General features: G+C 41.6%; 2 protein-coding genes and 1 pseudogene across 6 annotated transcripts; 1 reads left to right on the forward strand and 2 right to left on the reverse strand.

Annotated features, from left to right (window-relative positions):
- The first annotated feature begins 19,059 nt into the window (after positions 1-19,059).
- Positions 19,060-19,964, forward strand: LOC110286785 (small ribosomal subunit protein uS5-like). The gene is made up of 2 exons (XM_085837648.1): positions 19,060-19,100; positions 19,211-19,964. The coding sequence occupies exons 1-2, from the start codon at positions 19,060-19,062 to the stop codon at positions 19,926-19,928; spliced, it is 759 nt and encodes a 252-aa protein (XP_085693774.1). The 3' UTR covers positions 19,929-19,964.
- A 6,293-nt stretch (positions 19,965-26,257) lies between these two features.
- On the reverse strand, positions 26,258-98,477 carry Taf1 (TATA-box binding protein associated factor 1). Of its 5 annotated transcripts, none has more exons than XM_085838088.1 (39): positions 98,462-98,477; positions 92,836-93,005; positions 92,205-92,319; positions 91,744-91,860; positions 87,374-87,493; positions 85,375-85,616; positions 83,487-83,705; positions 82,897-83,115; positions 81,990-82,197; positions 79,023-79,199; positions 78,091-78,218; positions 77,884-77,991; positions 77,615-77,788; positions 76,905-77,078; positions 76,348-76,452; positions 73,119-73,319; positions 72,837-72,978; positions 72,399-72,529; positions 70,782-70,862; positions 68,709-68,858; positions 68,437-68,556; positions 68,033-68,208; positions 65,920-66,098; positions 63,189-63,402; positions 62,488-62,653; positions 61,728-61,939; positions 59,901-60,009; positions 58,869-58,967; positions 57,468-57,645; positions 51,573-51,640; positions 50,275-50,397; positions 48,700-48,792; positions 48,530-48,614; positions 36,993-37,060; positions 36,411-36,527; positions 32,913-33,038; positions 31,725-31,881; positions 30,909-31,086; positions 26,258-27,964 (listed from the first exon to the last, which is right to left on the reverse strand). In XM_085838088.1, exons 2-39 carry the CDS (start codon positions 92,953-92,955, stop codon positions 27,748-27,750), a joined length of 5,616 nt encoding a protein of 1,871 aa, XP_085694214.1. In that variant the 5' UTR covers positions 92,956-93,005; positions 98,462-98,477; the 3' UTR covers positions 26,258-27,747. The 5 variants fall into 5 exon arrangements, with proteins under 5 accessions (XP_085694214.1, XP_085694216.1, XP_085694215.1 ...); XM_085838090.1 differs by lacking the exon at positions 98,462-98,477 and having other exon boundaries at positions 26,258-26,799; positions 27,900-27,964; positions 85,375-85,553; positions 92,836-93,078; XM_085838089.1 differs by lacking the exon at positions 98,462-98,477 and having other exon boundaries at positions 26,258-26,799; positions 27,900-27,964; positions 92,836-93,078.
- A 6,618-nt stretch (positions 98,478-105,095) lies between these two features.
- Positions 105,096-106,367, reverse strand: LOC110287499 (E3 ubiquitin-protein ligase RNF26-like; annotated as a pseudogene).
- Positions 106,368-129,219: the final 22,852 nt, after the last annotated feature.

Raw genomic sequence — 129,219 nt, forward strand, 5'->3', positions numbered from 1 at the left:
CTGTTTAAGTCCACCCATTTACATGAGCTTTCCGTGCTGTGCCTCCTCAGAACCCTGCTCTGTTAGGGATCTTTGCTCTCTCTTGTTTCCACTCTCTTTGTGTTCCACTCGAAACACCCCCATGATCCTGAATCTTCATTGTGATAAATTTTAGCTTTCCTTACCATCCCATCTTGATTATCTTCAAATGATAGCCTCTTAAACCCAGAGTCATGAAAGGGAATGGGTGGGTCACAAAAAAATTAGCAATGGTAAAAAATGTCGCAGCTTATCACAACTAAAAGTTAACTGAAAATCAAACCTGAAACAAATCTCAGGTGATTCTGACATCACTTGTGGGTGTCACGTCCTGAGACTTCTTGGTTCTGAATACACTTGTGTGTGCCTTCACACCAAACAAAGGCAGCAAATGCTCCCAGAAGCCCCTCAGCCCAGAGTCAGACTATCATGCTTGGTGGTGGCGCACGCCTTTAATCCCAGCACATGGGGAGGCAGAGGCAGGTGGATTTCCGAGTTCAAGGCCAGCCTGGTCTACACAGTGAGATCCTGGACAGCCAGGGCTGCACAGAGAAACCCTGCTTCAATCCCCTCCCCCAAACAACCTCCCAAAACGATGAAGGCCAGTGTTTTAACTGTATGTACAAAGTTTTTTGCTCTTAACAATGACCTATACTATTTTTATTTATCATTCCTCAGCATATATCAGATTAGCGTATCCTTGGGCTGTATTGCTAGAAAGTTTGAATAACTACTTTTTGAGTTGCTAATTGAAGTTTCATAAGCAGATTCTTTTTTTTGGGGGGGGGGGGTGTCGAGACAGGGTTTCTCTGTATAGCCCTAGCTGTCCTTCTGGAACTCACTCTGTAGACCTCAGAACTCAGAAATCCACCTGCCTTTGCCTCCTGCCTCCCTAGTGCTGGGATTAAAGGCGTGCACCACCACTGCCTGACTTCATAAGCAGATTCTTAAATGAATTTTAGCTTAGGATAAAATTTCTCAAATTGCCCTAAATATACTGTTGCCATTTTGTACTATGTGTTTATTTATATTAACAGTGCTTTCAGCATTGATGATTCTAAAAAAAATCAAAATATCATTCATCTCTGAGGAATGTGGGAGATGCTTTACATTTTGCAGTATCAAATATTCAGGGGGGGGAGGGGAAAGAGAGAGAGAACCCAGCACCCACATAGGGCAGCTCACCACTGCCTGATGGTGTCTTCTGGCCTCCTTGGTACACACAGGCACGCAGGCAGGCACGCTCGCAGGCACACAGGGACGTTCGCACAATAGCACAAGCGCATGTACACAAGCATGCGTGTTGAACATTTAAAGAAGAAATAACATGTCTTTTATTTATTTATTTATTTATTTATTTATTTATTTTGGTTTTTCGAGACAGGGTTTCTCTGTATAGCCCTGGCTGTCCTGGAACTCACTCTGTAGACCAGGCTGGCCCCGAACTCAGAAATCCGTCTGCCTCTGCCTCCCAAGTGCTGGGACTAAAGGCGTGCGCCACCACCGCCCGGCTTTTATTTTATTTTATTTTATTTTTTTTTGAGACAAGGTTTCTCCGTGTAGCCCTGGATATTCTGGAACTTGCCTTGTAGACCAGGAATGCTGAAATTAAAGCCAAGTGCCACTGTCACCCAGAGATGATGGAAAACTTTGAGTGACAAATTTTAGCTCCTATGAGAGATAGAGGACAATTTTCTCAATTTTATAGAAAAGATAGCCACCCTCCTCCTCTAGAAAAAAGGAGAGAAAATACTTTGCTCCTTGGAGATGGCACTGAGAGATATTCTTTCTTTCTCTCTCTCTCTCTCTCTCTCTCTCTCTCTCTCTCTCTCTCTCTCTCTCTCTCTCTCTCTCTCCTTCCCTCCCTCCCTCCCTCCCTCCCTCCCTCCCTCTCTCTAAAAAAAACCATACCATTCCAGAGGCCTTATGGCTCAGGCTTTAACAACTAGAGATGTCCCCATGGTGGGGCTTCAGTCCTAGAGCGTGAACACCTACGGGAACAGTACTGAAGCCCTTCTGGCACTCACTGCAACCATTTGGACAGCTTCACCTTTTGTTTCATGGTGTGATTTTTTTTTCCTTTGTTTGTTTTGCTTTGTTTTGATACAGGGTCTCACTGTGTAGCCCTGGGTGGCCTAGAAGAAGCCATGTAGACCAGGCTAGCCTGGAATTTAAGAGCTCTGCCTGCCTCTGCCACCCAGGTTCTAGAATGAAACTTGTGCTACCACACCTGGCCAGTTTTTCCTGTTTATTTATTAGTCATTTTTTCTTATTGCTTCGACAAAAATTCCCAACAAAAGCAACTTAAGGAAAGAAAAGTCTGTTTGGCTCACAGTTTGAAGATAAGGTCCCTGGAGAGATGACTCAGTGGTTAAGTGTTCTACCAGAGGTCCTGAGTTCAATTCCCAGCAACCACATGGTGGCTCACAACTGTCTGTAATGGGAACCAATGCTCTTTTCTGGTGTGTCTGAAGACAGCTACCGTGTACACATATAAATAAAATAAATTAAAAAAAAAAAGAAAAACAAAAATGAAGATAAGTCCTTCATGCTGGGGAAGATAGAGTGGTGGGAACAGGCTAGCCAGGGCAGCCGCAGCCTGAAGCGGTGTACAGGAAGCTTCTGCAGTCAGGAAGCAGAGGGATGGGCTGTTGCTCCCGGGTCTGGTTTCCTTTCCTTTCTTTTTTGTATGTATGTATGTGTCTGCATGAGTTTGTGTGTGTGTGGGGGTGGGTGATGCATATCTGTGGGGGTGGCAGGCTGGAGGTCCATATCAGATGCCCTTTTCAATTTTTCTCCCCTTATTTGTTTATTCATTCAGTTCTTTAGAGACAAGGTCATTCACTGAGTCTGGAACACACCTATTCAGCCAAACTAGTTGGACACCAGGCCCTGAGAATCTTCCTGTTTCCATCTCCCCAGGGCTGAGATTCCCGGAGCTCACGGTGGATCTGGTTTTTGCATGACTGCAGGGGATCTGAGTAATGTTCTCACATGTAGCCAGCACTTCCTGGACTGGAAACGTCTACCCAGCCCTTTCTCTTTTTTTTTTAATGTGTGCATTGTTCTAGTTTGCTTTGTATTGCTGTGATAAAAAAAAAAACTCAGTTGGAGAGGGAAGAGTTTATTGTAGCCCCATGATTACAGTCTGTCCAAGGGAAACCAGGGCAGGAACTCAAACTGGGAACCTGAAGGCAGGACCTGAAGTAGAAACCCTGGAGAAGCGAGTGACTACTGCTTACTGGCTTGCTCACCATAGTTTGCTCTCCTTCCTCCCTTCCTTCCTTCCTTCCTTCCTTCCTTCCTTCCTTCCTCTCTCTCTCTCTGAAAAATATTTATTTATTTATTTATTTATTTTATGTATGTGAGTACACTGTAGCTGTACAGATGGTTGTGAGCCTCCATGTGGTTGTTGGGAATTGAATTTAGGACCTCTGCTCGCTCCGGTCAACTCCACTTGCTCAGTCCCTAGTCGCCCTGGCCCAAAGATTTATATTATACATAAGTACAGACACAGCAGAAGAGGGCATCAGATCTCATTACAGATGGTTGTGAGCCACCATGTGGTTGCTGGGATTTGAGCTCAGGACCTCTAGAAGAGCAGCCAGTGTTCTTAACCACTGAGCCATCTTGCCAACCCTCTGTTTGCTTTTTTAAGTAGCCAAGGATCATTTCGCCAGGGGTAGTACCACCCACAGTAGGCTGAGCTCTTCCACAATAATCACTAGTCAAGAAAATACACCCCAGACATGCCCACGGGCCAATCCAATTGGGACAAGTCCTCACTTGAGGTTCTTTCTTCCTGGGTATCTCTAACCCCATCCCTTGGGATACCCATGTTCATGAAGGGTCTTTCTTCTCTCAGGTAAATCTTCAGGCAACAAATACATGGCAGGCCCAGAAGCGTGTCTCCTAGGTGATTCTTTTTTAGAAAATTATTTTATATATAATTTTGTGTCTGTCTGTGAGTATATGTATGTTGTGAATACAGCTGCCCAAGAGTCCAGCATAGGAAACTGGATCTCCTGGAGTTGGTGTCACAGGAGGCTGTGAACCCAAATTGAGTACTAAGTACTCTTAGCTGCCAAGTCACCTCCCCACCCCCACCTTGGGTGAATCTCAATCCAGTCGAGTTGACAATAAAGGTTAACTATCACAGCTATCCCTTTAGAGCTGGAGAAATCAATAGAAACAGGACTAGAGATGCTGTTCCTTTGGTCAATGAATGTGAACTAGGACTAGAGATCTTGTTCTTATGAGGTAGAAACCGTGAAATGTACCTATGCAACGGGAAAGAAAGCATTCACTAGATGACGCATGTGAGCAACTAAGGCTTTTTACAGGGGCACAGAGAATTCCAGGCAAGTTTTCCTCCCAAACTCTGTCTTCCTATCTCACCTGTCATGCTAGCCCTGACTCACCCCACATTATTGTCTTAACTGCTACCAGAATGCCAAGAACTTCGAGTATACTACCACCTGCTAGACATCTGTATTAGTTCTTCAGACACTGGAAAGAGTACATGCTTTAAATGGAACTCTACACACACACACACACACACACACACACACACACACAGAGAGAGAGAGAGAGAGAGAGACAGAGACAGAGACAGAGACACGAGAGAGACAGAGAGACAGAGACAGAAAGAGAGACAGAGAGACAGACATACTAGTACTAGCACAAGACTGTGCAGGGAGAGCTTTTTCTGTCCTCCTCATTCTCCCCCTTCTTCAGTGAGGAAATTTCGAGTATTTTCTGTCCTCTGTGTGGGCAAATGCATGTCACTCATTCTGCCGGCATCTGTAGTGCTTGAGCGCACTCTTCCTGGAGGCTGAGCCTCCACCGTGGTTCTCCACAGCTCCCTGCGTTCTGGGAGCCCACTCACACTCTTAAAAAACAATGGCTTTCCTGCTTAGTCAGCCATTGTCTTTGTTGCTGCTAACAAATAGCTGTGACAAATGCAACAGGAATCTGGACTCATTCCTGACTCTCCAGGGACACATATAACCAGTGACTCTCCAGGGACACATATAACCAGTGAGTCCTGGAGTCCTGTTATTTTTATTTTCCAGTCATTTGATTCTTATCCTTCCTGTTTATGCCAATTACCACTTCCCTGCCAGTTTCCTTAGTACTGGGGATTGATGTAGGTCATTAGATAAGCTAAACAAAAAGTTCTCTACCACTAAGCAATATCCACAGATCTCTCCTTTTGCTATTTATTTATTTTAATTTATTTGAGTACACTGCAGCTGTCTTCAGACACACCAGAATAGGGCATCCCATTACAGATGGTTGTGAGCCACCATATGGTTGCTTGGAATTGAACTAAGGACCTCTGAAAGAGCAGTCAGTGCTCTTAACCACTGAGCCATCTCCCCAGCCTGAAAGCACAACTTCCAGGACAGCCAGGACTACACAGAGAAACCCTGTCTCAAACAAACAAACAAACAATTAAAAACATACATGCAGGACCAGAGAAATGGCTCAGCAGTTAATGAGATCTGACGCCCTCTTCTGGTGTGTCTGAAGACAGCTACAGTGTACTTAGATATAATAAATCAATCTTTGGGCCAGCGTGAGCAGGACCAACCAGAATGGGCAGGACCGACCCGAGTGAGCAGAGGTCCTGAATTCAATTCCCAGCAACCACATGATGGCTCACAACCATCTGCACAGCTACAGTGTACTCATATACATAAAATAAATAAATCTTTAAGTAAAAAAGTAAAAATTTTAAAAACATACATGCACACATACAAATAGAAACACATCTGTCATGGTGGCTCATGTTTGAGAGGCTGATGCAGGAGAATTATTTCAAATTCAAGAGCTATCTGGGCTAAATAATGAGTTCCAGGCCAATCTTGGCTATAGAATAAGACCCTATCTCAAAACCAAAAGAAACAAGACAAAAGCCCTGGCCCTGGGGGCAAGTGTATTGTTGCACCCCTTTAATCCAAACCTTCAGGAAGCAGAGGCAGGTAGATCTTTGTGAATCTGAGGCAAGTGTGGTCTATATAGAGGGTTCCAGGTCAGCAGGGGATACATAGTGAGATACTGTCTCAAAAGGAGTGGGGAGAAAGGGGAAAAGAAAGAGAGAGAGAATCAGTCATTACCCCTGGCTATTAGATCAACACAATCCAAATTCACAATGAGAAACAACTTCATAACCATTAGAATGGATATACTTTTCAAAAATCCTTCAGGTGCTAGAGGGATCTGTGGGTAATTCTACATGCTACCAAACCTGGTGCCCTGAGTTTGAACCCTGGAATTCGCATATCTGAAGGAGAGCGCTGATCTCTAACCTCTCCCTCACATTGCAGCATGCATGCTCTACCACACTAAATAAGTGTTTTAGTTTATGTGTATGGATCTTTTGCTTACCACATGCATGCCAAGAGGAGGTCAGAAGAGGGTGTCACATCCACTGGGACTGGAGTTAACACCATGTAGGTGTTAGGAACCAAACTCAGATCTTCTGCCAGAGAAGCCAGTGCTGGGCTATATCTCCAGACCCCAAAATAATTTTTTTTAATGGAGGAAAGTTTCTCTGCCATGAAATGAAGTACTCCCTTTCCGGACTACTATTTTATTTTATTAATTAATTTATTTTATTTTTTAAATTCTTTTTATTTTATGTACACTGTTGCTGTCTTCAGACACACCGGAAGAGGACATACGATCTCATTATAGATGGTTGTGAGCCACCATGTGGTTGGTGGGAATTGAACTCAGGACCTCTGGAAGAGCAGTCGGTACTCTTAATGGCTGAGCCATCTCTCCAGCCCCCGGACTACTATTTTAAAGGAAGTCACAGTATTCAGCACATACCTAAGGACTAGAGAATAATGTTCACCTCCTTAACCCCCTTAAGGCCAACATCCAGTCTCCACAGTTACTTGGAATACCTCTGAATTGAAGATTGAGTCTCTCCTCTCTCTCTCTCTCTCTCTCTCTCTCTCTCTCTCTCTCTCTCTCTCTCTCTCTCTCTCTCTCTGTGTGTGTGTGTGTGGTGTATTTGTATTAGTGTGGACTCAGGTATATATATATATATATATATATATATATATATACATATGCACACACGTATATATCCGTTGTTTATTCTCATCAACCAATGAGCCATGCGATGGTTCCGTGACACTGGAAAACCCTTCCTGGGACCTCCACAAGGTTTTCCTTCTCGTTAGTTAGAGGCAATGACAGTTCAAGTGCTCCTAAGTACTCACTAAAACTGCTCAGATAAATGGAGCAGATGACATGTTTGAAGAATGCCGTCCCATGCTTATCAGGAGAATGAGCTCCAGGATGGAGCGGATGCTTTGAAAGATGTGTCAGGGGTCATTCAGAGAAATGGAACTAGCAGAAGCCACGCATGCCTCTGTGTGTGCATTCGTGTGTGTGTGTGTGTGTGTGTGTGTGTGTGTGTGTGTGTGTGTGTGTGTGAAGGGGCTAGCAGGGCAATTTCCACATGCACAGGGCAGGGTGTGAAAAGGGCAGTCTGGAATTCACAGGCACAGACTAACGAGGCCATTTACAGGGAGAATATCTCTTAGAAGGAAATATAGTGGCTCAGATTTGTAATCCCAGTACTTGGAGGCTAAGGCAGGAGGATTGTCATAAGTTTGAGGTCTGCCTGAGATACAATGTTGATAACCTTGTCTCAAAACAGAGGGAAGAAAGAGAAGATGTGTTCTATTCTCCAAGTCTTTCTACAGACTGAATCAGACACACAGCCATATTCCCAGATAATTTTCTTTACTTAAGATTAACTACTTCGGAACTTCAATAACACCTGAAAAGTACTCAGGTTTGTAGGTATAGCTCAGAGATAGAGGACAGGACTGAAGCAACAACCAACAATGCCACAGTGAGACCATGCATCCAATCTTAAAACAAGCAACAACAGAGCACTACCTAGATTCACTTGACTGAATAGCTTCAGCAAGCTGAAACCAAAAGGTATCATCAGAAAAGGAGAAGGTGGGGCTGGAGAGATGGCTCAGTGGTTAAGAGCACTGACTACACTTCCAGAGGTCCTGAGTTCAAATCAGATGGCTCACAACCATCTGTAATGAGATCTGACGCCCTCTTCTGGTGCATCTGAAGACAGCTACAGTGTACTTAGATATAATAATAAATAAATCTTAAAAAAAGAGAGAAAGAAAAGGAGAAGGCAGGTAACAGGAGGAAAGCAAAGAGAATGTGTGCATGAGGAAGAGAAAAAGGAAAAAGAAGAAAGGCAGGAGGAAGGTACCCTGCAGAGGGTTGGGCGAGAATCAGGGTGAGGACTAGTATAAGAACAACATTGTGCAACACACACAAAACATTCTCTGTAAAAGATTCGTACAGCACCACTAGACAAGGTGCTGATCGCACTCCAGAGAAAGAGGGCATAGCCGGGCAGTGGTGGTGCAAACCTTTAATCCCAGCACTCGGGAGGCAGAGGCAGGCGGATTTCTGAGTTCGAGGCCAGCCTGGTCTACAGAGTGAGTTCCAGCAGGACAGGGCTATACAGAGAACCCTGCCCCCCCCCCAAAAAAAAGAGGGCATGTTCTGCAGTATGTTGACAATGTCTAAGAGATTACTGGAGGGCTGAAGAGAAGGCCGATCCAGCAAGAGCACTCCTTGCTCTTACAGAGGAAATGGGCTGGGTTTCTAGCACCCACATGTTGGCTCACATGTATTCATAACTCCAGTTCCTTGTTTTGAGCTCTACCAGCACTTTCTTGTCACAAACAGACTACATAGACATACACACAGGCAAAACCACTCATTCACACAAAATTAAAATGTAAAATATTGAAAAGGAATGAGATTACCAAATACAGCCACCACCTGACCAATCAAAAGTGGTACTGGAGAGAGAGCTCAGCAGTTGTGAGCTTTTTCCACCCCCCCCCCATTCTTGCAGACCACAGCACCCATATGAGGCAATTTTCAACCAGCTTTAACTCCAGCTCCAGAGACTTCAACACCCTCTTCTCGATCCCATGGGCACCTGCACTCACATGTACACCCAGCACACCCCCAAACAGACATAATTAGTAAGAAAAAGAAAGTGATGGTGTTATAGTAACAAATGGATTTTATGGGGCTGGAAAGATGGTTCAGTGGTTAAGAGGACTGGCTGTTTTTCCAGAGGTCCTGAGTTCAGTTCCCAGCAACCACATGGCAGTTCACAATTGCCTGTGACTACAGTTCCATCAGGCCTAACACCCTCTCCTGGCCACTTCATGAACATAATGCATATGTAGACAAAACATCTATTCATACAAAATAAAAGGAAATACTAAAAATCATTAGTAATAAAGAAAACTCATAACCACAGGGATGTTTTTGAAAGAGAGCAGTTATCTATGCTGTATTTGAAAAAAAAAAAACTCTTAACAACTTGGCATGGTAGCTCATACCTGTAATCTTAACACAAGAGTCACAGAGGCAGGAACATCTTCTGTAAGTTAGACGCTAGCCTGGTCTACTTTCTGAATTCCAGGTCAGTCAGAGCCACATAGTGAGACTTTGTCTCAAAAAGCCCCCTCCCAAAACCAAGTATTTAAATCTATTCTATATGGTGTATAAGTTATTCTTTTATACCTATTCTTTTTTTTTTTTGGGGGGGGGGTTCGAGGCAGGGTTTCTCTGTATAGCCTTGGCTGTCCTGAAACTCACTCTGTAGTCCAGGCTGGCCTCGAACTCAGAAATCTACCTGCCTCTGCCTCCCAAGTGCTGGGATTAAAGGCGTGTGCCACCATGCCTGACTATACCTATTCTTTTATTTTATTTTATTTTTTGAGACAGGGTTTCTCTGTATAGACATCTATTCTATATAGTCTATTATTCTCTATGTGCTTGAAATGGCACACATACAGAAGTGCCCAGTGGTTTTTTTGTTTTTGTTTTTGTTTTTGTTTTTGTTTTTTTGTTTTGTTTTGCTTTTGAGACAGGGTTTCTCTGTATAGTCCTAGCTGTCCTGGAACTCTGTAGACCAGACTGGCCTCGAACTCAGAAATCCACCTGCCTCTGCCTCCCAAGTGCTAGGATTTAATTAAAGGCGTCACCACCGCCTGGCTTGAACCATTGTTTTTTTTTTTTTTAAAGATTTATTTATTTATTATATGTAAGTACACTGTAGCTGTCTTCAGACCCTCCAGAAGAGGGCGCCAGATCTCGTTGCGGATGGTTGTGAGCCACCATGTGGTTGCTGGGATTTGAACTCTGGACCTTCGGAAGAGCAGTCGGGTGCTCTTACCCACTGAGCCATCTCACCAGCCCGAACCATTGTTTTTGACAGCAAAACACAACGTAACCATAAAGTCCAAAGATAAGAATTTGGATAAATAAAAGCAGTTCAGCTATCAGGGTGATAGTATGCAGTCACAAATGAGTCACTGTCACTAGAGCCTGATCCTCTGGTGTGATGGTTTGTTTTAATATTGGCCTGACAACTGAGCAGGGGAGCCCCACCACCTGAGGAAGTGTCCTTGATTGTCTAATGGAGGAAGACCCCCTTTGACTGTGGGCAGCACCTTCTCGTAATAGCCCAGATGTTTCAAAGGGGGCTTGGAAGGAGGGTGCTCATTCTCCCTCTGCTCTCTCGTCTTCCCCTCTCACCTTCAAGTTGACGCTGCTGCTGCTGCTGCTGCTGCTGCTGCTGCTGCTGCTGCTGCTGCTGAGGATCTTGTCACTTAAGGCACTAAGGACCAGTGGCTCTGCAGGAACCTTCCAGGTTTTTGGATCCAGATTGGAGCTGCTAAGGCACCCAGCCTTGTGGACTGAGAAACTGTCAAGTGTTTGTCTCTACAGCAGTGGTTCTCAACCATCCTAATGCTGTGACTCTTTAATACAGTTCTTTATGCTGTGATGACCCCCAACCATAACATTATTTTTTTTGTTGCTGCTTCATTGTTCTACATTTGCTGCTGTTATGAATCATAATTTAATATATGTGTTTCCGATGATCTTAGGTGATCCCCATGTGAAAGGGTTATTCCACTCTTAACTCCTGAGCCATCCATCTAGCCTCTAAGCCCCAGATTTGTAACATTTACATTTTCTTTCTTTCTTTTGAGGAGTTTGGAGGTAGGAAAGGGAAGGGAGAAAAATTGGTAGTGTATTATAATCTCAAATTTTTAAATTTATAGTGTGTGTGTGTGTGTGTGTGTGTGTGTGTGTGTGTGTGCGCACTGGCCTTGAACTTGGATTATAAGAGTGGGATCATGACTTAAAATAGTTTGTAACTTATTATCAGTAAACATTTTGTTTGTACACATTATATATACATGCATACATATATATGTGTGTATATATATTTATTTGGTTTTTTGGTTTATATATATGTATGTGTATATATATATATGTATATATGTATATATATATGTATATATGTGTATATATATATATATATATATATATATATATATATATATATTTGGTTTTTTCGAGACAAGGTTTCTGTGTAGCCCTGGCTGTCCTGGAACTCACTCTGTAGACCAGGCTGGCCTGGAACTCAGAAATCCACCTGCCTCTGCCTCCCAAGTGCTGGGATTTAATTAAAGGTGTGTGCCACCACTGCCTGGCCATATTTTATATTTTTAAAAGTTGTTCCAGTCTGGTCTGCAAAGTGAGTTCCAGGACTGTCAAGGATACACAGAGAGAATCTGACTCAAAAAAAGTTGTTTATTTCAAATTTGAAAATTTGCTTTATTTTCATGTTGCATGAGTGTTTTTCTTGCACATATGTATGTGCACCACATTGATGTTTGGTGTCCACAGAGGTCAGAAGAGGGCATCAGATCCACTGGAGTTACAGATGGTTGTGAGCCACCCTGTGGGTGCTGGGAATTGAATCTGGGTCCTGTGCAAAAGCAACAAGTGCTCTTGACCACTGAGCCATCTCTCCGGCATGACATCTTTTTATTTTGCATCTCAAAAACAAGTTGTCATCAAATGTGTGCAGATCTATGTCCTAAAGTCTTCCAAATCCATCCCATCCTCTCCAACCCCACTGTCATCATTTCAGTTCAAGTTCCTGTCAATTTTTCATCTGGACTAATTCAATAACCTAAGGACATATTTCCTTTCCTCAAGCCTGGTCCCTTTTGTGTATCACCAATTCAACATATACTCTAAAGACAACGTTAATATCGCTAAACCTGACTAAATCTAATGGCAACCTACATCTGTTTACAGTCCTGCATAATCCAACAAGCTCAAGATGTATTCCAGACTCCTCGCCATGTTCTCTGTAGATTTGTGGCATGATGCACTTGCTCTGCCTTCCTTCCCATCCCTCTTTGCCCTAACTTATTCAAATAGTCAATATTCTAGCTACACTGGGCCCCTTGCACCATGCATACATTACATGCCGTGGTCTTAGCTTTGAGTTTTACACATATATTACCTATCTAGTTTTATACATGTGTGCTGAGGCTAAATCTATGGCCTTTGACTTGCTAAATACAAGCTTAACCACTAAACTGCATGCCCAGCTCTGTAAAGTGAACTTGACAAATAAAACCTATCAGAAAGAGACAGCTATATTCATAGGCATCATTACTGTATTATCTAAAATTGAAAGCCCAGCATGATGATGGCTCATACCTGCAATGCTAAGCAATTTGGAGAATGAGACAGGATTCCCATTATTTTGAGCCTAGCTGAGTTACACAGTGAGTTTTATATTTACATGGTAAGTTTCCTATTTATTATCATGTGTGCATAATGTACACACACATAGAGGTTAGAGGGCAAGTTTATAGTATTAGGTCCAGGGACTAAACTTGGCTCCTTAGGCTTTTGAGGTAAGTATCCTTACCCACTGAGCCATTTCACTAGCCTTTAGGCCACTATTAAAAGTAGCCATTTGAGTCCTGTGGTGGTGGTGCATGCCTTTATTCCCAGCACTCAGGAGGCAGAGGCAGGAATTTGAGGCCAGCCTGGTCTACAGAGTGAGTTCCAGGACAGCCAGGGCTACACAGAGCAACCCTGTCTTGGGAAAAAGAAAAAAAGGTGACCATTTGGAGGCTGGAGAGATGGATGGCTCAGCAGTTTAGCAGTTAAGAACACTGGCTTCTCCTGCAAAGGACCAGGTTTCTATTCCTAACAACCACATAGTGGCTTACAGCCATCTGTAACTCCAGTTCCAACAGATCAAAAGCACTTGTCAGGCTTCCTTTGGCACTGTACATTCAGGGCAACACTCATATTTATAACTTTTTTTTTTTTTTTACATAGCCTCCTATGCATGTAGCTTTGGTTAACCTGGAATTTGCTATACAGATCAGGTTGGCCTTGAACTCACAGAGATTCACCTGCCTCTGCCTCTGCACAAGTAAGTGCCTGGTTAGGGAAGGTTTTTTTGAGTTTTGGCTTTTGCTTTTGTTTTTATTATTTATTTATTTATTTATTTATTTATTTTTTATTTTTTGGTTTTTCGAGACAGGGTTTCTCTGTATAGCCCTGGCTGTCCTGGAACTCACTCTGTAGACCAGGCTGGCCTCGAACTCAGAAATCCGCCTGCCTCTGCCTCCCGAGTGCTGGGATTAAAGGTGTGCGCCACCACGCCCGACTTGCTTTTGTTTTTAATAACAAGTATGTAACACTGGCTGCCTTTGAACTCAAAGTAGTCCTCCTTCCTCATCCTTCAGAGTTCTGGGATTACCCTTGTGCACCATAACATCTGGGTCACTTGGGAAGCTCCTCCAGCTCCAAATCTGCCTGCATGCTGAACCAACACACCCGGCTTTCAAATAAATAAATCATCTTTAAAAAAAAAGATTTCATGCCGGGCAGTGGTGGCGCACGACTTTAATCCCAGCACTTGGGAGGCAGAGGCAGGCGGATTTCTGAGTTTGAGGCCAGCCTGATCTACAGAGTTCCAGGACAGCCAGGACTACACAGAGAAACCCTGTCTTGAAAAAAAAAGATTTCATGTTGATAATAGAATAGCTCCAAGGCAGGCATTATGGCATATAACTGTCATCACGGCACTTGGAAGATGAAAGCCGGAAGATCAGGCGTTCCAGGCCAGCCTCAGCTACATGAACTCATGTCTCAAACAAAACAAAGCATGGAAATGCAAGAACAGAGTAATTCCAACTCTTTTAAATCTATGGACTTCTGCTTATTCTGAAGAGATAAAAGTTGACAATTAGTAGATGCCAATATACTAATTGATCTGCCATCGCTCTAACAAAATGCACAATGCTACCTAGTTTTCTAAGAAAAACAAGTGTTTTAGTCAGGGTTTCCATTGCTGTGAAGAGACACCATGACCAAGGTAACTCTTTTTTTTTTTTTTTTTTTTTTTTGGTTTTTCGAGACAGGGTTTCTCTGTGTAGCCCTGGCTGTCCTGGCACTCACTTTGTAGACCAGGCTGGCCTCGAACTCAGAAATCCGCCTGCCTCTGCCTCCCGAGTGCTGGGATTAAAGGCGTGCGCCACCACGCCCGGCCCAAGGTAACTCTTAAAAGAACATTTAATTCGTTCAGAGGTTCATTAAGGTGGGAGGCATGGCAGCATCCAGGCAGGCATGGTGCAGGAGGAGCTGAGAGTTCTACATCTTCATCTGAAGGCTGCTAGTGGAAGACTGGCTTCCAGGCAGCTAGGATGAGGGTCTTAAAGCCCATGTCCACAGTGACAAACCTACTCCAACAGGATCATACCCTCTAATAGTGCCACTCCCTGGGCAGAGCATATACAAACAACCATAAGTTTACTTAGTTCCTAATTTTGGAAAAAAGTTCAAGCTTGGACAACCACATCAATTCCTGGGTTATAAAGGATGACATCTTGACGACAGATCATGTGACAGGTAGAGATTACATGGTGAGACAGAGAACAGGGAAAGAGTTAGACTTATTCTTTTCTAAGAATTCACCATCTCAGGTTCTGTCTGGCACTCCAGATAAGATTTGAATCTCTTTTCCGGGCAGCACTCCTAATGAACTAGTAAGCCTCAGTCAAGATACCACCATCTCCCAACCATGCCACACTTTGACACTTTAGGGGCACATTCAAGCCACATCTAAATCACAGCAGCTTTCGTCACAGTCAGCTTTACTGACAAAGTCACCTCTGAAACTCTAACAGAGTTCGCTAGCTAAGGAAATGGAACCCGAGTAAACTGCTCAAGGTCACCAATAGTGAAAGACACTCAGTGCGACAAAGACTCAGCGTGTCACAAACCTCCCATTGCTTTTCTAGGGCTCTTGGATCTGGAATGTGGATTTTTGCTAAAATGTTTTCTTCCTTCTGGTTCAGAAAGCATTTCCGCTGGAATCTGGAGTCCCAGCTGGCATTTCACTTAGAAGGCTGGAGGAGGTAAAAAGAACGGGAGGGGGACTTCAAGCAGGGAGAATGTGCAGGCCTACACTGTCTATTTTAAATTGGCAAGCCCAGTCTGCAAATTGCTTATGATTCTTTTCTTTTAAAGAATTATTTGTTTATTGAGTACACTGTAGCTGTACAGATGGTTGTGAGCCATCATGTGGTTTGCTGGGAATTAAACTCATGACCTTCGGAAGAGCAGTCAGTATGTGGTTTGCTGGGATTTGAACTCAGGACCTTTGGAAGAGCAGTCAGTGCTCTTAACCGCTGAGCCATCTCTCCAGTCCTTTGTGTGTGTGTGTGTGTGTGTGTGTGTGTGTGTATTTGTTTTTTGTTTTTTCGAGACAAGGTTTCTCTGTATAGCCCTGGCTGTCCTGGAACTCACTCTGTAGGCCACGCTGGCCTCGAACTCAGAAATCCACCTGCCTCTGCCTCCCAAGTGCTCGGATTAAAGGCGTGCGCCACCACTGCCCAGCAAGAACAGTGTTCTTAACCTCTGAGACATCTCTCTAGCAGGAGGAAAAAAATATTTAAACCTTTATTTTATTTTATGTGAACAGGTCTTTTGCCTACATGTGTATCTGTACACTATGGGCTGGATTCTTTGGGACTGGAGTTACAGACAATTATTACCTGCCATGTCAGCACTGTGAATCAAACCTAGGACCTCTGGAAGAGCAACCAGTACTTTTAACCTCTGAGCAATCTCTCCCTGAAGAAAAATTTCTAGTAAATGTTTTTTGAGACAGGGTCTCTCTATGAGGTCTCTCATTTTGAGACAGGATTTCTCTAGGCTATCCTGGAACTCCCTCTGTAGGCCAGGCTGACCTCAGATTCACAAACATCTATCTCTGCTTCCTGAATGCTAGGATTAAAGGCATGCACCACTGCGTCCAGCAATTTTTCTACTCTTCTTGAAAAGATTTATTTATTTATTTATTTATTTATTTATTTATTACAGATGGTTGTGAACCACCATGTGGTTGCTGGGATTTGAACTCAGGACCTCTGGAAGTGCTCTTAACCACTGAGCCATTTCTCCAGCCCCAATTTTTCTACTTTTGACCATGTAGTTACTTCTACTTTTCCAACATAGCTATTTCTTTCTCTTAGGTAATCCTAATTTCATAAGAAGATAATACAAGACCAGGCAATTTTGCCATCATCTATGTGACATCCCTCTATTCACTAAAATGTAAATTAATTCCACTTATTTTGCTATTTAACCACTCCTGACACACGTTACAGGATTACTGTAAGTAATTACATGCGAGTCAAGTTGGACTATGTTCTATTATTGAGACAAGATCTCACCGTAACCTTGGCTGGTCTCTCACACACACAGCATATCTCCATAGCACCACATGAATAAAAATAATAAATCTATTTAAAATCTTTACTATTATGAACCAAGGCACAAAGGCTTAATCTTTATGCATCTTACAATTTAAAAGTTATGATTCTATGGTGCTTCAGTGCACACACGGCTCTTCTGAGGATCTCGGTTCAATTTTTTACACCTATTATCAGGCAGCTTACAACCACTTGTAACTCCAGTTCCAGAGATATCTAACACCCTAGGTGTCCACATAGACTTATACATATAATTAAAAATACACTAAAAATTACACAACAATTATGATCTTACATTTTATTTACTTTCCAAAGGAACATTTTTTTCAAAATGTTACCACAATGCTTTAGGGATTATCAGCATCAGAATGGCAGGCATGCCTTTACCAACCATACTCCAAGCCCAAGAACTGAAATTTACAAAGATCAACTTATGCCCAGTGTGATGCCTACTACAAGAGCAGCATCTCTACAAAATAGTGCTCACTGGATATGATGTTAAATCAATTTCCCAGAGTTCTCGAATCACAACCACCTGGAAGGACAAAGACGGTATGTTTGCCCAGCACATGGGAAGCTCTGAGCCTCTGGAGCATAGGTCATCTTGGTTCTCCCATAGATGTTCTGACTCAGGGGCTAAATTGGTGCCTAGCAGGCAGCCAGTCTCTCGGTCTCTCTCTCTCAGTCTCTCAGCCTCTCTCTCTCTCTCTCTCTCTCTCTCTCTCTCTCTCTCTCTCTCTCTCACACACACACACACACACACACACACACACACACACACGCACTCATAAATACATACATAACATACATAAAAAAGTAATCCCTTTATCCAAGGCTAATTATTTCTCCTTGTATATATATAAACAAGTTTCCTTATTTGCAAATTGGAAATAGTTATTTTCATAAAAAGTTCAGGATTGAGCCGGGCATAGTGGCACACGCCTTTAATCCCAGCACTCAGGAGGCAGAGGCAGGCGGATTTCTGAGTTCGAGGCCAGTCTGGTCTACAAAGTGAGCTCCAGGACAGCCAGAGCTATACAGAGAAACCCTGTCTCGAAAAACAAAACAAAACAAAGTTCAGGATTGAATTAGATCAAGTAAAGAACACTAGAACACACCCAAACCAAGCTCCTAGAAATGCTGCTGCCATCTGGTTTCTGCACTCATCATTGCAAAGAAACTGCTTTTCCCAGGCTCCTCCATTTCCACATCCAAATCATCACTTGCAGGCCTTAAGTGCCTGACCCTTCATAAGTATCAGAAACTGCTAGCCACCTATCCTTTGAAAGACTCCTTCTTTGGCTTCCCTCAAAACAGTGAGTCTTTATTTCTACATACTTCTATGGCCATTTCTTTTTTTAAATTTTATTTTAAATTTAATATTTATTAGATATTTTCTTTATTTACATTTCAAATGCAATGTAATACTTTTATCCCGAAAGTTCCCTATACCCTTCCCCCGCCCTGCTCCCCTACCCACCCACTCCTACTTCTTGGCCCTGGTGTTCCCCTGTACTGGGGCATATAAAGTTTGCAAGACCTAAGGGCCTCTCTTTCCAATGATGGCCGACTAAGCCATCTTCTGCTATATATGCAGCTAGCGACACAAGCTCTGGGGGTACTGGTTAGTTCATATTGTTGTTCCACCTATAGGGTTGCAGATCCCTTTAGCTCCTTGGGTACTTTCTCTAGCTCCTCCATTGGGGGCCCTGTGTTCCATCTTATAGATGACTGTGAGCATCCATTTCTGTATTTGCCAAGCACTGGCATAGCCTCATATGAGACAGCTATATCAGGGTCCCTTCAGCAAAATCTTGCTGGCATATGCAGTAGTGTCTGGGTTTGGTGGCTGATTATGGGACGGACTATGGCCAGTTCTAAAAGTATTTCTGCATTACATATCACAATTTCAAAAGTTGTTTTCCCAGCAGTGGAGATGGGATGCAGGGCTTCACATACACTAGGGCAAGCATTCTATGGATGGCCACTGGGCCACACTAGCCCTACACATTCTAATTGTAAAAAGTGCTTTGATTTTGCCCAAGTTAATGCATATAGGCCAATGACAGCTACACAGCAAAACATTTTCTGACCATTAACCTAGCACCTTCCTTTAAAAATTACATCTTTAAAAATTACATCTTGGGGAGTAGAGCCAGCAAGATGGTCCATCAGGTAAAGGTGTTCACAGCCAAGCCTGGCAACTTCAGTTGGATCCTCCAGACGCATGTAATAGAAGAGATTCCAGCAAGTTGTCCTCTTATACATACACATGTGTGTACACAACCCAGTGCATATATACACGTACATAAAAACATATACAGCTGCTTCTTCTTCAGGAAAACACCAAATGGTGGATGACGCCGGTGCAGCGGGAGGACCCGGAGGACCCCGGGGGCCCAGGATTAGGAGGCCGCGGGCGACTTCCAGGGAGGATTCGACAGCGGTCTTAGGGGCCGAGGTCGTGGCCGAGGCCGTGGTCGAGGTCGTGGTCGAGGTCGCGGGACTCGTGGAGGTAAAGCTGAAAACAAGGAGTGGATCCCCGTCACCAAGCTTGGCCGCCTGGTTAAGGACATGAAGATCAAGTCCTTGGAGGAGATCTACCTGTTCTCCCTCCTGTTCTCCCTGCCCATTAAGGAGTTTGAGATCATTGACTTCTTCCTGGGTGCGTCCCTAAAGGATGAGGTTCTGAAAATCATGCCAGTGCAGAAGCAGACTCGGGCTATTGGGGACTACAATGGTCACGTTGGCCTTGGTGTTAAGTGCTCCAAGGAGGTTGTCACTGCCATCCGAGGGGCTATCATCTTGGCCAAGCTTTCCATCGTCCCTGTGCGGAGAGGCTACTGGGGGAACAAGTTTGGCAAGCCCCACACTGTTCCATGCCAGGTGACAGGCCACTATGACTCTGTGCTGGTGCATCTCATCCCTGCCCCCAGAGGCACTGGCATTGTCTCTGCTCCTGTGCCCAAGAAGCTCCTGATGATGGCCGGTATAGATGACTGCTACACTTCAGCCAGAGGCTGCACTGCCACCCTGGGCAACTTTGCTAAGGCCACCTTTGATGCCATCTCCAAGACTTACAGCTACCTGACCCCCGACCTCTGGAAAGAGACTGTCTTCACCCAGTCTCCTTATCAGGAATTCACTGATCATCTCGTGAAAACCCACACCAGAGTCTCTGTTCAGAGGACCCAGGCTCCAGCTGTGGCTACTACATAAGGATTTTGTACAAGAAAAATAAAAGAATTAAGTCTGCTAAAATAAATAAATAAATAAATAAATAAAATTTAAAAACATATACAATTATTTTAAAAATCATTTGAGACAGGGTATTGCTAAGATAACCCGGGGTAGCGTCAACCCTGCCATCACAGGCTGAGAGATGGCTCAGGGGTTAAGAGACTTGATTGTTCTTGCAGGGGAGCTTGGTTTGCTTCCAACCATCCCTAATTCCAGTTACAGGGGGTTGTATGCCTTCTTCTGCCCTCTGCAGGTATGCTTAAATGCATGAAGACAAAATACTCACTGTACTGGCTGGTTTTGTGTCAACTTGACACAGCTGGCGTTATCACAGAGAAAGGAGCTTCAGTTGAGGAAATGCCTCCATGAGATCCAACTGTAAGGCATTTTCTCAATTAGTGATCAGGGGGAAAGGCCCCTTGTGGGTGGGACCATCTCTGGGCTGGTAGTCTTGGTTCTATTAGAGAGTAGGCTGAGCAAGCCAGAGGAAGCACGCCAATAAAGAACATGCCTCCATGGCCTCTGCATCAGCTCCTGCTTCCTGACCTGCTTGAGTTCCAGTCCTGACTTCCTTTGGTGATGAACAGCACTGTGGAAGTGTAAACTGAATAAACCCTTTCCTCCCCAACTTGCTTCTTGGTCATGATGTTTGTGCAGGAACAGAAACCCTGACTAAGACACTCACATATAAATAAAAAACAAAATAAAATAAAATTGGTGGAATCTTTTAGTTCCAGCACTTGGGAAACAGAGGCAGGAGATCTCTGTGAATTTGAAGCCAGCCTGGTCTACAGAGTGAGCTCCAGGACAGCCAGAGCTATATAGGGAGACCTCATCTCAATTAAAAAAAAAAAAAAAGGGCAAAACCAAAAATGAAAGTAATCTTCTTGCCCCAGATAGCCTTCCAAGTGGAGGTTCTTCACCTTCAGCACCCTATCTCTTACAACCAGGTCCTTACACTATTTTTTGACAGAATCTAACTATGTAGCCCTGGCTGGTATTGAACTTGAGAGAACTGCCTGCCTCTGCCTCCTGGGCACTGGGATCAAAGTTGTGTACCACCTGGCCTGGCACACAATGTATTTTCTACTTCTATACCTTGACAACTGTGTTAAGAACCTCTGGAGGGGGGCTGGAGAGATAGCTCAGTGTTAAGAGCACTGACCGCTCTTCCGAAGGTCCTGAGTTCAAATCCTAGCAACCACATGGTGGCCCACAACCATCCATCATGAGATCTGATGCTCTCTTCTGGTGTTTCTGAAGACAGCTACAGTGTACTTAGATATAATGATAAGTAAATCTTAAAAAAAAAAAAACCTGCTGGAGGGAAAAACCCACAAATAAATTGATAACATTTAAAATGAACACTGAGCTGACCCTGGTGGCAAACACCTGTAGTTTTAGCACTTGGAAAGCTGGGGCAGAAAGGTGATTGAGTTTGAGGCTAGTCTTGGCTACTTAGTTTGCTCTAGGATAGCCAAGGACTATAAACAAAGTTCCTATCTCTCCTCAAGCCCAAAGCTAGAAAAATAAAAGGAAAACAGTACTTCTCTTGTACATTAAATAACTTTGTGATGAAGCACTAGCCAGCTCTAGCTTCCCATATCCTCAGAGATCATTTAAAAATATCAAGAAAACCAGGACGATGCCTTAGTGGCTAAAACACTTAAGGAGCAAGCTGGATAACCTGAGTTTATTCTCTAGAACCCACGCCAAGGTGGAAGGAGAGAAACAATTCCTTCCATAAAGTTGTTCTCTGACCTTCACAAAAGTGTGGTATGTGTTCACATGTACATATATCACACACACACACCACACAGATACACATAGAAACACACAGACACACACACACTACAGATACACATAGAAACACACACACACTACACACAGATACACATAGAAACACACAGACACACTACACACAGATACACATAGAAACACACAGACACACACACCCCACACACACACTGTTGCTGGGTATGTTGGCACATTCCTTTAATCTCAGCAGTCTAGAGGCAGAGGCAGGTAGATCAGAGTTCAAGGGTAGCCTGGTCTACAGAGCAAGTTCCAGGACAGCTAGGGCTATGCAGAGAAACCCTGTCTCAAAAAACAAACAAACACAAAAATAAACCAACAGAAAACCAAAACCACAACTAAATCAAACAACTACAAAACAAAAACAAAGCTGACTAGCCTCAAATACAAAGCAAGCTTGAAGCCAGCCTGGATTACCCAGTAAGAATGTTTTAACAAACAAAACAGGACTGAGCAGATAGCTCTGGCAGTACCTTGCCATCAAGAGGACCTGAGTTTGGATGCCCAGAGTCCATGTTTATCTCACTGGTGTTTCTCTCTCTCTCTCTCTCATTTTTTTACATTTCAAATGTTATCTCCCTTCCCAGTTTCCCCTCCAATAACTATTACCCACCCAACCCCATCCCCCTGCCTCTATGCTCTATGAGGGAGCTCACACACCCTTGCCTTACTGCCCCAGCATTCCCTACACTGGGGCATTGAGCCTTCACAGGACCAAGGGCCTCTCTTCCCATTGATGACTGACAAGGCCATCCTCTGCTACATATGCGTCTGGAGCCATGAGCCCCTCCATGTGTACTCTTTGGTTGGTGGTTTAGTCCCTGAGAGCTCTGGGGCTTCTGGTTAGTTCGTATTGTTCTTTTTCCTATGGGGCTGCAACCAGCTTCAGCTCCTTTGGTGCTTCCTTGAATGTGCATGCATGCTACATCACGTATGTGGAGGTCAAAGGACGACTTTGGGGAGTACTTTTCTCCTACCATTTAGGTGTCAGAGATTGAATTTAGGTCTTCAGGCTTGGCAGGCCCCAGAACCCATGTCAAAAGCCAGGCACAGTGATGCATGCCTTTTATTGAGGTGATGGTGGAGAATACAGTAGAGACAGAAGACCTTTTAAGTTTTCTGGCTAACTAGTGTAGCCAGATCAGTGAGCCTTCATTTCACCAAGGCACTTTGTCTCAAAAAATAATGTTGGAGATCAGTTAGGTAAAGATCCCTGATGTCAACCTCTGCACAAATTTATATTTACAAGGACATATAACACACACACACCAAATTAAAACTTAAACTGAAAGGTTTAGAGTCAAGAGTGAACCCTGCCCATTCCATCTCAATTTGAGGTGCCAGCAGGTCAAAGGGCATATTGCTCAATAATTTTCATACTCTGTAACTACATGAGCATAGACTAATATCCTCCTTTGCTCCTCAAATGAAATCAAACCCTATTTTATGATTTATTTTTTCAAGGATCTTTCTGTACTAGCACATCATATGTCTTCCTTACTAACAACTGTATAGTTTTTCATTGAATGGCCATATTATTCAACCCTCATTGTATTTACTAAAATAACACTCCTTCAGGGAACCAGGTCACTGTCTTTTTCAGCCATCATCAGAGAAGCGTCCTCCTACAGCAGATGGGAATAGAGACCTACACCCAGACATTACACACACACTGGAACACACAACTCTTTTTTTTAAAGATTTTATTTACTATTTACACACAATTCTAATTGGGATTTTTCTATCAAATACCTCCCCTCAGAGCTCAGGTATCCTTAAGAGGAAAGAGTGTAAGAGCCAGAGAGAATGGGGCTGGAGAGATGGTTCAGCAGTTAAGAGCACCGACTGCTCTTCCAAAGTTACTGAGTTCAAATCCCAGCAACCACATGGTGGCTCACAACCATCCGTAACAAGATCTGAGGCCCTCTTCTGGAGTGTCTGAAGACAGCCACAGTGTACTTACACATAATAAATAAATCTTAAAAAAAAAAAAAAAAAAGAGCCAGAGAGAATGGAGGACACCAGGAAAACAAAGACCTCTAAAACAACTGAGCAAAGTCTATATGAATACAGAGACTGAAGCAGTGTGCACAGGGCCTGCACAGGTCTACAGCAGGCTTTTGTGGATATATTATGGCTTTCAGCTTTGATTTTTATGGGACTCACATGTGAATGGGTGGATCTCTGATTCTTGTGCCTCCTCTTGGGCACTTTTCCTTCTGTTGGTTTGCTTTGTCCAACTTTGATGTGTTTTTTTCCCTTATTATATTTTATTCTGTTTTGTTATCTCTTCGAAGCCTGTTTTTTTTTTTTTTTTTCTGAGAGATACAAAGCTGGTGAATCCAGATGAGTGGGGAAGTGGGGAGGAACTGGGAGGAGAGGAAACTCATCATGATATATTGTTTGAGGAAAAAAAATCTATTTTTAATAAAAGGGAAATGTTTTTCTAAAACAAGAATTAAAAAATAAAGAGGCCATTTTTTCTTTCAAGTTTTTTATTTGTAAGTTTCTGTGTATGGGTGTGCACCTGAGTGTAGGTACTCAAAGTTTCAGATGGGTCCGAGGAATCAAACTCGGGTCCTCTTTAAGAGCAACACATACTCTTCAAGCTGAGCTCTCTCTCCAACCCCCAAGGACATCTTAGCTTGTTTCTAGTTTCTCGGGGCTTCTCTAAATACTTCCATACTTCTGATTCCCACACTATTTTCACTTTGGTCACAAAGACAACCTTAACTATTTCAGAGGAATAAACCTCTCTGTGCCCCTTTTTATTTACACAAGTCTTTCTAACAAATACTCCTTACCTATACTGTATTCCCCTCTAGGTCTATGCAAGCACACTTAGTTACTTTCCATCTTGACTTCCCCTCAGAACTTCTTATCCTCCTGCTTTTACCTCCAAGAGTCAGGATTATGGCTATGTGCCATGGTTTATTTATTTGGGTTTCTAGGTAATCACTCTATCAAATGCACTCCAACCCTAACTAGTTTGTTTTCTCTTTAAGGCATGTTCTAATTCTAGCCCTAGCTGGCCTTAAACTTAAGGTGTGAGTGAGCAAGGCTCTTAAAAGTTCCCTTCTTGTTTGAGACATCACGCTTTTCAGGTTTTCTACTTCTGACAGTACCTAAATACTGGTTTTCATCAAGAATCTGTCTTCATCTTATTCTATCTATGCTTCCCAGGTGATGTCTACTGTCTACAATGCATAAATCCTAAGCTTTATACATGTGTATGTTAAACTCACCTGCTTCTGACACTGAAGAGCCATTTCTCAGTGACTAGAAATTCTGAAGTCAGAAACACAGGTTCCACTCTCTTTACTTCCCATTCTCCAGTCGTTAAAAGTTTTATTTGACGCCTAATACCAGTGACTCAGTCATGGGTTAGGCCTTAGTCATCTCCCATCTGGTTCCCTTTCTATCCAAAATCATAAAGAATGATTGCTCTAAAATAATCATCCTACAGCTGAAAATCTTAATATTGGAACTATAGTTTGAATCTGTTGTTCCATGCCTCCTCACATTCGCTCTGCCTAGAGTGTTTTCTCACTTATGGCCCCTATGGCTAACCACTAAACCCCTGCCTACTCAGCAACTGTTGTTTTTTCCTAAGTTAGGGGCTTGTAGCCCAGACTAACCTCAACTCAGAAGCATCCTTTGCCTCAGCCTCCCAAGCACTGGGATTAGAGGTGCAACCACCATGTCTGGCTTTATGATCTATCTTTTGAGTCTTCTCTGTGGAGCATTACTGTATTTACTTGGCAAGCAGAGTCCACAGTGTTCTCACTGTAAATGTGTTTCCCCCCAAAGACTTTTTTTTTTTTCTTTTGAGACAGGGTTTCTCTGTGTAGCCCTGGCTGTCCTGGAACTCACTCTGTAGACCAGGCCTGCCTCTGCCTCCCAAGTGCACCACCACGCCCGGCAAAGACTACTTTTTAATACACTGATATTTACAAATCTCTCATTCAGATTTTAAGATCCTTTTAATCAGAAATTACATGTTCTCTATTAGTTTTTAACTTATTTTTTTTCAGGTCTGGATTTCTCTGTCCTGGAATGTGCTCTGTAGACCAGGCTTGCCTTGAACTCAGAGATGTGCCTTGGTCATCACACCCAGCTGTCTTACACTGCTTTATAGAAATAAGTGGTATAATCAAGAGGCCATGAATTTGAGAGAAGGGGGGTTGGGAAGGGTGGGAGGGAGGACATGAAGAGAAGAAATGATAATTTTATTTTAATTAAAAATAAATATAAATTAAATATGAACAATATAAAAATGAATATCATGTACCTATTTAATTTCCCAAGTCAAAATTCTAGAAACCTATTCTAGTTCTCCTTTAGAGTCTCAAGTGCCAACTGGTTATGAAGTCCTATTGATCACACCCCTTTCTGAAGATGCCTTAATGCCATTCCCCTTCCCCCCATTCCAATGGCACCATTGAACTTTAGATTCCACTTCCTTAGCTTGGACTACTTAAAATCACTCTCCATTCTATTGCTGTTAAATTAACATTTTATTACAAAAAATAATACACATTATAAAACTAAGATACAGAAATAAAAGCATAACACTTACCTACTGTACATAAACCAAATAAACCACCTTCTCTCCACTCCCATCCCTCAGAGGCTATCACTGCTAACACTTTAATGTACATTCTTTCATATCTTTTCCTTTGCACATACAAGTATATACAAGCATATCATATATATCTAATTTTTGACTTTTAGACAAATTGAATCATACATGTTTATTACTTGACTCAATTTCTATCTTCATTCAACATTCTGAAAATTTCTTTGTTTTTCTGTTTTGTTTTTGGAGACAGGGCTTCTCTGTGTAGCCCCGGCTGTCCTGGAACTCACTCTGTAGACCAGGCTGGCCTCGAACTCAGAAATCTGCCTGCCTCTGCCTCCCAAGTGCTGGGATTAAAGGCATGTGCCACCATGCCTAGCTCAAATGCAAAGCTCTTGAAGATATGCTTCCTGTCCGTCTTTCAGTGTCATGTCTAGTCACTCCAGCATCCTTTTTCTGAAACAAGGCAGGTACAAACAAGGAACACATTCTGTCACATCTAGACAGTGAACTTTTCCTTCACGCTAACACCCTGCTGACGTGGTACTCTATAACTTCTCAACAATCAGCATTCAGGTAGCCTCTAGAAAACTTCTCTGCTTTTCCACACATGGCTTCTAATTTTTTTCCTTTGTACTTTACAGCTAGCTTCTTAATTGTACTTAGAGTTCTCTAATTAACATTGTTTGAATTTCAGTCTCACTGCCCCAACTTGATGGTAAGCTCTTATTTAAACCTTTGCACTCCAAAGATCTGATAGAGTGCTCTACATGAATCAGACACACAGTAACATTATCTGTTGGGATTCTGTGATTTTAAGAACATCTACTGATAAAACCATATCCTAAGCATAAAAAGAAACAAAAGGCCGTCTTTGCCCTAAGGTACTAACCATTTTCCTATAATTTTTTCTAGGGTGGGGGAAGAGGACATTTACATGATCACCTATCATTCAGAGATTTATAGCTACATCCCTGTAATCTATTAGCAACAAGGCATTGTCTATCCAAGTAATATATGAACAACCAGTTTGTCTAACAGGATTATATTTTAAGTGTGGCACAGAGCCAGCTCATCAGGACCTAATTCTCTAATCCAGCAGAGGGGTTTTCATTTGTTCCAGTCTGCCAATTAGAAAGTAAAATGGTGGCATGTTTATACAACAAGAGCAATAAATGCCATTAAAGGAGTGTAATGAGGAAGAGTGAGTCTGCTCTCTCCTTTTGGTAGTGGTTAGGGAAAAGAACTTGCTACTCTACAATCTAGAGAAATAATTACTATTTTACTTACTACTAAAACTAAGGTGTTAATCTAGTGATATCATTATCAGCTACTATGCACACAGAAACAAGCTGGGGGGAAAGGTAATAGACCTAGGCTGACTGAAAAGACTTAAAGGAAGCCTCATTCATCAGAGTCCAAATCAGTGTCTCCGGCAATGGAGTGGAAATCCTCACTGTCCTCCTCGTCCTCTGAGAGGTGGACCTGGCTTAGTACGCTGGGCCCAGAGCGCTGCTCTTCCTCATCTTCTTCCTCCTCTGATACCTCATACCCACCGATGCTGCTGAAGCTGGTATCCTGGGTGTTGGACTTGGGATCAGGCTCCTCATAGCTTCCATAACTGAGAAAAGAAACAACATCTCTCAAGCTTGGGCACCATTTGCATGCTTTGTACTGTCAAGGGGTCAGCCCATTTCACCTCCCCCAGACACTAATGGGCTCTTAACTGTTTCATATGCCCCTAAGAAAAATGATCCCACTCAAAAACATCAACTTGTCAACTTGATATACATGAGAACCTGAAACTGACCAACACTTACTACTGGCTAACATGACCACACATGCTCTCAAGCCCCACTCTTTCATTGGAGTTAGTTTCACTCACCTATGTATCCAAAATTAGTCAGCAGTCCTGAATAATTTCTCTAACTTATTGTGTCTCTCTAGTGCCTTCCTATTCCTCCTCTGTCTGATGTTGCTTAGTCCTGTGTTACTGGGCCTGGCCTGCACTGCTGAAATAAGTCTTCAGACCTCTAGGATTGAGCTCCTCCAATTAATTCACATTTCTGCAAGTGTGTTTTTTATTCTTACTCTAAATTTATTTTACAACCCCCTGACACAAATGTATGTTCACTGTTAAAAATTATAACAGACACAAGAAAAAAGGGGAGAGATCAGCAGTATCGTTACCATGCCTTCTGAAGGTCTTGAGTTCAAATTCCAGCAACCACCCATAATGAGATCTGATACCCTCTTCTGGTGTATGTCTGAAGACAGAGACAGTGTACTTATGTATAATAAAAAAATAAATCTTTGGGCTGGAAGGAGCGGGGCTGACCAGAGCGAGCAGAGAGGTCCTAGAAATTCAATTCTCAACAACCACATGAAGGCTACAGTGCAGCCATGTACAAACAATAAATAAATAACTCTCTAAAACACAAATCAGGGTCTGGAGAGATGGCTCAACGGTTAAGAGCACTGACTGCTCTTCCAGAGGTCCGAAGTTCAATTCCTAGCAACCACATAGTGGCTCACAACCATCTGTAATGAGATCCAGATTCCCTCTTCTAGTGTGTCTGAAGACTGCTACAGTGTACTCATATACATAAGTAAGATTTAAAACACAAAGTAAACCATACACTATTCTCATTTAATGTCTGCTCACATTTACGTCCTTCACAACTTGGTTCTTACCTACTTCTTTTCTAAAAAAAAAAAAAAAACCAAAAACCAAAAAAGCTTTTTATTCTTAACTACTTCTTTGAATCATTTCTACTATATGGATCAATCAAAAACTCTGGCCTACTTGTATTCTTTAAAAGTGTCCCATACACAAAGACTGAACTGCCAATCAGGGAGCCTGCATGGGACCCTTTCCTCCTACTGGGCTGCCTTGTCTAGCCTCAAAGGAGAGGATACGCCTAGTCTTACTGTAGCTTCATAAGCCAGAGCTGCTTGACATCCCTGGGAGGTCTCCTCTTTTCTAAAGGGAAAGGGAGGCAGAGCAGATTCAGGGAAGGGAGGTGGGGGAAAAGACTGGGAGGAAAGGAGGGTGGGGAAACTGTGGTCAGGTTGGGAAGAAAATAAATAAATAATTTTGAAAATGTGTCTCATGCCTCTGGGTCTTTACAAGTCTCTGGGATCCTGTATGCCTGTATGCTTCTTACCCTATAAAGCTACTACTCATATTTGATTCAGTTTCCTTCTCCCTTCCCTTCTTCCTTCTTCCCTCCCCACCCTTTTCCATGTCTCAGAAAAACCCTATGGTTGCCTGTCATGTCTCATGTTAAACTGTCACTGCCTGTTAAGCTGTTTCATAATTCCTGAGGTGCACAGTTCCTTAAAGGAATCCCGTACCTTGTGTTTTCACTTAGGACAAATACTTGTAGGATAAAAATCAAGATTTTATCTACTTGCTGGCGAGATGGACTGCATATGTAGTAAATCCAGCATGGTTGAAGCATATTCCCATCCTTTCTGTTGTTCTTCTTTCCTCAAGAAAGTTTTCATTATTTACCAGATTTAATTTCCAAATTCAACTGAATATTGCTGTTATCTGTCCCATACTGCCCTTAAAAGTTATCTAACATACATGTTTGATGTTAGTTTCTCTTCCTCATTTTTTTTTTCAGTACCTTATGTAGCCCTAGCTGGCTCTGAACTCACCTTATATCTGAGGATTACCTTTAATCCCTGATCTTCCTACCTCCACCTTGAAAGTATGCATAGTAACATATCACCACACACATATCTTTTGTTTGTTTTTAGACAGGACCTTAATATATAACCCAGATTTGTTGTTTTCTTCTCTCCCCCTCTCTCTGGGGAGGGGTGGAGGACAGGGTTTTACTGGCCTGGAGCTCACTATGTAGACCAAGCTAGCCTAGAATTCAGAGATCCATTTGTCTCTTCTTAGGCATGCAACACCACACCTGGCTAGCCTTAAACTTAGGATACTCCTATCTCAAACCTTAAGTACTGAGATTAGAGAAGTGTGTCAGCATACTTAACAACTTCCTTTTCCTCAAAGTATTAACTTCTAATAGAACAAAATCAAAATGCCTTGGCATGTTACTTATGGTCCTCCACAATATAGTCTGTTCCTATTTCCAAAGTCTTACTCATCTCCCTTTACTCTTGAACACACTTCATGTTGTATTTCTATGTCTCTGACGTATTTCATCTGTAAAGATCTACCCCCTTGCTGTCATCAAATATGCTTAGCAGACTCCTATCCATCCTTTAAGATACAGCTGAAATGTTTCTATATAAGATTGACGCTGATTACTTATCCTTTTGGGGATACCTCAGTACTTCATACTTACTTGTGCTTCGGTACTTAGCACTTTGCATCTACAATGATTTGTGCCAATCTTTCTACTAGAAGGGCTCCTCATGGGCAGACTATGTCTTGTTCCTGTGTATTCCCAGGGTTTAGACAATGCCTGGCCCAAGTAAAGGTGCTAAGGAAATGTTTGATAAATGAAAACTATCTAATGCCAGGTCCCTTGTCACCACAGCTGGGAAATGATACCATAGCCTCAGAGCATATTGCTGCCCATTACCTGATGTTGCTATCCTCCAAACCACGGGAAGCATCCCCACCATCTCCCTCATAGGACATCATGCTTTCTTCATTTTCCATGCCCATCCTTGTATTCTCTTGAAGCACACGGGGCTGTTTGGGTCTTAAACTGCCAGATTCCACATCAGAGTCACTTCCACTTTCACTTAGCTGAATAGCTGTAAAAAAAAAGTGTGGTTCGTTAAGAGATAAGCTTGATGGACTAGGAAGATAGCTCAGTGTTACACTGTTTGCCTAACATATATGAGACAGTAAATTCAAAATAGCAAAACAAGAATGAGAAAAAGTAATTTCTGTCATAATTAGCATCCTCAGCCTAGTATTCCAAAACTAGTCTACACAGACTTCATTTGTGCTTATAGTCCTCACCTCTAAGGCATCTCCTTTAACTACCAAAGGCCAACTGTGGCAAGATCTATAGTTTAGAAAGTGAGTTTAAGTAACTTATTTCCTTGACCTTAGTCTAATACATCTGTTTTCTATCATCTCTAATACGTTTACCTTATCATTTCTGTTATTTTGCTTTATTTTCCTTCCCTGCTCCCAAACACAACCCTTCAAAGTTCCTACTTGGGCACTGCCTTTGCCACTATTACCTTCATGCCTCCTGTGTCTATTTATCCTCACTTCCCCTAAGGCTAATGGTCATGAACATCCTCTAAGTTTATATTCAGTACTTACAGGTCTAATAGGACTCTAACAAAAGAGATAGTTTTGTTTTGTTTTTTTTATAATAGCACAAAGTAGTAAAGAGGTTCCTATTCAATCCTGAGGTACAACAGTGAGCTAGACTCACCAAAGAAAGGGTTATCTCCTTCTTCGTCACTCCCAGCATCTTCCTCATCATCTTCGCCTTCAGACATAAGCAAATCCTCATACAGGACACTGGCTTGGGGCTGTTGTACAGTTCCTTCCTCTTCATCTGCAAGATCACCATCTCCGTCTCCACCTTCCTAAACAAGTCCAGGTGGCAGGCCATCACTAAGAGACCAGAATATTTTCTTTCTCCCGCATCCCATTTGCTGCCTCACAAGAAGTTAAATAATGATAGTGGATCGACTTGTCTAGCTTATTTCAAGAATTAAAGTCAGACAGAGGCTCACTGTTAGGAGACTCTATGATATCACCTTGGGATTTGGTCTGCCCTGCACTACTGGAGCTTGTATCATATAAATGTGTAACGTAATCATAAGCTCTCTGTAAGTAAACTCACTGGGGCTAGAGTCTCAGGTTCCCATCCTCCTCATACCTTTCAATATCTACACCGGAGTATTCCTCGCCCAGCCTACCTTGGCCCTGGCGAGTCTGAGTAAGGAACACAAATAGGACATCATTGAGGGATGTGCTTGTAGAGTTAACCAAGGGTTCTTTACCTAGGACAGATGTTCTTCCTTGATATCCCAGCCAACCCCATTGCTAGTGGAGGCTGTTTACACAGCTCAAGGCATGTGCATTTCCCACAGTCATTCTTTGGAAATAATAGACAGGGCAAGAAAAACCAAAGAACAGGGAAGTTTTTGATCCACTCTTAAGTGTCATCAGAAGAGAATGTTTCCTTCCTAAGCCAAGCTTTTGAGATAGAAAATCCTCCTGGGTTTTAGTCTCTATCGTGAAACCTTGAGAATACGTACAGCATTAGATGAGAATTATGTTTTGATGCCTCTGGCAAAGACCAATTAAAATTATATGTATTTTAAATTTGGTTTATTACATAAAATACCACACCAAGTGTTCTGAACTGTCTCTGAATGCAGCTGGTTTTTCTAGTCAGTCACTTTCTAGGCTGTTCTGATATCTCCAATATTTTCCCTGAAGGTCTGTTGTGTTTCAATCTGACAACCATTTTATAGCCATCACATTTCAAAGCCTTGTTTTCTTGACTAAAGGATCCAGTTATTTTCCATATATACATGGGATCACTCCATCCCTGCACATTCACCTACCAAGCAGACCACCAAGCTCACAAAGAAGGATAACATTCTACCTGTGTTAGCTGCTTTTCTGAAGTAGTACTGGGAATATCCAAGACAGACAGATTGCTCTCATCTTGATATACAGAAGCATCTCGAGAAACACTGAGGGATGTGTTGTTATCATATAAATCAGGAGGCTGCAGCATAAAACACACAACTTAGCTTCTATAAAGGAAAGCAGCTAGAAGAAATACAAAGAATTCTCCTTTATAACAAAAGGACATGCAAAACAACCTAGTTAAAGAGAACCACAGCCCGGTACAGCTTTTTACACAAATTTTTAGAATCCTTTGAATAGCATTCGCTCTAGCAGACTGGCATCTATTGTATATGTTCAAAAACTAAAATAGAAACGCATAAAGCTTAGGGACAAGTTTATGTATTAACATAACAGCCTCTCTGGTCAGTAACCTACTTTCTTTTTCTAAGTCTTGCTTTGCTGTTTTTAAGCTCAGGGATTCATATTAGTTATAGTTTTACTGACTGAAGAGACATGAACAGAAACTGGATAAAGGAATTCATTTCAAAAAGAGCATGGAATGGTTTGACAGTTCATAAGTCTGTGGATGATACTTCAAAGCAAAATGGCATGGTTAGAATAAAAAGCATGGGCTTTGGAGTAAACAGCCCTGGGATTGAGTCTTGGCTCTACCGTTGTTAACCACCCTGTTTTCCTCAACTGTAAAACAAGGATGATAATATCTACGTCACAGGGTTGTTGTGAGAATTAAGAGCTATGTGTATTCAATACCTGGTACTCAAGAAATGATAGCTCCTTTTCATCCCTGAAAAGTGCAGAAATTTACTAAATGGAGTCTAGTCAATAATAATAAGAGAGACTAGATAAAATATTCATGAAGTAAACATAACAAGAAAAATATTAATCATCAATTTCACTTTTAAAGTATATCTACAGACATAAATAGACATATCACAGATATGAAAACTCAAAATACTCAGTAGTTGATGTTATGAAAAATGGAATTGATAAGTAACACACCTGTTATTTGTATCTTCCAATGATTTAAAAAATGATTTTATTTTACTCATTTAAAAATTTATGTGGCTGGGCAGTGGTGGTGCTTGCCTCTAATCTCAGTACTTAGGAAGCAGAGGCAGGCAGATCTCCTTGAGTCCAAGGCCAGCCTTGTCTACAGCCAAGGCCATACAGAGAAACCCTGTATATATAAAGAACAACAAAATATATGTATATGTGAATGTCTGAGTGTGGGTGTGTGCATGTGAGTGCAGTGTCTGTAGAGGCCAGAAGGTGTCAGAACGTCTGGAGCCAAAGTTAAAACAGCAAGTCACAGAACCTGAGTGCTAGCAACCAAAGTCAGGTCCTCCGAAAGAACAGCAAGCACTTGCAACTGCTAAGCTATCTCTCTAGCCCTATCTTCTAATTCTCCCCAATCATGGTATTACTTTGATTAATACAAAACTTGCTTATGAGCAAAGATTAGTGACCAAAGCCTATACTCCCAGCACCCGGAAAGTTCAATTAGGAAGATCACAGCCTGGGCTATTAAAAAAAAAAAAACAAAACACCAAAACAAAACAATAACAACAACAAAAAAACCCAAATGCCTATCCATATGTGTCGTAAACAAGCAAGCAAAGAAGATTGACTGAGAAGATTTGATTTTCCAAAATAGAGGCAAAATAGATTTCAAAACATTACCATACAAATAAACTTTCTGCAAATTTTAAAATGTAGTATAAAAATAAAGAAGAATGTGAGAAAGTGTAAAATGAATAAATCCAAAGTATTGAGCTCAATGCAAGTTTCAGTAGAAGTATCCAGATGCAAATACACTACTGACTGTCACAATCTGGAAGTTGAAAATGGCGTGATTAATGCTGTGCACCTATACAATCAAAACTGTATTATGACAGGTTAATCTAATACAGATACTTTCTAATAATGTTTTGATTTTACATATTAGTGAGTAAGGATGGTCACACATGGGATCTAAATTCCTTTAGTTCACAGGCAATGACTTTGGCTAATTTAAAATTTATACATATAAGTGAAGGGAAAGATGAGAGCATGAACTGAAAAGAATGAAGTAGCACTAGCCATACCATACTCTCCATAGGAAACTCACTAAGGATACCAAAGCAGCTACTGCTCAGGAAGGGGAACACTTTGATTCACCAATAGTCTAGGTTTATGACTATCTAAGACCCAAGAAATGCACATACTAATTGGTGGTTAGGTTCTGCTAGAGAATGATGGCTAGTATCCAAGCTTTAACTTACCAGAAAGTACCTTGTGGAAACTGTGAGCCTATTAGCAAACAAGGCCTTCCTGGGCAACATCACTCACCCAAGCCCCCTTGACCCAATCTGCCCATACAACTCCAAGAGCCTTTCCTTGTTCTGGACCTTGAAGAAGTATCTGAGGGTTCTTTATACCTGGCCCCTCAGTAACCTATGTTTTGGGATGAAAGAGAGAGTAAAAGATAGATAGAGAAAGTGTACGAATGAGACACAGAGACAGCAAAAATCCAACAGAGATCATGTATGGTGCATATAAGTTTGGAGTGAAACCTGGAAAGAATGAAAAATAACCCTATAGGAATTGGAAGGAATTCTGCATTAAAGCATTCAGTTAAATTTGAGAGAGTCTCTGGGAACTTTACAAAAAAAATTCCTTCATATAAAGAAGGAAATAAATATTTATCAAATGCCTATAATGTGCCATACAAATGAACTCATTTAATATTGGAAAGCACATCTTAGAGAAATGGGAATAGAAATGTTAATTTCCCAATATCACAAAAGTAGATATTAGCAGAGCTAAGACTCACACCCAGGCCTGTTTTACATCAAACCTCATGTCCTTTCATTCCACCACTGTGTCTCCAACATAGACCAAGGACCTGTTAATATTCTACTTCAAGTCTATTTTTCAAATATGCCAACTTTCTAAGACTAGAGGAAATACTCAACAGGTTCACTCAGACCAGAAAGAACTAAAACTTTCTTATTCTTCCTCCTTTCCAGTCTTTTAACATAGACTTACAACAGTATTCATTTAGTAGGAAAGAAATTAACCTGGGGAATTAAGTGATAGAAGCTATACTGACATACTTCTAAAATAATGGCTAATCAGATATCTAGAAGGCACAAGAAAAATATGGACCCTATCTGTAACTGAGCAGCCTACATTCTAGGATGTCCTAGATCCCCAAAATTTACCAACAAAACAACTAGAGACCTAGAGGATGCCTCTGGCTATAGTAGTCAGAAATCTGGTGTTCTCACACACTATAAACAACCACCCCACTCATTCATCCCATAGTTGCCTCTTCTGGATTCAACAAGGCCACAAAGACCCATGGCCCTCACTCACCTTAGCCTTTGAGAAGACAAGAAAGCACACGAAAGGCATATGAAGAGGAAGGACAGAGAAGAATGGTATCTCAGTAAACATATCTGTTAACATGCTCCCATTTTCCCAAACCATAAGAAGATTGTAAGAAATTCCTATTCTTTTGGCTTACCTGAGGTGTATATGGTCCTGGAGTCATTGGGTCCAGACTTTCTAATTCTGCTTCCTCCAGAGCTGCTTCTTTAGCTGTACAAATATCTTTCTCAAGTTGAGTCAAATGTTCATCATACTGAGAAACAAATAAAATTAATCAATTCATTCAACATTTAGGTACTGGGCATGCAAAAAGAAAACACACAGACAAAAATCCCTGTCTTTGGGGCCAGAGAGATGGCTCAGTGGTTAAGAGCACTGACTGCTCTTCCAGAGGTCCTGAGTTCAATTCCCAGCAACCACATGGTGGCTCACAACCATCTGTAATGGGATCCAATGCCCTCTTCTGGTGTGTCTGAAGATAGAGTGCTCATATACATAAAAATACATAAATATATTTTTAGAAAATGCAGTCTTCATAGTATTTCTATTCTAATAGCAGAACACAGATGATAACTTAAAAAAAGCAGAGAAAGAAGTAATGGAATGAGGGCAGAAGGTGGAATATTATATTTGAAATAAAACAGGATAGTGAGGTAATGTTTCAAACTCAAGGACACAACAGAAAGGCTTAGGGAGCTAGATCTTCTCTACCACCTACCTCAGTTAATGTCTGGTGACAAACGTTCACAATCTCCTGAGCAGTCTTAGTATACTGACTCTCAGGCCCTATGAAAGAATTAAAATGCGTACCTCTGTAACTTCAAGAATTTTACATTTTTCCAACATACTGATTTTATACATATATTGCAATTTGTTTATTAAGATAATCATTAAAGTTTCTTTGTTTATTAAGAAGTTTCTTTGTATAGCGCTGGCTATCCTGGAAAGCTATGTAGATCAGGCTGGCCTTGAACTCACAGGCATCTGCCTACCCTGCCTTCTGAGTGCTGAGATTAAAAGTGTTAAAAAAACCAAACAAACCCAAACACAGAAGTGGATGCTCACAGTCAGCTATTGGATGGATCACAGGGCCCCCCAATGGAGGAGCTAGAGAAAGCACCCAAGGAGCTGAAGGGATCTGCAACCCTATAGGTGGAACAACAATATGAACTAACCAGTACCCCCTGGAGCTCGTGTCTCTAGCTGCATATGAATCAGAAAATGGCCTAGTTGGCCATCAGTGGAAAGAGAGGCCCATTGGTCGTGCAAACTTTATATGCCTCAGTACAGGGGAACGACAGGGCCAAGAAGTGGGAGTGGGTAGGTGGGGGAGTGGGTGGGTGGGGGAGCGCGTGGGGGACTTTGGGGATAGCATTGGAAATGTAAATAAAATAAATACCCAATAAAAAAGGAAAACAAACAAACAAACAAACCACTACCTTGCTAAAGTTTATTTTTTATGTTATGTTTGTTGGTGTTTTACCCGTGGGTATTTCTGCACACCTTATACATACCTAGTACCCAAAGAGGGCAGAAGAGGCTGTTGGACTGGACTTACAAATAAATGGTTTGGGCTGCCATATACATGCTGGGAAGTCAACCCAGGTCCTCTGTGTAGCCCTGGAGCCAGTGCTCTTAAATCATTGAACAATCACTCCAGCCTCATACATTACAATTTAAAAACAAAAATTGTGGATTTTTTAATCCAATAGTTTATTGAGTTGTTTTTTATTCTTTTTTTTTTTTTTTTCATTTTTAAAGGCATGGTCTCACTGTATAGATAATCCTGGCTGTCCTGGAACCTATTATGTAGAGCGGGATGGCCTCAAACTCAGAGGTCCACCTGCCTCTGCCACCACACTTAGCTTTAAGTGGAAAAACTTTAAACATATAAAATCAGACTAATTATTCCCCAATTAGCCTAATTAGCCAGACTTAACAATTATCAACACATGGCTAATCTTGTTTCATTTACATTTTAATTTTCCAGACTCTCCTCAAATTATTTTGGCTATAAGATCTCATTATGTGTTCTGGACTGGCTTCAAACACATGATCCCTTGGTCTCTGCCTCCTGAGTGCAGGAATTATGGGCATCCCCCCACTCTATCTATCTTTATATAACAAGTTCTAAGCTACCCTTAGAGACCCTACCTCAAATAAACAAACAAGAACCCTTATGTAAGTCCAGTTGCAGGTGATATGGAGTATCGGTGGAGGTTCATCTATTAAGAGAACTACTGTACCACTTTGGTATAAGGGAGTAGGGAGTATACTGGACCTCTGTAAATTCAATCAATTTTGCCATAAACCTGGAACTACCCTAAAATATAGACTTCTTATAAAATAAGAACTACTTTTAAGCTAAACTGTATCATATCTAAAATAATCCCTTAAGCCAGGTGTATTGGCACATGTTTTTAATTCCAGAGAAAGAGGCAGGTGAATTTCTGTAAATTCAAGGCCAGCTTGGCTTGCATAGTTCTAGGCCAGCTAGGGCTACATAGTAAGACCTTCTCACAATAAAAAATGAATGAATGAATAAAATTTTAAGATAAATGAACAGCTAGTCAATGTTCAAATTACAGGCCCGCACCACCATGACTAGTTCATGTTTTCTTAGCAATTGAACCCAGAGCATTATGTATGGTAGGCAAACACTGTACCAAAGATATATCTCCAGGTCCTATATGCATTTTCCTATGGTAAGTTATATCTCAATGAAAACATTTAAAAAACTAATGCACAACATGCACTACAAGATTTCAGATAAAAACCCAATGGTTGATGTTTCATAAAATTTAAAAGATAGGTTAATGGCCAGGCATTGTAGCACATGCCTTTAATCCAAGAACTTAGGAGGCAGAGGGAGAAAGAGATATAGTATGTTTCAGGCAATCCAAAGCTACACGGTGAGACCATGTCTAAACAAAACAAAACAAAACCCAAAACCCTAAGATATGGCAAGAGAGAGTATATACTGGTCTATTAAAATAGAGTTGCTACTAGCCACATGAACACCCCAATTTGCTCTTTCCTGACTCCTATTTAACCACTGCTGATTTCCATTTTTATAAGTACAAATGTTCTAGAAATAGCAGCTCCACTTTTTGTTTGTTTGTTTTTGCCAAGCAATTTTCATAGGTTATACCTCTGAGGCATGTTCATAAGTAGACTAATGGCTTGACTCTAGCTGCATATGTATCAAAAGATGGCCTAGTCGGCCATCCCTGGAAAGAGAGGCCCATTGGACACGCAAACTTTATATGCCCCAGTACAGGGGAATGCCAGGGCCAAAAAATGGGAATGGGTGGGTAGGGAAATGGGGGGGGAGGGTATGGGGGACTTTTGGGATAGCATTGGAAATGTAATTGAGGAAAATACGTAATAAAAAAAATATTAAAAAAAAAAAGGACCAATCCACTGAGAAAAAAAAAAGTAGACTAATGGACTTAAAATTTATCAGATTACAGCTTCACTTTTTATCTTTCATTTATTATTTTAAGACAGGGTCTCTGTATATAGCCCAGGTTGGCCTTGGAATTTATAGAGATCTGCCTGCCTCTGCCTCCTGAGTGCTGAGATTACAGGCATGTGCTACCACACCCAGTTTATGTGGTGTTGGGTATTGATCCCAGGTCTTTCTTTATTCTAGAAAAGTTCTCTGAAATATATTCCCAGACAATAATAAGAAAAGCTTTCACAGATGTAATCCATGAAATTTACCTATTGCTTACCATGATATAATAATAAAAAGTATACCATTTTGGGGGAGGAAGACTAGAGATAGAGCTTAGTAGGATAGTTTACCTACCACACACAAGGCCCTGGGTTTAGTCTCTAGCACCACAAAAAAGTATACCATACATACCTGTAAAGCTTTCTAGCCATAACTACTATAATTATTATAAGCCATTATACAGATAACAAAGGCCTTTTCAGGGGCTGGGGAGAGGGCTCAACAGGTAAGAGGATTCCTGGGCACTTTCTAACACTCACATGGTGGTCCACAACCATCTTTAACTCCAGTTCCAGAAGATCCGACACCCTCTCTGACCTCCTTGGGAACCAGGCACAGCATGTGATATAGAAACACATACAGCACAAAACATTCATACACATAAAATAAGCTAAAAGATGAGTCCTATTCAAGTTAAACATCCCCTAAGCATACATAATCTATTCTAAAATATGTGAAATGGAGCCACACATGATAGTGCCTTCATCTCAGCACTGGGGAGGATAAAGCGGCAGATCATCAACTCCAGGCTAACCTGGACTATAGTTAAATTTGAGGCTGGCATGTAACAGAGACCTTCTATCTTATATCCAAAATCCAAGGGTTAGAGATAGCTCAGTAGTTAAGAAGGCTTTCTGCTCTTACGGAGAACCCCAGTTCTGATCTAAGTGCCCACATCAGGTGGCTCATAGTCACTTGTTTTAGGAGATCCAATGTCCTCTTTTGGCCCCTAAGGGTACCCATATTCATTCTCTCTTGTCTCTCTCTCTCACATATATACATACCAGAAAAATGAATAAAAACAGTTTTAAAAACTTTAGAAAAAAATCAGTGTTGGGAATATAGTTTGATGGTAGAGTACTTTCCTGGCATGTGCAAAGCTCTAGGTTCTATCTTTACCCCCCCTACACACACACACAAAATATGCAAAATAAAATAAAATTCACTGAGCAGTGGTGGCATATGCCTTTAATCCCAGCACTTGGGAGACAGGCAGGCAGATCTGTGTGAGTTTGAGGTCACAGTCTTAGAGCAAGTTCTAGGACAAGCTAGGGCTACACAGAGAAACACTGTCTCAAAAAACAAAACTGATGGTGAGGATTATCCTTATGCCAGACGCAAATAAACCAAAAAGAGAGCTTAAGCCAATCACTAAAATATTAAAGACATATATGATTAAGAACAGTGTAGTGGCACTGACCTTTTATCTAAGTACTAGAGAGGCTGAGGCAGGAGGCCAGTACAACTTGTAACACAACACCAAGGTACTGTCTCATCTAGCCTCACCCCCAACATATACAAAGTACAGCTATAGCTTGTTTCTGGATTTTTGATCGCCTAGTTTTGGTTTTTGTTTGTTTGTGTTTTTAAAGACAGGATTTCTCTGTAGCCTGGCTCCTGGAACTTGCTCTGTAGACCAGGCCTCAAACTCAGAAACCCACCTGCCTCTTCCTCCCAAGTGCATGCATTGCTATGCCTACCTTGTTTTTTGTTTTTGTTTTTTTATCTCCTAGTTCTAATCAATCAGTAGTTTGATATTCAAAATATTGACAGAAAGGAGACTACATGCAAAGGTTCTAGGGCAAGCCATGCATGATGGCTTAAGCCTGTAATTTCAGCACTTTGGGAGATTGAGGCAGGATAATTACAAGTTCTTTCCCACCCTATAAAGCAAGACACTTGCCCCTGTTCCCCAAGACAGGGTTTCCCTGTATAGCCCTGGCTTTCCTGGAACTCACTCTACAGAACAGTTTGGCCTTGAACTCAGAGAACCACCTGCCCCTACCTCTAGGTGTGCACCACCACCACCCAGTGATACTCTGACTTAATCAAAATTTATTGTAGATCCAGAATGATGGCTCAGTGCTTAAGAGCACTTACTCTAAAATCATGAAGACTTAGAGTCAGATCCCAGTATATACATAATAATCTGAGCATTCCCCAAAATACCTGTATCCCCAGATTTGAGCAGAACAGACACAGGAGTATTGCTGGGGCTTGCTGGCTTCATGCCTAGCAAGACCAGGTTGCAGGTACAGAAGGAGAACCTGCCTCAAAGGAATATGCAGAGAATGAGAGAAAAGGATATCAAACACCTTCTAGTCTGTGTTTGCACATAAGCAGATGAACAAGCTTCATGTGGTGGTTATGTAATGATACAGACAAATCAAAGCTACAGATAGGCTACAGACCTCCTTAAAATGAACTAATATAACACCAGTTTCTGTATACTGGCTCTTATGCCTACAAGGACATGGACTAGAAATTCAGCCTTTAGTGTTTTTCAGTTTAGACATATAAACACAGATCAAATTCTCAACATGCCAATTTTAATATGAAGGCAATTAGTTTTACATGTTTGTAGTGTTTCTCTCTGGAAATCATTTTGAAAACATCTCTTCCTACTTCCTTTGAAAGCAATACCTCTAAAGAAATATTCACTACTAAATAATGCCTCTAGAATATAAAAAGAAAATTACAAATGCTATCCCTTGCCTGTTTTTATCACAGGCTATCTGTAACTGCTGCTGGTTTTAGACAGCCTATGTTCAAGAGTTTGTTTCCAGATGTTTAATTCCATTTTGCTACTATGTAAGAAAATTAGCATTTAAGTCTTTATAATGAAATATGCTAGAGTTGGGTAAACCACTGTTAAGTGTATACACATACCCAGACATTTTCTTTCTTTCTTTCTTTTTTTTTTGGTTTTTCGAGACAGGGTTTCTCTGTGTAGCCCTGGCTGTCCTGGCACTCACTTTGTAGACCAGGCTGGCCTCGAACTCAGAAATCCGCCTGGCTCTGCCTCCTGAGTGCTGGGATTAAAGGCGTGCGCCACCACGCCCGGCTAAGACATTTTCTTACTGGTATCTATAGCAGCAGTTCTTGAATGAGAAAGTAATGAACCAAAGAGATTCACAAACATCCTGAACAAAATTCTGTATGTATCTTTTTTCTGGGTAGAATAAAATTATCCCAAGGTCCACATCCACCTCCATAAACCTAAAAATACAACTCTGTATCTTGAAATACATTAGGAACTTACTAAAAGTAAGCTGACGAGCTGTAGGGAAAAAAAGATAGACATACAAAGGTAACGGGGCCTCTCTGGGAACAAAGTGTTGAAGCTGCTGGGAGGGAGAATTAAACAGAAATAGAATTCCAGTTTCCTAGACCTTACAAGGAAACACACAAACACACTAGTTGTTTCCAGAATGGTGCCATAATTACCAGGAAAGGTAAGTTAAGATAAATTGTCATTCTACCCAACAGATTAAGTTACTCACTAGCAAAGAAGAAGTAGAAGAAGAAGAAGAGAGGAAGAGGAGGAGGAGGAGGAGAAGGAGAAGAAGAAGAAAGAAAGAAAGAAAGAAAGAAAGAAAGAAAGAAAGAAAGAAAAGCTGTGAGTATATTTCACTTTTTTATTAAATCATAGCCAGAGGGACCGCAACTGTCTTACTGAAAAAAAAAAAGTATTTACTCAGAGTTTACCCAATTAAATAAGGATCTGCAGAGCTTAGAGAATCATGTTCTTAAATAGTAGAAATTTAATGAATGCTTTAGGAAAACAGAATGTTATTAAGATTTAAAAAAAGTCTTTTGTTTTGTTTTTCGAAACAGGGTTTCTCTGTATAGCCCTGGCTGTCCTGGAACTCACTCTGTAGACCAGGCTAGCCTTGAACTCAGAAATCCGCCTGCCTCTGCCTCCTGAGTGATGGGATTAAAGGTGTGTGCCACCACGCCTGGCTAAAAAAATTCTTTTTTCCTGTATTTGCAGTGATGTAGCAAGAAGCAAACAAAGCAAGGAGAGGAGAAAACAAGCATTATTACTGCCAGATAGCTGTAAAATTACAAAGACAACTACCTGTTCACTAGGTAAACAGGTTTGCTATTACTCCTAGGCTTACAGTTCCCTTAATGCTATTTCTACCATACTAGAAATAACTCTCTCCTAAGAAAATAAGTATCACACTCAAATATGAAGAAAACAATACCAACACTTAGGAAGCAGAGGCTAGCCTTGTCTACATAGTCAATTCTTGAATTGATTAAGCTGAATGTAATGGTGTATGCTTTTAATTACAGCACTCAGGAGGCAGAAGTAGGTAGGTCTTTATGAGTTTAAGGCCAGTCAAAACTACAAAGTGAGACCCTGTCTTCAACAAACAAAATGGCATTTTTAAAAAAAAAAGAGGCTATTACTACCTAGGTTTGTTTTTATTGCTGGGGACAAGGTCCTACATATAGTCCTTGCTGGCCTGGAACTCAAGAGCTCCTCAGTGCTCTTAACCACTGAACCATCTCACCAGCTCCTTAAACACTTATTGTAAAATAGGTACAGTGGCTACATAGGGAACTCCAGGCTAGCCAGGGCTATACAATAAGATAGAATTCACTATGTAACTCTAGCTGGTCTGGCCTGGAACTCACCATCATGCTGGCCTCAAACTCTCAGAGATCTGCCTGCCTCTGCTTATAGTGTGTTGGGATTAAAGTTATGCTGCTATCCAAAATTATGCCCATCCCAAACTTCAAATTTCAATAACGCATACAGTACTACAAAAGTGTATTTAAGGAACCATTGATAAAGAGTGACAAGGAACGCTCATTGAGCCTTTATTCAATAAGTAATGAAACACTTCGAAACCCAACTCCCTAGAACTGATTTTAGCAGCTTTCTTATACTTGAAATGGACTTCTTCCTTGTCATTTTACAGCACCACCTCACTTTCCAGGCGCTGTACCCTTTGGCTCATTGGCCTTTCTTTCTAATATTTATTTTATAAGGCCAGAGAGGTGGCTCAATAGTTAAGAACACTGGCTGCTCTTGCAGAGGACCAGCATCCACATGATCTCTTTCCTCCCTTCCTTCCTTCCCACCTCTCTCTCTAGCCCAGAGAATCTGATGTCCTCTCTGGCCTTTGTAGATACTGCATGCACATGTTACACAGACATGTAGTCATGATTTTTAAAATAGAACAGTTTTAAGCAGGTTGGAGGCATAAATCTTTGTCTAGAATACTGTCATCAAGAAAGAGATGGTAGTTGAATTACATTCAGAAAGGTTTAAAAGGGAAGACATCTGTCATCACAGTACAGTTTCAAAGAAGTGACTTGGAGCAAGATTAAGATAAGGACTATAAATGGCCTATTATCAAGGGGAATTATGGGATCCCGTTCACTTAGGATATACTTGGCCCAGTAGAAGCTATATTGGAGTAAAGAGCTGCTGCATGCAGAGGCATCAAACTGTACAATCCTAGCACTGAGGAACTTGAGGAAGATGACCAATTTGAGTTTAGCCTGAGCAACATAGCAAGACCACCTCAAAAGCAAAATCAAAAAGCTCTTTTTGAAACATGAATGGGAAATGAAAAGATGGAGAAATACTGCATATTCAAAGAAACCTGGCTATCATTAAAACAGAATGAAAATTTGAAATTCTATGGAAATAGTCTTGTATATAATGTGGCATATATGAAGGAGTTAAAATGAAATGAAAACTGGATAATGGGATGGGATTTTTTGTTTTGTTTTTGTTTTTTTTGAGACAGGGTTTCTCTGTGTAGCCTTGGCTGTCCTGGAACTCACTCTGTACACCAGGCTGGCCTCAAACTCAGAAATCCACCTGCTTCTGCCTCCCAAGTGCTGGGATTAAAGGCGTGCGGCACCAACGCCCAGCTGATAACATCTCAAAAAAAAAAAAAAAAAAAGCCCTAAAACAAAAATCACTGCAAAACTTCATGTTAAATAGTTTATATCTCCATTCTATTGAGACATATCCTAGGTTATAATCTCTAACATTGTCTCTTTGAAGTTTGCTTTTGAGATAGGGTCTCACTATGTAATTCTGGCTGGCCTAGAACTCTATGTAGAACTCAAAAAGGCTTGTGATCTGATTGTCTTTGCTTCCTGAGTGCTAGAATTAACAGTGTGAGTCACCACACTTGGCCCACAAGGCTTTCCTTGTATAGTCCAACTGTAATGTCCCACTTAAAACACAAACACACAGAACATTTTATAAAGGTATCAATCATGGTCCAATTATGAAGTATCAATTTTGCTTTCTTACTATCTATATAATCTATTCCACCTTTTCTTTCTCTCTCTCTTTCATTTCCTTTTCTTTTCTTTCTTTTCTTTCTTTCTTTCTTTCTTTCTTTCTTTCTTTCTTTCTTTCTTTCTTTCTTTCTTTCTTTCTTTCTTTCTTTCTTATTCGAGACAATATCTTCTGTGTAGCCCTGGCTGTCCTCAAACTCACAGAGGTTTATCTGCTTCTGCCTCCCCAGTGCTGGGATCAAAGGCATGTACCACCATTGCCCATATCGTTTTGGTTTTTGTGAAACAGAGTCTCTCTTTGGAGCCCTGGCTATCCTAGGGCTTACCATGTAGACCAACTAGGCTATCCTTGAACTCACTGCCTGCCATTGTCTCCTGAGTGCTAGGGTTAAAGGCATGTGTAACCATGCCAGGCATTTTTTGCTGCTGCTTCTTAACTGACCAGGCTATTAAGCTTTGTTTTTCAACATGGGAACTGTTAAGAGTTTCTTTACTAGTCTCCAAATCTCATTCCCCTCCACTTTATTATTTGATAACTTCCCAAATGGTATTTACTAAAACTCTATCCCTCTCCTCTCCCACTGGTTTAGTGTGACTTACTGGGCCTTTGAACTTCAGTTATATTTCCCTTGTTTTGTTTTATAGTCAAACCTAGCCATCACCCTATATTCAAGCCAAACTTACTTGTACTTTCCATCTAAAGCATTTTTATGTATTTTTGTATTTGGCTATCTGGAACTTCATCATCCTTTTCCTCTTGACTATTGTTCAGCATAGAAGATGTTCAGTAATCAACCATGATAGTGAGCATCCCTTAAGACTCAGTTAAAGGGGCTGGTGAGATGGCTCAGTGGTTAAGAGCACCGACTGCTCTTCTGAAGGTTCTGAGTTCAAATCCCAGCAACCACATGGTGGCTCACAACCATCTGTAACAAGATCTGATGCCCTCTTCTGGAGTGTCTGAAGACAGCTACAGTGTACTCACATATAATAAAATAAAATAAATAAATCTTAAAAAAAAAAGACTCAGTTAAAAAACAAATTACTGAGGCTAGAAAGATGAATCAAAGGGTTAAGAACATTTGCTGCTCTTGAGGAAGACCTGACTTCAGTTTCCAGCATCCATGTCAGGCACCTCACATTCACTTCTAACTCCAGCTCTAGGGGATCTCATGCTCCCTTCTGGGCTCCACAGGCACCTTGCCTCACATGAACACCGGCACATAATTAAAATATAAATATTACAGGGTTTTTTTTGTTGGTTTGTTTCAAGACAGGATTTCTCTGTTTAACTGAGCCCTGGCTGTTCTGGACTCACTATGTAGACCAGGCTAGCCTCGAATTCACAGACCCATCTTCTTCTGTCTTTCACACACCTGGCCATTTAAAACATTTTTAAATTATAATAATTTTTTGGATTGAGTGTGGTGGCAGAGACAGGCTACTCTCTATGAGCTCTACATAGTGAGTTCCAGGCCAGGCAGGAGTGATACTCTACAGAGTGATACTCTTGTCTCAAAAATTTATAAATAAATAAATAAATAAATGAATAAATAAATAAATAAATGGCTTAGCCATGCTTGGTGCCCCACAAACATGAGAGGTGAGAGCAGGAAGATGAACTCAAGTGTAGAGCAGGTTCAAGGTCAGCCTATAATACATGAGACCATGTCTCAAAAACAAAAAATCTTTAACTTCTACTAATTTATGAAGTTTTCCTAGCCCTCAGATTAAAGTATTGTTTTTCCAGTAACGCATTTTGTATATCTTTCTATTTATAGCCCTTGTCAAGATGTGTTTTGTTTATATCAACTGAAGTATAAAGCACTTGAACAGAGACCATCCTTATTATCAGAAGTTAAAGCAGCTAGCAAAGTGTTTAGCACACATTATTCCATCGGTTCAGATACTGAGCAAAATTACATACAGCAAAGTTTGCCATGGTCTATATAGCCAACTACACACTTCAGCCTCAGCTCCATAGAACTTTGGAATATAACTTTTCAAAGCTTATAGAAACACAATGATGACTCAAAGGACAGGGAACATCCATTTGATTTTCATTAATGCCTCATTTTCCTATGCTTTACACGATTTCAAAAGAAAGGATAGACTGATTTCCATGATTCTTTAATAGTGATTCTTACAGAACACACCCTAAAATATGTACCTACTTTAAAAACTGAGCAGATTAAATGGGTCAGCCCCGAACCTGACAATCTAGGTTCGAACCCACATGGTAGAAACAGAGAACCAACTCTCTGAGTTGTCCCCTAACCTCCAAAAGCACACAAGGATAGCACAAATACATAAATGTAGAAACAAAATTTTAAAAAAGTAAACTAAGTTATTTGATTTAGCTATCACTGCTCAAACCTGCGTAAGCCTTACCATGTTAGTAATGTAAATTAATGTTGGATAGATAAAAGTCATGACAGAGGAAAAACATAAATACCCACCGTTGTACTTAACACTGTTGGCCAGAATCAGGTTTACGTCGTCTAGAAAGCTCTCTCGACTCTGGTATTTGTGCTTGGAGATATTCTATGATAAAAACAGTCAGGCACTCAGCTACACATACAAAAATATTATAAAAAGCCACTGATCATCAAAAAAGAAAATCACTCACCTTACGTATAGTCTCCAAATCCATTGGACTGACAATCACTTTGTAATAATCTGGAACAAACTTCTTATTAACTGGGTGATGAAATGGCCAAGACTAGTAAAAAGAGAGCACAGGAAGTCAAATGAAAACAATTACAAAGAGGCCCAATTTTCATTGAGTTATAAATATTTCTGATGAAAAGTATAGACTCGTTCCACAGAAATACAAATCTGCACGCAAAATTATAAATTCAGGATCTCATTAAGGATTCTTACATCCAGATAAAGTGAGAATCCCTCCTCTAAACTTACAACTAAAATCTTATTTCTGTGTTACAGACTTAAGTTTTGCAAACTAGAATAAAATTCCTTATTCCACAGTTCTATCTAGAAAAATTTTTAATACTGTAGACATAGATCATTATGACTATATGCAACAGAAAATTTAATTCAGAATTTCTGGGCGGACCATTATATAAAATGGTCCACAGAACTAGTATGATAAATGATAGCCTTACCATAAAATGTTGAAAAAAAAAAAAGAACAACATTGAGTAATTGTTGTGGGTTTTTTTTTTTTTCTTGTGAACAGGCTAGATGGCTTAGTGGGTAGAGGTGATTACCAACAAGTCCACTGACCGGAATTTAATTCCTGAAACCCACGGGTTAGAAGGGAAGCCGAACAATTCTACAAGGGCTTAAAAAAAAAAAAAAAAAAACAGGTTCCTACTGTGTAGCCCTGGCTTGCCTTAAATTCAGAGGTCCACTTGCTTTTTGCCTCACAAGTGCTAGGATGAGAGGTTGTACCACTACACTCTACCAAGTTGGGTTTTTTTTTTTTTTTAAGATTTATTTATTTCATGTCACTCGCTGTCTTTAGACACTGCAGAAGACAGCATTAGATGCCCATTACAGATGGTTGTGAGCCACCATGTGGTTGCTGGGATTTGAACTCAGAACCTTTGGAAGAGCAGTTAGTGCTCATAACTGCTGGGCCATCTCTCCAGCCCATACCAAGTTGTTTTGACCAAACACAAAACATGACTTATGCCTTCCCCCCCCAACATGCACAAATAAATAAATGCAATAAAAATATTGAAAGTGTTATTTGTATATGAGCATTTCTAAATCAAGAATCTACTATTAGTTGACAGCTTTGCTCTCCCAGGCTATACAAGAGTGTAGAAATACTCAATACTGACATTAGGAAGTAAGAATATCTTAATATAGCCGGGCAGTGGTGGTGCATGCCTTTAATCCCAGTACTTGGGAGGCAGAGGCAGGTGGATTTCTGAGTTCTTCTGAGTTCGAGGCCAGCCTGGTCTACAGAATGAGTTCCAGGACAGCCAGGGCTATACAGAGAAACCCTGTCTCGAAAACAAACAAACAAAACAAAACATCTCTTAATATTCAAAGACACTTGGCATCTTTACTTTTACACAATAATAAATTCACATAGCAAAAGGTTGATATTTAAAATTACATCCCAGTTCCTATGGACATCCATCACCCCATTTATCTTAATCTCTTAATACACACATGCTTACTCTATGCACTTCTTTCCATCCTCTCAATAATTGGCATGAAAATTACTTACATCTGGAACCGCCATCATTTTCTGAGTGACAATGTTATCCAGAATAAAAGAAAAGGCTACTTGATCATCATCATCAAGCAAGGGGTTGATAGCTTTCTCTAAACGTGCCAACTTATCCTCTTTCTGAAATAAAGCAAAAAAAAAAAAAAAAAAAAAAAAAAAAAAAAAAAAAGAAAGCAGTTTTCCTGAAGTATGATATTCACAGAAACTAAAGATAATTTAAAGTCCAGCTAGCTATCTATGACTTTAGTCCCCCAAAATTTATCTACTAAGTTATCTATTATCCGGTTTCAGGACAATCTAGATAAATGATACTTTGGCTAAAGGATCACAAAGGAACATGTCAGCAAATCCCATATTCTACATCCCATGCTTATATAATACAAAGAATAGAAAGGTCAAGACATCACCAGTTTAGCTACAACAACATTTTTGGCAAATTTGGCTTTTATAACATTGTCTTTTCCATAAAATGAATGCCAAGAATACAGAACTACATTACCACTAGTTAATGGTTTTTCTAACAGGGTATGTATCCTATGCAACCCAGGTTGACTTGACATTAATATATAACCCCAGCCTGATTAGTGACTCGTATAAGGAAACTTAATTAAACAAATTCACTTCAGTCTGTGTACTACAAAAATCACTTATGTTCTCATTGACTTATCCTGTGTTCTCACTGTCCTTAATTCTTAAGTCTTATAACCCTCATGAACTTAAAGCCAACTCTCAGACAGGCCAAGTTCTAAACCAGCCTGAGCTAGATAAGGCAGTATTTCATTGTTTTTTTCAGTACGTTTGTTTTGCTGGTATAGCAACGAGCTGAAATGTATGTAAGCTACAGGAGATCTCCTGGGAAGCCATTTTCCATCATTCTTTCTAGAGTTACTAGGTTCTGGATTTTATATCCTGCATGATTACAGAGCAAGGAATTTTCTTCTTTGGATTTGGCTTTCCAGTCTATAGAAGACAGTGCTATATAATTTCTAAATTCCTACCCCTCAAATACATCAAGATTTGTCATTCCCTTGGGTACTGTTCCTTCTGTTAAATACACTAGTTCCTAAACTCCACTATTCTTCACCTTCATATACCATACAGCATTTCTCATTTTTAAAGAAACTTATTTATTTGGAGTTTTGAGTCAAAGCCTTAGCTTAGGCTCTTCCTGAACTCAATATGTAGCTGAGTATGACGTTACTACTCTCCTGATCCTCCTGTCTCCACCTCCCAAGTGCTAGGATTCTAGGTGAGTGTCACTATGCCCACTACTTTATCTTATCTTTAATTCTTACCTCTTTGAGTTTTTCATCGCAGAGATCCAGCATGGATTGAGAAATCTGAGTCAGTGAGTGCTTTGGTCCTACAGAGGAATAAGAAATAGCCTTTATAAAGCAAAGTTGCCACATGTTTCCAACACTTCATACATTTACTAAAGAACCTAAAAGGTCCCAGGCACCAGCTTAGTAACTGAGGTAGATATAGCAGTCTTTTCCTTTTTTATTTTTCTAAGACAAAGTCTCATTTATCCCAGGCTGGTCTTGAACTCACTATGTAGCTGAGAATGACCTTCAACTTCAGATCCTTCCACCTTCACCTCCTTGGGATTACAGGTAGGTGCACAAGGTAAAGACACTACCAGTCTTTACTACATTTTTCAGAGCCTAATATATCAATGGGTAGACAATACGAATGAATTTTAACTGTTCTTTATTTGTGACCATATTCTCTTGGATTGTTTGTTTTTGTTTTTTGAGATAGGGTCTCATCATGTAGCTCTGGCTAGCCAGGAACTATCTATGTAGACAAGGCTAGTCTCAAACTTAAGAGATTCACTTGCCTCTGTCTCCCTAGTGCTGGGAGTAAAGGCATGATCCAGCTTTATTGCTGCTTTCAATATGTTGAAAATTATTCTGCGGATGGAGAACAACGTGTTTAAGAATGGTAAAGAGACCAATGAATACCGGGCTTGGTGGTGCACGCCTTTAATCCCAGCACTTGGGAGGCAGAGGCAGGCAGATTTCTGAGTTCGAGGCCAGCCTGGTCTACAGAGTGAGTTCCAGGACAGGCAGGGCTACACAGAGAAACCCTGTGTTGAAAAAAACCAACCCCCCCCCAAAAAAAAACAGAAAACAAAAAAGAGAGACCAATGAACATCTTTTTTTTTTCTGCTTAGTAAACAGATTTTCAGCATAAAGACTATTATTTCAGCTTCCCAGAAATCCTCACCAAGAGCTTCAGAAAATTCTTGAACTAAGCAACCTCTCTTGTACATCCTCTGCTTATAGCTGCTTCATTTAAGCTCATCTTTGGAATAGTTAAAACATTTTGAGCTGGGAGTTGGGACACATACCTATCAATCACAGCACTTGAGATGCTTCAACCAGAGGACTAGGAGATCCAGGGTAGCCTAAACTACATAATGAAACCATCTCAAACTTAAAAAGAAACCCCCAAAACATTTTTATCTAACTAGGATTTCTTTTTCTTCTTTTCTTTTGTTTTTATAAAACAGGGTTTCTCTGAGCAGCCTTGGCTGTTCTGAAACTTACTATGTAGACCAGACTAATCTCAAATTCAAAAATCCATCTGCCTCTGCCTCCCAAGTGCTGGGATTAAAGCCTGCCCCACCAGCACCCAGCTCTAATTCGCATATCTGACCACTTCTTTTCAGTATCATTTACTAGATTATTTTCCTCCATCTAATTCTTGTTAGTGACCTCTAGGGCCTGAGCCTCAGCCCTAATATTTATTTCAGCTTTTGATTATTCATTCAAATGTTTCATACCTTGTCTAAGACAAGGTCAATGATGGGAATGTAAGGGTAATTAATAGTTCCTATTATAGAAAGATCTTTAATTAGTCAAAGAAAATTACTTGAAAAGAAATCACTGTAGGACAGTGTAATCCTATCAGATATCTATGACTGAAATGATATAGTAAGAAAAATCTATAATAAACAAGACTCACCACAAACTGACAGATTGTTAAATTCAATGAGTAGGTACACTAAAGTTTATTCATCTTAGTTTCCATAAAGGTTAAAAAAAAACCTATCAGTATAAATGAAATATACTGATTGCATATGAACCATATTCTATTTCCCTGTATATCAAATCTGATAATTGGAAACCAAGACTGGTGATACAGGCTGGTAATTTTAGCTACTCAGCAGGCTGAGGCATAGGTTGCAAGTTTAAATTCAAGCTGGACTACAAGAAAAGTTCAAGGCTAGCCTGTGCAACTTAGCAAAGCCTCATTCCAAAATAAAAACTAAAAGGGAGGCTGGCCTAGAGCTAAGAGGTAGAGTAGTTGCCTAGCATGCTGGAGGTTCTGGGCTCAATCTTTAGTACAATAAAAAAGAAAGCAAAAATTCTGCTTTTGGGGGCAGTAGGGAAGGCTTGTTCTAACATTTAGGTAGTCATTAAAGAATAGAAGTTCAACAGGCATACAATAGGAAAGACATTCCAGAGAGAAGGAACAAAGACACAGAAGTAATTAATCAAATTCATATAAACATGCTACAGTACATTTCATCAGGGCCACAATTAGTTTTGATACACACACACACACACACACACACACACACACACACACACATATATATATATAGGATGTGAACTTCAACAACAGGAAGAATTAAAGCAAAACACTATTTGAAAACTGTTGCAAGAGGTTAAACAAGAGATAGCAAGGGCTCCAATTAACCAAGTAGCAAGGGTAACAAAAAGGAAAGGGACAAGTTCAAAAAATGCAGATAGTATAGTTTATAGGACTTCACTATGAGTGTGAGAAAAGGTGTATGGTATCAATTGTGACTAAAATTTCTAGGTTGTATAACTAGGCAGCCAGGAAAACTATTTATCTACACAGGTAATCAGATAATGAATTGCCAGTAGGACAAGAACTGTCATGTCTAGCAAAGACCTGGAAACAAAGCTATAAAGCCTTGAATTGATGGAGACAAAAGATAGGGGCATCAGTGGACATATAGGAGCTGAAGTAGTAAGAAAAGAATAATAAAAGCCGGGCGTGGTGGCGCACGCCTTTAATCCCAGCACTCCGGAGGCAGAGGCAGGCGGATTTCTGAGTTCGAGGCCAGCCTGGTCTACAAAGTGAGTTCCAGGACAGCCAGAGCTATACAGAGAAACCCTGTCTTGAAAAACCAAAAAAAAAAAAAAAAAAAAAAAAAAAAAAAAAAGAATAATAAGAACCAGAGAGACGGTTCAGTGAAGTGTGTACTGCTCTTGCAGTTCAATTCCCAGTATCTACATCAGGTAGCTCACTTATAACTCTAGTTTCAGGGTGATCCAAAGCCTCCGGTCTCTACTTGCAATCATGTACATACACCCAAACACATACACATAAAAGTAAAAAATGCTATATAAGATACTCCTGGAAAGGAGAGAAGAGAGCATCAAGAAGGAAAAGGTGGGTACTATCCTAAGTACATGCAAAGACTCTCACTGTCATTAAGGAGACGTAAATACACATGATGTGCCACTTGAAACGAACTAGGATGACTACGATAGAAAGACTAACAGGCGTTGGTGAGGATGAGGAGAAGACAGAATGAGGATGAAATAAATGCATGTTACATTTCTGGTAGAACTACAATGTGATACAGCTACTCTAGAAACTGGGAAAATAATAGGTTTTCAAGATGTTGGTCAAAGCTACCCTATAAACTCAGCAATTCCTCTCCTATGCATATACCAAAGAGAAATGAAAGCAAATGTCTACACAAAAGTTTAAACATAAATGTTCACAACTGTTTATGTTAGTTTTAAAGTGAAAAAATCCAAAATATTTACTAAGTTAATATCTAGAAAAGTTATTATCCATAAAAGAAAATAAGCTAGCTATGGTGTTTTTTTTTTTTTTTTTTTTTGGTTTTTCGAGACAGGGTTTCTCTGTATAGCCCTGGCTGTCCTGGAACTCACTTTGTAGACCAGGCTGGCCTCGAACTCAGAAATCCGCCTGCCTCTGCCTCCCGAGTGCTGGGATTAAAGGCGTGCGCCACCACGCCCGGCTGCTAGCTATGGTGTTACAACTCTGTAGTCACAGTAATCGAGAGAGCAAAGTATTTGGATAGCAAGTGTGAGGCCAGTCTGGACTATACAGCAAATTCAAGATCAGCTTGGGTATGTAGAGATCCTGTCCCAAAGAGGGAGGGACGGTAGTATCAAGGAATAAACAATAGCTGAAATACTGTGTGTGTGTGTGAGGGGGGGGGGGGGCAGACAATCCAAATAAAAACATATCATGCCACTGTTACCAGGAATGACATGTGAGGAAGTCAGAAGAATGAATCAAAAATAAAGGATATAAGGCTGTGAGAAACTTTTTTTTTTTTGAGACAGGGTTTCTCTGTGTAGTCCTGGCTGTCCTGGAACTCACTCTGTAGACCAGGCTGGCCTTAAACTCAGAAATCCGCCTGCCTCTGCCTCCCGAGTGCTGGGATTAAAGGCGAGTGCGATTTTTGCTACTATTGAAAACTGAACCTAGAACCTACCTAATGTGTGCTGGTTAAGTGCTTTACCACTGAGTTACATACGTCCCACTGTGGGGCTTTGTTTTATTTTAATTCTCTTCTATTTTTTATTTATTACAATTGGTGTGTATGCGCTCACAATGTAAATGTGGGTCCATAAGCCATGGCATGTGTGGTTAGGACAACTTTCAAGAGTCAGTTCCTGGAGCTACAGAGATAATAGCTCAGCGGATAAGAGCACTGACTGTTCTTCCAGAGGTCCTGAGTTCAATTCCCAGCAACCACATGGTGGCTCACAACCATCTGTAATGGGATCGATTGCCCTCCTCTGGTGTGTCTGAAGAGAGGGACAGTGTACTCACATATATAAAATAAAAATAAACCCTTACAAAAAAGTCAGTTTCCGCCTTCTACTGTAGGCTCTAGGAATTGACCTCAGGTTGTAAGCCTTACATAGCTAGTGCTTTTATCTGTTGAGGAGCCTGGCTGATATTATTTATTATTTTTGAGACAGTATCTTATGTAGCCCAAGCTGGTTTTGAACTTGCTATGTAGCTACCAAGGATGACCTTGAACTCCTGATCCTGTCTCTGTTTCCCAAGTGTTGGGATTGTAGACATGTGCCACCATTTCCAACCCCCTCTTTCTTCCCTTGTATACAATCTGACACTCTGCTCAGCTCTGAACTGTCAACATAAATAACATTATTTCTAGCAAATCACAACCTGGCTAGATACATAAATAATTAGGGGATAAGAGTTTTAAAGCTCATTTTACTGTGCTCCAGAACACAGAGGATCAAAAAACAAAAACAAAACAAGTATTTTTTTTTTGTTTTTTTTGTTTGTTTTGTTTTTTGAGCAAAGGGAACTTCAGAAAGAGGGAAAAAAGACTGCAAAGACATGAAGAAGTACCTTGGAATATTCAAATAAAATATAATGGTGAGTATGATATTGTCTACAATGGGCATGGAAATGAAATTTGATAAGTAAGTTGGACTGGCTTGTGGAAAGCTTCCGAATCTAGCTATCATCATTGTCCTATTTATACATGAGAAAACAGAAGAGGTCATGAGATATTAAACTACATCCTAGCTGTATTGGTATTATCTGTACTCTGGATGCCAACACTTAGATATGAATTAATGCACACTGACTTCTTCCTCCCTGCCATTTCTGTTTTTTTTTTTTTTAAATAAACAAAATGGACATCTAGCCCCTGTAACAAAAAATGCAGACTGAGTTAGAGTACACAAAATATGGCTACAAGAACGTCCTTTGTAGAGTCCACCCACACCCAATGTCTCAAATGCACCAGGGAATATAATTAAATAGCGGGAGGCTGAGTGTGGTAGATCATGGATTTAATCCTAGCACTAATTTGGGAAAAGAGGCCAAAGTGTTTCTGTGATTTTGAGGCCGGTCTGGTCTGCATAGTTAGTTCCAGGCCAGCCAAAGCTACATACTGAGACCATGTCTCAAAAAAAGGATTAAATAATAAAACTAAAAACAAGCAACACTTACTATAAGACTGAAATATACACTACCCGATGTGCATACCAAAAAAAAAAAAAAAAAAAAAAAAAAAAAGCACATTAAAGTGTTTTCCTTCATTCTAATCTACTCTGAATTTAGAACCAGCAAGGGGTAAGAATCTGAAAGGTGACCTTTGCAGTCAAGGAACAAGGAACTATTACCATTATAAGTTGCACTGTTTTTCACAATTAGTTCCAAGTGTTCTCTGAATTCTTCCCGAGATGGATAAAGGCGTTTGCGCACGTTTTCACGGAGTGTCTGTAGATCCATTGGTCGAGTGATGATTTTATAGTAATCCTTTACAACCTTTGCATTAACTGGAGTATGGAAAGGGTATGTCTGGGAAAACAAGAGTCAGCACCATTTGTGAGCAAGAACACTTGACACAGCCAATTATATCTTACTGGTTTACCAACTCTCAAGGGATTTTTCAGATGTAGTAATTCTGTTTCTTGCATTAAACCACTTTTTCTTTTCTCCTCTCTCTCTCTCTCTCTCTCTCTCTCTCTCTCTCTCTCTCTCTCTCTCTCTCTCTCTCTCTGTCCCCCCTTCCTTTTTGGATTTTCAAGACAGGGTTTTTTTAGTGTAGCCTTGGCTGTCCTAGAACTAGCTTTGTAGACCAGACTAGTTTCAAACTGAGTTCAATCTGCTTCTGCCTCCCAAGTGCTGGGATTAAAAGCATGAGCCACCACACCTGACAAAGTATTCAAATCTTTGAAGCTAGAGTTACAGGTGGCTGTAAGAACATGAGTGCTGAGAACCAAGCATGATCCTCAGGAAGTGCAGTATATATTCTTTTTTAAAAATTATTTTTGGGTTTATTTTTATAATTTTATGTGTATGAGTATTTTGCCTACATGTAAGTCTGTACACCTCATATGTGCCTGGTGCCTGAGGAGGTGATGAGCTTCCATGTGGGTGTTGGAAATTGAACCTGGGTCCTTTGCAACAAGTGTTCTTAACCACTGACCCAACTATCCACCCCACTGTAGTATGCACTCTTAACCATTAAACTGTCTTTCTAGTTCCATATATATGAGACACTCATGGAATGCAAAAGCTACTCTTATAAAACATACAAGTTGGAGGCTAGAGAGATGCTCAGTGCTCTTCCAGAGGACCTAAGTTTGCTTCCCAGTTCCTATGTCTGGGGACTCACAACCCCCTGTAATTTTGGTCCCACGTAATTCAATGCCTCTGGCCTCTAAGGACACTTGCATATGCATAGAGAGATATACACATAATTTTTTTAAAAAAAGATTCTTTCTACTATAATACCCAGAAATTTGAATTCACATATCTATCTCGAAAAAAGAATATTGAGTTGAAACTAGAAAAAATTAGCTTTATATCCTCTTATAATTCATGTGTCCTTCTGCCTACATTGTCCTTCATCACCTAATAGTCATTTAAATCATTTAATAATCATTTAAAAATAGACCAAAATTCCAAAGAAGTTCCAGATACAAAGGTATACACATTACTGCTATCTAGCTGAAGTAACAGAAAAAGCAAAAAGGCCTTTGTTTTCCTATTCTATATATCTAGTGCAATGAACTCACATTTGGAAGATCTCTCATGTCATTGATAATAGACTCCAAGATAGAAGACAGTGTCACCATCGGGTCTGTCCGGCGCCGGTGGATGGATTTATGAGGTCTCTAAAAAATAAGAAATCAGAATGCTTCAGACAAAAAATACCCAATATTCTTAAATATACTGATGATATATTTTAGAAATCTTCAATAATGCCAGACTTAAAGGACTTAAGCCTATAATCTTAGCAACTGGGAAGCTGAGGTAGGAGGATTGCTGCAAGCTCAAGGCCAGCCTGTATTACATAGTAAATTCTAGACTAGTCTGGACTAGAGGGGTGGGGGTGGCAGAGGGTTAGGGCAGGGGAGATGGTAAGATGAAGAGATAGATGGCTCGGTGGTTAAGATACCTTGCAACCTTTGCAAAGGACCTGGGTTTAGTTCCCAGTACCCACAATGACTTACAACTAACTCTGTAGTGCACCCTTTTCTGGGCTCTTCTGGCATCAGGCATGTATCTAGTAGACTTATTTATACACATGCAGGCAAAATACTCATGCACATCAAAGAGGATAGGCAGTAAGATGGCCAAGTGGATAATGGCTCTTGCCATACAAGACAGTGACCATAATCTGATCTCCAGACTCGAGGTAAAGAAGCAGAAAACTGACTCCATGTGTCCTCTGACTTCTACGTGTGCATCATGGCATATGCACCAATGAACACATACACACACATACATACCCTCTCTATACATAAAAGCTGGATGTGATAGCACATGCCTTTAACCCAGTACTAGGGAAGCAGAGGCAGGCAGATTTCTGAGTTCAAGACCAGTTTGGTCTACAGAGTGAGTACCAAGAAAGTCCCAGGGCTACCCAGAAAAACCCTGTCTTGAAAAACAAAATATATACATTTTAATAAGTTGTATAATGAACAATATATATAATGCTCAAGGAATAGACATGGGGGAACATCTGACACTGACAGAACCATGCTACAGAAGGCTAAGGGAATCAATGAGAATCCATCTGATAAGAAGAAAATGCAGATACTCACATTCAAATAGTCACAGTGAACAGTGGTTCCAACCCGTCGTTTTTTCTTGGGGGGAAGTTGTTGTTTAGGGAACTTCAGGACCAGCGATTTTCTGCGAACTTCATCTGCACTGCAATCAGTAACGTGTCATAGTGTGTTATTTATAGTTCACAGAAATAAGGGTGGAGAGATAGCTCAGTGGTTAAGAGTTCTTGCTACTCTAACAAAGAGGACCCTGGATCAGCTCTTAGCACCTATATGGTAGCTCACAACTAGACAGTAACTCCAGTTCCAGTGGACCTGACACCCTCTTCTGACCTCTGTGGGTACCAGGCACACACAATGGTTCACTTACATGCATTCAGACAAAACACTTAAACACATAAAATAAATCATATAGCTCATATACCATACTAATATTTTTAAAAATTAAAAAAAAAGATTTATTATTTAGTTAGTTAGTTAGTTAATGCATGTGACTACATTGTTGCTGTCTTCAGACACCCAGCAGAGGGCATCAGATCCCATTACAGATGGTTGTGAGCCACCATGTAGTTACTGGGAACTGAACTCAGTGCTCTTACCCGCTGAGCCATTTTGCCAGCTCTTCTGTTTGTTAAGATTTACTTTTTATTATTTTTAATTATGTATAGGAAGTATATGCAGTGATATGTATAGTAAAGCCTTAATCTCTGGCCACAACAGTCCATCTTAGTTTATAATTTTAAAATGGGAAAAAAATTTAACATCACCATTTTTTAAAAATTATTTATTTTTACTTTATGTACATTTTGTTTTGACTATGTGTATGTCTGTGGGAGGGAACCACAGTCCCTGGAACAGATGGTTACAAGCTGCCATGTGGGGGTTGGGAATTGAACCCAGGTCCTCTGGAAGAACAGCCAGTGCTCTTAACTACGGAACCATCTCTCCAGTTTCTTTCTTTTTTTGGGGGGGTGGGGTGGGTAAGATAGGGTTTCTCTGTATAGCCCTGGCTGTCCTGGAACTCACTCTGTAGACCAGGCTGTCCTCGAACTCAGAAATCCGCCTGCCTCTGCCTCCCAAGTGCTGGGATTAAAGGTGTGCACCACCACCACCCGGCTATCTCTCCGGTTTCTAACATCTCAATTTTATCTATTAAATTCTCTAAGGGCAAGAAGATTGGGTATAAGTACAGTTTGCTTTATAGTCTCTCATTTTATCTTAACTACCCTCATGACAGGTGTGGTGCTCCATGCCTGTAATCCTAGCTATGTGGGAGGCTGAGAGAGAAAGACAGAAAGTTTGAGGCTAACATGGGTAATTTAGCAAACTCTTAAAAAAATTGTGCAAGAGTTTGAGGATGTTACCTACTGTACCTACCAGTACCACAAAAAACAAGTAAAACAAAACAGAACAAAAAACTATCCCAGTAAGGGTACTTGTATAAATATTAAGACTTAGCCTCACCTGGTGGCAAAGGCCTGTAATCGCAGCACTCCAGAGGCAGAGGCAGGAGGATCTCTGAGTTCAAGACCAGCCTGGTCTACAGAGTGAGTTCCAAGATAGCCAGGGATATGTAGAATCTCTGTATTGAAACAATACAAAACAAAACAAACAAAAAACAGCAACCAAATAAAACCAGAAGAAAAATAGTGACTCCGAAAACAGAATATGTAAAAGCAAGTAGTAAGCCCCGATGCTCACTAGAATTTTCATTACCAGCAAAAATTACATGTGATAATTCAAAGTTGATATAAGCCCTAGTTCCACTTCAAAGAACAATCACACCACATTTCCCCCTGACAGGTCCAATCATCAACCTTGAACAGATCTTTGCTACAGCACTCTCTGACTGCCATCCCTTACCTCTCAATTAGCTGTTTGCCCAAAACGATCTTGGTCCCTTCAACCTTGATAAGCTCTTCATTATCATTATGAATGACTGTCTTTTCCAGCTCTTCCTCTTGTTCCTCTGTCATGGCAACAGGGTTAGAAGGTGGGGCATTTGTTTGATAATAAAGGGGGCAGAATTTATTTGTCCTCATGTGCCCGATGGCACCACATGCTCCACATTTCAACTGCAACAGAAAAAGATAGCAATGTGTTAGAGGTAAGCAGGGTGAAGGGTGTCAAAATGAGAATGAAATACATATGCAGCAGGGGAGAAACAAAACCAGACATCATTGGGGGCCAGTTGAGACAGGGTTTCCCTATGTAGCCCTGCCTCCTAAGTACTGGAATTAAAGGCATGTACCACCATGCCTGGCTTAATATACTTACTTTTTAAAAAAGATTTATTTATTTTATGTGAGTGCACTGTAGCTGTACAGATAGTTGTGAGACTTCATGTGGTTGCTGGAAGTTGAATTTTTAGGATGTCTGCTCACTCTGGTCAACCTCACTCACTCCAGTTAGCCTCACTCGCTCAGGCCCAAAGATTTATTTATTATTATATATAAGTATATTGTCACTCTCTTCAGACACACCAGAAGAGGGTGTCAGATCCCATTATAGATGGTTGTGAGCCACCATGTGGTTGCTGGGATTTCAACTTAGGTAGGACCTTTGAAAATGCAGTCAGTGTACTCTTACCCGCTGAGCCATGTCACCAGCCCAATTTACTTACTTTTAAGTCAGGCCGTTCCTTCATTTTTTTGGGCTTTTTCTCAGGAGGCCCCTTCAGCTTTTCCTTTTCCTGGTTCCGTTTAAGTCTCCTCAATTGCTCTTGAATCCTCCGCCGTTCTTTTCTCATCTCTTCTCGGTGTTGCTCATCAAAAAGGGCAAATTTTCGACTGAGTAACGGGGAAACAAAGCAAGACCATAAGCAGCTTAAATCAAGAATGACTACCCTGAAAGCTACCAAATCAGAATATAAGTAATTCATCCAGGCTGAAGTGACAGAAACTGTCTGCCATCTTCATCTTCCTTGTTAGTCAGTCCCCCACATGTATAGAGTAACTTTTCTCTGTCTAGTCCTGAATAACTAATTAATAATCATTAAGGTTTTCCTGTTGATTTTTGCGACATTGTTTTTTTGCAACCCAGACTGGTCTAGAACCTGTATTCCTCCTGCCAAAACCTCCTTTATAAAAACCTTATAGGAGTAACTTTTCTAAGATTTTTCCAGAGACAAACTACCACCATCTAAATGTAGTAAAAACGGTTATTTCTCTAGTGATTTTGCTCTGTTCAAATCCAAAGATCTAAAGACAAGCAGGTTCTAGATAATAGCAGAATTCCAGAATCAATGGTGTATATTCCTATCACTACAACTCACATACATTATTATTTTCTCTGCCATACTCAAAAGCAGCATATCAAACTCACATGAACTCTTCATCTTTTGTGGTCCGTATGCGTACATAAGCATCAATAACAGTTGCTTTTCGGACTGTCTCACAACGAACATATTCCTTCCCCTCCTCATCTCGAAATGTTCGATAAATCTTGAGACAGCGGCCAGTGGCAGAAGAGTTAAGGCTGGTCACTGAAGCTGTGTCATCATCTCTGTGATTGTTTCCTGCTGCTGCTGAGCCTGCTGCTGCAAGGTAAAAAACAATTTCCAAACATTCCCCCTAACACCCAAATAGCCACTTCTTGGGGTTGAACAGAGATGTTCAATATATCATGGAACTACAATTCTACTAAAAGTAGACTTGCTTCTAGCCACAAGAACATCCCAAAGTGTTCTTTTCCAACTCCTTTTTAACCACTGCCCATTTCCATTTTCCTACTACATACAAATGTTCTAGAAATACCTCAGAGTATTGGGCTTCCTACTGGAGACAGAGAAGCAATAGTTAAATATTACTATTCCTCCAAATAGCCGAGTGATAGAAAACTCCCAGCATGCTGGGCAGTGGTGACGCACACCTTTAATCCCAGAACTTGGGAGGCAGAGGCAGGAGGATTTTTGAGTTCGAGGCCAGCCTGGTCTACAAAGTGAGTTCCACGACAGCCAGGGCTATACAGAGAAACCCTGTCTAAAAAAAAAACCAAAAAAACAAAAACAAAAACCAAAACCAAAAAAAACCCACCAACTCCCAGCAGCAAAAAGTTGATGAAAACATCCAAGCAAGCACTCAAGAGGAGTGCTTAAGCCCAGTCTTAGGATCTAGATAATGTATGCTTCTAAAACTTTAATATGAACACGAACTCACTGGAGCTCTTGTAAAAATGTAAACTAAACTCAGTAGGTATGGAGAGCTCAGGCTCAAGATGAATCTGCCTTTCTAACAACTGTCCATGTAATGTACATACTGTGTTCTAGGATCATATTAGCAAAGAACTGGAGGACTATAATGGTATAAGCCATATATCTTTACAAAGTAGCCAGAGACACAAAATTTTTCAAAGCTTCATAGAGATGGGCAACAAAGCTAAGACTAGTATGAATGAAAATGGTCACTCTAATCTTCATCCTCGGACTTCATCCTCTCAGTATCTACATTCACTACCTGCTCGATGATATCTGTAATGAGAAACATCATGGAGACCTCATTATCCATCACCCTCACCATCAGCTTCTGCAACTTTTGATGGATGGTTTTAGCTCATTTTAGTACCTAAGACTTCTTTAAGAATCTTCTGGGATAGACCATCTAGAGACTGCCATATCCAGGGATCCATCCCATAAGCAGCTTCTAAACGCTGACACCATTGCATACACTAGCAAGATTTTGCTGAAAGGACCCAAATATAGCTGTCTTTTGTGAGACTATGCCGGGGCCTAGCAAACACAGGAGTGGATGTTCACAGTCAGCTAATGGATGGATCACAGGGCCCCCAATGGAGGAGCTAGAGAAAGTACCCAAGGAGCTAAAGGGATCTGCAACCCTATATGTGGAACAACATTCTGAACTAACCAGTACCCCCAGAGCTCTTGACTCTAGCTGCATATGTATCAAAAGATGGCCTAGTCGGCCATCACTGGAAAGAGAAGCCCATTGGACATGCAAACTTTATATGCCCCAGTACAGCGGAACGCCAGGGCCAAAAAGTGGGAGTGGGTGGGTAGTGGAGTTGGGGGAAGGGTATGGGGGACTTTTGGGATAGCATTGGAAATGTAACTGAGGAAAATACCTAATAAAAAATATATATATAAAAAAAGAATCTTCTGCATACAATTTTAAATGTAAATTCAGAGAGTTCAAAGACAATCTGGCAACTTCATCCAGCAAAGATTCTGTACTTTATTTTTTAAAGATGGGGGTCTTACTATATAGCCCAGGTTGGCCTTTAAATCAAGAGCTTCCTGCCTCAGCCTCCCCAGTGCTGGGATTAAAAATATCTGCCACCATACCTAACCAGATACTTCCTATATTTTTAAAACGAAGATCAACAAAGTCAACCAACCTGAACCCTAGAGGCTCCCAGAGATTGAACCACCAACCAAAGAGTGAGCATAGGCCAGACATAGGTTCCCTGCACATATATAGTAGATGTGCAGTATGGTCTTTATGCAGGTCCCCCAACAACTAGAGCAGGGACTGTCCCTGAATCTGTTGCCTGCCTGTGGATCCCATTCCCCTGAGTCTCCTTGTCTTGCTTGCCTCAGTGGGAGAGGATGCGCCTAGTCCAACCGTGACTTGATGGGCCAGGGTGGGGTAATATTCAGAGGGGCCTCCACTTTCTCAGAGAAAAAGAAAGGGGAATGGAAGGATGAATGCCTGGCATGGGGATACAGAGTTAAGTGAGTGAATGAATAAATGCATGCATGCATGCATGAATGAAATGAATGGACGGACGGACGGACGGATGAAAAAAAAAAAAAACCCTGTTACTTTGGATGAAAGCCTAGAAAGCTGATTTGATTTTATGTACAGCACTAATAGCCTAGTTTAGCCAGGTACCTAACACAGAAAGAGGAAGCAATAAGCTGGCAGCATCTCTTCAATTTTATCCCCACAGACTGGAGTCATCTGTAGAAATCTTGCTATCTCATCTACAAATTTCTCTATACTCATTCCTTCCTTTGTCTTCAGCTTGGACTCAGTGCTAGTCTGCAGTTATCTAAGTTCTGGTTTTGATCCTTTGCTTATCTAAGAAGTCCCCTTACCCAGTAGCATCCGCTGGAGTTCCTTCCGTTCCTGCTCCTCCCGCTCCCGAGACAGCTGAGAACTTGTTTTCTTGTTCTGCAGCATATTCTCAATATTCTTTCCCATTTCTTCAAAGTCACTGTCTTCAGCTGAGCTGCTGTCTGTGTCAGTTGATAAGACCTCTGTTGATGACAAAACCCTAGCAAGAGAGGGAAAAAGTTAAAGACAGGGGAGATACAAGTGTACAAAGTAGGATTGAAGAAGAAAATTGAGGAATCAACCTTAAAAAGATATATGCAGAATCCACAGACACAAAACCTGTAACAGAAAAACTGCATCTTGACAGACATTTCACATATTTGCAAAATTGCAGTAATTTTTTTTTCAGAAAGAGACTCTCACTGTTTGTGTGTGTTCTCCTCTGCCCCTAGGTATGCCTTGAATTGTTTATCCTTCCTGCCCCAGTCTCCCAAACACAGCTCAGCTTCCCAGTACACTACAACATTTAGACTCATGGATCTTTTTTTTTTGGTGGTGGGGGGGTTCGAGACAGAGTTTCTCTGTATAGACCTGGCTGTCCTGGAACTCACTCTGTAGACCAGGCTGGCCTTGAACTCAGAAATCCGCCTGCCTCTGCCTCCCAAGTGCTGGGACTAAAGGGGTGCGCCACCACCACCCAGCCTTCATGGATCATTTTAACAGCACACTATTATTCTTTCATAAGTCACTACAAGAAAAAATATACCCATTACCACACTTAAAACTACTAAGTCCAGTTCAGCAGCCATGGTGGGACACACTTATAATTCCAGCACTGGGGAAGCAAAGACAAGCCAAAGGCTTGAAACCCATATAGGCTACATTGCAAGATCCGGTCTCCAGAAAAAGCTTTAAAAAAAAAAAAAAAAAAAAAAAGAGTTGTGCATGGTGGTATATGCCCTTAATCCCAGCTCTCAGGGGGAAAAGGCAGGTGATGGGTTCAGTGCTGAAGGGTACTTGATCACACTGTGAATCCCAAGATTGTGTTATGGTGTGGTTCAGCCCTTAGCGCACACTTTTAATCCCTCTGGCTGGAATGCCCTTAGTACACACCTTTAGTCCCAAACAATGAAGGTAAAGTTACCTGGTAGAAGAAGGCACCCATGTTTGAAAGTGATGTCTAATTGAGTGGCAGACAAAGTGACAAATCAGAGAAAGACATGACAGAATAGGACCTGCCTGACTCTCTTGAGAAAAGAGGAAAGGGAAGCTCCTTAAGGGGCCGTGAGAGAAGGAAGCAGTTTTCTCTGGGAGAGTTTTACACAGACAGGTTAGAGAGAAGAAGCTAGACACAAGTGAAGACAGAACAAGCCAGAGAATAAGGAGACAGAAGATTAGAACAGACTGCCAAAGTTAGTATGAGGACAAGCAGAGGAATTCAGGAGAGGCTAAGAGAGAGAAGCCAGATTAAGTCAGTCAGTTCAGAGAAGAGTTTGAGTCAGAACAGCTGAGTTGAACCAGCCAGTCAGAGCTCAGAAAGAACTAGAAAGGGTGAGCTCATTCAGCAGTAAGTCTCAGAGGCTGAAAACATTCTAGGCCTAGATAAAATTGTACAGGGGCTAGAAGGCCTGGGTTAGCAGACTGAGGCAATAAGCTTCCGAGACAACAATTATATCAGAGGAATAAAAGATACTTTTTACAATTCAGGGCCAGCTGGGTGTCCACACTGAGTTCAAAGCTATCCAGAGTGACATAGTAAAGCCTTGTCTTTAAAAACAGGAATAGGTACTCTGGCAGTATTATTACAGACAGTGCCTGATATTTCAGATACCCAACAACCTAGTTACACTTTTTTTTAAGTAACATCCTCTTCTTTTGAAATATCTGGTAGAGCATGGATGCCTATGGCCCAGAATATAGGAGATATAGAATTATCAAAAGTTTGAGGCCAACATATCCCACATAGCAAGTTCGAGATCAGCAGGGCTACCTCATTCCAAAATAGAAAAATAGTATCTGAGAGCTGGAGATAGAGTTAGTGATAAAATATTGTTTTGCATGTACAAGACCATTATTAGTTCAAAATATAACATGTCTAGGAAACGTCCATATTCTAGCTTAAACTTTAAACAGTACTGAATGAACATAACATACTTGTTCTGTAGGTCAAAGATGCGCTGACATTCCTCTTTGTAACGTTCTTGATGCTCAGCCACTGAAAACCTTGATCCACGAGCAAATTTACTCATGGGCCCCTCTCCAGAGCGAGCCTGTTCTGTTGACATTGTACGTACCACATCAATAACTTCCCAGCGGGACAACTTTTTAATCTGAAAGAAACACAGAACTACACATATGTAACTCATTCAGGGATGTTAAAGGACAAAACAGGGCCATGATTAGAAACAGAAAAAAAAAGTCAAAACCTAAAAGAAGTTTCGAAAGTTTTGGTAAAGCCTCTACACCATATTGAAGCTCCAGATGATTCTATATATCTTCCTACCTTTTTTCTCTGCATACAAAACCTCTTACTAGGAGTTTTCCTCTTCTAAACCTACCTCTTCCTCAGGCACACCAAATTTACGAAGAAGTTGCTTGGCATTTTTCAGAGACAGGCGACGAAGGTCTGCATCTGTTCCTGTGACTGTCTTTTTCACTGGCTGAGGCTCTTTATCATCCTGTCTCAAACAAAAACAAGTAAAAATCTGAAGCTGACCTCCTAAGAGTAAGCATCTATGGCATTGTGGTAAATGAAGCCCATCCAGGCCCTCCACCCTATTCATCAACTGCTCAACCGTCAATCCTTCCATTTTGATTTCTAGACTCTCACCTTCTGTTGTGTCGGTTTGTTTGGAATCTTCACATAGGAGAACCCTTCACCACAGCCTGTAGGATCTGCTACTCCAGTCACCTCCAGGAGACATTTGCCCTTCATGGCAGCAATGAAAGCCCTTGTAGTATTCCAAGGAGCAGTACGAACCTGAGATAAAGGAAAGGATTCTCAGGGTCATTTTCATGATTTCTTAAATTATCAAGTTAAATGTAGTGGCTATCCAATGCTTGGCTCTCTTCTATGGTACTTACATCATGATATTAAAGAGAGACTCAGAGTGTAACCAGGATAAGAAATATGAGGAAACAATGATGTTCTTCAGTCCATTTTCCATAAAACTTCAGAAGGTAGTGTTGTACCCACACTCATGATGCTCACAGTTAAAAGGACAACTGTATTTGATTGTCATGGCTCCCTTATTCTGATTTTTTATAATAGGGTCCCTAGCCCAGGTTGGCCTGAAACTCCCTAGGTAGTAAAGCTTATCCTTGAATATCTGATCCCCCTGCTTCAAGAGTGATGGGATTAAAGATCTCACTAGCCCAAAACCTTCTTTTTAAACAAGATAACAAGAAGCACTGATTTAAAAAGTGTTGAGGGCCAGAGATGGCTCAGTGAGTAAAAACATTTGGTGTACAATCACAAGGACTAGAAATTGGATCCAAGCACCCACATAAGAAGGCCCATGTCCACAAATACCTAAAACTCCAGCTCTAAGGGGTCTATGTGATCCCCTCTTTTGTACTCTGTACACAGGCACACACAAATTCAAATACAAATAAGTAAATCTTTAAAAGTTTTCTTTGAATTAATAAAAGTACATAGTTGGGTATGGTGGTACACACCTTTAATCCAAGTACTTGGGAGGCAGAGGCAGAGGTAGAGGCAGGCAGATCTCTCTGAGTTCTAGGCCAGCCTGGTCTACATATAAGTTCCAAAACAGCAAGGATGACATAAAGAGAGACACTGTTTTGAAAAGAAAAGAAAAGAAAAGAAAAGAAAAGAAAAGAAAAGAAAAGAGAAAAGAAAAGAAGAGGGACGAGACGAGAGAAGAGAAGAGAAGAGAAGAGAAGAGAAGAGAAGAGAAGAGAAGAGAAGAGAAGAGAAGAAGAGAGGAAGGAGGAAAGGGGGAGGAAAAAAGGAAAAAAGGGAAGAAAAATATAACGCAGGCTGGAGAGATGGCTCAGCAGTTAAGAAAGCTAACTGCTTTCAGAAGACCTGGGTTCAGTTCCAAATGCCCACATAATGTAGCCACCTCTAACTCCGCCTACAGAGAAATCCAATGTAGCTGATCTTCAATAGGCACCAATAGTCACCTACATTTTAAAGATAGATTTATTTATTTATTGTATATGAGTATATAAAATACTCTTTTTTATTGAAAGAACATAAAATTGGACGGGTTGGGAGGTTCATCAGAACATCTGGAAGGAGTTTTGAGAGGGGAAAGGATATAATCAAAATATATTGTGTGGAAAAAGGCAATAAAAGAAAAAGAAATTTCTAAAAGAAGGAAGCTATTACTCTCTTCAGACACACCAGAAGAGGGTATCAGATCCTGTCACAGATGGTTGTGAGCCATCATCTCCACCATGTGGGTTGCTGGTAATTGAACTCGGGACCTTTAGAAGAGCAGCAGTCAGTATTATTAGCCACTGAGCCATCTCTTCAGCCCCAACACACACCTACTTATGTGCACACACCCACACACAGACACATAATTAAAGACAAAAAAATTTCAAGATGGGTAGTGGTGGTACATGCCTTTAATCCCAGCACTCAGGAGGCAGGGAGGCAGGAGGATATCTGAGTTCGAGGCCAGCCTAATCTACAGAATGAGTTCCTGGACAGCCAGGGCTACACAAAGAAGCCCTGTTTCAAAACAACAACAAATCAACCAATCAACCAACCAACCAACCAAACAAACAAACAAGTGTTGCTGGGCATGTTGGGATGTCTGTACTTTTAACACTTGGGAGACAGAGGTAGGAAGATTTAAAGTTCTAGGCCAGACTGGATTATAAAGCAAGATTCTGCCTCAGAAACTAAAAATAATTTGTAAAATCTTACTTCATCATCAATCTTCATCTGGAAATCTTCTTCATTTTCTTCCTCAGGAGCAAAAAAGGACTTCTCTCCATAGCCAGCATCCTGAAAGAAGACAATTTTATGCATAAATAAGGTCAAAGGAAAAAACATATTTTTTTTCAAAAACAGTTTTACTGAATACCAAATCCAAATATAAAATACCAAACCATATTCTGCATAGAAAATAGATTCTGCAATTTTTAATGTATATATTACTGTTGAGCACCCTTGAGATCGTTGAGCTACTAGAAGATATGCCAGACTCCAAGGAATTTGCTGCATTAGTTCAGAGGCAGAATGCTTGTCTAACATGTGCATGGCTCTGGGTTCAAACAAGTTTTTTTTTCTAGAATCTTTTTAAAAATAATTTATTTTTATCTTATGTGCATTGGTGTTTTGCCTGCATATATGTCTGTGTGAAGGTGTCAGATCCCTGGAACAAGAGTTACAAACAGTTGTGAGCTGCTGTGTGGATGCTGGGAATTGAACCCAAGTCTTCTGGAAGAGCAGCCAGTGCCCTTAACCATTGAGCATCTTTCTAGCCCTCAGACAAAAAACGTTTTCTTTTTTTTTTTTTTTAAGATTTATTTATTTATTTATTATATTTAAGTACACTGTAGCTGTCCCTCAGACACTCCAGAAGAGGGCGCCAGATCTCGTTACGGATGGTTGTGAGCCACCATGTGGTTGCTGGGATTTGAACTCTGGACCTCTGGAAGAGCAGTTGGGTGCTCTTACCCACTGAGCCATCTCACCAGCCCGACAAAAAACGTTTTCAAGGAACTTATGTGGATGTGTGAATAGCTTAGGACCCATTTTAAAACCAAGCAATCTAAGCTAAAGAGAAAGAAAAATTCTCACTACAGAATTTCTCAGTTGGACTTTTTGTTTTGGCCTTTGTGGTGGTTTGAATGAAAATGGCCTCCATAAGCTCACAGGGAATGGCACTACTGGGAGATGTGGCCTTATTACAGAAGGTATAGCCTTGTTGGAGAAAATCTGTCAGTGGGGGGTGGGCTTTGAGGTCTCAAATGCTGAAGCTGGCCCTAGCATCATTCTGTCTTCCTGTTGTCAGCCAATCTGGATGTAGAACTTCACGCTACCTCTTTAGAGCCTGCATGCTACCATGCTTTCTGGCATGGTGATAATGGACTAAACCTCTGAACTCTAAGCCAGCCCCAATTCCAAGTTGTCCTTTATAAGTGTTTCCATGGTCATGGTGTCTGCACAGCAACAGAAGGCCTAACTAAGACAGCCTTATATGCTGTGCATCTCTAAGCCATACTTCCAGCTAACATCTCTGCATACCCGGGAAGCTGGAAAGTCCTTTTCCTGCTTGTTTTACAAAACAGTCATCACTCAATTGTGCTATCATTTTTAAAGGAAGGCAATATGATTTAAATTCCTCACTGAGCCTCACATTGCCATTTAGCTACACTGTAGTTTTCCTTAGAATCCATACACACACAAAGTACCCCATACAGTTTAAATGGTTGAATAACTGGTAATAATCTAGTAACTATCATCTCTACAGAATTCTCTTCTAGCTTTCTGAAAAGAAATTTAGGCCTAAGCAGTGCCTAACAAGAAGAGGCTCACCTTTAGTCTCTGTTCAGCAGCTATCATGCTATAATAAGCACAGCACTGTTCTGGGGATACCATAGCTCGGATCTCCTCTTCCGTTGGTAAACGAAAATCAGACTTCAGCACCCACCAGTTTGAATCCATCCCTGGAAAAGATTCAAGGAAAACTGTTCTGAATTCTAACACCCAAAAGAAACAGTATAGTTAACTGGCACTGAACCAACAAATGCCCTAAATATGACTAATCATCGTATGTAAGACATGCAAATACTCACTTGGACTATACTAGCAACCAATTATCATCAAATTATCAAAGTCTCTAGTTACAAGGTCTGGTACCTTCTTTTACAACCATTAATTTCTATTCTATTAGTTATAATTTCTTTTAACTGAATGTCCTAATTCTTTAGGAGTACAAGAGCATCAGAGAAGACAAGAAGTCACACTGAGGACCTGTACGTTTGAAGTCGGCACAGAGCTTTAGCCTCTTCCGGATGCTGCTTTCTGAATGTGAAGGAAAGGCTTTCTTTATATCTTCCATCCGTATCCTCCGTGGCCTATCTTTACTCTTCCAAAAGAGCCGGTAAATAAAAACCTGTCCAATAAGCCAAATACATTTAATTACATAAAGGATAAAAGCCCTTACCAAGGTGCCTTCTCCAACTAAGGTCAGATGTGTTTTCATCGTTCTATTAGCATGTGCATCTTAGCCCAACTCCCACACTCCCATCTTACCTGAAGAAAGTCTCGGATGTGTGTATTGGCCCTTTTGGAGTTAGGACCAGGAACTTCAAATAAGGGACACTGCTGGCCAACAACAAAAATATCCACTAATTCTCGAATAAAATAACCCTGCCTTGTTCGAATGATCAGGAAGTCAGACTCTGGCATCTTATGAAGATAAATTGGAGCACGAAAAAGGTTGTTCTCAAATGCCTAATGAAAGTAAACCACAAAAGTTATTTACAGAGAATCTTTAGAAAATTCAGCTAACTATTAAAAAAAGGGAAAAAACTTAATTTTATCTATATTTATTAGCTCTAAAGTCTATATAATGAGTAAAATATGGAATATCACACAAGATTTTTTTTAAGCTTTTTACATACTGTCTTTTAGCACCTAATAGACAAAAGGAAGAAAAACTTTAAAAATAGAGCCAGGAGTAGCAGTGTATGCTTCTAATTCCAGCATTCAAGAGGCTGAGGCAGGAGGATCAAGGCCGCCCTGGGCTACACAGTAGTTCCAGGCTAGCCTGAGCTATGGAAAGAAACTATCTCTCAAAAAAATTGAGTCAAAGCTGGACATAGTGGCATATTCTGTAATCCCAGCCCTTGTTAGGAGGAACAGGAAGGTTAGGATTCAAGACCAGCCTTGACTACACAGTAAATTTGAGGTCAGCCTGATTGCATGAGGACCCTCCCTCCCTCCCCCCAAAAAAGAAAAAATCGGGGCTGGGTGATGGTTCAGCAGGTAAAGTGCTTACTGTACAAGCATGAGAACATGAACTTGGATCTCCAGCACTCACATATAAAGCTGAGCACAGAGGTTATGCCTATAATTCCAGTGTTGGAAAGGAGACTAGTGGTGACAAGAAGATCCTCTAAAGCCCGCTAGCCTGCTAGTCTAGGTAAAACTGCACTCTAGGATCTATGAAAGATGATGCTATCTCAAAAGTAAGGTAGCAAGTAATAGAGGCAGACAACCAACAATGATCTCTGGCTTCCATACATAGATATAAAATACATAGAGATACACACAAACTAACTACTTAACTAGCTAACTAATTAATTAATGATATTGGAGGAAAAGGTATTATAATACCTATCTATAATCCCAGCACTTGAAAAGCAGAAGCAAGAGGACCAAGAGTTCAAGGCCATCCTTGGCCACATAGCAAATTTGAAGGCAACAGAGGCTATATGAAAGATCTTGACTCGAAAAAGTGGAAAAAAAAAAAAGTGGAAAAAGTGAAAATTTAGATTCAGAAGAAATAGCCTTTACCAGTCACTGTATGAAGTTCTGAGCTTACGTTTCCTTAGCTGAAAAATGCAGGATATTGGGCTGGAGAGATGGCTCAGCGTTTAAGAGCACTGACTGTTCTTCCCAAGGTCCTGAGTTCCAATCCCAGCAACTACATGGTGGTTCACAACCATCTGTAATGGGATCTGATGCCCTGTTCTGGTGTGTCTGAAGACAGCTACAGTGTACTTATGTATAATAAATAAATAAATCTTAAAAATGTACCACTTTTTTGCAGTGGTAGACACAAACCCAGGACCTTGAACACATGAAAGGACCCGTGATGAAGGAGTATAAATATGACTCCACACACAGTGGGAGATGAACAATGAGCTTTGGTTTGGTGAGCACTCTACTCCTGAGCTTCATCTCTAGTCCGTCAAACATACTAACTTCACATAAAGAATTTAAAACACTCATAACCTACATTAATTCTAGGTGGACTTCCTGGTGTGTTTTTGTTTTTTCATTTTTGAGACATGGTCTTGCTCTATAACCAAGGCTCACCTCAAAGTTATGACCTTCCTGCCTGTGCCTTCCTACTACTGAGATTATAAGCAGGCATCACCAACACCACCTCTCTCTGGCTGTCCTGGAACTCACTCTGTAGAACAGGCTGGCCTCAAACTCACAGAGATCCACCTGCCTTTGTCTTCCTAGAGTTAAAGGCATCCATCACCATCCCTGCCCACAACCAATGTGTATTTTTTAAAAACATTTTATAGTAACTCATGCTCATATTTGTAATTCCAGAACTCATAAGGCTGAGGACTGCCCCAAAGTTTGAGGACAATCTGAGGCCAATCTAAGCTAAACAGTAAGTTTCAGGCCAGCCTGTGCTAGAGTAAGATCCTAGCTCAAAACACACAGACACCCCTTCACAAATCAAACAATAAACAACCCCACTCCTCTATATTTAGGCTAAAGATCTAAAAGATAACACAGAATTATTTTCAAGGAAGTATCTTGCCTTAAATTTTAAATTATGGCCGGGCAGTGGTGCCACATGCCTTTGATCCCAGCACTTGGGAGGCAGAGGCAGGCAGATTTCTGAGTTCGAGGCCTGCCTGGTCTACAGAGTGAGTTCCAGGACAGCCAGGGATACACAGAGAAACCCTGTCTCCAAAAAATAATATTAATAAATTATACTAGTCTTTTTGTTTTGCTGGTTTTGTTTTTCTAAGATAGTCCCCTATTTACCAAACTGGATAGAAACTTGCTACATAGCTAAGGATAACTTTGAACTCCAGCCTTTTTTTTTTATTTATTTATTGATTGACTGATTGATTTTTTTTTCAAGACAGGGTTTCTCTGTATAGCCCTGGCTGTCCTGGAACTCACTCTGTAGACCAGGCTGCTCTCAAACTCAGAAACCCGCCTGCCTCTGCCTCCCAAGTGCTGGGATTAAAGGCATGTGCCACCACTGCCAGGTCTAAGCTTTTATTCTTAATTCTTCCCTTTTAGTTTTTAAAATACGTATGAGTGTTTTGCCTCTAACTATATCTGTGCACCACATGGATATAAGTGCTCAAGGATACTAGAAAAGGGTTCAGATCCCCTGAAACTAGAGTTACAGATGTTTGTGAGCTGTCATGCAGGTGCTGAGAAATCAAATTCAGTCCTCTAGAAGAACAGCCAATGTTCTTGGCTTCTGAGCCATCTCTCCAGACCCTACCTCTTTTTGAGATAGGGTTTTACTACATAATCCTGGATGACCTGGAACTCAATATGTAGACTAAGCTGGTCTCAAATTCTGGCCCCTCCAAGTGCTGAGATTAATTAATGGTTTGCACCATCACACCCACAATTACTCCCAGTGGATTATACTACCTTATACCTAATACATGAACACCTCAATCAACCAAAATCGTTCCTTTCTGGGCAAACTTGCTCCTTATCTGTCAATTTCCTTAGAAGAGAATAAAGACAGGAAAGAATTCTTTACCTGCAGTAACTGGCCAGGATGAAGAGAACCCAGGAAAGGCGATGTATGGCAATAAACAGTTTCTCCGTATTTGCAATCTGGGGCTCCAGGATCTTTTCCAGGTTTCTAGAAGAAACATAGCAAGCTCAAACTCACAGAATAAAACCAATAAACATACATGTAATCTTCCATAAGCATAGCATTTAACAAGAGAAACCACTCCCTTCTCCCAAGAAATGTATATGGTAAAATGCATGTTCACAGATTATTACTACATACCTAATTAGAGTTACAGTGGTAATAAAAATTTCAGGGCCTGGAGAGACGGCTCCATGGTTAAGAACATTTGCTATTTTTACAGAGGACCCAGGTTTGGTTCTCAGCACTCATATGGTGGCTTACAACCATCCATACTTCCAGCTCCAGGGGATCTGACACGCTCTTCTGGCCTCCTCAGGCACATGTATGTGGCATGCATATATACATACATGCAGCAAAACACTCATACACATAAAGTGAGTATTTTAAAAAATACACATACGAAAAAATCCATAAAAAGTATTTGAGTACAGTCTCACCCGTTTATAGTAGTTTTTTATCTTGGTTGCCATGCCAACTTGCATCATTAATGGTCCATTTTCCTCACTGTATTCAGCAAGAATAAGGTCTCCATCTTTGCCTGTGAGGTCCTGAGGTGTGCGCATAAAAAACATCTCTCCACCACCCGAGGCTTGCCTCTCTTGTTCTCTCATCTGTCCAAAAAGAAGAAAATATAGCCTATTTCCAACAGAAAGATAAACTACACGTACACTGATATCATCCAATCTGAGACAATACCAAAACGTTTTTTACATGTTATTTTTTTCAATTTCATTGTGAAAACTTTCAAACATACCTCTAAAACTGAAAGAAAAGTATTCTGAACATCTTTTCTCTCACTATTTAAGCATTTTCCCTACTTAATCTGTAAAGTTTCTATAGATTTTAGTGAACCAGTTTTAAAAGCTGCAATATTTTAGCCTTAGGTATATTCATCGAAATCTTCTAGAGGGTAGAAATTGAGCTCAGTGGTAGAGCACTTGCCTAGCAAACTCAAGGCCCTCAGTTCAATCCTCAGCTCCTAAAAAAAATCTAACAATAAGGACATTCTTCTGAATAAACAAAATAAAATTGTATCACATCTGAGAAAATAAATAATCCCTAATATAATCTAATATCCAGTATAACCCCCCAATTTGTACCCCAATTATCTTACAGAACTATTTTTCTAACAAGGATTCACTTATACCTTTGCCTTCTTTTTGATGTGCTTCAGCAAAGGCTGAACTGAGTGTGGACCTGGCTGAGATAGTGCCCCAAAGGAGTACTTTTTTAGAGGTGGGCGATGGAACTGCCGGAGTTTGATGGGTCCCATGTGGGTAGGAAAGAAGGGCTGCCGTAATTCTACAGCTGGAATTGAGTGCTAAACAGGAAACAGAAGAGTTAAAAGTAAATACTACCTCCTTCCCAGGCAATCTTTACCCATACCCTCTGTCAAAGCAAAGCAGCTATTTGTACCTGGATAATATTTCCTCCAAAAGTACCTCGAAGGCCCTGTTGCTTGGGATAGTAATACTCATCATTGGAGAGATTCCATGGATCTTTCACTTCTGGCTGAGACATGTTCTAATGATAATGATAGATCAAATAAGTATTGGTCAGACTACACTTTCCTAATCCTTTTCTTTGTTCTTCTAAATACCAAGTCCTTTTCTTTTCCCAAACCTGCTGTGGCTCTTCCTTGATGACTCCTGTTTTTCCTAAGAGAATTCGACTCTTCTTCAGAGATGATTCTTTCTTATTCTCCTTAGAAGGAGAATTAGAAGTAGCTTCTTCCTTCTCATCAGGGATCTCTGAGGATATAACAAGAAATGACTTCGGAATTGATATCCCTAAATGCTCAATTTCGTTCTTTCCTCCTGTTTTCTCCTCCTCTTCTTCCCTTTCTCCTACCCTCCTCCCCATCCTTCTATATAAGGATTGAAACTAAAATATTACACAGCTAGGTAAGGATTCTATTACTGAGCTGCATCTCAGCCTTCTGACCTGCATTTTCCATTATCTTTACATACAATATCACTAAATTGCTAATGCTGTCCTGGAACACAATCTGTAGCTTAGAAAGGCCTTGAATTTATAGTCTTCTTGCTTTGGCCTCCTAAGTAGCTAGGATCCATGCTACTAGGTCCAGCTAAAATTCACCTTTCCACTGATAATTTTGGAGTTTCTAAGTAGCTCTCTCACTTTACTTCCAGACTACTTTTAGTTGGCAATTCTCTCCGGCTAGCCTATATCTGATGTCTTTTGTTTGTTTGTTTCAAGAGTTTCTATATAGTCCTGGCTGTCCTAGAACTCTGTAAACCAGGTTGACCTTGAACTCAGGGATCTGCCGGCCTCTGTCTCCCAAGGTGTTTACCACTACTGCCTAAGCCATGTCTAATGATGTCTTGAAGATACAATTTTAAATATCCCTACATGAGTTTTTCCTAAACAATAGTCAAACACTAAAAACTGGCAGCTACAACTCTGCTTTTAAAAAAGCATCACCGAAAAGTTTCTAGCTTTTGCCTTCTCTAACATTTTTATATCCTCTTGACCTTTGCCATTAATAATAAGATGTCAAAGATAAGGAGCACTGGCTTCTGCCATCAACATACCCAAAATCAAGTTCTCATCATTGGGATCAAGTGTCAAAACAGGAGGCTCCAGAATTCTAGGCATGTTCTGAGCATCCCAAATGATATTGTCCTCCCAACGTCCATATACCAGATCTTCATTATCAATGGGGAAAATGGAGTACCAAGGTTTATCATCATCCAATGTAGCTGTAAAACCTGACCAAACAAGAAGAGAAAACAGTAACAAAACAAAACATAATTCTCCTTTCAGTTATGATCCTAGCAAACAGAAAAAGAAAAAAAATTTTTAGTGCAGGTACTCATGTAACTATTTAAACGAAACCTACTAGATATCACGTATATCTCTTTGACAGAAACCACTGCTAACAAAATGTTCATTGCAATACTGTTTATAATAGTTCAAATTTAAACAGCCTACTTACTAAGGGACTAGCTAAATAATTATGGTGGGGGGCTGGAGGGATGATTCAGCATTTAAGAACACTGGTTGCTTTTCCAGAGGACCCAGGTTCAATTCCTAGCACCCACATGGTAGCTTAAAACTATAACTCCAGTTCCCGGGGATTTGACACCCTCACAGAGACAAACATGCAGGCAAAACTCCAATGCACACAAAATAAAAATAAGTAAATCATTTTAAAAAATATGATCAAGCCGGGCGTGGTGGCTCACGCCTTTAATCCCAGCACTCGGGAGGCAGAGGCAGGCGGATTTCTGAGTTCGAGGCCAGCCTGGTCTACAAAGTGAGTTCCAGGACAGCCAGGGCTACACAGAGAAACCCTGTCTCGGAAAACCAAAAAAAAAAAAAAAAAAAAAAAAAAAGATCAATATTGCTATTAAACTGTATTAGCAAATAAAGCAATGATCAGCAAGGAAAACATGCTTCTAAGAATATTATGCACAAAATAAGAATTAAGACTGCTATGCATTCAGGAGAAAGAGACAGAGACAGAAGGACTGTGAGGTGAGCCTGAGGGCTGGCTAGATGGCTACACACCAAGATCATGTATCAAAACACTCTGTTACTGAGCTGCTATACTCTCCTTTAATCCTAGAGTTTGGGAAGCAGAGAGAGGAAGTGGCCAGTCAGAGATGCACGGCAAGACTTTGTCTCAAAAACCCAAAAATTTAAAAGAGAGACTATGCAAACAATAAATTATTTAATTAAACCTGAAGAGAAAAGCCTTTTCAAAAGATTTTTTAAATTAAGGCATTTTAAGCCAGGTGGTGATGGCACACACTTTTAATCCCAGAATTCGAGAAGCAGGTGAATCTCTGAGTTTGAGACCAGCCTCATCTACAGAAAGTTCAAAAACAGCCATGGCTATACAGAGAAAACCTAGCTTGAAAAACCAAAAACAAAATTAAGGCTCTTTTGAGTTGCATGTGGTGATGTATATGTATAATCCCAGCACTCAACAGGTAGGGGCTGAGGATACTGAGTCCAAGAACAAACTGAGTTATATATAGTAAGACTGGATCAAAAAAAAAAAAAAAAGTCAATGGCAGGGTGGCAGTGGTGGTGGTGTGTTGCCTGAATTATAAAATGAATCCAGGGTAACTGAGAAAATATGGAGAATACAGAATGGTATAAAGAAAACTGAAGAAACTATAATAACCACTGCTGATACTTTAATATATTTTTGTCAGATTTTTGTTTATATGGTGCTATGTTTTTCATTTTTACAAATGGAATACCAAATATGCTGTTTCCTATTTCCTTTTCTTTACATTTTAACTATTTCCTGGCATTTACTGGATCAATCACAGTACTCAAGAGGCTAAGTTAGAAGGATTACTTCGAGTTCAAGGCAAGTCTGAAACATACATGGCAAGTACTAGGCCAGCAGGGATAAGGAGGGAAATCCTTTCTCAAAAATCCAATAAATCAAGGTGACTTTTAAATATGCCCCCTCTGACCTCAGGGTTGGTCAAGGGGTTATCAAGATCACCAAGAATAATTTAGAGATTGCGGGGCTGGAGAGATGGCTCAGCAGTTAAGAGCACAGGTTGCTCTTCCAGAGGTCCTGAGTTCAAATCCTAGCAACCACATGATGGCTTACAACCTGTAATGGGATTCGATGCTCTCTTCTAGTGTGTCTAGAGACAACTACAGTGTACTCATATACATAAAATAAATAAATCTTTAAAAAAACAAAACAAAACAGCATTGTAACACTGAACTTGAATGGCACGGCAACAAACACCTGTATTGTATTAGGAAGATGGTGAGTTTAAGGACAACCTGAGGTAAACAGTTGAGCTCCAGGTTAGCTTCAGGTACAGAGCAAGACCTTGTCTCAACATTTATTAATTAAGCTTAACAATATACTTGTAGAAAACAAAATATAAAAACACATTAATAGCTGGGCAGTGGTGGCGCATGCCTTTGATCCCAGCACTTGGGAGGCAGAGGCAGGTGGATTTCTGAGTTCGAGGCCAGCCTGGTCTACAGAGTGAGTTCCAGGACAGCCAAGGCTACACAGAGAAACCCTGTCTCAAAAAAAAAAACCCCAAAAATTAATAATTGATAATCTTTAGAATATCAGAATTTTTCCTTTGACATTGTTTTCATGATGTTAAGCAGAGTTTTGTGTATGTGTGTTTTGCTTTGTTTGGTTAGTTGGTTTTTTGATACAGGGTCTCTCTGTAGCCCGGGCTGTCCCAGAACTCATTCTATAGGTTAGGCTGACCTCAAATTCATAGAGATCAGCCTGCCTCTGCCTCTCTAGTGCTGGGATCAGAGGCAAGAACCACCACTGCCCAGCTAAGCACAGTATTCTTTATTTTAACCTGGTTGAGAAAAAATTATAACATGATAAATATAAAGTGCCTTTATGAACAAAAAAAAATGAAAAAAAAAATCAGAGATTAGATTTGAAGCATTTCACTTTCCCTCAGAAGCTTAAAAGAGCACAAGTAGGATTACTTATAATGACTGAGATGAAAGCCTGGATGTTAGATATTCCTGGCATAGAAGCACACCTTGCTGCACATTGTAAGCCATGGCATTCCTAGTCATACTGGAAGGAAGCCAGCCTGCCAAACTTGCACGCTGAGGTTTTGTTCCTTTGTGTTTGACATCCTCCCCATCCCAAATGATATCATCTTCCCAATGCAGCTGTGTCACCATTAGGAAGTTTTCATCTGCCAGAAGATCGACGCCACTGTTTTCCTCAAGTTTCCTTAATTTCTGTGTAAGTACAAAGAAGAATCAATCAGTCAGTCACTGATCAAAGGTCCCAATGCAGATCCTAAATGAGTCAGGAAGTGGTGCTTTTCCAGGCTTAGTGTCAAATACCTGCAGTGCTAACACTTGCCAGACTGAAAGGAGAATTCCAAGTTTGAAGTCAGCCCAGGATACAAAGTGTGACTCTGTTTCAAAAGCCAAGGATTGGCAATGTAGCTCAGTGATAAGAATGCTTCCCCATGCCGGGCATGGTGGCGCATGCCTTTAATCCCAGCACTCGGGAGGCAGAGGCAGGTGGATTTCTGAGTTTGAGGCCAGCCTGGTCTACAGAGTGAGTTCCAGGACAGACAGGGCTACACAGAGAAACCCTGTCTCCAAAAACCAAAACAAAAAACAAACAAACAAACAAACAAAAAGTGCTTCCCCAACATGTGCAAGACCTAGGAATCACTCTCCAGCACAGAAAAAAGTGATGTTTTACTTGTGCAAATTACCTGATAATGAAAAGAAATCTGCCTCCTCTTCAACTCCAACAGTAGGAATTTCAAGGACAGCATCATTAGAATAGGGCCTAGTTATATGAGGCCCTACTATGCAAATCTCCTACTAAAGATTCTACTTAAGAAATGCCAGCTGAATAGTAAAAATGATAGAACCCTATGCACACTGATGATTCCTCTCTCATATACCATAGTAGCTTACCTTCATTATGTTGCATTTTACTGTAGATTCATGTTCAGTCTTCTTCATTTTGAAGCCATAATCAAACCCACTGCCATCTTCAGGAACACCTAACATATCATACCACAGCCGGGCAGGTCCATAACGCCATTCGGCCACTCTTGGCTTGGTATCCATTACTTTATCTGTGTCTCCAGTTGACTGGGAAAACTTGGACTCCACAGGAGCCATCATTGTGATCTGTAACAAAATCAGAGATGTAGAGGTGGGGGCTCCCTATTCCAGATGGCCCAAGGCTACAGAGAATTAACTATAAGGTGACTTAGAGGAACCACAAGGATGATTCCTGATCAGGGATTTTTACCTGGATATAACATGACATGCTCTGTCCATGAGTAATATTTAGCAATGTAGCATCATCAACTCTGCCTTGCCCCACCAAATATTTTTCTATTACAAGAAAAGTGAGACCACTGGATTTAGCTCATTATTAGTCACTGATAATTACAAAGAACTCTTGGTGCTAAAGTGTTAGTTACAACTTTGACATAAGCTAGAAAGCTTTCTCCATGCCCCCTCGGAGACTTTAATCTCATGTCTACTTTGCCTACTTCATCATCAGAGAGACACTGGTCTGGAAGTGGAGGTGGAGCATAGTCATAGTTCCACAGCGATTTCTGGTTGACTTCTGATTCCACTGAGCACTCCTCTTCCTGGACCTGCTCTTCCTGTACAAGTTCACGGTGCTTCTTTTTCCTCTTTCTCCGAGCACTCCTCCAAACAGATGGAACATTCTTCCCTGGTCCAAAAAGCCGTAAAAAGCGCAACACCTACAACATAGAACACAGTTTTATGTCAGAGATTCAGTGTCTGAAAAACTCTCAAGTGATCTATTCAACTGCAGGGGAAAAATGAAGGTGTGCTAAGTTCAGACCACAAAAGTATTATCCCTGAATAGGTCAATTCTTTCTTCTTTTGATGTGGTACTGAGATTTGAACCTAGGGATCTGTACTCTATCAATGAGCTACATTCCCAATCCTTACTTTTATTTTTGTTTTCTGAGACAGGGTCTCACTATATAGGAGTGACCTGGAACTTTCTATGTACAACAGGCTGGCCTCAAATACAGAGATCCACTTGCCTCTGCCTGGGTTTAAAGGCAAACACCACCATAACTGGCTAGTCTTTAGCTTCTTGAGTCAAGGTCTCACTAAGCTGCCCAGATTGTTCTTGAACTCACTCTGAAGCCCAGAAAACCTTGAACTTGTGATTCCCCCTGCCTTAGCCTCCCTAGTAGCTGGGGTGAAAGGTCTATACTACTAGGTATGATCCATAATCTCATATATTTGAATGTTGTGTTCCCAGTTAGTAGAACTGCCTGAGAAGGCTCAAGGAGTATGGCCTTACTAGAGAAGGTGTGTAACTGGGGCTTGGCTTTGAGTTTCAAAAGCCCAGGCCAAACCCAGTCTCATTCTCTGCCTGCAGATCCAGATATAAGTTTTCCTTCAGCTATTGCTTAGGTACCATGCCTGCCACTGTGCTCCCTGTCATATGTTTATGGATTGATTAACCCTCTGAAATTGTAAACAAGCATCCAATTAAATGCCTTCCTTTATAAGTTGCATTGGCCATGGTGTCTATAGCAATTGAACAGTAACTAAGATACTTGGTTTACTTTTTATTCTAACAGGAAATTTATTTTATTTAGCCAGTGTTTATGTGTGTGTATGTAGGTGTACATGCCATAACATGTGGGTGGAGGTCAAAGGACAAGTCTCAGGAGTTGGTTCTCTCTGACCAATTTGTGGGATCTGCAGAGCAAACTAAGATCCTCAGGCATGCATTCAAGTGCCTCTACCCAATGAACCATCTCACCAGCCACCAACAGGACAAGTTTGTTGCTGCTATTGTTTGAGGCAGGTGTCTCTACATAGCCATGGCTGTCCTAGAACTCACTATGAAGACCAATCTGGCCTCAAACTTACTGAGATCCACCTGCCCCTACCTCTCAAGTGCTGGGATTAAAAGCATGCACAACCACACTTGGCAACAGGGTAGCACATTTCCTACACATAACTTCAAAAAACTGATCTAATACAGCATAAAAAGTTCCTATGTAAACAATTATCTGCCACTGAATAAGAACACCATTAAGGGGGGCTGGAGAGATGGCTCAGTGGTTAAGAGCACTGACTGCTCTTCTGGAGGTCCTGAGTTCAATTCCCAGCAACCACATGGTGGCTCACAACCATCTGTAATGGGATCTGATGCCCTCTTCTGGTGTGTCTGAAGACAGCTACAGTGTACTCATCTACTTACAATAAATAAAATCAATCTTTAAAATAATAAAAAAAAAAAGAACACCATTAAAATTCATGACTTACAATCATGTCAGTGGTAGTCTCATGACTCATAACTGTATATTTAGCATTATAACAACAGAACTTGGAATCTGAAATAAGTCAGTTTTCATTATGGACATTATCTGTACAAAGTACCTTTCCAGGCCTAAATTCTGGAAAAAGTTCTGTGACACTTGGCAACAGCTTCGTGGCATCATGCTGCATAATCCCAGCCAATGGTAGGGTCAGCTGTCCATCCTTAGATTCTGACTGTGCTGCGTCCTGAGGTCCCATCTCAGATTCTGAGTCAGAGGAACTACTGAAGTCCACTTTCTCTGAGGCCAAAGAGGAAGGGGCAATGATGGAGGGCAAGATGATGCCTTCTCCATCTTCAGACACTGCAACAAGGAAAAGAAAGCCCTTTGGCATGAAACTATGAACACATTTCCTCAGATTCAGCCGACACCCCACTTCTAAGCTAATATGCATGGTTCTGTAGCAGGAGATATAGTCCCAAGCACCCAGGTTACTAGTATGCAGGCCAGAAAACTCATCCAACCTATTCCCAAACTCACCTTGGACCTGGTACCCTAGGGTTGTGATGAGAGAAAATAAATACTATTACTACATTTACTACTTTCCATAAATGACCAATACTGTGTCCATATTGTGATTAATAACAAAATTATATTAATATTTTACATTAATCAGGCCCTGTTATGTTCAGTTTGGAGATCTATAAGATGGAGAATTGTTAAAGCCTACAGAATAACAAAAAATAAAGTCTACATACAAAGTCAAATAACATTTACCTTGCAAACTAAAGAAAATGGCTCAAAGTACCAACTTTTTTGGTAACCAAAAAAATTTAGGTTACCATAGTCTCAAAATATAAAAAACAAGGGCAAGGCATGGTGGCATACACTTTTGATCCCAGCACTCAGCAAGCAAATCTCTATGAGTTTAAGGCCAACCCAGTTTATATAGAGTTCCAGGCTAGCCAGGGATACACAGTGAAGCCTTGTTTTTTTTTAAAAAAAAAAAGGCAAGTTCTGTTCATGTAACCTATGGCAGGATTAGTACTGTTACAGGGTTACGGATAGTGAGATAACAACTCAATATGAGCGATGCTCCATTGCAGAAAGTTGTTTGATTTTGGAGACAGTTCTGTTACATAGGCCTAGCTAGCCTCAATCTAGTCATCTTCCTGTCTTCAAAGTACTGAGAATATAGGCATACACTACCATGACCAGATTAAAAGGTTTGGTTTTTTTGAACAGATAAGTTCTAAATGAGAGTATATAAATTATTGACATCAGAAAGCCTTGGGGGAACAGAGTATGGTAGCTCATACATGTAATCCCAGCACTAAGAAGGCAGCAACAGAAGGATTGCTACAGCTTTAAAGGCAGTCTGGCCTTGTAAAGAAAATTCCTGTGACGTGCTTCATAGTAAGACCCTGTCTCAAAAAAAAAATGCTCAAGGGAAACTCACTCCAGTAACTGTGATGGCAACCTAATTTGAGGAAGGAGCACTAAATTAATTTAAAATAATATTTCTATGCCGGGCGTGGTGGCACATGCCTTTAATCCCAGCACTCCGGAGGCAGAGGCAGGCGGATTTCTGAGTTCGAGGCCAGCCTGGTCTACAAAGTGAGTTCCAGGACAGCCAGAGCTATACAGAGAAACCCTGTCTCGAAAAACCAAAAAAAAAAAAAAATAATAATAATAATAATAATAAAATAAAAATAATATTTCTTAACTATGTGTTTCTTAATATTTTATAAGGAAAATATCTATCCAATATCAGTATTTGACACTTATACAATTTTTAAAGAAGAGGAATCCTTTTCTAATATATTATTTTCAGATTTACTTTTATGTGCACTGGTGTTCTGCCTGCATGTATGTCTGTCTGAAGGCATTATATTCTTTGGAACTGAAGTTAAAGATAGTTGTGAGCTGTCATGTTGGTGCTGAGAATTGAACCCAGGTCCTCTGGAAGAGTAACCTCTGCTCTTAACCACTGAGCCATCTTCTTTCCAGCCCTCTAACTACTATTATTAAATTTCTAAAAGCCCCTTAAGCATGCCCAAAGCCTGACTTTATGAATAGAAACTCATTGCTAAAAGGAAGTATACTTTTTTTTAACTTACCACCAGTAATATCATCTTGGTCCTTCTCTTTCTTCAGTGGTCCTGGGGGTGGAGGTGGAGGAGGCATCAATTTGCAATCAATATCTTCACAATCAGCATCATAGTCATCTTCATCATAATCTGGGAAGACGAAGATGAACTCCTTAATATGAAGAATACTATACAATACCCTTAAGATTCCTTCAAATTGGAGGCAGAGGCAGGTGGATTTCTGAGTTCGAGGCCAGCCTGGTCTACAAAGTGAGTTCCAGGACAGCCAGGACTATACAGAGAAACCCTGTCTCGAAAAACCAAAAAAAAAAAAAAAAAGATTCCTTCAAATTTCAAGAATTTAAAGCACCACAGAAGTAATAAGAAGTACTGTATATCCTTTAAGAATACACAGAAGATCTCAGTTCGAAGCCAGCTTGGTCTACAAAGTGAGTTCCAGGACAGCCAGGGCTACACAGAGAACCCTGTCTCGAAAAACCAAAACCAAAACCAAAACCAAAACCCAAAACAAAACAAAACAAAACAAAAATAAAAACCACAGAAGAGTCTTCTCTGTGTGTGGCACATGCCTTTAATCTCAACACTCAGGAGGCAGAAGCAGGTAGATCTCGGAGTCTGAGGACAACCAGGGCTACATAGTAAGAACCTATCTCAAAAAAAAAAAAAAAAAATCCCCAAAAAAACATAAAAACAATACATGTAGCTACTAGAAATCAAATTCAGGTTGTCTGGAAGAATAAGCCAGCCGGTACTTTTAATGACTGAGCCATCTTTCCAACCCCCTGTCTTTATCATATTTTTAAAAGATGTATTTATTTGTGTGGGTGTTTTGCCTATATGTATTTTTTGTTGTTGTTGTTTTGAGGCAGGGTTTCTCTGTATAGCACTGGCTGTCATGTTAGTTTTGGGTTTTTTTTTTTTTTTTTTAGTTATTTTGAGACAGGGTTTCTCTGTCTCGGTGTAGCCCTGGCTGTCCTGGAACTCACTCTGTAGACCAGGCTGTCCTCGAACTCAGAAATCCGCCTGCCTCTGCCTCCTAAGTGCTGGGATTAAAGGCAAGCGCCACCACCCTCCAGTACCTCCTCAAAGTCTTAATTACCTTGACCCCCTTCCAATTACTACAAAGAAGTTCATTTGTAAATCAATATGAAAGGATAGGTACAAAGAAAGATGGAAACTAATAGCATAATAGAAGGCATCCCTAAAGGACAAGACAACCTGGAAGCAAGCACACCTTGAAATGGGTGCTGCATTTGACATTCTATCAAATACAGCACCCATTTCAAGGATGTTAATTCATAGAAATCTGCCCCCCATCCATCCACTTTACCTTCCCTAGTTAAGACAGTAAATCAGACCCCAAACTGCCAACTCTCACTGCAAACCAGAGATGGACCACCTACCCTTAGCCTAAGTCAGGATGCACAAAAATAATAGCTATGTAGTTTGACTAACAATTTTGGTAGCTCATTAAAACTTAATTATGACAGTCTACAAAGGAATTTGAGCTTATAGTTGGCTTAGGCCTTAATATAAATAACTGTTTTACTTGTGTTTCATGAATTACTAGTGCTGCACGTGGTGGGTTTATATAAGCAGCATTTACCCGTAGAAATGACACCTTTAGTCCCAGCAACTCAAAAGCCTGAGGTGGAGATGGTTGAGCAACGCAGTGAGACTTTGTCTCCCAAAAAGGCTTGGAGGAGGACTAAGGGAGAAGGTAACATACAAATCCATTAACTGCTCCTCAAAAGCTAAGTCTAAAAGTTGGGGGGGGGTGTTGGTTGGTTGGTTTGTTTTTGAAATTTTTTTGAGACAGAGTTTCAGATAGTTCAAGATGATCTTGAACTCACAGCTTGAAAACCCAGTATTTCAGATCTTCCTGCCTCTAACTCACAAGTGCTATGATTACCAGCCTACATTACCATGCCCTGAGCAGCATAAAATCTAATTTGAAGAGGTAAATGATGAACACCATCATCTAAGTTTTGTGTAGTGAAGTTCTACATAGCAATTTAAAGACTAAACCATAACCAACAGCTAGAGGTTCCAGATCAGACTCTAAAATTCAGAAAATAGACTTTACCTTTTGGAACTAAACTGCATATCAAAGTTTATCACACATGCCAAATGTCCCATCAATGTCTAATGAACTGACTTATTAAGTCAGTCAAGTTGTGCTAAGTGCAGAACATTTAAAAGTTCTACACATTTTTAAAGTTCTCCAGAGTTCACGTTTCCCTTACCTAATAGGAAGTTAAGAAATAATAAAATCAGCCAGGTAGTGGTGGCGCACGTCTTTACTCCCAGCACTTGGGAGGCAGGGGCAGGTGGATTTCTAAGTTTAGGGCCAGCCTGGTCTACACAGTGAGTTCCAGGACAGCCAGGGCTACACAGAGAAACTCTGTCTCGAAAAACGGAACGGAACGGAACGGAACGAAACGAAAAGAAAAGAAAAGAAAAGAAAAGAAAAGAAAAGAAAAGAAAAGAAAAGAAGAGAAAAGAAAAGCACTATGAAAAACCACTCTGGCCAGCTGGTATCCTCCACGGGCAGAATGTCTGCTGCGGAGATCAGAGGACAGACAGCAGAAGAAGTCCTCCATCCTCAGGTGATTTCATTTTCTATAGTGGAGGGGAATCCTCAGATCATTCACCTTGTCCTTTGTCCCCCAAGACAACCTCCAGAAAGTGTTTAGCTTCTGCTTTTGTCTAGGTTCTTCTAGACAATCCAGACCTCAAGACCCAGAGCCATGTTCTCCAGAAAAAAGACTCACAATTTGAAGTCCTACTTATGTACATGTGGTTATCATGAGAAATCTTTTGCAAAGCCTTATCTCATCAGAGACCATCTAAGAACACACACTGAGAAGTCGTATGTGTGATTGAGCTAGGATGTGAATGGAAATTCCGCCCTTAGATATGCTCATCAGACAAGCGGAGAAGCACACTGGGGAGTGTCCCTACCAGAGGGACTGCTTTTACTGCAAGCAATGGCTTTCTCAATTGGACAGCCTCAAGCAGTATTTGAAATGCTGATCTCCACTTTCACCCAGTACTGCATGCAACCTGACTGGCTACCTAATGTCTTCCCTAATAAAATGTTATTTCTTCCTACAGAAAGCTTTGAGCATTCCTACTATATGCTACTGTTGTTTTTAATATACTAAGCTAATGAAACTATGAATATGAAACAAAAGGGAACAAAAACAGAAATAATAAAATCTCTCCCAGGCTGGTGAGATGGCTCAGTGGGTAAGAGCACCCGACTGCTCTTCCGAAGGTCCAGAGTTCAAATCCCAGCAACCACATGGTGGCTCACAACCATCTGTAACGAGATCTGACTCCTTCTTCTGGAGGGTCTGAAGACAGCTACATTGTACTTACATATAATAAATAATAAATAAATTAAAAAAAATCTCTCCCAAGTTACACATGCCTATTATCCCAAAACTTGATAGGTAGAGGCAGGAATATCAAAGGAGTTCCAAAACTAACCTCAGCTACGTACTCAATTTTGAGGCCTAAAAGTTTCAAAAATAGAAATGTAAATGAGGAAAATACCTAATAAAAAAATTAAAAAAAATTCATCATACCTAAAAAAAAAAAAAGTTTCAAAAATAAAAAATAAAAGCAGAGTGTGGTGGTACAAGACTTTAATCCCAACACTCCAGAGGCAGAGGCCAAACAAATAAACCTCTTCCAACTCTGGGACTGTTATTCTAAAATACAGCAGGGAAAACACTTATGCTTTGAAGAAAAAGAAGTATAATAGGGGAATGATTTGAGTCAAAATACATTTGCTCATTGACATGAGATTATAAACATAACCCTTCTTAATCTTAAAGTCTTAAGGGCAAAGAGTGGGTTTGTTTTCATCTTTAGCTTTGAAAAGCATCTAAGAATAGTTATATCAAATCTACAGGCACTTAAATATATGACATGTCAAGAAATCATTTTCACCCTTGTCATTAATCAACAATTTGAGACTGAACATTATAAAAATAAAAGCTTGAATTTGGTAAGAGGATACCTACTACTTGGCACTGAATTGACAGTGGAAACAGCATACAGAGCAAATGTATTGGCAGACAAGAACAATGGCAGAGATCAAATACACAAGACAGAGCCCAAAACAGACTTATTCAGGAAGAAAATGTACTACACGGCCAATTTTGCAACATTAAAGAATACCTCATAGAGGGGAACATGTCTAATCCTAGCACTTGGGAAACAGAGGCAGATGGATCTCTATGAGTTTGAGACCATCTTGCATGCATAATGAGTTCCAGGACAGGCAGGGCTATGGTTGAAAGACCCATTGCTAGAAAACAAGAAAGAAAGAGAGAGAGAGAGAGAGAGAGAGAGAGAGAGAGAATCACCTGTGTGGCAAAGGGGTTGCAAGCTTCCCATTGTCTGCTGGTATCTTCTACTTTCATCTTCTGCCACCTCGTTGATGTCAGAATAGTCCACAGCATCCTCTCTACTCCTAATCCATCCTATGGATAAAAAGGGAGACGTCTCAAGGAAAGCAAGTAGGGCTGGTGAGATGGCTCAGTGGGTAAGAGCACCCGACTGCTCTCCCGAAGGTCCGGAGTTCAAATCCCAGCAATCACATGGTGGCTCACAACCATCCATAATGAGATCTGACTCTGTCTTCTGGAGTGTCTGAAGACAGCTACAGTATACTTACATATAATAAATAAATAAATCTTTAAAAAAAGTAAAAATAAAGAGAAAGCAAGTAATTATCTTTTTCCTTAGAAAATCCCCACTGAAAAGTGCACAACAGGCTAATCTCCTCCCCCGACCCACACCGTCCTCCCCATGGCCCACACTTCACCTTCATCATTTACCAGGGCACCATCACTCCCGGACAATTCTTCATTTGCTGTGAGTTCAGTGATCAGGCTGCCAAGACCCAAAGCCCCCAAGCCCGCAAGATGCTTCTTGCACTCCTGAAAAGGGGACAGCATGAGGGTCGAAAGTAACAACTAAACCTGAAGGTCCTACAAAAGTATATTTCCCTTGCTCATAACAAAGTCACAAATCCATCTGAGAAATTATTCCATGAAGTGCTGGCTGCTCAAAGAAACATCACATTCAAGAACTGTATAGGAAATCTGCTAAATTCCATACAGATCAGTTCCGAACAACGCACGTTCCATCCGTAGTCCTGGCTTTGGAGCCATTCGGATCAGCAAAAGCCAGAAAAAGCAGAGTTCCAAGAGTCTTTAAGTGGCGGTTCTGATAACCTTACTAGAGTTAACTATTATTTTTCCTACCAAGCAAGGAGAATGTTACCTTCGAAGCAAACACCTCAGCATCAGTAACTGACTCCGAAGCAAACACCTCAGCATCAGTAACTGACTCTTAAGACTTTTCCTCTTCATCCTTCCTCTGAGGCGAGCCCTCCCGCGCTGTCTCCAGTTCTCCCTAGCCACAGCACCCGCCGCCCCAGGCCCACGACTCACGTCATCCAAGACGCTTTCGCCTTCCAACTGCCCTGCTCCATTGATGTTGCCGAACAGGAACCCAGTTAGAGAAAATGGGCCTCCACCAGCCGAATCTTCGTCGCTGTCTGTGTCGGACATGACGGCGGAAGGGCTACCGCCACCCTCGTCCTGCAGCAGCCCAGCCCACCCTGGGCCCATGGGCGGGAAAGAAAAAATACGTCAGTCGCACACTGGTGACTTGCAGCGCTCCCTGACCCAACCAGAGGCTACCGGAAGTTGAAAAAAGAAAAGGGAAAGGACGGGCCGTCCTACGTGATCCTTTGATCTCGGGATGGCTACTTCCTTTGATGTTTTTGATTGGTCCGCCCAAGATCAGGCTGGATAAGTGGAAGGTGATTGGTCAAACAAACAAGTCCCGCCCATCAACTGCGCGGGTCCGTCCTGGTTGCTATGGTAAGAGCGGCAGATTTTTCTCCAATAAGAAAGTAGATCTGAGGCGGCGTGACCTACGACCTCTGGAAACCCCGGGTCACCGGCTACAGTACACACTACACAGTTATGATTTGAGCCGTCTTTTCCGGTTTGTGCCGTTCCCCAAAGGAACATTACTATGAATTGTGATAGGGGGACGACTGCTACTTACTTATTTTGAATTTACATTTTCCCATGGTAAAATGTGAAGCTTAGTAAAATGAGCAACCGAAACTTCAAGATTCACAAACATTAAACATTTTCATATTTTTAAGCGCACATATTCCCAGCACTATATGTGTGTGTATATATATATACATATATATATACATATATATATATATATACATAATATACACGTATGTATATGTGTGTGTAAATGTTTAAAAGCCTGGAGAGAAGAAAGAAACCGAGTGGGAGCAGGGGGGGTGAAGGGGAGAGAGAAAGTGAGAGACAGAAAGTAAATATACGAGGCTGGGATACAGCTCACTGGCCAACATAGGTTCAATTCCCTGTACTTAAAAAATAACCCCCAGCTTGGTCTAGAGTGAGTTCCAGTCAGCCAAGGCTATACAGAGAAACCCTGTCTCGAAAAAGCAAAATAATAATAATAACCTTATTTTGCCAGGTATGGAAAGCTGAGGTAGACGTGTCTCTTAACCGGGCGGTGGTGGCGCACGCCTTTAATCCCAGCACTTGGGAGGCAGAGGCAGGCAGATTTCTGAGTTCGAGACCAGCCTGGTCTACAGAGTGAGTTCCAGGACAGCCAGGGCTACACAGAGAAACAGAGAAACCCTGTCTAGAAATAAGTTAAAAAAAACTAAAAAAAAAATTGTCTCTGTAAGACCAGCATGGTATACACAGTTAAGCTCCAGGCTACTAGGGGAAACCCTATCTTTAAAAAAAAATTTTTTTTAAGTACTCTATATATTTGTCTAAATAGACATATTGAACCAGTGAGATGCCTCAGTGGATGGTGTCAGATAGGTAAGATATCTGACACCAACCACGGAGCCCCATGCTGAGCACCTATTTCGTGTTTCAGATCAACATGGTGGCACACACACTTGTTTGAATTGGAGCATCTTCTTTGTGGCCAAACCGAGGATCTGCTCAGAGTTCCGACTTCGCATTTTTTGTGCCTGTTTGCTTGTTCATGTTTAAGTTTGTTTTGAGGCAGAGTCTCACTTAAGTTTCCTGGGCCAGGCCTTGAATTTTCCATTCTTTGCTTCCCAGCTAACTGAAATTATAGGTCTCTGCCAGCAAGTTCAGTCGTGCGATTATATTTGATCACCTCTCTTTAGTATATACATGGGGACATTTTCTTTTTTTTTTTTTTTTTTTTTTTTTTTTTTTTTTTTTTTTGGTTTTTCGAGACAGGGTTTCTCTGTATAGCCCTGGCTGTCCTGGAACTCACTTTGTAGACCAGGCTGGCCTCGAACTCAAAAATCCTCCTGCCTCTGCCTCCCAAGTTCTGGGATTAAAGGTGTGCACTACCACTGCCCAGAAAGCTCTCGTACTCTTTATTCTATATGCCTTGGCTTGCCACTGTCAGATACCCTGGAACTGCAACTACAGACAGTTGTGAGCTGCCATGTGTGTGGTGGGAACTGAACCCTGTCTCAAAAAACAAAATAATAATGATGATACATTAAAACTCATACTCTGCCCCTTCCTACTTTAAGATTTACTTATTTTTATGTGTATGAATGTCTGTCTTGAATATGAAAGTTTTGTCGAATATGTTTGTGCACTGTGTGTGTACCTGGTGATTTCAGAGGCTAGAGGAGGCCATTGGATCCTCTGTAACAGACAGCTGGAAGTTGTCCTGGGAGTTCTGGAAAGTGGACCCAGTTCCTTTGCAAGAGCAAGCACTCTTCACCGCTGAACCTTGGCTCCAGCCCCTTTATTTTTATTTGTGTGTTTTGCTTTTGGTTGATTTTTGTAAAGAGATTTCTTTTTACAGGTATTTGTGCGGATGCATAGTTTTTGTGTACTCAATGCATATATGATGCCATAGAGGCCAGAAGAAATTGTCAGATCCCATTTGAGTGCTGGCTACTGATAGGAGGCCATGTCAGGTCCTCAGCCATAACCATTCTTTTTTTTTTTTTTTTCATTAATTTTATGCAGCATCTTTTTTTTTAAGATTTATTTATTTATTATATGTAAGTACACTGTAGCTGTCTTCAGACACACCAGAAGAGGGCATCAGATCTCATTACCGGTGGTTGTGAGGCACCATGTGGTTGCTGGGATTTGAACTCAGAACCTCTGGAAGAGCAGTCAGGTACTCTTACCCACTGAGCCATCTCACCAGCCCAACCAGCCATAACCATTCTTAATCACTGAGCCATCTTTCCACTCTGTGTTTTTATTTATTTAAACACACACACACATATCCACATGTATATTTGTATGCCATATGCATGCCTGAAGATCTCAGAGGCAAGAAGGTCCCCTGGAACTGAAGTTACAGACAGGTTTGAGCCACTATGTCACCATGTGGATGCTGAGAAATGTAACCTGGGTCCTCTAACCCTTGACCCATCTCTTCAGTCCCTTATTTGTTTTTTGCAATGCTATGGATAGAACATGGAACCTATACATACTAGAGAATTCTCTAGCACTAAGCTACAAACATTTTTTTTAAATTTATGTTGAGGCAGGATCTCTCTAAATTGCCAAGGCTGACCTGGAGCTCCGGGTCCTATCTCAGCTAAACAGATAGCTGAAATTACAAGTGTGTAGCACCACACCTGGATCCCCATTTGATTTTGGTTTTAATTTTGGTTTGGTTTTTGAGATAGGGTCTCAGGCTAGTCACAAACTCCACGTGGGTGCTCAGATGTTGAGCATGAACCACGATGTGAGGTGTATGCAGGACTACAGATCAAACCTGGGTCCAGTGCATGCTAGAAAAGCTACCTCCCCAGGCCCCTCATTTTCGCTTTTGTCTTTTTTTTAAGATTTATTTTTATTTTAAGTGATGTGTGTATAAGTGTTTTGTCTGATCATCTACATAGACATTGTGTGTTGCTTGATGCCTACACAGGCCAGAGGAAGGCATCACCTGCCCTGGAACTAGAGCTAGAAAAGGTTGTGGGCCATCTTGTGAATACTAGGAACCCCTGTCTTTTATAAGAGCAACGGCTCAAATCCTTTCTTAACCGATACACCATCTCCTTTGTCTCCTTCATGACACATTAAACTCTTTTTTTTGGGGGGGGGCTGTTTTGGAATGCTCTCTATATAGACCAGGCTGGCCTCAAACTGACTGAATCTGCCTCCCAACTATTTTAATGGTATGAGTCACACCCCCAGCTGGCTCACATTTTAAATTGGGAGGGGGGTGAGACACGGTTTCTCTGTATAGCCCTGGCTATTCTGGAACTCACTCTGTAGACCAGGCTGGCCTCGAACCCAGAAATCCGCCTGCCCTCTGCCTCCCAAGTGCTGGGATTAAAGGCTTGCGCCACCATGCCCGGCTTGTTTTGTTTTTTGAGATAAGGTCTTTCTGCTATGTAATTCTGGCAGTCCTACCTTGGTTGGTGCTGAGATAAAAGGCATGTGCTACCACTCCTGGCTGCAAACCTATCTTAAAACATGGATTTAGAGACTGGAGATGTACTAGAACTCAGTGGTAGTATGTACTTAGCATAATAGGCCCTAATTTCAATCCCCAACACCAATAAACATGGTTTTATATTAATTTGCCCATGATCTAGCTCTTCCTTTCCTAATTTTGTACCCAAGAGAATGAAAAATATATCTCTAGGGACTGGAGAGATGAGCAGTTAAGAGTACTTGCTGTTCTTGCAGAGGGTAGGGGTTTGGTTTCCTGCTCTGAAATGGTGGCTCACAACTGCCTGTAACTCCAGTTCCAAGTGATCTATCACCCTCTTCTGACCTCCATGTTCACTGCAGGCACATGGTGCGCATATATACATCCAAGCAAAACACTCATACTCATACAATAAAAATGGAAAAACAGCCAGGCGTGGTGTCGCACGCCTTTAATCCCAGCACTTGGGAGGCAGAGGCAGGTGGATTTCTGAGTTCGAGGCCAGCCTGCTCTACAAAGTGAGTTCCAGGACAGCCAGGGCTATACGGAGAAACCCTGTCTCGAAAAACCGAAAAAAAAAAAAAAAAAAAAAAAAAAAAAAAAAAAAAAAAAAGGAAGAAAGAAAGAAAGAAACAAACAAACAAACTGAGTCAGAAGCGTTGCTGTATAGCTCCTGCTATATACAGCAGCCTGGGCTACAGTGTTATACCCTCTAACAGAAATAACAGAAACCCGTGTTCACAGAAAACCTTGTGCAGAGCAGAAATTGTCATATTGGCGTTTGGGTTGGTTGGTTGGTTGGTTGTTCAAGACCAGTTTCTCTGTGTAGCCCTGGTTGCCTTGGATCTCATATATTACAGTTTATAACAAAATTGAAAACCCAAACTGGACATGGTGGCTCACACATAACCTGGAATTTGAGCTGCAGAATGAGATCCTGTCTCCAAAAATAGTGAAAACCAAAATGTCCATCATTTGAGAAGTCAGAAAGCAAATATGAGACATCTGCATAGTGCAATATTCACCATTCAAAAGAAGAGAGCTACTGAAAGATGATGGCACGAGCCTTTAATCCTAGCACTCAGGAAGCAGGGATAGGTAGATGTTGCAGGAAATATTAAAAATGAACTGCCTCCGAGCAGTGGTGGCATATGCCTTTAATCCCAGCACTTGGGAGGCAGAGGCAGGCAGATTTCTGAGTTCGAGGCCAGCCTGGTCTACAAAGTGAGTTCCAGGACAGCCAGAGTTACACAGAGAAACCGTCTCAAAAAAAAAAAAAAAAAACCAAAAAAGAAAAAAGAATTGCCAAGTTCCCTCGCTCCATCCAACTACTCTGCATGCATGGCTCCCGAGTTCCCTTTGCTGCCAAGCCAGCCCCACGCAGTGACAGTCCACCCCAAGGTCAGCGGCCACAAGACCCAGCAACCCAGTAGAAACAAAACTCTAGAAGCTTATAATTAACAAGTTAGATTTATGTATCAAAAAAATTCTCAATTCACAAGAGGCCCACACAATAATTTCAGAGTCAATTGATAATGATACAAGCTGCCCACCTAGATCAGACAAGTTATCCCAATTATTCTATCCCTACATGATATTCATAACTACCTGTGGCTATTTAAAACCACGCGGGATCGGGATCTTCCTCCTGTCCGTCTGCCTCCATCTTGGCTTCTTCCTCCTCTTAGTCCCTCTCCGTTCTTGCAACTCTTTGCTCCGCCTCCCATTTCTCTGTCCAATCACAGGCCCTCTGCTGTACTAATATTTTAATGTAATTGGGTAAGGAAAATCTTGCCCCAGGTGGATCTCTGTGTGGTCTACAAGTGAGTTCCAGCAGAGCCAAGGCTATACAGAGAATCCCTGTCTTGAAAAACAAACAAATCAAAACAAAACGCATGTCATGAATGAAAGGACTTTCCAAAGACCATGTATTTGTTAGATTAGAGATATAGCTTGTTTGAAAGAATGCCTGCCTTGCATGCACAAGATCTTGGGTTGGAGTCCCAGCACCATGTAAAATGAGTGCTGGCTCATGTAGCCCTGCTCTTGGGAGGTAGAAACAAGAGGGTTAGGAGTTCAAGGCTATCCTGGATTACAAAGGGAGTTCAAGGTAAGCCTGGGTTACATAAGACACTGAACACAGTGCCTCACAACTGCCTGGGACTAAAGCAGTAGGGGACCTGAAAATTTCCTTTAGTCTTCTTGGGTCACCCTAAAATACCCTTTTAAAAGAAAAGACCTTGTCTCAAAACAATAAAGACTACATAGTGTATTCTATTCATATGAAAAACCTAACAAAAGAGACCAGACATGGTACATCTGTAATCCCAGCACTCAGGAACCTGAATCAAGAGGATCTTAAGTTCAAGGCCAACGTGGGTTACATACAAGAGACAAATCTATAATAATAATAATAACAACAACAATAATAACAGTAATGAAGAAAGTACCCTGGTGCAAGTCTATAATCCTAGGACTAGAGAAGTAGAGGCATGAGGATCAGGAGTTCAAGGTCAGCTTGGCTACTAAGTGAGCTTGAGGACAAACTGAGTTACATGAGACCGTTTCAAAACACACCATTAAAAAAAAAGCACCAGAATGGTATTTTGATGACTTACCACAACAGAATACATGTACTAGCCGGGCGTGGTGGCGCACGCCTTTAATCCCAGCACTCGGGAGGCAGAGGCAGGTGGATTTCTGAGTTCGAGGCCAGCCTGGTCTACAAAGTGAGTTCCAGGACAGCCAGGGCTACACAGAGAAACCCTGTCTCGAAAAACCAAAAAAAAAAAAAAAAAAAAAAAAGAATACATGTACTAAATGATTTTAAGCTGTGTACTTGAAACAAGAACATTATTTTAATTACACATATGAGTGCTCCCTGCCTGTGTGTGCACCACATATATTTCTGGTGCCCACAAAAGCCAAAAGACAGTGTTCGGGTTTCTGGAGCTGGAGTTACATATGGTTGGGAGCTGCCATGTATGCAATTGCTGGTACTTGAACCCTGGTCCTCTGGAAGAGCAGCCAGTGCTCTTAACCACACATACAGCAACTCTTGCCATAGTGAAAAATGCCCCTATAGGTCACATATTTGAACACTTGGTCCCCAGTTGCTGGTGCTATTTGTGGGAGTTTTGGAACCTTTAGGAGGAGCCTTGCTGGAGGTGCTGGTGGCAGGCTTTGAAGGCTTTTTTCTGTGTGTGCTTTGCCTACACAGTACATGTGGGCTCAATTCCTAGCGCCCACATGGCAGCTCAGAACTGTCTTTAACTCCAATCCCAGGGGGATCAAATACTCTATTCTGGCCTTCACAGGCACACATATGTTGCACACTTGTACATGTGGGAAAAACACATATAGACATAAATAAGAAGTAAAAGGAAGAATACCAAGTACGGAAAGTTCTAAATGGTGATGGAAGACAGGAAAATGGAGGACAGGAAGGGGTGGGGAGAGGGTCAACCAACCCCAAGTATATATGAAAAATTTATAAGGAAATGTTACTTTGCATGTTAAAAGAAAAAGCTAACATGTATAATCTGATATAAAAATAAATATTATTTAAGTACCTTATATGTGCATATTAGATGTCATAATAACACCAGTTATTTTGTGCAATTAATTGACACTTATTTGGGGAACTGGAGAAATGGCTCAGCAGTTACAAATGCTTACTGCTTTCCCAGAAGTCCTCTGACAGACTTATAATGCAGAAATTTGAAGGGTCACTAACCCTGTCAACTATTCTGCAAAATGTGTCCTTCTCTAGACAGTATTGTCTGTAGATGACATGAGCAATTTCTGCCCAGTGGCTGCCTTGCCATGAGAGCAACCTTGCCTGAAGGGGAAGCTGCTCAAATCTTCTTTGAACCAAGGGTGTGCTGTCAGGATTAGACATGTCTCTAGTCAAATGATTATTAGTAATGAAATGGCCTTAACTGTTATAGTCTGTGTACTTCAGGTGGCTTTGAAGACTATTTACATAAGGTAATCTGAACTGTTAACCCTTGACTACTCTCTGCTATTTCTAATTGAAATATTTTGAATTTTAATGAACTCAGAACCATGAGTTTTCTATCTGGACCTTCCCTTATGTTACTGAATCATGTGTAATGGCAGTTATTAGAAGGTCTGGGCCCAAGCCTTGTATTCTTAGATGAGTTGCACAAGCACAATGCCTATCAAGGAATATTAACTATAAATCTTGTGACAAATATGAGTCACACCAATGAAAACCTTAAATCTACACCAGCTCTTAAGCTCTTAGCTCTCTTATCCTCATCTCTAGTCCTCCTTCTCCCCCTCCCTTCCCCCCCTCTCCCCACTTAGCCATGGCTGGCCTCTCTTTTTCTACCTTCTCTTTCTCTCTGACTTTCTACAATAAAGCTCTAAAATCATGGAAAAAATTTGCATCAATCTATAAATTGCATACCAATGTAAAACTATAGCTTCAATTTGTATTAACTGTAAAGATTTCTACCAATGTAAGATATGACTATGTAATGTTTTAAGAGTAAACTTAATAGCCTATCCCTACTTGTCTATTCCTCTAATTTCTATATTACTATATCCCCCTTTCTCTTCCACCCTCTTTTCCCTAAGGAAGGATAGAGAAAAGGGAAAGTATGAATCCCTGAGTTTAGGCTCTCTAGTTCCCTCCCTGTCCAAAGCTACATTTGTAAAGTATCCCTTAATATGACAACATAGCCCGGCGTGGTGGCGCACGCCTTTAATCCCAGCACTTGGGAGGCAGAGGCAGGTGGATTTCTGAGTTCGAGGCCAGCCTGCTCTACAAAGTGAGTTCCAGGACAGCCAGGGCTACACAGAGAAACCCTGTCTCAAAAAACCAATGCCCGCCCCCCCAAATATGACAACATATCTGTAATTCATCCACCTCAAACCCAGGGAATTGGGCTGACTCTCCATAATGTCCTGCTGAACAGACAATGAAATATCTTTAAAGGAGAGGGAAATTAGGAGATTTAGTTAGGCCTTAAGAAAGCCAAGCCAGCAATTGTTATTCGGTGGTCTCTGATGCTAAGAAGGCTCAGAGCTTGACTGAAGTTCTGATTGGATCAGTCTGAAAGATGGAAGGAGGCAAGATGACTCAGAATCCCTGACATAGGGAGTCCAAGCAGGTCAGTTCAACATCGGATTAATCTTGCAAAAGCTGTACACTCTGCAATATACAAATCTCAAGACAGATTTAAGCACCATCAAGATGTCTGTATGGATTGTGTTAGACTGTGCAGGGTGCACAGAATAGTTGAGGATGAAATTCTGCTCCATGTTTGAGCATGTGAAAGACAGCTGTCCTTTTTTACGAGCCAATTTTAATAAAAAGCAATCATAAATCTTCCTTTATGCCATGTGCAAAAACAAACAAACAAAAGTCGGGCCATAGTGGCTCACACCTTTAATCCCAGCACTTAGGAGGCAGAGGCAAGTGGATTTCTGAGTTCAAGGCCAGCCTGGTCTTCAGACTGAGTTCCAGGATAGCCAGGGCTACCCAGAGAAACCCTGTCTCGAAAAACAAACAAAAACATTTATGCCATGTGAAGGATGGCACAAAGCATCTTTACCTGTCCTGTTTGACTCCTTTCCATTTTTCTAGTTATTCGTGGGGGGTGGGGGTGGGCTCCCTGTCATATCTGATCCATTCAACTCTGGAAGTGGTCCAGAGCTTAATCTCCTTTTCTATTAACACCAAAGTAGGAGCTGGAGAAAATTGGCTAAGAGCACTGACTGCTCTTCCACAGGTCCTGAGTTCAATTGCCAGCAACCACATGGTGGCTCACAACCACCTGTAATGAGATCCAATGCCGTCTTCTGGTGTGTCTGAAGATAGCTACAGTGTACTCATATGTATAGTTCTTAAAAAAAAAAAAAAAAAAACAACACAAAAATAGAGCCTTTCTCCCAAAGTAGCATGTCCTTGAGCCAGTAACCAGAAAGACTTTTAGCTTGACTTCCCTCCCAGAGGAATATAACCGCAAAACTCAAAATCACACACGTTTTGGTAATTTGCAAACTAAACAAATACTGTACGAGCTGTCTCTTTTCATAGTAGGGGGTCTCAAAGCCTGAGAGCAGAGCCTGCCCCTGTTTTTAAGATTCTCACATTCTGGAACCACATGACTTTGCTCGCCGAAAAACCAATTCTCCCCCTCCTGACTTATATTACTGTGTGTATCCATCTGAAAATTCCTAAATTAATAGTGGATTCTTGCCTTCCACGTTGGATATCATCTATTGCATGTAGTTTTATAAACATGCTTGCTCCTTTGCCCGAGGCCGCGCTTTCGGCTTAGCTCTGACTTCAAACGTGCTACCTCCTTCACAGGAGCTTGGCCTATGCTCCGACCTCTCCAAGTTTAGCTCTAAGATCGAAGATCGGCTGCCGCTGGCCTCACTTCAAATCTGCCCACTCCTCCTGGCTAGATTTGCCAAACTGCCAACAACTACCCCAGCTGCTCTCTTTCTCTTCCTGCCCACCTTAGCCCCGCGCGTCGCCCCCAACCTCCTCGCGCCTGACCTGCGGCTGAGGCTGGGTGCATATAAGTATGTTTCTCCTTCCAAAGCCTGGCCAGAAAGACCTCTTCTCCCTACGCCCCTCCTCTTCCTCCTGAGACCTGGAAGTCCCACCTTTCCCAGCAATTGGCTTCTGCTGTCTTAATTGACGCAATCAAGAACCAATTAGGGAGCCGGACAGTGGTGGCGCAGCACGCCTTTGATCCCAGCACTCGGGAGGCAGAGGCAGGCTGATTTCTGAGTTCGAGGCCAGCCTGGTCTACAAAGTGAGTTCCAGGATAGCCAGGGCTATACGGAGAAACCCTGCCTCGAAAAACCGAATAAAATAAAATACCAATTAGGTAACCAGATTTTAGCATCAGCTTCTCCCCCTACACACAGTGTAGCATTCTTTTCCTATGAAACGCCTAAGGGAAGAAACCAAACATGGTACATCTGTAATCTGTAAATTTCCCCAGAAGTCCTGAGTTCTCGTCCCAGCACCCACATTAGGTGGTTAGCAATCATCTGTAACTCTGCCTCCAGGGCACCCAGCAGCTGTGGTTTCTGAGAGCTCCTTCACTCACGGCACATATACCCCTACACTGACAATTTAAAAATATATATTCTAAATATATACACACTATTTTTTAAGATTTATTTATTTATTATATATAAGTACACTGTGGCTGTCTTCAGACATACCAGAAGAGGGCATCAGATCCCATTACAGATGGTTGTGAGTCACCATGTGGTTGCTGGGATTTGAACTCAGGACCTCTGGAAGACTAGTCAGTGCTCTTAACCTCTGTGCCATCTCTCCAGCCCTACACACTATTTTTTTTTAGAGCCATCAACAGAACTTTATTCATAGTAAACTGGACAGTCCGACTGACTTAATGGAGCTATGACCCCCTGAGACCCAGCTCCTCGTTTGGACCCAAGTGAAAAGTGTAGATTGCCCTCTCCACTGCCAGAGAGAGCCCAGGAGGAACGCTTTGTGCTATGCCATGTAGGGAATGAGTAGACATTTTGTTGTTTCTTCTGAGATTCCCCATGGAGCTGGGGTGCCTGAAAGTAGATGGTCCCAAAGCCAGGTGTAGCTGCACCCCTGTACTCAGGGATGAACTCCTGACCCCAGGTCCTGGTCAAGTTGGGAGTCTTTAAAAGACAGTGACAGGCAGAAGTGACTCTAAGGGCACGTGGGAGTTTCTACTCCCAGACCTACCAGGGCTGAACATAAAGGTTCAAGATCATTCCAAACCAAGAAAAAACAAAAAAGAGAAAAAAGAATCAAGATCACTCTAAGGCCCATGAGTTGCCAAAATCCTCAAACAACACTGATGTGGCATGGTGAGGCCTGGGGTAAAGGACTAAAAACTCCAACAAAAAAGCAGAAGCAGAGAAGGACAGCCCTAGAGGCAGGCATCTGGGTGGGCCCTGGCAGATGCAGAAGAGCCCACAACAGAGTCTCATGGCCCATGCATAATGACATACTCACCACCCTCAGCATCTCGGGTCCCCACACAGGGTTTAGAGAAAGTGTTACTCTGTTCCACCCAGACTGGAGTCTTCCAGAGTATTCCAGCTACACTTCCTGGATATATGTTTAAGGCTTGGCAGAGTTGCCTTCGGGGGCAAACAAGAATCAGGCCAGAACCCAGAGGCAAAATGTTGATGCTGTCCTGGTGTGTGGAGCACAGAGGATGGGCAGGCAGGGAGGGGGTCTTCAGACGTAGACATTGAGGGTCTGCAGGATGCTGCGGCGGCAGAGCAGGCAGTTGGCGGTGGTAAACAGGGTGGCGCATGAGGATCTCAGTGCAAGCCTGCACAGGCACAGGTGCCGGCAGGGCAGAAGCAGCACTGTCTTGCTCTGGTCCTGGCAGATAACACACTTCTTCCACTCTTCTTACTCCTTCAGCAACTTCCATGGGTCTTGCCCAGCTGCAGGCTCATCCTCGTTGAGTTGCTCTCGGCCTCTAGCCGGTGCAGCTCTGATGACCTCCTCTTCTGCTTCGGGAAGAGTGTCCTGTGGCTGGATCCTGGCTGAGAACACCCTTCTGGGGCCACCTTGGGGGGCTCCTGGTGCTCCTCCCCGATTTGGCCAGCTGGCTAATTGTAGGCTGCAGCTCCAGACTCTGCGCCAAGCCTCCAGACCTAGTGGAAGGCAAGACAGCCATACAATATTCTCCCGAAGCCGGTGGTAGGATGGGCGGGCGGGCATGAAGCTGACTGAGAGTTTGGGTGGCCAGCCTCAAGGTTTGCCTGGGTGCAACACAATCAAAATCACTGCCAGCACGCATGCCAGCAACACCAATCCAGTGAGGTGGAAAATCACACTGCTGGCCAGTTGGCTGAGGCCAACAGCTCCAGTGCTAGCTGGCAGGGGGATCCACAGGAGAATGGCCATGGCCATGGCACTGCTGGAGATGTGAGCGAGAAAAGCAGCCACCACGTCTGGCATCCTCCAAAGAGGCCCCGTCACAGCATCCCACAAGGCCAGCACCAGGGAGAAGAAGTTCTGAGTGCCGATGAGGCAGATGTTGACAAGACTGTTGATAACATAGGCCACCAGGCTCATGGCAATAGTGCAGATGCCACAGGCCTGGCGCAGCAAAGCATGGCCATTGGAGACCATGTTCAGGATGCCCCTATTCAGGAATTCCCAGCTCCTCAGAGCTCCATGGGAGGCCAGGTGCCCCAGTAGCTTTAAGCTCTCCAAGCCAGAGCAGCAGCTATAGAGGAGCGTCCCCAAGGCCTGCAGTCCTCCGAAGGTAAATCGGACCACAGCTTCAACTAAGGCCAGCAAAGAAAGCAGGAATCCTCGACCCAAGTGCAGAAGACTGGTCAGTACCGTGTGTGGCAGATTGTAGATGAAGGCCAAAAGCCAGGCCAGGGTAGCCAAGAGGGAGGACACGAGCAGGAAGTTGAGATCCAACATCAAGGTCAGCAAGTCCAGTACCAGGCCCACCCCATTCTCCACCAGGTAGACAGCCTCCATGATAGGGCTGCGGAGTTCAGGACAAAAGGAAGACTGGCTCCTCAGGGAAGGCGGTGTCAAAGTTGCCAATATTGTGCAGAGATGGCAGTTAATTTGGAAGGGATGTGAACGTCTAACCAAGGAAGAACCAAGGGCTACAGAAGTGGGCTGCAGGGAAGACTTTTACAAGAGAGAACAGCGACCCGGTTTAGAAGGCAGAATGTTCGGGAGCAAAGGGGTGAAACATCTCTAAAGTGACTGGAGGAAGTACCTCAGCTTTAGGAGCCTGGAGCAGTATACATGGCCGGTTGGGCAACGGGTCAGACGGGGAGGAGACCTCCAAGGATGAGACCGAGTTGGGAAGGGCCGGGTTGGGGCCGGGTGGGGGAGGCACAGGCGGGTGTGGGAAGCCACGTGTGCTGTTGCAGAGTGGTGCAGGCTACTGCTGGCCACCACGCATAAGTTTGGGCAAACAACCAATGCTTACTTATGCAGTAAAGTTTTTCACCAAAACACTGCCTGGCCCGGGCATGATAATGAGGTTCTGCAAAGTACTGAGAGAATAACCAATCAGATGTGAGACATGCAAATGAGGTATGTTAATGAGGTACTGTGAGATACTGAGAGAAAGTAGCCAATCAGATGAGGAACATGCAAATGAGGTATAGTGCATAACCAATCCAGGTGTGAGACACGCCTCTCCTAGGCCTATATAAGCAGCACCAGTTCTGGGCTCGGGGTCTCTTCGCCTCTACAATCAAGCTCTCCCAATACACATGTGCAGAAGGATCCTGTTGCAGGGTCGTTCTTGCTGGTCAAGTCAGATGCGCAAGATGCGAGCTCGCTGTCCAGCTACACAAGTGCCCCTGTCCCCACCCAGCCCCTGTCCTCCTGCTCGCGGCGAGTGGCACCCAAAGGAAGAGCTATTTTTTTAAAGGTTTATTTTACGTATATGAGTATACTGTAGCTGTCTTCAGACACACCAGAAGAGGGAGTCAGATCTCATTACAGATGGTTGTGAGCCACCATGTGGTTGCTGGGATTTGAACTCAGAACCTCTGGAAGAACAGTCAGTGCTCTTAACCTCTGTGCCTTCTTTCCAGCCCTACACACTATTTTTTTAAAAAGGTTTATTTGATGTATATGAGTACACTGTTGATCTCTTCAGACACACCAGAAGAAGGCATCTGATCCTATTACAGATGGTTGTGAGCCACCATGTGGTTTCTGGGAGCATTCAGTGCTATTAACCGCTGAGTCATCTCTCCAGCCCCCATACACACTACATTTTAAAGCTAGAGCAATTGAGATGCATTCAGAGAATACATAGGGAAATCACTGAGGATGGAAGCAAGCAACGCCTCCGTACAGACTCAGAACAACTAAGGACAGTAACAGAAGCCTGGGAAGATAGGCTAGAACTGCCTGATAATGACTGGCATGACAGGTTTTTGTTTTCTTTTTATTTTTGGTTTTGTTTTATTTGGGGGTGATACTTGTGGTCTGTCCCTAGCGTAAGATGTGAAAGAGAAGGGAAATTGCCACACAAAAAGCTTAGGACATAGCCTTTCTTTTTTTTTTTTTTTTTTCCTTTTTTTTCTTTTGGTTTTTCGAGACAGGGTTTCTCTGTGTAGCCCTGGCTGTCCTGGAACTCACTCAGTAGACCAGGCTGGCCTCGAACTCAGAAATTCGCCTGCCTCTGCCTCCCAAGTGCTGGGATTAAAGGCATAAACTGCTCGGAGGCAGTTCATTTTTAATATTTCCTGGTGTGCGCCACCATTCCCTGGACATAGCCTTTCTAAGGATTGATAATTCCCTATCACCAAGCCTATGGTGGTAACAGAAGAACCAGTAGTTGGCCCACACTGATAAATATTTGTCTAAAGGTATGTAGAAGCAAACATAAAGAAAAAAAAAAAGGCCAAGAAGAGCCCATACCTGACTGTGAACCGAGAACCTTGTCTGTTTGTTTGTGTCCCTGGCAATAGAACCCAGGTTTTCACACATGGTAGATAAGCACTTCCCCACTGAGCTCTCCTCCTTCTCAAGCTTTCTTTGTTATTTTGCTGACTGCTTAAGTATTCTTTGGGTAGACACTGGACTTTCAAGAATTATTGTATCATTAGGCATAGTGGTACAAACCTATAATAGCAGCCCTTGGGAGGCAGAGGCAGAAGTGGGTAGATGAAGGTCTACCTGTTTTACAAAGTGAGTTCCGGGCCAGCTAAGGCTACATAGTGAGACTCTGGCTCAACCACCACACCCCCAAAACATAAACAAACAAACAAAAAAACTTGGTATGTAAGTTGTGTGTGCGTGTGTATGTGTGTAACAACAAGAAAGAAGAGAGCATGAATTTTCAGGGCAAGTTGAAAGGAGAAGAGGGAGGTGCCCAAGTGATATAGATGCATGGCTCATGTATGAAATTTCCAAGAAAAAATAATTTAAAAAAATAGAGTTCCTCTGGCAGGGCACCTCAGCACTTGACAGGCAGAACCAGGTGGATCTCTCCAAGTCTGAGGCCATGCTGGATTCCATGATGAGTTCCAGACAAGCCAGAGCTACATGGAGAAATAACTTTTCTCAAAAATAATAATAATAAAAAAATAATAAAGTGTATGAGGCTGTAAGATATGGCTCAGCAGTTAGAGCATCCATTGTTCTTACAGAAGACTCAGGCTCCATTCCCAGTCCCCACATGTTGGCTTGCAACTGTCCAAAACTCCAGTTCCAGAGGCTCCAATGCCTTTCTCTGATCTCCCTGGACAACAGACAGACCATGCAAGTGGCGCACATACATACATAAAATCAAAACACACATAAAATAAGAATAAAAAATGAGGGGGCTAGAGAGATGGCTCAGTGGTTAAGAGCACTGACTCCTGTTCCGAAGGTCCTGAGTTCAAATTCCAGCAACCACATGGTGGCTCACAACCACCCATAATGAGATCTGATGCCCTCTTCAGATGCGTCAGAAGATAGCTACAGTGTACTTGCATAAAAATCATAAACAATTTTTTAAAAAAAGAATAAAAATAAAAAAATGTAAATCAGGTTTTAGAACATTTGCATCACCATCCCAAAGTGCTTATTTTCATTTGTTCCATGTTCCTACCTTCAGGTGCAGGCAATTATTTATGGTTCCTGTAAATGTGTCTTTCTGGACACTTAAATTGGGTCATACATGTAGTGAAACTGGTCCTCTGGTCCTACTTAGAGTAACTCCATCTTGATTTTGTTTTTTGTTTTTGTTTTTGTTTTTGATTTTTGAAACAGGGTTTCTCTGAGTAGCAGTAACTGTCTTGGAACTGACTCAGTAGACCAGGCTGTCCCTGAACTCAGAGATCCAACTGCCTCTGCCTCCAGAGTGCTGGGGATTAAAGGCATATGCCACCACATCCAGCAAGTAATTCCATGTTGTAAGAAGCCACCAGGTGGCCATTTTAAGTGCCAGATTTCAGTAAAATTGCTCACAGTTCCACAGTGTTTTCTGAATCCAGAGAAGCTCCCAGTAAGGACAAAAATGGGGTGCACATAAAGATAATGTTCCCAGAGTCTGGTTCAAATCTGTAGTTACCGCTGCTGCTAGAACACTAGGTGGTGCTCTAAACTCAGGTTTGTTAATCTGCTGTAGCCTTAGACTCATAAACCATAGCAGGTTGGCAACTTTGGGAAAATGCAACTGTCCCATTTGTCCTTCCCTCTGTAAGCAATTTTCTAATAAACTTTTCTTTGGCATTGGATCTGAGTGCAGGACCTTACAATGCTAGTTAAGGACTCTATCAGGAAATTATTTTTCCAGCCCCATAGATTTGTTATTGAAGATTCACTTGTATATTCCAGTCTTTGAACTATCAGTGCCATCCCACTGCAGAGTCGGGTATGGGCTCTTCTTGGACTTTTGACTAAAATCATGTGTAGAGTCAGATGTTAATTTACATCTCCCAGGGATATGTCATCTCTCATGGCTAGTTTAAGGTCCATATTACAGTGTACATCAGTACTTTGTCTACTTTTATTACCTAATTACATTTCTTTGTAGGTTTTGTTTTGTTTCATGTGAGGCAGTGTCTCCTCTAGCCAAGTCTAGCTTTAAACTCATGAGCCTGTGAGGACCCCCCAAATGCTGGTCCACAGGTGTTTGTGTCACCACACCCAGCTCAGCATGTAGTCTTTTGTGTCCATTGTATTTTTCTTCTTTTTATAAAATTAAAATTTTAATTATGTGTAAGTGTGTGTGTGTGGGGGGGGGGGGGATGTGTACATAGATGCTGATGCTGGAAGCCTACAGTTCCCTGGAGCTGGAGTTACAGATGACTGTGATCCTCCTCCTCCTCCTCCTCCTTCTTCTGGATTCATTTATTATTATAAATAGGTACACTGTAACTATCTTCAGACACACCAGAAGAGGGCATCAGATCTCATTATAGATGGTTGTGAGCCACTATGGTTGCTGGGATTTGAACTCAGGACCTTTGGAAGAGCAGTCAGTGCTCTTACCTGTTGAGCCATATCGCCAGCCCCAGTCCCTTCTTTTATGTTTCATTTTTTCCTTCATTTTGTTTTTTTCCATTTTGTTTACTTTCCCTTTAATTTATGGTTTTGAATTTCTGGTTGATTTACTTTTATTTTTGTTTACTTTTTTTTATGTGCATGTGTGGATGTCTGTGGGAGTGCATGCCATTGGTGTGTGGTGGCTGGGCATGCCAGGAAGGGATGTGATAGAGCTGGAGTTATGAGAAGTTGTGAACTGCCCAGCATGGGTGCTGAGAAACCTGGACAATCTGCAAGAGCATTAAACACTCTTTTTTTTTTTCAAGACAGGGTTTTTCTGTAGTCCTGGCTGTCCTGGAACTCACTCTGTAGACCAGGGGCTGGCCTTGAACTCAGAAATTCGCCTGCCTCTGCCTCTCAAGTGCTGGGATTAAAGGCGTGAACCACCACGCCCGGCTAGATATTTTCTGTATATACATTTCAAATGCTATCCCGAAAGTTCCCTATACCCTCCCTCTGCCCTGCTCCCCTACCCACCCACTCCCGCTTCTTGGCCCTGGCATTCCCCTGTACTGGGGCATATAAAGTTTGCAATACCAATTGCAAAGCTTCTGTAAGGCAAACGACATTGTCAATAAGACAAAAAAGCCAACAACAGATTGGGAAAGGATTTTTACCAATCCTAAATCTGATAGGGGACTAATATCCAATATATACAAAGAGCTCAAGAAGCTGGACTCCAGAAATTCAAATAACCCCATTAAAAATGGGGTTCAACTGGGTGTGGTGGCATACACCTTTAATCCCAGCACTTGGGAGGCAGAGGCAGGTGGATTTCTGAGTTCGAGGCCAGCCTGGTCTACAAAGTGAGTGCCAGGACAGCCAGGGTTACACAGAGAAACCCTGTCTCGAAAAACCAAAAAAAAAAAAAAAAAATGGGGTTCAACTGGGCGTGGTGGCATACACCTTTAATCCCAGAACTTGGGAGGCAGAGGAAGGTGGATCTCTGAGGTCGAGGCCAGCCTGGTCTACAAAATGAGTTCCAGGACAGCCAAGGCTACACAGAGAAAACCTGTCTCGATAAAACAAACAAACAGAAAAATCGGGTTCAGAGCTAAACAAAGAATTCTCAACTGAGGAATACTGAATTGCTGAGAAGCACCTGAAAAAACGTTCAACATCCTTAATCATCAGGGAAATGCAAATCAAAACAACCTTGAGATTCCACTTCACACCAGTCAGAATGGCTAAGATCAAAAATTCAGTTGACAGCAGATGCTGGCGAGGATGTGGAGAAAGAGGAACACTCCTCCACTGCTAGTGGGATTGCAAGCTTGTACAACCACTCTGGAAGTCAGTCTGGAGGTTCCTCAGAAAATTGGACATAATACTACAAGAACATCCAACAATACCTCTCCTGGGCATATACCTAGAAGATGTTCCAACTGGTAATAAGAACACATGCTCCACTCTGTTCATAGCAGCCTTATTTATAATAGCCAGAAGCTGGAAAGAACCCAGATGTCACTCAACAGAAGATGGATACAGAAAATGTGATACATTTACACAATGGAGTACTACTCAGCTATTAAAAACAATGGATTTATGAAATTCTTGAGCATTAATACTCTTTTTTTTAATTAGGTATTTTCTTCATTTACATTTCCAATAGTCCCCCATACCTTCCCCTACCCACCCACTCCCACTTCTTGGCCCTGGCCTTCCCCTGCACTGAGGCATATAAAGTTTGCAAGACCAATGGGCCTCTCTTTCCACTGATGGTCAACTAGGCCATCTTCTGATATATATGCAGCTAGAGACACGAGCTCCGGGGAGGTACTGGTTAGTTCATATTGTTGTTCCACCTATAGGGCTGCAGATCCCTTTAGCTCCTTGGGTATTTTCTCTAGCTCCTCCACTGGGGGCCCTGTGATCCATCCAATAGCTGACTGTGAGCATCCACTTATGTGTTTGCTAGGCCCCAGCATAGCCTCACAAGAGACAGCTATATCAGGGTCCTTTCAGCAAACGCTTGCTAGCGTATGCAATGGTGTCAGCGTTTGGAGGCTGATTATGGGATGGATCCCTGGATATGGCAGTCTCTAGATTGTCCATCCTTTCGTCTCAGCTCCAAATTTTGTCTCTGTAACTCCTTCCATGGGTGTTTTGTTCCCAATTGGGCAATCAATGTTTCTTTTTTTTTTTTTTAGATTTATTTATTTATTATATGTAAGTACACTGTAGCTGTCTTCAGACACTCCAGAAGAGGGAGTCAGATCTTGTTATGGATGGTTGTGAGCCACCATGTGGTTGCTGGGATTTGAACTTTGGACCTTCGGAGGAGCAGTCGGGTGCTCTTACCCACTGAGCCATCTTACCAGCCCAATGTTTCATTATTTTTAGTGGCCTCGTAGTCATCAGTCACAATAGAACCTTGTTTTTGTTTCAGTTACTATAAAGCTGCTGTAAATGTGTGTCTTTTTTGATATGTGCTTGCATTCATCATTAACAGCAGTCATTGGATAGGTATACATTTGCCTAATTTGACGTTATAGAGCTATTGTTTCACACTCTGACATGAAAAATCCCAGTGCCTCCAAATAGTCCCCATTATTTAGTATTGCCAGTGGTATTCACTTTAGCTATTCTCGTGGCTATATAGTCATATGTCACTATCGTTTTTATTGGCATTACTCTGATAACTAATGAATTGAGCACTTTCTCACTTACTTATAGTTATTTATATATGTTCCTCTATGATGCGTTCCTTTTTATGCTTTTTGTCATTTATTTTTGTTTTTTGAGATGATCTCACTATGTAACCCAGGCTAGCCTCAAACTCATAGTGACCTTCCTGCCTCAACTTTCTGAGTGCTTGGATTGCAGTCTTGAGCAACTACTCCTGTCAACCTTGCATTGTCCTAGTTTTGTTGTTGTTGTTGTTGAATCTTATGTTGCTTTGGCTACCTAGAGCTTGAAGTGTAGACCAGGGTGGTCTTGAACTAGTGGTGATCCTCTTTTTTCTGCCTCCCAAATGCGAAAATTATAGATACATATTCTTGCGCGCGTCCGACTCGACCAGCAAGAACGACGCTGCAACAGGATCCTTCTGCACACGTTTATTGGGAGAGCTTGATTGTAGAGGTGAATAGACCCGGAGCCCAGAACTGGTGCTGCTTATATAGGCCTAGGAGAGGCGTGTCTCACACCCGGATTGGTTATGCACTATACCTCATTTGCATGTTCCTCATCTGATTGGCTACTTTCTCTCAGCATCTCACAGTACCTCATTATCATACCTCATTTGCATGTCTCACATCTGATTGGTTATTCTCTCAGTACCTCATTATCACACCTCATTTGCATGTCTCACATCTGATTGGTTATTCTCTTAGTACTTTGCAGAGCCTCATTATCATGCCCAGGCCAGGCAGTGTTTTGGTGAAAAACTTTACTGCATAAGTAAGCATTGGTCGTTTGCTCAAACTTATGCGTGGTGGCCAGCAGAAGCCTGCGCCACTCTGCAACAGCACATGTGACTTCCCACAACATATCATCATTCTCAGCTCCCTGTTAATACGTTTATTTTATTATTTTTCGATTTTGTTTTTAAATTTTTAATTTTATTATTTTATGTGTATGTGTGTATTACCTGCAATGTATGTCTATTCAGCATATTCAGTCAGTGTCTGGGAGCCCATAAAAGGATATCAGAGTCCCCAGAACTGGAGTTACAGCCTGTTTTACCTCACCACGTATACTCTGAGAATTGAATCCGGATCTTATGGAGTAGTAGCCAGTTGTCTTAACCACCGAGCAATCTCCCCACTTCCTACCCTGTGTGTGTGTAGAGGGGGTTAATTTATTTTTGTTTTTTTTCCCTAGACAGGGTCTTGCTATGCAGCCTTGGCTGGCCTAGAATTCACAGAGATCCATCTGCCTCTGTAGCCCGAGTGCTGGGATTAACGTTGTGCACAAACACACCCAGCCCTCCAGGTCCTTGTTTTGTTCTGTTGCTGCTGTTTGGTTGTTCTTGATGTTTTAGAGAGGGTTACTACTATTGCCCTGGCTGTTCTAGAACTCACTGTGTAGACCAAGCTGGCCTGAAACTCAGAGAGCCACTTCCTCTGGTTCCCTAGTGCTGGGATTAAAGATGTATACCACTGGGGTTGGAGAGATGGCTCAGAGGTTCTTCTAGAGGTCCTGAGTTCAATTCCCAGCAACCACATGGTGGCTTACAACCATCTGTAATGGGATCTAATGTCCTCTTCTGGTGTGTCTGCAGACAGCTATTGTGTACTCATATACATGAAATAATTCTTTGTACAAACATCTTTTGGAGATGGGGTCTGGCTGTGTGATTTAAGCAGAAACTGTTCTGCCGTTCAGGCTGCTAGAACTGCAGCATATGATGCCCTAGCCACTTCCCTTTGACCCTTCTGCTGTTGGGCTGCTTTCTGATTTTGAGTTATAAAATTCTTTGTATGTTCTGTATCCAAAGCCTTTGTTACAGACATGTGTTGTAGGTATTTTCTGTCAGTCTACACTTGCCTTTCATTTCCTTAAATAAAACTAGCAGACATTTTAAACCCTGAAGTCTAATATTTTTTCTGCATTTTAATCTATTCATGTGTAATCACTCTTTGCCTATATTCTTTTTTTTTCCAAGACAGGGTTTTTCTGTGTAGCCCTGGCTATCTTGAAACTCCCTCTGGCTGCATATGTAGCAGAGGATGGCCTTGTTGGTCACCAATGGGAGGAGAAGCCCTTGGTCCTGTGACTGCTCAGTGCCCCAGCATAGGGGGATGCCAGGAAAGGGAAGTAGGAGTGGGTGGGTTGGTGAGCAGGGGGAGATGGGATGGGATAGGGGTTTTTTTGGAGGGGAAACCAGGAAAGGGGACAACATTTGAAATGTAAATAAAGAAAATAGCTAATAAAAAACAAACTGGGGCTGGAGAGATGGCTCAGCAGTTAAGAGCACTGACTGCTCTTCCAGAGGTCCTGAGTTCAAATCCCAGCAACCACATGGTGGCTCACACCCATCCATAATGAGATCTGACACCCTCTTGTGGTGTGCCTGAAGACAGCTACAGTGTACTTGCATATAATAAATAAATCTTGAAAGAAAGAAAGAAAGAAAGAAAGAAAGAAAGAAAGAAAGAAAGAAAGAAAGAAAGAAAGAAAGAGAGAGAGAAAGAGAAAGAAAGAGTCAGGGCTGTCTAGGTGGCTTAGTGGATAAAGGTGCTTGCTGGCAAGCCTGACCACATGGGTTCAATCCCTAGCACCCACATGGTAGAAGAAGAGAATAGACGCCCTTACAAGCATTGTGGAGTGGGTGCATGAACACTTACCACATGGACACACACACTATTATAGGGATAGAATAAAAATATATATTAAAAAAACAAACCCAAGGAAATGGCAAAGTACTATTGCTCTTGCCTATAGTCCCAGTACTATAGTCCCAGGAAAGAGATCAGAAGTTGAAGGCTACTCTTCCCTACATAGTGAGTGTGAAGCCCACTAGGCCTACAAGATGCATGTCTCAAAAGTCCAGAAAAAGAAAGGGGAGAAGGAGAAAGGGAAGAAAGAAAGGAAGGACAGGAAGGGAAGAATGGAGGGAAAAGGAAGGAAGAAGGGAAGAGGGACCAGAGGGAGAGAGGAAGGAAGGCAGGTCTAGTGTAAACCCACACTTGGAAACACTTGGAAAAACAAAACTTGAAACAAATGGGCTGAAAGTGTCCCTCAGTAGAGTGGCTACACAGCAGGCACAAAGTCCCGTGCTCTAGTCCCCAGTCACCACCTGTGCTGCTAATCTCAGTGCTCTGGAGGTAGACACAGGAAGATCAGAAATTCAAACTCATCATCGGCCACAGAGCAAGAGGAAGGCCAGCCTGGTGCATGTGAGACTCTATTTAAAAAAACAAACAAAAAACAAAAAACAAACAAACAAAGTAAAAGAAAATGAACTGAACTCTTGGGAAATGAAAAGAGCTTAAGGCCAGCTCAGATTATACAGTTAGTTTTGGGCAAGCCAACTGTAAGGCTCTGTTCCAAAATAAATGAATAAATGCCTTGAGACTCAAAAGAATAGCTGGGCATGGTGGCGCACACCTTTAATCCCAGCACTTGGGAGGCAGAGGGAGGTGGATTTCTGAGTTTGAGGCCAGCCTGGTCTACAGAGTAAGTTCCAGGACGACCAGAACTACACAGAGAAACCCTGTCTTGAAAAAACAAAAAACAAACCAAAAAAAAAAGAATGTTGATTATCATCTGTGCAAGGGAAAAAGGATTATCAACACTTGTATATGTGCATGCTAATACAGTCTGCAAAGCTGGGGCTGGAGAATAGCTCAGCAGTTAAGAGCACTGACTTCCAGAGGTCCTGAGTTCAATTCCCAGCAACCACATGGTGGCTCACAACCATCTATAATGGGATCTGATGCCCTCTTCTGGTGTGCCTGAAGATAGCAACAATGTACTCATATACATACAATAAATAGATAATTTTTTTTTAAAAAAATCTGCAGGAAACTGGAAACACGACTTCTTTCCTGGAAAGAGAGCTATGTGACTTGGAGACAAGAGGAAAATTTTTTCTCTTTCCAAATTTTTGGTTTAGAACTTATTTGTTTTATGTTTCCCTGCTCTTTATTCTTTTTTAATCCTTCTCTCACATATTACATCCTGAGTGCAGTTTCCCTTCCTTACTCTCCTCCCAGTCTTCCTTCCCTCTCCCCTTCCCCCTTTCCCCTCAGAAAAGAGCAGGTCCCCCAGGGATATCAACTGAACGTCACATAACAAGTTACAGGAAGATCAGCCATATCCCCTCATATTAAGGCTGGACAAGGCAACCCAGTAAGAGGAAAAGGGTCCCAGAAGCAGGCAAAAGAGTCAGAGACAGCCCCACTCCCACTGTTAGGAGTTCCAAAAGAACAGCTGTGGGAAGCCACATGTGCCGTTGCAGAGTGGCACAGGCTTCTGCTGGCCACCACGCATACATAGGCAGGAAAGTTTTTTGCCAAGATGAGGTTTTGAGAATTGACCAATCAGATGAGAGAGAAATTGACCAATCAGAAGAGAGAGAAGTTAACCAATCAGATGAGAGAGAAAGTAACCAATCAGATGTAGGAATGCAAATGAGGTGGTAAGCATCAACCAAGCACAACACAATCCGGGTGTGAGACACGCCTCTCCTAGGCCTATATAAGCAGCACCAGGGCTGGGCTCAGGGTCTTTTTGCCTCTACAATCAAGCTCTCCCAATAAATGTGTGCAGAAGGATCCTGTTGCAGCGTCGTTCTTGCTGGTCGAGTCAGACGCGCAAGAAACAGCAAGTTACACAACCATAACATACATGCAGAGGACCTAGCTCAGACCCATACGGGCTACCTGATTGCCTATTCAGTCTCTGTGAGCACCTATGAGCCCTGATTATTTGATTCTGTGGACTGTGTTTTTGTGGTGTCCTCTACACCCCTGCCTCCTACAATCCTTCCAAAGGATTGCCTGAGCTCTGCTATGGGTCTCTGCATCCATTTCCAACAGCCACTGGATGAATCCTCTCTGATGACGATTATGCTAGGTTCTGGTCTAAGAGTATGGCTGTGGGAAGCCACATGTGCCGTTGCAGGGTGGCACTGGCTTCTGCCGGCCACCACGCATACATAGGCAGTAAAGTTTTTCTGCCAAGATGAGGTTTTGAGAATTAACCAAAATTAACCAATCAGATGAGAGAGCAGTTGACCAATCAGATGAGAGAAAAGTTAACCAATCAGATGAGAGAGAAGTTAACCAATCAGATGAGAGAGAAAGTAACCAATCAGATGTAGGCATGCAAATGAGGTGGTAAGCATCAACCAAGCACAACCAATCCGGGTGTGAGACACGCCTCTCCTAGGCCTATATAAAGCAGCACCAGTGCTGGGCTCGGAGTCTATTCGCCTCTACAATCAAGCTCTCCCAATAAATGTGTGCAGAAGGATCCTGTTGCAGCATCGTTCTTGCTGGTCGAGTCAGACTCGCACAAGATATGGCAGAATATCATTAGAAATCATTTTATTGACTTTTATTTTTTGGTTGTGTTTGGTTCTATCCTAGGTCCAGCTGCTGGGCTTGGCCCTCTGGGCAGTGTTAGGCACGGGCTCCTTCTGTGGCATGAGTCTCAAGTCAGACCAGCCATTGGCTGACCACTTCCACAGTTTCTCAGCCATCTTTACCCCAGCACATCCACAGGCAGGACAAATTGGAGGTGAAAGGTTTTGTGGCTGGGTTGGTTGTTTATTTTGATTAAACAAAACAAAACTGTTTCAGGTGTAAAGAGATGGCTTGGCAGTTAAGAGCACTGGCTGCTTTGGCAGAGGACCCAGGTTCATTTCCCACCACCACATGTTGCCTCACAGTCACAAACTCACAAATCCACAAGCGCAAACTCCAGTTTTAGGAGAGCGGGGTCGACTGGAGTGAGCAACCTTCATTCCCAGCAACCACATAATCATAACCATCAGTACAGCTACACTGTACTTATATACATAACATAAACAAAATAAATATTTAAAAAAAGAAAAAATAGAATACATTGCTGTATTTCTGTTGAACAGTCCCACACCACACTCAAATATTTAGGTGTATCTGGAAGCTTACTTGCCATTGTGAGCTGCCTGACATGGGAGCTGAGAACAGAACTCAGGATCCTCTGTCACACCTGTGCTGTGCTGTAGCACTTACATGCTTGCATGCTCTCCCTCTTCCTACAGAACACAAACACACGCACACACACACACACACACACACACACACATGCAAACACCCATGAAATAAATGAATAAAAAAGGTGTTTGGTTTTTTAGAAACTGCCTCCAAAATAATGTCTTGTTATACAGTTATCTTCTCCAGTCATACTAAATGCAGTAGTCACTCCCTTGACTGCAAAGGCAATCTCATTTAGCCAAGTCCTTAGGGACTCAATGCCCAGAAACCACATGGTGGCTCATGACCATCTATAGTGAGATCTGGCGCCCTCTTCTGGCCTGTGGATGTACATGCAGGCAGAATGCTTTATATATAATAAATACATCTTTAAAAAGAAAATTTATAAAAACGTGTGTTCTATCATTGCCTGGCTCTTTTTTTCCTATTTATTTTATGTATATGAGGACACTGTAGCAGTCTTCAGACACACCAGAAGAGGGCATCAGATCTCATTACAGATGGTTGTGAGTCACCATGTGGTTGCTAGGAATTGAACTCAGGACCTCTGGAAGAGCAGTCAGTGCTCTTAACCGTTGAGGCATTTCTCTGTTCCCCAGAGCACACCTTTTTTATTAATTAATAATTAAATTTATTTATATCTCAAGCACTGTTCCCTTCTAGTCCCCCCTAATTAAGACCACCTTCCATCCTTCTTCTCCGTGAGATGGAGCCCCCCTGGGTATCCTTCTACCCTGGCACATCAAGTCTCTGCTAGATTAGGTGTATCCTCTCCCACTGAGACCAGACAAGGTAGCTCTGTTGGGGAACAGATACCACAGTCAGGCTACAGCTTTAGGGAGAGTTTCTGCTCCAGATGTTGGGGGACCCACATGGAGACTGAGCTGCACATCTGTTGCATATATGCTAGGAGCCTCATTCCAACCTCTGCATGTTCTTTGGTTGATGGCTCATCTCTGAGAACTCCAAGAGGTCCAAGTTAGTTGATTGTGTCGGTCCTCCTGTGGGTCCTCATTCCTTTCAGGGCCTTCAATCCTTCCCACTATTCTTCCATAAGAGTCCCTGATCTCTGTCTGATATTTGGCTGTGGGTATCTGTGTCTGTTTCAGTCAGCTTCTGGATAGAACCTCTCAGAGAACAGTTATGATAGCACACACCTTTGATCCCAGCACTGGCGGCTGGGGCTGGAAAGATGGCTCAGTGGTTAAGAGCATTGAATGCTCTTCCAAAGGTCCCGAAGCCCTGAGTTCAATTCCCAGCAAGCACAAGGTAGCTTACAACCATCTGTAATGGGATCCAGTGCCCTCTTCTGGCATGTGTGAAGACAGTGACAGTGTACTCATAGATATAAAAATAAGTACATCTTTAAAACAAATAAAGAAAAAGTTAATCATATAAATCTTTAAAACAAATAAAGAAAAAGAAGTTAATCACAGCACTCGGTAGGCAGAGGCAGGTGGATGTCATGAATTCAAGACCAGCCTGGTCTACAGAGTGAGTTCCAGGACAGCCAAGGACTACACAGGGAAACCCTGTCTTAAACAACCAACCAACCAGGGACAAGAGGGAGAGCTTCCATTGTAAATCTCCTGCATTCTACATGGAGAACCTGGTTACTACTTTCAGGAGGCCTCCAATGCTTTCTTCACAAAATGCAAATCGCAGGCCTCCAGATTTGTTTTGAAGTTGTGAATCAGACTTAGGGGGCCCTCACATGCTCATCCAACCACAGAATCATACTCTCAGTCAGGAGAGCTGTTTTCCCACTTTCATCCCATCCCTGAACAGAGAGGACATTTATTTATTCATTCATTTATTTATTTAGAGGCATGGTCTCATTTAGCCCAAGCTGGACTCAAAAATTTATATATACCTAAGGATGACCTTAAACCTCTGATCCCCGGCTGCCACTTCCCAAAATGATTTAAGCATATTTTTTCTTTTTTTTAAACCACCTTAAAAAAAGATTTATTTAATGTATATGAGCATCCTGTTGCTGACACACCAGAAGAAAGCATCAGATCCAATTATGGATGGTTATGAGTCACCAAGTGGTTGCTGGAAATTGAACTGAGAACTTCTGGAAGAGCAGACAGTGTTCTTAACCTCTGAGACATCTCTCCAGCCCCAAGCAATCCCTTTCCTTTTCTTTCGTTTCTTTTCCTTTCTTTCTTTTTAGAATTTTTTATTGGATATTTTCTTTATTTACATTTCTAATGTTATCCCCTTTCCTGGTCCCCCCTGAAAACCCCCCATCGCCTCTCCCCTCCCTCTGTTTCTATAACGGTGTTCCACCCACTCCCACCTCCCTGCCCTCGATTCCCCTACACTGAGGCATCTATAGAGCCTTCACAGAACCAAGGGCCTCTCCTCCCATTGATGCCTGACAAGGCCATCCTCTGCTACATATGCAGTTGGTGCATGTGTACTCCTTGGTTGATGGCTTAGTCCCTGGGTGCTCTGGAGTCTGGTTGGTTGATATTGTTGTTCCTCCTATGGGGTTGCAAACCCCTTCAACTCCTTCAGTCCTTTCTCGAACTCCTCCATTGGGGACCCCACGCTTAGTCCAATGGTTGGCTGTCTCTGTGTTTCTAAGGCTCTGGCAGGGCCTCTTAGGAGACAGCCATACCAGGCTCCTTTCAGCATGTACTTATTGGCATTCATCCATCTTTCTTTCTCTCTCTCTCTCTTTCCTTCTTCCTTCCTTCCTTCCTTCCTTCCTTCCTTCCTTCCTTCCTTTCTTTCTACTTAGTTATCTGTGTGCTCTCTATGGGTGAAAAGAGAGACCTTGTGATTGTGACCCAGGACAATTTTGGGGAGTGAGTTCTCTCCTTTTACTATGTGAGTTCCAGCCTGAGGGTTTGGTAGCAAGTACATATACCTTAGCCTAGCAATTTTTCTGTTTTTTTTTTTTTTGTATAACTGTTAATAAAGGATTATTAAGAAATACGTAGGACGTAGGAGCACACACCTGTGATTGTGAGACTCTGAAAGTGGAAGCAGGTAGATCACTTATTAGATGTAAGCCAGACTTAAATAGTGAGACAAACATCAAGACTAAGAATGGCCTCCGCCCTCAGCAGTACATAAACAAGGGCATGGTAGCACACACATCCTTGTAATCCCAGCACTTGGGAAGTGGAGCTAGGAAACTCTCTTTTTTTAAAAGATTTATTTATTATTATACATACGTACACTGTAGCTGACTTCAGACACACCAGAGAAGGGCATCAGATCCCATTACAGGTAGTTGTGAGCCACCATGTGGTTGCTGGGAATTGAACTCAAGACCTCTGGAAGAACAGCTAGTGCTCTTAACCTCTGAGTCACCTCTCCCGTCCTTTAACTGTTTTTGTTTGTTTTTTTTTTTTGTTGTTGTTGTTTTGAGACAGGGTTTCTCTGTGTAGCCCTGGCTGTCCTGGAATTCACTTTGTAGACCAGGCTGGCCTGGAACTCAGAAATCTGCCTGCCTCTGCCTCCCATGTGCTGGGATTAAAGGCATGCTCCACCATGCCTGGCTTCTTTTCTAATTTTGTTACACACACATTCACCGTATGTATGTTTGTACAAATATATAAATACAACCTGCTTAGCTTGTTATGTTGTTTGGGTTTCTGTTGTTTTAGGGCTAATTACTTGGCATTTGACAACTAATAAGAGGGCTCATCCCTGGGAAGAGCTGATTCTCCTGCCAGGAGTGATTATTGCCTGTAGGTCTTTGTTTAAGGGTGAGACCATGTGAAATTTTCCCCTTCCATGTTACCATGTCCATTGATCTTGTCATTGTTCTGGTCTGGTTTGTGCAGCCATTTCTAGGAGGCACTATTTCACAACAGACTCCTGGGATTCATCTTCTTACAATCTTCTGTCCCCTCTTCCTTGATGGTCCCTGAGTCACAGACACAAGAGCTGTGATATAGATATATATATCTGTTAAGGCTGGGCTTCCCACGATCAGTTGATCTCTGTATTGCTTCCAGTTGTGGTTTTCTGTGATTTTTCTTTGCTGTAAATGGAGGGAGTCTTTAATGAGGGATGATAGCTACACTTACCAATGGGTATAAAGATAAGATTTAGGATGCAGTAAGGAATTACCCTAGCCTACCAAAGCAACTGTAGTAGATTCTTTTTTAAGGCTCATGACCCCTACTAGTTCCAGAAAAGCACTAGGTTTCCAGTTTCAGGCATGACTTCCCTCCTTTTGAGTGGGCCTTATGAGGCAGTTGTTTGTCACCAACATGTGAGCGCCACTTACTGCAGTTTTGCACATACCTTGCCCTGCTGGTAATACCTTGTCATAGTTCATAGCTATTGCACCTGGGGAGGACTGTTTAATTGCTTCCCTCCATTGGCAGCTTGTATATTTTTCTGTCACCATGGGAACTAGAGTGCAGAAAAGAGGCTTTCAGGTCAGATCCAGTCCTAATCTTCTGAATCCTGTGGCCTAAGCATCTTCAGCAATAGGGGCCTTCCTTAACCTGAGAGGCCACCAAGGGCTACATGGATAGCCTAGTTTTGAGAGTCACCTGGACTATGCTGACCAACCATTCAAAGGAAGGTTTCTCGTTCCCGGTACTAGAGTGTTTGTTATCTTTCTCAGGTACATTATCTGCCACAGGATTGATATCAAGACTATACAAGCCGGGCTGTGGTGGTACATGCCTTTAATCCCAGCACTCTTTAATCCCAGCAGAGGCAGGTGGATTTCTGAGTTCAAAGCCAGCCTGGTCTACAAAGTGAGTTCCAGGACAGCTAGGGCTACACAGAGAAACCCTGTCTCAGGAAAAAAAAAAAAAAAAGACTACACAAATAACTAAAAAAAAAAAAAAAAAAAAAATCAAGGAAACAAATGACTCAATTAAAAAATGGGGTAAGGAGGGCTGGAGAGATGGCCCAGGGGTTAAGAGCACTGACTGCTCTTCCAAAGGTCCTGAGTTCAAGTCCCAGCAACCACATGGTGGCTCACAGTCATCTGTAATGAGATCTGACGCCCTCTTCTAGTGTGGCTGAAGACAGCTACAGTGTACCTATTTATAATAATAAATAAATCTTTGGGCCAGAGAAAACAGGGACTGAGTGAGCAGGGCTGACCAGAGCAAGCAGAGGTCTTAAAATTCAATTCCCAACAACCACATGAAGGCTTGCAACCATCTGTACAGCCACAGTGTACTCACATACATAAAATAAATAAATAAATCTTTAAAAAGTGAAACTTGCAGGTAAATGGGTAGACATAGAAAGATCATATTGAGTGAATTAACTCAGACCTAGAAAGATAAATGTCACATGTTCTCTCTCATTGTGGTTCCAAGTTCCAAACCCTCAGATGTGAGTACACAATATGGAATACTGACAGAAACCAAGAGAGTATAAAGGGACCATAGGGGTGCTATGTTGGGCTTGCGAAGGGAATATCAAGCCGGGTGGTGGTGGTGCACACCTTTAGTCCCAGCACTCGGGAGGCAGAGGCAGGCAGATTTCTGAGTTCGAGGCGAGCCTGGTCTACAGAGTGAGTTCCAGGCCAGCCAGGACTATACAGAGAAACCCTGTCTCAAAAAACAAAAAAACAAAACAACAACAACAAAAACAAAACAAAAAAAAGAGAGAGAGAGAAGGGAATAACAAGACATAGCTGATTGAAATATGAAACAGAAACAGTAGGAGGATGAAAGAGGGAAGCCAATACAGAGGGGAAGGAGGAATGATGGACCAATAACACCAAAGCTGTTGATGAAGCCTCAAGAAGCCAGGTGGTGGTGGCACACGCCTTTAGTCCTAGCACTTGGGAGGCAGGGGCAGGCGAATTTCTGAGTTTGAGGCCAGCCTGGTCTACAGAGTGAGTTCCAGGACAGCCAGGGCTATACAGAGAAACCCTGTCTCGAAAAAAACAAAAAATAAAAAAATTTTAAAAAGTGTCAAGAAAACATGTAATTTTATATTTACCTAAAATTATAACATATATATATATATATATATATATATATATATATATATATATATGCAAGAAAGGAGAGAGACAGAGAATCTTTTTTTTTTAGGACAGTTTTTTTTAAAGATTTATTTATTTATTATATGTAAGTACACCGTAGCTATCTTCAGACACACCAGGAGCGGGCGTCAGCTCTCAATATGGATGATTGTGAGCCACCATGTGGTTGCTGGGATTTGAACTCAGGACCTTCGGAAGAGCAGTCAGTGCTCTTAACCACTGAGCCATCTCTCCAACCCTCAGGACAGTTTTTATGTATAGTCCTGGTTATACTGAAATTCACTCTGTAGACCAGGGTACCCTCAAACTCAGAGATCGACCACCTCTGCCTCCTGAGTCCTGAGACTAAAGGTATGTGTCACTGTTGCCTGTTGTGTGTATATTCCAGAGGAAGTTAAGCCACTAGAACTGACAACGTGCTAGGATCCATGAATCACTGAAGAATTATACCCCAGGGGCTGGAGAGATGGCTCAGAGGTTAAGAGCACCGACTGCTCTTCGAAGGTCCTGAGTTCAATTCCCAGCAACCACATGGTGGCTCACAACCATCTGTAATGGGATCTGATGCCCTCTTCTGGTGTGTCTGAAGAGAGTGAGAGTGTACTCACATATATAAAATAAATTAATCTAAAAAAAATAATAATAAGGAGAAACCGTGACTCGAAAAACCAAAAAAAAAAGAATGATACCCCAGACTCAAATAGGGAAGAACACTCATTCCTGCATGTAGGGGTCCAATTCCATCAGGACGGAACGAGCCCAACTGAATTTGTAAATTCAGTTTTAAAGCCAAAAAGAGGAACATTAGAGAGGCGTAGATGATCTATATCTTGATTGGTGGGTTCTATCTCTATGATTCTGACTAACTACTCTTGTTTCATGCCAAGGAGGGTACCTCTTGACCTCTTGGGTGCAAGTTTGGCTTACTGTCCTTTGACAAACTGAGGAGGGGTCCCTTTTACATAAGTCTGCCATTGTTCCAGTAACTGACTTACCAGATTCTGGGAAGTTTGCTGCCTGTCATAGAGTCAGCCTGGCTCAGGCCAATTGACTCCCTTCAAATGCTCCTCACAAGAATTTAATTTTTTAAAAAAAAAATATGGGCTGGAGAGATGACTCTGATATTAAAGAGCACTGGCTGCTCTTCCAGAGGATCAAGGTTCCATTCCCAGCACCCACATGACAGCTCACAACTGTCTGTAGTTCTAATTATAGGAGAATTGGGCACCCCAGCCCTCCTCCCCAGACATACAGGCAGGCAAAAACATCAAAATACATTAAAAATAATTTAAAATATATATTTCATTACCCTTAATTATGAGTATGGGTATATGCACATGAGTACTGGTGTTTGCAGATGCCAGAGGCACCAGGTCTCCATGGAACTGGACTTATAGATGGTTATTAGTCACCTGATGTACGTGCTAGCAATTGAACTCAAGTCCTCTGCAAGAGCAGTATATGCTATTAACCACTAAACCATCTTTCCAGCTTTAGGAATTTAATTTTATAAATCTAGAACTAAAACTTCTAAATGCTAGGTGGTGGTTGCACACAGCTTTCATCCCAGCACTTGGGAGGCAGAGGCAGGTGGATCTCTGTGAGTTTGAGGCCAGCCTGTTCTACAGAGTGAGTTCCAGGACAGCCAGGATGTTACACAGAAAAACCCTGTCTCAAAAATCCATCCAACTGTGACTGGAGAGATGGCTCAGGACATGAGTTAAATTCCCAGTACACACATGGTAGCTCATAGATGTCTATAACTCAAGTTCCAGTGGATCTGACTCTCTCACACGGAAATGCAGGCAAAACACAAGTGTACATAAAAATAAAAAATAAATTAAAACAAACAAAACCTCAAATGATTTTATAAAAACATTAGAAATGGAGAAGAAATTAAAGCAAAATGTAAAATCAACCACGAATCTTAGCTGGGGAATGGAAAGACTATACACATTGAATAAGTATTATGTACAGACAAATATGTGGTTTGTTTTTGTTTTTGTTTTTTTTTTTGGTTTTTCGAGGCAGGGATTCTCTGTGTAGCCCTGGCTGTCCTGTAACTCACTTTGCAGACCAGGCTGGCCTCGAACTCAGAAATCTGCCTGCCTCTGCCTCTCAAAAAACCAAAAAAAAAAAAAAAAAAAAAAAAAAAAAAGAATCAAAAACCAGGGCTTTGCAGCACATGCTGGGTGACTCTCCTAGCCTATCTTCATTCTTTGTTTCTGTTTCTAGGCAAGGTGTGCCTTGGCCCAGGTTGGCCTCAAATACCCTTATGTAGTCAAAGATGACCTTGAATATCCTCTTTCTCCTGCTCCCCGTGATGCAATTATAGGGGTACACCACCACAACAAATGTATGAGGCTGTGGGGACAGAACTCAGGGCTTTGTGCACACTAGGCAAGCACTCTACCAACAGAGTAATTTTTTTTTCTGAGACAGCATCTCATTATGTAGCTCTGGATGGCTTTGAACTCACATGCCTCTGCATCCCAAGAGTGCTGGGACTGAACATGTGTACCAATACGCCTACCAACTCTTGTTTTCGTCTGTGGAGTCCAGAAGAGGGTACTGTATCCCCTGGACCTGGAATTACTGATGGTTATGAGCCACCATGTAAATAAGGTGCTAGGAACCAAATCTGAGTCCTCTGCGAGAGGTGGTTCTTAACCATCCACCGAGCTATCTCTCAAGCCCCTCTTGGTTCGCTGTTTTTTTGGTTTGTTTATGTTTGTTGGTTGGTTTTTGAGACAGGATCTTACCATGTAGCCCAAACAAGCTGCCGTCAAACTCAAGAGACATTCAACACCAGCCTGCCTCTGCCTCCTGAGTGCTGGGCTTAAAAGTATGCCCCATACACAATCTGGGTTTTTTGTTGTTGGTGGTGGTGGTGGTGGTTTTTTTTGTTTGTTTGTTTGTTTTCGAGACAGGGTTTCTCTGTATAGCCCTGGCTGTCCTGGAACTCACTTTGTAGACCAGGCTGGCCTCGAACTCAGAAATCCACCTGCCTCTGCCTCCCGAGTGCTGGGGATTAAAGGCCTGCACCATCATGCCCAGCACACAATCTGTTTTTTGTTGTTTAGTGGGGTTTGTTATTTTATGTGTGTTTGTGTTTTGCCTGTTTGTATGTCTCTACGCCATGTATGCCTGGTGACCATGGAGGTTAAAAGAAGGCATCAGGCTAGACATGGTAGTACACACCTTTAATCCCAGCATTCAGGAGGCAGAAACAGTTGGATCTCTGTGAGTCTGGGCCAGCTTGGTCTACACAGTGAACTTCAGGACAACCAGGGCTATATAATGAGATCCTGCCTCAAGAAGAAAAAGAGGAGGAGGAAGAAGAGAAAGGAGTGGGCAGAAGGAAGCAGTGTGGGTTCCCCTGGAACTGGAGTTATATATGGATGGCTGTAAACTATCATGTGGGTGTTGGGAATTGATCTTGGTTCCTCTGCAAGAACAAGTGCTTTTAAATACTGAGCCATATCCCCAGCACCCTTTGTTTTCTTTTCCTTTTTTTTTTAAGAGTAGCATGTGCTTTTTTCTTTGAGGTTTAATTATTTTATATATGTGAGTACACTATCACTGTCTGCAGACACTCTAGAAGAGGACATCAGATCCCATTACAGATGACTGTGAGCCACCATGTGGTTGCTGGGATTTGAACTCAGGACCTCTGGAAGAG

This window comes from Mus caroli, unplaced genomic scaffold (genome assembly GCF_978045245.1).
Source record: "Mus caroli unplaced genomic scaffold, Mus_caroli_1 scaffold_5, whole genome shotgun sequence".
In the NCBI taxonomy this organism is placed as follows: Eukaryota; Metazoa; Chordata; class Mammalia; order Rodentia; family Muridae; genus Mus; species Mus caroli.

What these genes read in the sequence shown, in the direction of transcription:
- Taf1 (XM_021152779.3), bottom strand. Translation starts at nt 93,015, where the DNA reads ATGGGCCCAGGGTGGGCTGGGCTGCTGCAGGACGAGGGTGGCGGTAGC. An exon ending in GCAACCCCTTTGCCACACAG is followed by an intron (nt 87,494 to 91,743) that starts GTGATTCTCTCT and finishes TCGTCTTCCCAG; the next exon opens with ATTATGATGAAGATGACTAT. An exon ending in TGATGAGAACTTGATTTTGG is followed by an intron (nt 78,219 to 79,022) that starts GTATGTTGATGG and finishes TTATATCCTCAG; the next exon opens with AGATCCCTGATGAGAAGGAA.
- LOC110286785 (XM_085837648.1), top strand. Translation starts at nt 19,060, where the DNA reads ATGGTGGATGACGCCGGTGCAGCGGGAGGACCCGGAGGACC. An exon ending in GCGGGAGGACCCGGAGGACC is followed by an intron (nt 19,101 to 19,210) that starts CCGGGGGCCCAG and finishes TGGTCGAGGTCG; the next exon opens with CGGGACTCGTGGAGGTAAAG.